At 46.1% G+C, this 144,179-nt stretch overlaps 3 protein-coding genes and 1 long non-coding RNA gene across 5 annotated transcripts; all 4 read left to right on the top strand.

The window, feature by feature from the left end:
• Positions 1-27,980: 27,980 nt before the first annotated feature.
• On the top strand, positions 27,981-28,984 carry LOC117050827. Its single transcript, XR_004427131.1, has 2 exons — positions 27,981-28,321; positions 28,924-28,984. It is a non-coding gene; the product is annotated as an uncharacterized LOC117050827 (long non-coding RNA).
• A 193-nt stretch (positions 28,985-29,177) lies between these two features.
• VSTM2B (V-set and transmembrane domain containing 2B) lies at positions 29,178-67,276 on the top strand. The gene is made up of 5 exons (XM_033156710.1): positions 29,178-29,815; positions 30,858-31,042; positions 39,069-39,098; positions 43,764-44,238; positions 66,487-67,276. The coding sequence occupies exons 1-5, from the start codon at positions 29,743-29,745 to the stop codon at positions 66,573-66,575; spliced, it is 852 nt and encodes a 283-aa protein (XP_033012601.1). The 5' UTR covers positions 29,178-29,742; the 3' UTR covers positions 66,576-67,276.
• Positions 67,277-95,904: 28,628 nt separating this feature from the next.
• POP4 (POP4 homolog, ribonuclease P/MRP subunit) lies at positions 95,905-111,118 on the top strand. Its single transcript, XM_033156709.1, has 7 exons — positions 95,905-95,990; positions 97,934-97,986; positions 103,968-104,191; positions 107,246-107,323; positions 108,225-108,286; positions 109,228-109,329; positions 110,800-111,118. The coding sequence occupies exons 1-7, from the start codon at positions 95,984-95,986 to the stop codon at positions 110,934-110,936; spliced, it is 663 nt and encodes a 220-aa protein (XP_033012600.1). The 5' UTR covers positions 95,905-95,983; the 3' UTR covers positions 110,937-111,118.
• An 18,373-nt stretch (positions 111,119-129,491) lies between these two features.
• PLEKHF1 (pleckstrin homology and FYVE domain containing 1) lies at positions 129,492-143,424 on the top strand. 2 transcript variants are annotated; one of them, XM_033156705.1, is made up of 2 exons: positions 129,492-130,004; positions 142,268-143,422. In XM_033156705.1, the coding sequence occupies exon 2, from the start codon at positions 142,281-142,283 to the stop codon at positions 143,088-143,090; it is 810 nt and encodes a 269-aa protein (XP_033012596.1). In that variant the 5' UTR covers positions 129,492-130,004; positions 142,268-142,280; the 3' UTR covers positions 143,091-143,422. The 2 variants fall into 2 exon arrangements, with proteins under 2 accessions (XP_033012596.1, XP_033012598.1); XM_033156707.1 differs by lacking the exon at positions 129,492-130,004 and adding an exon at positions 132,010-132,030 and having other exon boundaries at positions 142,268-143,424.
• The last annotated feature ends 755 nt before the right edge of the window (positions 143,425-144,179 follow it).

Raw genomic sequence — 144,179 nt, 5'->3', positions numbered from 1 at the left:
TAGGAGAATGCTGAATAATTTCCATGAGGAAATTTGCAAGCTGTTGAAGAATGGGGAGATCTGGATTTAAGATGGCAGAAATGAGAAAGTGAAAGAACCAAAATTGGCATATATGCTTCCATTCACTCAGACAGCTTTAAAAGGATTTGCCAAATTAATAGAGGGCAGGGCTATCCAAGGCTAGTAGTAGCCACATATTGCCTCCACCGTGCGAGGCCTCTGAATACCACATGCTGAGAACCACACACGAGAAGAGTGATGTTGCACTGAGGTCCTGCTTGTGGGTTTCCCAGAGACATCTGGCTGGTCGCTGTGAGAAGAGGATGCTGGACGAGGCAGGCCTTTGAAAGGATCCAGCAAGGTTCTTCTTATCTGGAGATGCCATCTCAAATCCTGAGATTGAACCTGTGGTCTTCTGCATGCAAAGCAACGCATGATCACTGAGCTATCGCCCTTTCCCTTAAAGGTTATTTTTATGCTGAAATCTTGGTCCTTTGGAAAAGCTCGTATTTATACTAGAGTAGCAAGTGCAGCTTTAAAACAACAACAACAACAACAACAACAACAACAACAACAACAAATGCTCTGAAGCAGCTTTTTATTTTTTTAAGAGAGAGAGAGAGATCCAAAGGCAAAAAGCAATTGTTGGCCCAGGCTACCTTAGGAAAGGAAATTAAGTAGTGCATTGTTATTCTGCCAAATGCAGAATATTGCTTCTTGTTTTTAATTGTCACCTGAACAATGAGAATGCTGGTAAGGAGATTTGGTGCACGTCTAAAGGTTTTAAGCTCTGTGCTGAAGCAAGCAGGGGAGGGGAGGGGGAATTGCTAAATTAATTATCCTCAGATTTGCTGGATCCTGGAAAACATACAAATCGGGATGGCTCTCCAGTTGCCCTATAAATCCTGAGTCTGCAGCTAGCCTCATCTGGGCCCGAACCAGCCCACCCTAGCCCTGAGAATCTGCAACCTGCAGTAGCAGGTTGTGCTACAACTGAGCCTTGTGGGAGAGCTCAGAATAGGGCATTCTTTCACATGCACAAGTTGACAATTCTTGGCACAGAAAGTGCTATTCAGAACAACATCCCCAATGATGTGCAGGCATCACAATTGACTCCCAGCATCTGGAAGAAATGATTTAAGATGATAGTGACTCACCCTTACCCATTATCCCTTTTTCAACATAAGGAGTTGTTGTAGCTGCTGTTGCAATAATTTGATTCCATTTATGAATCATAGCGTCATGATTTAACAAATAAAACATCATCAATAAAGCATAATATATAAAACAATTTCATATATAAAAATAATTTCAAAATGCAATACAATTATTTTTATTATTCAGATCAAGTTTCACAATTATCCATACACACACACACACACAGTAAGAACCAACCAGCATAATATAATTTAAAATCAGCAGATACGCTTAGGACCATTAAATGCCATTTTAATATGGAACAATAGAGAGATATTTTAAGTTTTATTTTGATTTATACAGCGCCTTCAATGAACATGGCTATTTTCAGAGGGGTTTATTCCAGTAACATTTACTCCGAGTAGACCAATTGAAAATGATGGGCCTAAGTCAGTCATTCCCACTTATTTCCAACGGTCTGATCTGAGTACCCTCAGCTGAACTTGGAGTGATGCAAAGTTTGGTGAGGGAACCAAGTCTCTGCCTTAAGGAACTCACACATTATATTTTGGCAGTGGGGCAACAGAGCCAGAGGAGGAAAAGGAGAGGCAATGATAATCTATAATATGTAAAAGAATTCATAAAGCCGTCTTTGGAGTCACCGCCAGCTATTCTTTTCTGTGTAGCCAACACAAAGAAATGTGAAGAGTATTAATGCCCCCATTTTCCTTTGCGATCAAAATACAATGCATTTTATTTGTTGTGAGCGGGTGTGTGCATCACAATAAAAAGTGCATTACGGAGCTTACAGCAGCCAGTGAAATCTGCTTTGCTTTTCTCCTTCCCCCACAAAAAAAATAAATCAACTCTTCATTGTGTTCCCACAAATAAGCACGCTACAAATATGCACTCATAAAGTTGGGGAAAGAAGGAAACGCATTCATTCCAAAAGGATTGTAAAATGGAAGCCGCAAAAGCAGGATCCTTTGATAATTAATTCAAAGTATGATGAAAGTAGACACGATATTCTTTATGCATTTCAGCGTGGAATAAAAATACCATCTCACCAGCTGACGGCCATGGAACAAAACATACCAGGCATATGATTACAGCACAATGCATAATAAAGCATGTGTTTTGCTGTGCATTTACAAACAATATCACGTTAATATTTCAGCGGATTTCGGTCTCCCCTCTAGCTAATTGCCGCTGTAAATGTGGCTGCTCCGAAAAGGTCATGCATACAGGAAAAGGGGAACCTGAATGCCAGCCCAAGATCTGGAAAGATCAAGAAAGAGAGAGAAGGAAAAGAATGTTAGGAGTCCTTGACTCTGCATGCAGCTGCCCCATGTGGCAAGTCACCAGAACTGCAGGCCACAGTATCCTACTGGCCATTGGGCTTCTCCAGACAAGAAGGGCTTTTAAGGGTTTCCTGTCAGGGCTGGGACTTTGTTGAGTAGCAATGTGCTCTGTGGCACCGTAGAGCTTTGGTCACCAACTCGGTGCCTTCTGGATGGCTGTCTTGGCTGAGACTGATGAGAATTGTATTCCAAAAATGCCTGGTGGGTACCAAGGGGGAGAAATCTGGATGAGGGCAATGTTTGAATCAACACTCACCCAACCAAAGCAAACAGGAGCCCCACGTGAGCTGCTACGTTCTCCAGAGCCATAGCTCAGGGCACAGTGCATCTACTTTGCATGCAGAAGGTCCCAGGTTCAGTCCCCAGCATCTCCAGGTTAGAGCTCAGAATCTCTCCCCCCAAAAATCTGGAGACAATACTGAGCTACATGGACCCCAGTGGTCTTGTCTCAGTATAAGGTAGATCGCTGTATTGGTATTCTGCAATAGCCACAGTTGATACTGGAGTGGATGTGTGCTTTGTACTTTCTCTCCCCATAATTCTGGGTCCCACTGAAGATGAAATGATAGACATAGCCCCCTATGATGTGGATGATACCCAGCTCTCGCTCTCTCTCTCTCTCTTTTAAATCACAACCAGTGAAGGTGGTGAAGGTCCTGTGTGAGTGTCTGGAGGCGGTTGGAGGATGGATGGTGGCTAACAGATTGAGGTTGAATCCTGACAAGACAGAAGTACTGTTTTGGGGGGACAGGGGGCAGGTGGGTGTGGGGGACTTCCTGGTCCTGAATGGGGTAACTGTGCCCCTGAAGGACCAGGTACGCAGCCTGGGAGTCATTTTGGACTCACAGCTGTCCATGGCGGCGCAGGTTAATTCTGTGTCCAGGGCAGCTGTCTACCAGCTCCATCTGGTACGCAGGCTGAGACTCTACCTGCCCATGGACTGTCTTGCCAGAGTGGTGTATGCTCTGGTCATCTCCCACTTGGACTACTGCAATGCACTCTATGTGGGGCTACCTTTGAAGGTGACTCAGAAACTACAACTAATCCAGAATGCGGCAGCTAGACTGGTGACTGGGAGCAGCCGCCGAGACCATATAACACCAGTCTTGAAAGACCTACATTGGCTCCCAGTATGTTTCCGGGCACAATTCAAAGTGTTGGTGCTGACCTTTAAAGTCCTAAATGGCCTCGGCTCAGTATACCTGAAGGAGCATCTCCACCCCCTTCATTCTGCCCAGTTACTGAGGTTCGGTGCCGAAGGCCTTCTGGCAGTTCCCTCACTGCAAGAAGCAAAGTTACAGGGAACCAGGCAGAAGGCCTTCTCAGTAGTGCCGCCCGCCCTGTGGAATGCCCTCCCATCAGATGTCAAGGAAATAAACAACGATTGGACTTTTAGAAGACATCTGAAGGCAGTCCTGTTTAGGGAAGCTTTTAATATTTGATGAATCACTGTATTTTAATATTCTGCTGGAGGCCCCTCAGATGGGTGGGGTATAAATAAATTATTATTATTATTATTAGGAGGAGGAGGAGGAGGAGGAGGAGGAGACCATAGCGCAAGGGAAGAAGACCTCGCCCTGTTTAGATGAGACCCAGCAGCATGAGGATATAAAACATGAATCTTATTGCTTCTCTGGAATATCTATCAACCAAAGGATCAAAACAAAATCGAAAATTCTTTCTAGTAGCACCTTAGAGACCAACTGAGTTTGTTCCTGGTATGAGCTTTCGTGTGCATGCACACTTCTTCAGAAGGAGTGCTTCTGAAGAAGTGTGCATGCACACGAAAGCTCATACCAGGAACAAACTCAGTTGGTCTCTAAGGTGCTACTAGAAAGAATTTTCGATTTTGTTTTGACTATGGCAGACCAACACGGCTACCCACCTGTAACTGGAACCAAAGGATCGTGGGTCTAGAGCCGTAGTTCCGAATGTGGGGCACACTTCCCACAGGGGGCAATATTTGGAAGCTTGTTTAGACCAAGTTAATGGCCTTTTAGGCTTCCTCCACGTGAGGATAATATAATAAGAATTGTATGTCACGGGGGGAGGAGCATCAGGATTTTAGAGATGGCTTGGTGGGGCATGGCCAAAGAAAGGTTGGGAACCACTGGTCTGGAGGGAGGTTTGAACCCTTTAAAGCACCTGCTAATAGTTGATGTTTGCTCGGGCAGTGATGGCAATGAGGGCCAATGATGGCAACGGAGGGCATGTTTCTGTCACCTCGGTTTGCTTGCTGACAATAACTCTTCCCTCTGGCCCCTAAACACTTGGCAAATTTAAAGTTGATTTCATTCGACCAAGAGGAAGAAAAATCCCCAGCTTTGAAGCAGTATGAAAAGTAATGAATCTATTGTTTACACAGCTGGTCGTTAACTGTGATTCATCCTTTAGCAGACACCAAATGGTTACTTGGAAATTTTTAGCACATGTGAAAAGATGTGCTAAGATGCAACATTAGAAAATTAATTTATCTTTCACTGGGTCCTCTATAATTGGACAGCCAGCAAGACCTTTGCGACAATGCCCCTCCTACCTTCTCTGCTCTTATCACAGGCTTACTTCCTACCTTGGTCTCAAACCCCTCTTTGCATGCATTTTCTATATTTCTATATTTGCATGCATTTTCTATATTTTCTATATTTTATTGTCAATCCAGCTGGGGTAGGCGAGTGAGAAGAATGATGCAAGAGTTAGGTCTCAAATTCCACATTACGCTCGTCACCAACCCCCCATATTCTAAGAACAGATCAAATTGTGCTAAACAGGCAGGTTTACTGGGCCTGGTGATTCAGCATTAGATGGTGGAAAAGATCAGATACTTTTACACTTCTGATCCCTCCCTAACTTGTCAGGAACTGTCCCAGAGCTGTAGATTTGCAGCAGTCAGTTCCTGGGACTCCCAAGTTGAAGCATTCCCTAGCTCTGGAGTGATGCTGCCTGCCAAAGCTAGGCAGATTGGTGTGAATGTATCTGCTCTCCTACCATCTCCCTAAGGCCCCATCTCCACTATACATTTAAAGCAGTATCATGCCACTTTAAACTCTTGTGGGTTCCCCCAAAGAATCCAGGGAACTGTAGTTTCTTAAGGGTGCTGAGAGTTGTTAGGAGAAACCCATTCCCCTCCCAAAGCTACACTTCTTACAGTTCCCTGGGAAGAGGGATTGATTGTTATAGCACTTTGGAGATTGTAGCACTGGGAGGGGAAGTTGGTTTAGTAGCAGAATGGACCAACTATTTGGCAATTCAGCTGCTTGCCAGGTTCTTACCTCTACCTTGCTGAATTCCCTCAAGATCATCAATCCCAAACTGCTTCTCCATTGACATAAGAACATGAGTACAACCTGCTGGATCAAGCCAATCTAGTCCAGCATCCTGTTCTCGCAAATGACAACCTGTGGGAAACCTGTGAGCAGGATTCAAGCAGCAGAGCACTCTCCCCTCCAGTAGTCCCTCACCCCAAATGGTATTCAGAAGAAGAAGAAGAGTTTGGATTTGATATCCCGCTTTTCACTACCGAAGGAGTCTCAAAGCGGCTAGCATTCTCCTTTCCCTTCCTTCCCCACAACAAACACTCTGTGAGGTGAGTGGGGCTGAGAGACTTCAAAGAAGTGTGACTAGCCCAAGGTCACCCAGCAGCTGCATGTGGAGGAGTGGAGACACGAACCCGGTTCCCCAGATTACGAGTCTACCACTCTTAACCACTACACCACACTGCCTCTGTGTGTCTCAGAATTACAAAATTTCAGCAGGATATGTAGTAATTGGCATGAAGCAATGTGACCGCTCTGAAACTTTTGCTATATTCAAAGTGAGATGAGAGGCGGGGGGGGGGGGTATATTTGCAAGAAAAATAACAAATAACTGCACATTTGCTTTGTTACGCCTCTATCACACCCTTCCTCAGAGGAGCTTAGGTTGGAAGCTCCTTTCATACTCCTTATTTCCTTTCATGCCCCTACAACAACCCTGTGAGGTAGATCGGTCTGAGAGATAAGGGCTGACCCCTTATCACAACTGAGCAGCCATCTGAAGCTGGATCAGTCTGGTTGGCCATTTTTTTTATTTTATTGTCCACTAGGCCAAACTGGCTCTTGTATATAATCGCTGTATATTACACAATTCAGCTTCTCTTGTCATAAATTGTGGCTGTAAGGGGAAAGGACATGGTTACAGACCAAAGTTCTAGCTTTCTGGGCAATACTAAAGCACATAAAGCACATTATGTCCCTTTAGCATCACATAAAGCAATGCTAAAGGGACATAAGAGTAGACTCCCTGATTCATGGGTCTTTAGTTATGACCCCAAACTGGGTTGCATCACCATCTGAGTCACACACCACCACTCTTTCTTTCTTTTATTAATTTTTCAAAGACAGCATCAGCTGAATTGAGTCCCTGGATTTTTTTTTGCTCTGCTTGTCGTAGTACCTCAGCCCCACTGCTTGCTTGTTGACCAATTGTGATTTTGATACACTGCTGGATATATTCAACAAACCTCTCGGAAAGTGAGGTAGAAATTACACAAAACCCATTATCAGTGGGGCCTGCAAACGTGCAAGAGTGCAGCCTGCCCACAAAACTGGTAAGAACCAGTTTAGGGGGGATCTAACGCTGCCTGGAGTGAAAAATAGAATCTTAGAATCATAGAGTTGGAAGAGACCACAAGGGCCATCCAGTCCAACCCCCTGCCAAGCAGGAAACACCATCAAAGCATTCCTGACAGGGACTTCCGGCGAGGTCGCCATCACGGGCGGTCGCTGGGTTGCCTTGGCTGCGAGGCGACCCAGTCCAGCCCGGGGGTTGGAGCCCCACCACCGCTACGCGGGGCTCCGGTGAGGCGCGGGAAGAGTGTCCCGCGCCTTCGGGCTCCCCGGCGGGCCCGCTAGGCTACGCACCCTTCCCTCGTTCCCCCTGTAAAGGGGGAGTGGGGGTGAAGGGAGCGCGGAGCCGGGCCATTAGGGGAAATGCCCCAACCGGGTGGAAAAGCGGCGAGTACTGGCCTTGATGAGCAACGACGTTCTCCCTGAGAGATGAAAGGACAAGAAGCCCGGAGGTCGTGAGTAATTGATTGGATTAACTGTTGAGCTTAAAGACTTAACGACCCGGGAGGCTTTAAAGAAAGGAAGCCTGCCTTTAACCCTTCGGTGGCAAGAAAATAACGGTCTGTGATACTGTTGCTACTGGATGGCTACATTGTTAAGATTTTTTTATGAGTGAGACTTTATAGATCTCCCTTTGGGGAGGAAGAGGATGGAGAATATTCCTTTTGAAAGTTTTGGTCTTTGCGCCCCGGTTTCAGAGAAAATGGCTGCGAAAACTCTGAACCGAAGTGGAAAATTACTGCTATAAGATGGATAACATTGAAATAGAAACTGAAATTTGATACCTATGCCCGTCCTCACCATGTTGGGCTTTGTCTTTGAAATTGTTTTGAACTCTGGACTAACTGATGAAGAAAGGATTATTATATTGAAACTGGAACTGCTTAATCAGAAATTGAAGGTTTTGAGTGGGGATATGAAGAAAAATCTACTTCCCACAGAGGAGACCTTTCAGATATTCGATACTATGGAAGAAAGCCTTGGCAAAGAGCTGAAGGAGATGATTGAAAAACTGAGAGAGACGGCATGGCGACTCCCGGAAAAAGAAGCGTTCCTCGGTGGTGGCAGCCTGGGGACGGCGAGAAATGATATATCCAGCCCCCGAGGTGAGAGCTCGGGAGCGAAGGGCAAGAAATTAAGATATTTTCAAATAGAAGAAGAATACAGCGTTGAATGGGAGAAGCCGTTGGAAGGTGAACAGTGTATCCTGATGCTCGATGCAAGGACTGTTGGGGACTGTGTCTGGTTCTGTGGACGTACAAGAAAAGAGGACATTTGGAGCAGTGGTTCCGGTGAAAGATGGAAATGGACAATGGACAGAGGGGGAATAGGGTGAAGTGTATTAAGTGTAGAATATAAATGGTCTGTTATGGTAATCTGAAATCGGAGGGTTAAGACATTAAGTTTTATTGTATGTTTCAATAAGAATAGGGATATTTTGAATTTTATGTTATTAGCAGCAGTTAAGAGATAGAAGAATTTCGTATAGATTTGATATAAGAATAATTTGTTAAGATTTAAAGATTTGTTACTAATTATTAGGGATTAATATTATTGTCTAGATTTGAATCTTTTTAAATGAATTTAATTTTTTAGAGAGACTCCACCACACTCCTTGGCAGCAAATTCCACTGCCGAACAGCTCTCACTGTCAGGAGTTCTTCCTAATGTTTAGGTGGAATCTTCTTTCTTGTAGTTTGAATCCATTGCTCCGTGTCCGCTTCTCTGGAGCAGCAGAAAACAACCCTTCTCCCTCCTCTGTATGACATCCTTTTATATATTTGAACATGGCTTTAACTCCAGATAAGGTACAAGGAGGACTCTGCCCATGGCTCAAAACTGGGGAAAGTGTTATCACACTATTTATTTATTTATTTATTTATTTATTTATTTATCTCTATCTATCTATCTATCTATCTATCATAATGGAAAACTCTCTTTGGACTCAGTTGTGCAATGCATTACTGAATGAAAGCCTGACTAATGGGGAATGTAGTTGGAGCCTCTGCACTAAACCCCCCAAAGGGAATTTTCTCCTACACAAGCCCAGTGTGAATCAATCAATTTATTTATTGCATTAGCCCTGTGGCCATAGCACATAGTAAAGGACCAGGCAGTAGCCTGACACGATTATGCAGAGAATACAACAGATACAGTTAAAACAGTTGGAAGTAAAATCGTACAGGTTAAAACAAATAAAATAAAAATAAAAAGCACTAGCAGGCGTGATGACAGTGTCCATGTTGGGAATGTACATAAGACTAAGGCTAAGGGAAGTTGGCCAAAAAGGTGGTCCTGAGTTTCAGGGCCTGTAATATGTAGATGGCCACTCCACGTGAAACCAAGGGGTTGGCATCGACCAGTAGATATTTCATGCGGTCATCGTCCCTGGCGATAGTCGGCGGGATTAGAGGGAGAAGCCTGGATCTTATTGAGGCATATAGCGGGCAGTAGAGGAAGAAGTGAATAAAGAATCAGAGGTCCATGCTTCTCCGGAAGTTTAGGCTGCTGGCTTAGGTTTCCAAGTTGGCCTTTGTTTCAGCTCTCGGTCACTGACAGTCTGACATACCTGTTCCCACAGTGGTCAAGCAGATGCCTCTGATCTTACAAGCAAAGTATCAGCAGAATAGCATCTTCCCTTAGCTCAGGGGCAGAGCATCCACTTTGTGTAAACAAAGGTCCCAGGTTCACCCCCCAACCGGCATCTCCAAGTAGGGCTGGGAAAGGCTTCCTTTCTGAAACCCCAAAGAGCTGCTGGCAGTTAATATAGACAACACTGAGCTAGGCGAACTGATGGTCTGAATGCCCTCCTCAGTGAGCAAGATGAATAACATAGCTTTTGGCAGAAAGTGACCTACAGTTGAACGGAAGCAGCGCTGCTGCATGTGGCAAATGCAGGGTGGAATGGGAAACAGTGGCTTCTTACATCAAGGAACACCAGTGTGAACTGCCAATCGAATCTGGGCAATGGGAAAACATGTGACATCTGCATGTGCTCACAGTTTGGTATCCTACTGTTTTTCTGGCAAGTCTGAATAGTCGGTGTGTAATGGGAATTGTAACAAAGTGCAAACCCAGCAAAGAGCCACACAGATGTAGAAAAACGCTGTCCCTCTGACTTGTTTTGAAAATAAGACTGTGAGTAATCTGTTTGGACAGCCTTTAGTAATTCTTCTTTTATTCATTAACAGATACCACAGCTTTCTCTTTACTCACCTCCTCTAGTGTAAGGGCAATGTACAGATGTGGCGCATGGAGGCATAATGCTATTGAGAAGATAGCTTGCGGACAGATGGTATCCTAGATTTGCAAGAAGGCCTTTGTATAATTAACAGTGGACTCATTACATCGAATAACATTCTGTCCCGTAATGTGCTTTTGTGCAGAAGCCATAGTATACTAAAGCTACTCGATTACAGTACTAAATTCACAAGGGGGAGAAAATGAAGCGACTTCATTGGAGGAACGAAGGGCAAGTCATTCGCTCCAGTTCTTAATTTTGATGCATCCAATTTTATAAATAAGGACACATTTTCTAAGGCTATCATTGCTAATTATGCATTTCCAGAAAGGCATCACATTATGTGGCTGATGAAATGCTAATACTGACAGTGACTTTGTGGTGGGGCTGGAGACTGAGTTGGTATAATATATCAGTAGTATAATATATTTTAACGTAGCTACATGCTCATATTTCTCAGTAAGCAAGTGCCTCTCACTCAAAGAGTCTGGCTATTTTATATGTAAGGAGTTGTCCAGCTCAAGTGAAATCAGATGAACATCTTGGCCCTTTCTTAACCTTGACCATTAGAGAAGGAACCTGGAAAATCATCAGCTGTTGTTTATGAAAAGGTCAAGAATGAGCTGCCAAGAAGACTGAACTTCTCTTGTTGCTGGGGATCAAGGCCAGTGCGGGAAAATGTACTCAGAAACAAGAAGGATGATAGGTAAGGAGCCAAAAAGCAACAAGAGAAAATGAAAATGCCAAAGTGAGAAATATTGACCAGATCATTTAAGGAGAGAACTCGGGGGCAAGGAGTATAGTTATAAAGTAATGGAGATGGAAGGGATCTAGGAAGTCAGCTAGTCTAATCCCCTGTTCAATGCACGTTCTGTAATGCATGATTCAACTACAGCATCCTTGGCACAGGTGGCCATTCTGCTTCTTCATAAATGTTAAGGCTGTGCACAGGCCTCAAGATTCACCTTGCATCTGTATCTACTTATTTTTTAAAATTCTAACCTGAGTTGCTCCATTCCCTCTCTCTCTCTCTCTCTCTCTCTCTCTCTCTCATTTGATCTCTGCCTAAAGTGAAGCTTTGTGTTCCCCCATTCACTATGATGGGGAGTCTGAAAATGACTTTTTGGCCAAAGTGGATGAAATTTGCAGGCACAGGAGTCCTTACAGAGTGGATTCATCCTGCCAAATTGTAGACAAATAGCTTGAAGTGCATGGGGGGGGGGGGAGAGCCAGGGGGCAAACAAAGATCCACTTTCCTCCTTAATTGCTTATGGGGGGGAGGGGCATTCTTTTTTTCTTCCCGTAAAATAATTAAGAGGTGGCAAAGTGGTGTGTACTCTTGCCGGTACATCTTTTTAAAAATCACAGCTTCACATACACAACAGCCTTTCTTTCTGGCAGGTGTTTGTCTCTTCCAAGAGGCCTTTAGGGACTTCCCAAGAGGCCTTAAGATGTGAGAGGCTGTCCAGAATGCTACCTGCAGAGTTCTGAAGAGCTCTGTGATTTATTTATTTTTAAAGCCGAACAATATAGGGTTTTTATTTATTTATTTAAAAAAAAAAACCTTTAAGCTTTTAACTTTTTTTAAAAAAATCCTTCTGCTCTGCTTTAACAACAACAACAACAACAACAACAAAATCCAGAGAGCTCTTCAGTGTGTTGCAGCCAATATTTTGGACAGCTTCACTTCTTGAAAAGTCCACGGATCTAGAAAAATATAGAGATATACAAGAAAGTATAGAGCTGTACATGGCACAAGAATAAAGAAGCAGAACAACATAATATGAAGCCAGAACACACTCAACTCTCCCCTGTGAATTTCAGGGGAAGACTGGTTGCAGCAACCAAGCTCATTGTCTCACTGAAAAGTCCTGATGGGCTTCCAACGAATCCCAGAGTTACCCAGAACATAGTTTGAAAGCCACCAGTTGAGAGTAACATAAGGTTTCACAGAGCATTCCCTGGTTATTCTGCCTGCTCATGCAAAGGACACTGCAGCGGGAATATTCAATAGATCTCTTTTTTTCTGTATCAGGCTTCTGTGTAAATTGATAGAAGTAAAATGTTAGCAGAAAAGAAGCAGGTATCTCCACGGCCATAACACAAATACTCATTTTGCACAGCCAGAAACCTCTGATAACTCGCCTCTTTCGATTTCCGCATGTCGAGTTCACCTGCTGAATAATATCACAACCACTGGGTTAATTCTGGTTATCTTAGCTGTCAGTGTCTTCATCAACTACATTCTGGTTTTCTCCTCTTGTCTTCACCCCAGAACAACTGTACCACAGTCGTTGCAGGATGTACCCCTGAGCAACATCAGGAGTAGCAATGGCTCAGTAGAAGAAAAATGTACATATGTCAAGCTATGCCATTCCCACATTTTAGTGTGGGTAAATTTGTTACACCCTGATTCCCCTGGGAATCATCATATCTTTATGATAATGTAAACTGATGTTTGCTTGATCCTATGAATTGGATTTGCCAATGTGTGTAGATCAGCCTCTCTCACCCTGGTTCCCTCCAGATATTTTTGGATTACAAATCCCATTTTACCCACAATTGGCTGTGCTATCTGGAGCTAATGACAGTTGAAGTCCAAAGGATCTGGAGGGCCCCATTCTGGTTACCCCTGCCTTAGGCAAAGACCCAGAGATATCCAATGAGTGCAGAGCAAAGTCATGGATTTTGAATGCAGATTTTCATCCAAGAAGCCATCAACATTACATATTTGTTGTTGTTGTTCAGTCGTTCAGTCGTGTCCGACTCTTCGTGACCCCATGGACCAGAGCACGCCAGGCACGCCTATCCTTCACTGCCTCTCGCAGTTTGGCCAAACTCATGTTAGTAGCTTCAAGAACACTGTCCAACCATCTCATCCTCTGTCGTCCCCTTCTCCTTGTGCCCTCCATCTTTCCCAACATCAGGGTCTTTTCTAGGGAGTCTTCTCTTCTCATGAGGTGGCCAAAGTACTGGAGCCTCAACTTCAACATTACATATAGGATGCTGTTTTATATCCCATCAGATTAATTGTCCATCTACCCCAGTGTATGCGGCAGGAATGCTTCTGAACATCAGTTGCTGGAAGCCACAGGAGGGAAGAGTGCTCTTGTGCTCAGGTCCTGCTTGTAGGTTTCCAAGAGGCATCTGGATCAGCACAGAGAAGACACCTTTAGAAGAGTGGCTATCATAATGTCATTATACAAATCTATGGTGCGACTTCATTTAGAATACTGTGTATAGTTCTGGTCACCTCACCTCAAAAAGGATATCGTCAAGTTGGAGAAGGTTCAAATATGGGCAACAAAAATGACAGAGGGGACGGAAGAGCAACTCCCCTGTGAGGAAAGGTGGCAGTTTTCAGGACTTGTCAGTGTAGAGAAAAGGCCAGTAAGAGGTGACATGATAGAAGTTTATAAAATTAAGCATGCTGTGGAGAAAGTGGACAAAGGAATGTCTTTCTCCCTCTCCCATAACACTAGAACTTGGGGACAGCCAACAAAGCTGAACATTGGAAGACTCAGGACAGATAAAAGAAAGTACTTTTTCATGCAGTGCATAGTTTAACTATGGACCTTGCTCCTGCAGGAGTCAGTGATCACCACCAATGCAGGTGCCTTTGAAAGAGGATGGAGCTGGGCCTCCAGCAAAGTTGGTGGAATGAGCCTTCTGCCTCCCATCTCCCCCACTGATGGAATGGCTGCCCCCAGGTGACAGCTGAGGGGAGAAGAGGCCTGGTGGAGATGCCTTCCCAGAGCACATGCACACGCTGGCTGATTGAACAGTTTGGCACATGCTGTCTGATTGTGCCATTTCCGAAGCCATGCTTCACCTGGATGACATCAGTGCTGTAGGATTCCTCTTTAAGGGATTCTCCCCCCCCACACACACACACACACATTTTCCTGCTCTTGCTGTCTCTTCCGCTACCCCCCAGAGACAAGAAGCAGCATTAATTAAGACATTGCCATGCTAATGCTCAGCCACAGGCTTTGCCGTATACTCAAATCCCAAAATAGACAGTGGTTGCAATAATCCCCATGCATTTACATTGTGTGTGTGTGTGTGTGTGTGTGTGTGTGTGTGTGTGTGTGTGTTTTCCCCAAACCGCTCTCGGCCCCACCATCACTCACGCTGCATTTATTTAAGGTACATTAAAAATTAAAGGACAAGGAATCGTAGAAAGACCACTGGAAACCTCCAAGGCATTCCAGAGGGTTGTGATGCTTTGATAGGGGAACATAAAAAAGAAAAGGGAAGCACACATCACCTGTAGGCCAGAAATCTAAGACATGCAGCCACTGCTGATGAAGGTACTTCATACTGGCAATTTTATGGCTTCAGCCAGAAACATTATGATGGCAGCTGCATCATAGAATAAGAGCTGGAAGGGACCCTGAGGATCATCTAGTACAACCCCCTGCAACACAGGTATAGGCTATGCAGCTGTCCCATATGGGGATTGAACCTGCAGACTTGGCATTATCAGCGCCGTGCTCTAACCAACTGAGCTATCTGGGCTGACTAGTTCAGAGACATCAAGGGCCTGGAAACCAAGGCTTTTGAGGAACAGCTGAGGGAGTTGGATTTGTTTAGCCTGGAGAAGAAATGACTGAGAGGAGATATGATAGCCATTTTAAAATACCTTAAAGGGCTGTCACATGGAAGATGGGGGAATCTTGTTTTCTGCTGTTCTGGAGGGCAGGACCCAATGGAGTCAAACAACAAGAAAGGGGATTCCAACTAAACATTAGAAAGAACTTTCTGGTGGTAAGAGCTATTCAACAGTAGAACAGACAATCTCAGCAGTGGTGGACTCTCCTTCATTAGATATTTTTAAACAGAGGTTGGATAGTCACCTGCCAGGGATTCTTTAGCTGTGCTTTCTGCATTGCAGGGGGTTCGACTGGATTGCCCTCAGAGTCCCTTCCAGCTCTACAATTCTACGATTCTACAATCCTTCTCAGTCCACAGAGACACCCCCGTCTATTGCCTGCAAACAGCAGTGAGAGGAAGGATGAGGGATGGGGGGGTATATTAAAAACAACGGTGACCCTTTGGAACTTCCTGCATTGATGACCTTTTACCAGCTTCTTATGGGAATACAAATACCCCCATCACACTGGTCTTGATTGGAATTGAAATCCCCCAGAAGGGTGGGGAAGGAGGGTGATGCAATAAAACCTCCCAATTTCATGTTAAACCACTGACATTTTAGAAAGAGAACTAAACTGACACTTGCCAGTCTATTGTTGTGAGCTACACTGAAGCAGAAACTCCTTGGTGAAGGTCGCAGTGCAGGCAGCAGAGATGGGAGTCTTTTAGCAACATCTGGCATTATCTTTTTTTTCTGTCCAAGGGCCACATCGCTTCATGAACAAACTCGCAGGGGCCAGAATGCCAGCAGTAGGCAGGGCCAGAGGAAAAAGCAGGCAGAGCAACATATATGAATCTTACCTGGGGGCAGTGGCCTGCATTCCAATCACAAGTTAAAGGTTTCTACACATGCACACACACCTCTCTCCATCCAGGTAAGCCAAAGACATGAACGTGTATTCAAAGATAGCACTCAATAAGAAGATCATAGAACACAGAATCATAGAGCTGGAAGGGAACATGAGGATTATCTAGTACAACTCCCTGCAATGCAGAAATCTTTTCCCCAATGTGGGCCTCAAGCCCACGGTCCTGAGATTAAGAGTCTCATGTGAGTGGTCACAGACCAGACCCAGGCACTTTTGGAACAAACTGGTTTTCTGGATCCATTTCAATTGGGGTTTAGGACTGGTTTTGGCACAGAAACTGATTTGGTTGCCCTGTATGATGACCTCTGCTGAGAGAGAGACAAGGGAAACATGTCTCTGTTAATTCTCCTCGACCTCTCAGCAGCTTTCGGTAACATCGACCATGGTATCCTTCTGGAGCGACAGTCCAAACTAGGCGGCACAACTTTGCAGTGGTTCCAGTCCTACTTGGATGGTTGCTCCCAGAGGGTGTTGCTTGGGGAATGCTTTTCAGCCCTGTGGAACCTTTAATGTGGGGTTACGCAGGGCTCGATCCTATCCCCTATGTTGTTTAACCATCTACATGAAACCGCTGGGTGGGGTTATCCAGAGGTTTGGAATACGTTGTCAGCAGTATGCTGATGACACTCAGCTCTATTTCTCCTTTACATCTGCAGGTGAGGCAGTGGAAGTGCTGGGCCTCGCCTCGATCTTGCCTTGGCAATGGACTGAATGAGACCCAACAAACTGAAGCTCAATCCAGATAAGACTGAGGCCCTGTTAGTGGGTGGTTCCCTAGACCAGATGGGTGGGAATTTGCCTGCTCTTGATGGGGTTACATTTCCTCTGAAGGAGCAGGTTTGTAGTTTGGGGGTACTCCTGGATCCTTTGCTGTCGCTTGAGGCTCAGGTGGCCTCAGTGGCCACGAGTGCCTTCCCTCAGCTTTGGCTGGTAGCTCAGCTATGCCCCAACTGGACTAGGATAGCCTAACTACTGTTGTCTGTGCTCTGGTAACCTCAAAGTTAGATTACTGCAATACATTATATGTAGGGCTGCCTCTGAAGATGGTTCAGAAACTTCAGCTAGTGCAGAATTCAGCGGCCAGGTTGCCCACTGGAGCAAGATGGTTTGAACATATTACAATGATCCTGGTCTGACTGCACTGGCTACCAATTAGTTTCTGGGCCCAATTCAAAGTGTTAGTTTTGACCTATAATGCCTTAAACGGCTCAGGACCGCAATACCTCGAGGTATTCAGTCTTTCCATATGAACCTACTCGGACCCTGAGATCATCTTCTGAGGCCCTTCTTCATGTGCCTCTTCCTCAAGAGGACCAGAGGGTGGCAACACAAGAACAGGCCTTCTCTGCAGTGGCTCCCCATCTGTGGAATGCTCTCCCCAGGGAAGTTTGCCTGGCGCCTTCATTATACTCCTCTAGGCTCCAGGCAAAAACATTCCTTTTTAATCAGGCCTTTGGTTGATTTGATTGACATCCTATTCCCTTTTAAAATGTGTGTAGGGTTTTTTTGGGGGGGGTTATTGGGTTGTTATTGTTTTTATTTTGATTATGTATTTTGTGATTATGTATATTGATTCTGTTCTGTGATTATGTATATTGATTCTGTTCTGATACCTCCAGATATAGGGCAGAATAATAATAATAATAATAATAATAATAATAATAATAATAATAATAATATTCTACCAACTGAGAGCTGCTTTCACAAATATATGCATTTCTTATGCAGACTTTATCTAGGTATACACATTTTAGGATATATGATGTGACTGGAAAACTGAACTGAAAATTCAGAGAAATGAAAATTTGGAAGGACGGCTGTGTTCCTGTTCACGTGTTATTTCAGAAACTGCCAGTAGGGTGCAGTGGTTAGAGTGTCAGACTAGGACCTGGGAGACCAGGGTTCAAATCCCCACCTGGCCCTAAAGTTCTCTGGGTCACCTTGAGCCAGTCACTGCCTCAAAGCCTTGCAGGGTTGCTGTGTGGTTTGAAAGAGGATGGGGAGAACCACGTACACCACTTTGAGCTCCTTGGGGAAAAGGTTGGGGGTAATAAATGCAATAATTGAATAAATTGGTAGATTTGCTTTCAAATGCAAACTGAATTGCATTTCCTCCCAATCTCCAGCAGGTGCCATTTTGCCTTTTGCCTCAGGCAGCAGAATGCCTTGAGCTAGCTTCCCAGTTTTCACATGCACCCTGGAATTTTTCTCCGCTCTCATTTTCAAAGGCAAAGGTTTTGGTCTGAAAACCTCCAGTCCAGTCAAGTTCGTAACCGAAAGCATGCCTTAATCTGCCGGTGCTTGTTAATCTGCCTGCTGACTCTTGCTTGACCGCAGTAACTCCCCTCCTTTCAAACCTGACAGAGCCAGCCTGTTGGCCACAAACCTGCACCTCAGCATTTTCTTGCTTGACAGCCAGGCTCTGATATTTATGGAGATGCTCTCAAGTAGCTGCGTTTCCCCCTGTTGCTCCATGCTTGAAGGGTTATTTTTGCATAGCTGCTAGTCAATACATTCCCCTCTGGTGATATAGTAAGTATAAAGAAGCAAATAACTACAGACGAGTGCCTATAATAACTTCGGTAATGACAATATCTTTGGCTAAAACAAAACAAAAAACCCACCTCTAGCCTGGAGCGTATTGCTTAACTGCTGCTGTTAAGCAAAGAAGAAGAAGGATTTCCACGGCGCTAAGATCAGACCCGCATTTCTAATTAAATTGCTGAGAACAGAAAGGGATGATGAAGAAGAAGAAGAGTTTGGATTTGATATCCCGCTTTTCACTACCTGAAGGAGTCTCAAAGTGGCTAACATTCTCCTTTCCCTTCCTCCCCCACAACAAACACTCTGTGAGGTGAGTGGGGCTGAGAGACTTCAGAGAAGTGTGACTAGCCCAAGGTCACCCAGCAGCTGCATGTGGAGGAGCGGAGACACAAACCCGGTTCCCCAGATTACGAGTCTACCACTCTTAAACACTACACCACACTGGCTCATCCCACACTGGGATGAACTTGATGGGACATGGGGCATGGAGCAGAATGGGCTGGCCACAACAGGCTAAAATACAAAACAAAACTCTGTCCAAGAGAGAGGTGGTGGAGGGGATTTTATTTTATGGAGCATTCTCTCATAACACTAGAACTCATGGACATCCAGAGAAGGTGAAAGTTGGAAGATCCAAGACAGATGAAAGGAAGTCATCCTTCTTACGGCGCATCATTAAACTATGGAACTCACTCCCACAGGAGGCATCAATGGCCACCAACCTGGGTGGCTGTAAAAGAGGATAGGATGAATTCATGGAGGAGAGGGCTATCAACAGTGAGTTGCCATGGTGGCTATGCTTTGCCTCCATGGTTGAAGGCGGTATCTTTCTGAACACAAGTTGTGGGAGAGCGCTCTTGTGTTTGGGTCCTACTTCAGACAGACCTAGAATCAGCTGGAAGGAACCCTGAGGAGCATCCAACCCCCTGCAGTGCAGGCATATGCAGCTTTCCCTTATGGGAATCGAACCTGTGACTTTGGTGTTATCAGCACCACGCTCTAACCAACGGACCTATCCATACTTGTGAGTTTCCCACGGGCATCTGGCAAGCCACTGTGAGAACAGAATACTGGACTAGGCAGGCCATTGGGGCTGATCCAGCAGACTCTTCTTACGCATGTTCTTACTTGTGCTCACATTTTTATCAAGGTGGTTATACGTATATCACACTTTCAATGCCATTTGTGCCTACAAAACAGGCATTCTGCTTCATTTGCAATAGGTGTGCATCCCATGCATTGCAAGGAATGCATATCATAATCTATGTATTTTCCTTCTCACCTCCTACAGCTTCCATCAGAAGCCACAACCAGGACATGAACACCATAGGAGCCAACTCCTAGGGGTTGTGGGGGCTTCGCCCCCCCCCACAATAAAATATTTGAGGGGGCTGGACCCCCACAAAGTTGATGGGCATTCCCATTCAAATGGTGTATGTGAACTGTGAAATGTGATCAGTTATGTGGGGTGGGGCTTAGCTGGGCCCCCACAATATTTTATTCAAGTTGGCACAATAGACTTCTCCCACTCTTGTTCCCCAGTGACTGACGTTCAGAGGCATAACTGCCCCTCATCCTAGAGATAGCATATACCCATCATGACTATTTATTTATTTAATGGGGATGGAGAACCTATGGCCCTCCAGATGTTGTTGGATTACAACTCCCATCTGCCGCAGCCAGCAAGGCCAATAGTCAGGGATGATGGGAGTTGTAGTCCAGATTATTATCATTATTACCATTATTTATTGAATGTATATACCGCCCTATACCCAGAAGTCTCAGGGCAGTTCACAGGGGGAAAAAATCACAAAATATATAATCAAAACCACAAAATATATAATCAAAATAAAAACAACAACCCAGTAACACCCCCCAATGCATCTGACAGGCCATAATTTCCGCTTCCCAAGTTTAACAGACATAGTCTGCTTTTCTGTATGTCACCCAAAGTAGTTTATAAACTCTGTGTGTTTGTTTGTGTGTGTGTGTGTGTGTGTGTGTGTGTGTGTGTGTGTGTCTCAGTGCACATAAGAAAAATCAAATATTTAAGCCACTGTATAGAACAGTCCTAAGGGGCAAACACAGCAATGGCATCAGAGCATATGGCTGCCTTCCTTGCAAGATTCTCAAATAAATAAATAAAGCAGGGTTGGAACATCCCGTTTTGCTACTTCAGGCGGAATGGCAAGTGCTGCTTTGCCCATTGCCACCATGTGCCCTGACTCTGGTGGAGAAGCACCACCACTGTCGGTGCCAATTTGGGGCACACTAGCACCAATTTCAGGGAAGGACTTGGGAAGCTTCTGCTGCCTGTAGCAGTGACCTCACCCTGCCTAATGGCTGGGCCGGCTCTGTAAAGGGCCATAATTTATTCTGAGAGCAGCAGAATTTATATTTGCTGTTGCCAGGGTCAAAATTTATTTACTTAACACTCTGCTTAGCGGGTATCGCGCAGCAATTGCTCTCTCAGAGACACAAAAACATAATTGAATTCACTTTAACACCACTAGTCCACATCCGTCAACGATTGCGCACAACAGTGCAATCAGAGAAAAATCACAAATCATAGCAAGCACTAATTAATCCAGGAAAGCTGGAAAAAAGAAGAGGAAAAACCCATCAGGAGAGCAGTCCCATTAAAGGCACATCATAAAGCCAGATATTAATTAAGAAAAGACAAAAGGTCTTGATGACGTTAGGTGACAATGGGTCATACCCGCTCTAACAGACGACACTGTTGTTACTGCTCTCCTGAAAAGTCCTGGAAGTGTGCTCCCCTGTGCAAGGAACCTCAGGTTACCACTCTTGCAGCTATACCAGGGCTTCTGGGCCATCTCTGGTGGTTCTTAGAATAGGGTCACTGAAGCCCGGCTACCTCCATCCAAGTAGGCTTGGGGTATCAGCACCCCACAGCGAACTTTTGTGCCTCTCATGACAAAGATGGGTCATTGAGCACTCCCAACTACAAACCTGAAAAGGGATGCAGGCGACGCTGTGGTCTAAACCACTGAGCCTAGGGCTTTCCGATCAGAAGGTCGGCGGTTCGAATCCCCGTGACAGGGTGAGCTCCCATTGCTCAGTCCCAGCTCCTGCCAACCTAGCAGTTCAAAAGCACATCAAAGTTCAAGTAGATAATTAGGTACCACTCCAGCGGGAAGGAAAATGGTGTTTCCGCGCACTGCTCTGGTTTCGCCAGAAGTGGCTTAGTCATGCTAGCCACATGACCCGGAAAACTGTCTGCAAACAAACGCTGACTCCCTTGGCCTGTAAAGTGAGATGAGCACCGCAACCCCAGAGTCGTTTGTGACTGGACTTAACTGTCAGGGGTCCTTTACCTTTAACTACAAACCTGATTCTTTGGGGCAGGTGTGGGAAAGCTTTAGACCTTCGGATGTGGCTCCCATCATGCTCCCCAGCACCGATCAGGGTTGTAGTCCAGCAACATTTGGAGTTGCAAATGGGCCCGCAGCCCTGGGTTTTTTTTTAGGGGGGGAGCACAAGCCCCTCCAGAACAGGTTGAAAGCACCACTCTCCCAAACAGATGAGCCGCCCGCTCTCAGCACTTCCATCTGGGTCTGGACTGAGTTTCCGTGTGTTGGCCCTCATCCAGCCCGTTACTGCAGCCAGGCACTGTTTCAATGGAACATATGGAGAGCATTTGTTGATCCGACACAAGGCATAAAGCAGGATTGAGGAGAAAGAATGCACCCCGTGCGCACACCATCTCTGCATTATCCCCTTTTGATTCATTCACAATTTGTGGCACTTATTGCCAACTATAAACTCGGAGGTGAATACATTTTCCTTTTCCCTCCCCTCCTCCCAGAAAAGCATCAGAACTGCAGACTTAAGCAAGTGGTGTGTTAAGTCGACTGCAGCAACATAATATACAAACTACACCGCCTAAGAACATGTGTGTGTGTGTGTGGAGAGAGAGAGAGAGAGAGAGAGAGAGAGAGAGAGAGAGAGAGAGAGATCCCTAACATGGAATCTTTGCAGTCTGTAAAAATATTCTTTTGTCTCTCCCTCAGCCAATCTCCGTGCAAAAGCAATTTTTGCCCCATCTCAGTGGCTGGGAGGATCTTAGTTAAAGAAACATCACTAACTCCCATTGGAGCCCGTTGGGGTCCACTGCACTTTATGAAAAGCACAGGGAATCACATAACGAACAACACAGGCAACAACCGGCAGCATCCCTCCCGCGCTTTCATTTACCTGCCCCAAGGCCAGTGAAATATAAGCTCCGTGCAAGGACGTGCTCAGGGTACCAATGGCTGAGATGCCGAACGTGACATGATGGGGCATAGGGGAACTGCCAGAGGAAAAGCCATCAAGGGCCCGCTCCCTCCGTGCGGAGCAGCCATCCATTGCTGGAGTTAATGAAAACTCCCACGCAGATCCGGCTCCGTCGCATCGTGTGCGCGACTGGTCCTCGTTGGCAGTTCCCCTGGGGGGCCAAGCCAGAGGCAGTTCCCCACATGCAGCTGGGTTCTGGTCTCCTCGCGTGCACCGGGCAGGGGCTGTAAAAGCACCCGAGATCTTTGCTGCCTCTTCTGAATTGCAGCCTGGCAGTTCCTTTCAGGAGAAAGTGTGAGGGGGGGTGACGTGTCAGCCGGCTGAACCTGTGTGTTGTGCACCTCCTGTGAACACCACACACACACACACACACACACACAAGCATTGATTTGTGAAAGCTAAGGGGCAACTACAGGAGGATCAAGTCTTAAGGTCACATGGTTTGGAACTTTTTTTAGCTTAGGACAGGTTGGTTGGCATCCGTCTCAGGAGAAAATGGAAGAGTGTGTCTTTGGGGGTGAAGTCAAACTGTCGGAAGGTTACAGCATCTGTTGTGGAGAGCGAAATGGGAGAGACATGTTTTGTTGCAGCTGGAGCAGATGAAGGCGTCCGTTGTGCTGCTGCTGATACACCATAGCGCTTCTTCTCTCTGCACTCTTCAGAACAGTCATTCCTCCTCTGGTCACTGCTGTGGATACACGACCTGTCTGTCTCCAGGCACGTTTGCAGACATCATTGTAACACAGATTTGGTCTGCCAACGGGCCTAGTGCCTGAAGCCTGTTCCATGAAGAACACATCCTTGAGGATCTCGAAATAGGGAGAGGCAAAATATGCTTTCCAGTTGTTTTGGATTATTATCATCACTGTCATTAGCATCTATACCCCACCTTATCTCTAAAGAGCTCAAGGTGGCATGCAAGGCTCTCTTCTTCCCCTTTCTTTTTTCTCCACAACAACCCTGTGAGGTAGGTTAGAGGTTACACGGACCACGGGCCTGATCCAATTTTGAAGCCACCCAGGTTGGTGGCCATCACTGCCTCCTGTGGGAGTGAGTTCCACAGTTTAACTATGTGCTGCATGTAGACATGTTTTTCTTTCTCTCTCAGACAAAAGTACTCTTTCTTACAGCATAAGGGGTGCCCAAACTTTTTTCAAAGAGGGCCATTTGATGAAGTGAACATATGTGAGGGTCGACCGCAGAACTTCAGCTTTTTTTTTAGGATTGAAGTTGTTGAGCTTTTTTACAATTTTACCAAAGTTGTTGAGCTTTTCTAATTTAGGATTGAAGTTGATGAGCTTTTTTTAAGGATTTTACCCCGGGGACATATACTGCCACAGGGGCCACATTAAATGGACCAGTGGACCGGATTAGGCCCCCAGTATGAACTTTGGACATGCCTGGGCCATAAACTATGAAATTCACAAGGGGGTCCCGCAAATTCATGGAGGATAAAGCTATCTGTTGCTAATAGTTCAGTGATGGCCATATTGCCTCTGGATATTAGTTGCTGGAGGTCAGATAAAAGACAGCCCCGTTGTGCTCATACCCTCCTTGTGAGTCTCCTATATGCATCCGGTTGGCCACCGTGAGCAGCAAATGCTGGACTAGATGCGTCAAGGGATCTAAATCCAGCAGGGCGCTTCTTATGCTCTTATGTTCACAATGTTAAGAGGCAAAGCACGTTTTGCACGCAGAAGGTCCCAAGATTAATCCTCAGCATCTCCAATTTAAAGAGGATCTCAGGTACCAGAGCTGGAAAGCAATCCAGAGGCCAACTTCTCTAATAAAATAAAACAAAATAGTAAAATAAACTCAGCAAGTGCACAGGTTCCGGATTTTAGTTTGTTTGTTTTCAGAATTTATAAACTCTCAAGCAGTGTACAACAAAACAAAAGAAAACTAACAAGAGTTTAAAACTGCAGAAATAAAGTAGAAACCCTTTGGGAAGGTTTTCAAGAAAAGAAATTAAAAGGTGGATAATAAGACTCCGAAAACCTAGAAATATTGGGTTACATTAAATGTCAGTTCTACTCATCGAGTAGACCCACTGAAATAAATGGACATTACTCGCTCAGGTCCATTAATGTAAATGGGTCTACTCTGAGTAGAACTAAGTTGGATGCTGCCTGCTGTCCTATTGTCCTCCCGCATCACAGTCTGGTGTGGCATGTCTAAGACAAGAAGCAACCACAAGCTGTCAGCCTAAAGTGGCTGAGGTCTACAGGATGATGATGATGATGATGATGATGATGATGATGATTATTATTATTATTATTATTATTATTTGCATTTATTTACCGCTTGGTCATTAGCATTTCTAAAAATAAATAAAAAAGACCATGCAGAAAACAAAGTAATCAAAATTCATCATAAAACCATTGGAAACCCAAACACTGCCTTAAAATGAGAAGAAATTCTTGGACATGTACCTGAAGTTCAGCTAGGAAGGCAGCCTGTCCAAAACTCAGTAAGTAGAGGGTTCACAGGTTTCTATGGCTATATTGTTGTAAGGCTCTGTTCCTGAGGGGTGGTCAGCAAAATGCCATTGGGGTCTGCACCCCCATCATTTTTTCTCCACCCCCAATTTAGCGTTTATGGTCAGGATGAGCATCAGACAAGGCGCCATACATCAGCCACTGCATCAGGTGGCTGTGAGCCTTTTAAATTACCCATCATGCCCCAATAACAGGATCTCTCCAGGTGAGGCTTTAAACAGCAGGTGGATTGGCAGGCCCATCGGCCACAGCCATAAACCTGCAGCTAGGTGGCGCTGTGGTCTAAACCACTGAGCCTAGGGCTTGCCAATCAGAATGTTGACGGTTCGAATCCCTGCGACGGGGTGAGCTCCCGTTGTTCAGTTCCAGCTCCTGCCAACCTAGCAGTTCAAAAGCATGTCAAGTGCAAGTAGATAAATAGGTACCGCTCCGGCGGGAAGGTAAACAGCGTTTCCGTCCACTGCTCTGGTTTGCCAGAAGCGGCTTAGTCATGCTAGCCACATGACCTGGGGAAAAAGTCTGCAGACAAACGGCAGCTCCCTCTGCCTATAGAGCAAGATGAGCACGCAACCCCAGAGTTGTCCACAAATGGACATTACGGTCAGGCGTACCTTTACCTTTAGGAGTGCCCAGCATTGGTACCAGTGAACACACCAAGGGATCCTGGGCTCCAGCAGCTACCCAGGGAGTGATGGGTTCTGCAGCAGTGATCCCTGCATAGCAGGGGCTTGGACTAAATGACCTTTTCAACTCTACAATAGTAATTGTGATAGCACTGCCATTGATTGCTGCTTCTTTAGACGCAGGGATTGGATGTGAAATTATGTGAAGATTTCCAAATACCATTATCAGTGTTTAGAATGATTCTTCCGCTGATGGTGACTGTGACCTATTTGTATGCATGTACAACTGAGTTTTTGCTTTGCTGTATTGTGTTTTGTGCTTATGTTTATTTATTTGCTTATTTGTTTCTTTGTTTGTTTATTCTAAGCGTTTGTGCCTTGGTCTTCAGTGGAAAAGTCTCCCAGGATGGCTTACATAGAAGACAATCTCTGCCCGCAAACTTCCACTCTGAAAGAAAAAGAAAAAGAAAAACACGACACACAAGGGAAAGAGGACATGGAGGGAAGAGGAAAATCAAAATCAAAACTCAGAACAGTTGTTCTAATACTGACCAGCTGGCATGCAGACATGCCTGATGTTGTTCATGTTTCTGGTTTATTGCTTATGGTCTGTAGACCAAATAAACTGAGACTGATTGATCAGTAGATCAATAGATAGACAGATAGATAGACGATAGATCGGCATACATCCGAACCACAATTTGGACCCAAACACCCTCAAAATGATGCACAGCATATTTAAAACACATCAGAATTTCCCGTAAAATAAAATGTCACCAGTTAATCATCAATCAAAATGATATAAGACTGTGAAATAACAGCATGGAGGGAGCAGAAGGAAGCCTTCAATTAAAGAGTGTTGTCACCAGCCCTACATTTCTTGTACTTAAGGACTAGAAACCTGAACAGACCATGATAAATTATTATTATTTTTTGTTTTATAGCAGCTTATCTCAGTAAATGTGCTCTCAGGTGATGAAACAAACTGGTCCCCGCCCCCCGCAATATTTCTCATTGTTCAGGTTTCTAGTCCCTAAATGTATGGAAAGCAGGGACTACAAACCTGAGCAGACAATGTGAAATGCAGTACTAAACAACTTCCAATACAAATCCATGATTATTTTTCATCCGTGGAGATCCGGGTTGGTGGGGAGGGGATGTGAGGGGTACACAGAAGGAGGAAAGCGCATTTTGGGGGAGGGGCGAGCTTCACCTGTTGGAATTCCGAGAGCAACCCCATCAAGGCATTTCGCCTTCTCCCTCCCCGTCCCGAAGACCCTTTCTTCACTAAAGCCCTCCTCGTTTGGAAGCGGTTACTTTCCGTAGGAATCCGCGCCGATCAGCCAAGCGCAACCCCGATCCTGAGCTGAGGATGCAGAGCCTTCCTTCCGTGTGGGCGGGCTGGGGTGAACTATTGAGGGGAGACCTGTCAGGACTCCCCCACATCCCTCCACCAGCCACCACCTCTAGCCGGGATCGCGTCAGGAGGAAGGCATCAAGCTTGTGTTTCTGACACACAGAGACCCCCACACGCTCTAACCGCAACACACACACACACACACACACACACACACACACACAGCGGCCCACCCCCATCCCAAACCGGAAATCGAACTTGCTCTGAATCAACTAGTCTGTCCCCAGCTCCCCCTCCCCCCTCTGGTCCCCTCTCCCGCCACCACATCTGCCCCTGCATCCAGTCCAGGCACCTGCCGGCTCTCTCTCGCCCCATCGCTCTCGCGCGCCCCTCCCTTTCGACATCACTTCTTCATGGTCTCCATTGCGGACTTTTAACCGGGATGGGGCTCTCCCCCCATCACTGTCTATTTGCAAGGGACGCCTCTCCCCCCCCCTCAATTTTTCTCTCTAAGAACTCTGGCTGGCGTGTTGCTTTTTTAAAATGAGGGAGCTCATCATCTCCCTAGATTTTATTTCCTTTTAAATCCGAACGCCTCTCCTCCTTTTCGAGCAGCGCCGGCCGCCGGTCTTCTTCTTCTTCTTCTTCTTCTTCTTCTTCTTCTTCTTCTTCTTCTTCTTCTTCTTCTTCTTCTTCTTCTTCTTCTTCTCCTTCTCCTTCTCCTTCTCCTTCTCCTTCTCCTTCTCCTTCTCCTTCTTCTCTCCTCTCCTCGGATGATTTCCCAACCTCAGAAAGGCTGGAGAGAAGAACCAATGTAAGAGATTTGTAAAAGTGAGACTTCCACCGGGGGCTGTGGTGTCTTCCGAGTGAGCTGTGTGTGTGCGCGCAGTCAGAATCGTTTTGCGGCTGGGAGGGAAGAGGGCGAGAGAGAAGGGCTGTTTCCACGCCCTGTGGACGCCGCCGGAATGTTAAACGCGGTGCGTGTGCGAGTGGGGGGGGGGATTCGAATCCAGCTCTTGGCTCGGGGACAGCAGCGTCTCACTTCCTGGGCACTTGGAAGCCCAGCTGCGCGTTTGCGGGGAAGTGGGGACCAGCTGGAGACGGCGCCAGCCTCTGTCTGTCTGTGTAGGATGTGAGTAGATTTCCCTTAAGAAGAAGAAAAACTCTATGGGAAGGGAACTAGTTTCGGGAAACGATGTGGAGGCGGCTTTCTCCCTCCCTCCCTCCCCCTGTCTCTGCCACCCCCTTCTCTCTCTCTCTCTCTCTCTCTCTCTCTCTCTCTCTCTCTCTCTCTCTCTCTCTCTCTGTGTCACCCTTTCTCTGTCTCTGTCTCTCTCACTCTTGGTCTGCCATCCCCTTCTCTCCCCCCCCCCCCGCCCCAGTCCCCCAGTTTGGGAAATATCGGTCGCGATGAACGAGGGGAATTGTACTTTGGGGGACTCAAGTCTGTCATAGAAGGGGTTCTTCCTCTCCCTAGTCAATTACAACCCAGACGCGCAAACAAATGCCTTCAAAGCAGATAGCAATTGACAACGTGCCTCCCCTGCTTGGGTGACTTGCTCCGTCCTGTGCCTGTCTGCGTGTGTGCAGCTTTAAAATCCAACCATTTGATCTCAGGGAAACACAACTTAATTTTTCCTCTCTCTGTGTCTCTCTCTCCGTCCCTCCCTCCCCCCCCCCTCCGTCTCCTGGACTGGTCTCTCTCCCACCGCTGCCTCCACGCCGGAACGTCAGATGGTGAAATTTTCCTCTTATAGGTTGAGCAAAGCATCTTGATTTGAGAGGGGGTTAAAAAGAGAGAGAGAAAGAAGAGGAGAAGGAGAAGGAGAAGGATCCAACCCTTCGAATCCTGCGCCTGATTTGGACCCTACACACCACCACAAGGGAGGAGAAGGAAGCTCTTCCTCCTCGCTGTGTCAGGAAGAAGGAAGGAGGGAGGGAAATCCCTTGGAAATAACGACTGGGAAGAGCGCGGGGTAGGGGGGGGGGCGGACTGGGAATCGCTCTCTCGGCTTCTTCACTCTCCCTTGGAAGAGGAGAGCCCAGATGGGTTTGGGCAGGAAACCTGGGATTGCTTCCTCGTTTGGGGGCTCCAGAAAACCCCGTTCAGACCAAGGAAGTTGAATTGCGGTTGTCGCAGAGTTGTTAGAGGAGGAGGAGGAAGAAGAAGAAGAGGCTTCAGGCTGGTGGGAATTAATAATTACAATCAAACCGGCAGATTTACGCTTTGGCTTCTCAGGATCAATTTCTTCTAACGTCACGACAGCAATTTTTTTTCTCCGTTGGACCAACTGGCTGTGGATTTTATATGTGCTTCCAAAGAGAGAGAACAGGGAGAAGAGAGAAGTGGGGGAGGAAAGAAATCGAGCTCGGTGGCTATTTATTTTATTTCATTTTTAAAAGTGTCCCTCTTCGTATTTATCCTGTCGCTGGACCAGGCTCTCCAATGCCTTGGCACTGCCATGGGATGTGAAGATCTCTTAGCCTGGTTGTTTTGACCACCCCCTCCGATCCCCTCGCTTTGCCCTGTACTCCAAAGTCCACATATATGAGATGGAAAATCGAGGGCTGCTAGGCTCCCTTTGTTACCTGATGCTCAATGCCCCCTTGCTCTTCATGGTCCAGGGTAAGTCCCAAACTCCCTCCCTCCCCCCACCCCCACCCCCGCTTTAATTTTGGTAGCAAAATCAAGGATCTGGTTCTCAGTCTGCAGCAAGTGTCTGTATTTTAACTGCCTTTCACTTCTGTTTCCATAATCTGTGCAGACAGCTGGCTATAGATGCATAACTGGTCTGATGTCTGGAAGCCAAGCAAAATGATATGTGCACCATTATATATTTGTGTGTGTGTGTGTGTGAGAGAGAGAGAGATGCTGCACTGTTTGAGTGGTTTGTGGGTTGCTTGTATCAGAAAGAGGCAAGTGAGCTCATGCAGTTGGAAATGCAGGGGTCTGGGGAATGGTGCTGAAGAGGAAAGGGTGCAGGCAAGAGAACACAGCCCGGGCTGCAGGACTGAGGGATGCCTGCGCTCTTGCTGCAGAGAGGGAGAACCCAGAGCAAAAGAGGGTGGTGAAAACAGTAGGGGGGGTACCACCATGTCCCAGACACACAGCTCTTGAAATGTGGTGGTCCCTAGAAAGTGGAGAGGGTGGGGAAATGTGTCTCCCTGCAGGCTTTTGTTTTTGCTGGGGGGGGGGGCGGGATTTATCCGGCAAACTTTTACATTCTCTCCTCTGACACTTGTCTGATATGGATGGGTGCCCAGACTGCAGTGATCACCAGGGGGTGCCAGAGGGTGGGGGGGCATGGCGGCCACCCCTTGTCAACAAGCAAAGATGGGTGGAGAATCACGCCCTTTGTGATACACCATAATTGGGGTCTTACAGATGAGTCCATTTCCGGGCACTTGAGGGGATAGAGGGACTTGACAACATGACCTCTGGGTTTCCTCCTCCCAGTCCCTGCCACCCTTCAGTTCCATGTAGCGTGGGCGGCATCCATGGCATGTTGGCTAGTTCAGGGAAACCGATAAAAGCCCCTCCTTCTGCAACATTTTGCTGTGAATTTTGGACTCTTAGCAGAACAGCTCTGTTGTGTCTTTTCCCATCTCTCCCTGTTTGCCACCCTATCCCTTCTCCCCCCCCCCCCTTTTTCATTTTTGGTCTCCAGCTACATTTACGGAAGTTCCTAAAGATGTGACTGTTAGAGAGGGAGATGATATTGAGATGCCTTGTGCTTTCCGGGCCAGCGGATCCACCTCTTACTCCTTGGAAATCCAATGGTGGTATCTTAAGGAACCAGCACGAGAGCTTGCTCACGAATTAGCCATCAGTGGCCCCGGCAGCAGAACCAAGGTAATAAATCCTCACAAATAGAGATATATATCCACCCATGCATAGACCATGAATTAGCAATGTTTGATACAGAACATGGGAGGTAGGAACAGAAACCCAATATGTGGGTTTTTTAAAAAGAAAGAAAGAAAGAAAGAAAGAAAGAAAGAAAGAAAGAAAGAAAGAAAGAAAGAAAAGCAGTCCGGCAACACGCATCAAGAAAGCGGTATTTCTCGGGTTGCTTCTGCTTATCTCTATCTCTGCCGCACCTAACAGAGCGGATTCAGACAAATAAGTGAGGAATGCAGTCTACTAGGGGGTGTAACATGTGCCACGGGGGGGGGGGCACTTGCAGGGACCTTCAGGAATGTGATGGATCCATGGCTGGTTCACAGATGGGACTTGGTGGCTTCAGAATCAAGGGGACAAAGGGAGATAGGATGCTGCCTTTTACAGAGTGAAACCACTGTTTAATCAAGCTCAGTACTGTCTACACTGATGGGGAGCAGCTCTGCAGGGTTCCTCCTCCACAGCCCCAAACTGGAGATGCCAGGGATCAAACCTCAGACCTTCTGCTTGCTTGCAAATCAAATTTTCCACCACTGAGTTACAGGCCTCCCCCTTCAAGCGGTGGCACACCTATGTGAGCGATGGCCAACGATCAAAGCTCACTTGTGGAGCTTGCATGTTGCCACACATCCATTCAGGGTGCAGGATTCTTCAGCATATCCAGCCACTCTGCTGCAAGTTCTCTAGCGACAAGGAGTCAAGAGGTGTACGTGCATGTGTGAACAGGCCTTCAGTGGTGCATTTCCAATGCACCACCCCTAGGTTCACCGGTTTATATATATATATATTTAAAAAATGGTTGCAGGGTGAGCCACAACCTTTGCATTTTGATGATGGTGCATCATAGCAGCCACATAGGAAGTCGGAACTCAAAAGCAAGAATCAGCCCATGAGGACAACAACTGGTTGTCTGAATGGGAGGTGAGATAGACTGACAGCAGAAAGGAGCAGAGCATTTTTGGTTCAGAGGAGGCAGGGAACAGGTAGGGAGCTTGAGCATGTTTCCTGGGTTGGTGATAATTACAGTAGTTATCTGCAACATGACAAATGTTGCTGTAGCATATTTATGATGTACTGTACAGTTAAGATTAGATGACAAGGACTCTCTCGGCACAGGGAAATGGACACACAAAATGCAAGCTACCTCCACGGGGTTTATAAGTTTTTAAGTCCCCATATCAGCACTATTTGAGGCCCTCTGAATCAAGTTGCAAATCTGCCCTTCATGAAAGGTGGGGAAGGATATGGATAGAATTATTATTATTATTATTATTATTATTATTATTATTAGTTGTTGTTGTTGTTGTTGTTGTTGTTGTGAATGGTAATTGTCGGTGAACTTCCCTTTCATTCTTGGCTTAGAGATGAATGACTGCAGTGTAGTGGTTAGAGTGTCAGACAAGGACCAGGAAGACCTTGGGCCTGTCACTCAATCACAGACTTAGCCAACCTCAACCTCACAAGGTTGTTGTGAGGATAAAAATGGGATCGGGGGGAGGGGGACAATGGAGTCTGCTTTGAGCTCCTCAGAGGAAAGGTGGGATATCAATGCTATATGTAAATACTTAAAATATCGCAATGTGGCCTGGGTGCTGCTGTGCCACTGTGCCTATGCTTACCCTGCTATCCTTCCACCTTTTGTGCCACCTTTGACCTTCCCTCTCTCCCTGCTTATATGGACACCAATGAAGGTTGTTCCATTAGGGCGAAGGGGACATTGCCTTCAGTTGGTTATCATCTGCCTGCCTTCTTACTTGCACAACGGTTCCAGTAGGTGGCACTGGCACTCGCCCTTGTCTCAGTGTTGCCCTGGAAGGACCTGAAGGCAGGCAGGGAGGGTGGGAACAAAGCTGGAATTAGTTGGTTCTGCCTGTCATTGGCTCTGGCGCCACCTACTGTTGGCCTCCCTGCCGTCCACCCCACCAATCCCAATGAGCACCAGCAACCGCTGACCATAATCATAAGAAGAGCACATGATGGTCCAACAATGCAGGAAACTTTTGCCCAACATGGGGCTCCAACCTTCAGATTAAGAGACTCATGCTCTACTGACTGAGCTATCCCCTGATGAACACTCAGAGTTAAGAGGTAGGAGGCTGATCTGCATCGGAAAATGCAGAGTTCATAAGGGGTGCATTGAGTGATTGTGGTGAACTAGACATGGACTGGGAAGGCTGTCTCAGATGTGAAGTTCTCCTTGGGCAAGCTGCTAAAACTCAGTCTTGCTGAACAGCTGCCTTCCCCAACCTAGTGCCCTCCAGATCTTTTGCACTACCACTCCCATCAGCCCCAGCCAGTATGGCCAATGGGCAGGGGTGATGGGAGATGTAGTCTAATGACATCTGCTTCACGGGTTTGTTGAGAGGACAAAATGTGAGGGTGACTAGGTAAGCTACCCCAAGACTATGGAGAAATGAAAATGCAATTAATTTAATAGGACTGGGGCCTGATTATGTTAATTTCAGTTCATTAATTGCATGGGAATTAATTTGTTAAATTTGCATATCAGGATAAATGCCATTGTTCTGAAGGAGAAAGGGTGCTTGCTTTGTTTTCAAGTGATGTACGACTCTCCTTGCAGAGACTTTATCTTAGAAGATGCATCCTGCTCTCATACACAGGAGGGAATGCCTCTTTTTAAGGTAGCCTTTGCCACCTGTAATTTGCAGAAGTATTTGTGCTGAAAACTTTTTAATAAAAAAAAAGTAGGGATCTGGTTGATTAGGGCACCACTATTTCATGGCAAAATTCATGAATCTCTGCTGAGAAGGAATTCCTATTGCGTTCCCATGTGATTGTGCATAGGACTGCAGTCTAAGTTACCCCTCAAAAATTTAACAGTTATTGATTAAATGTTGCAGTCCTTGGAAAATTATTATTATTATTCATTCTAGTAAGAGTAGAGCTAGTAACAGAATTACTACTGATTTGCCTCTTTCTTTGGTAATCAGATGCATATAAGATTTGCCAGTCACTGCTAAATCCATAACCTGCTTTACTTAATGGCGAGATAAACGGATCACACCAAACAATTAAATATGAACCGACAGGATTCTGCAGAAACACTGGTGAATGGTTGTTATGGTATACCACTTTTTTTGGGGGGGTATACATCTAAGATGATGCAAGTGTACACCTAAAGATGTAATGCATGAATATGGCTCACATGCTTGCAGAATAGGTGCATTATCTAGGTTCACTTGCGAAAACAGACTGGTTTAGCTATGACTCTCTGTTGAGGGCATCCGGTTTTGTCTCCAAGTCATGTGTGAAACGCCCCTTATTCTAGCGGCGCTTGGTGCCCATCTGGACTGGTGGGGCAGAAAGCAAGGAGCTCAACAGTAGGTGGCACCAGAGCCAATGACAGGGAAAGCCGACTAATTCTGGTTTTGTCTCCATCCTTCCACCCCACTGAATTCTGCAATGAGACTTAGGAAGGAGGAAGCTGGTGGGCAGGGCCACCTCCTGGACTGGATGTAAGCAAGCAGCCAGGCAGCTGGCAGAGGACAGGCTAAGGTTGGTGGAGCAGTTCCTCATTCTCCCCAATGGACCAGCCTCCACTGCCTTATTCTCATTACGGACTCACTGCTCCACTGCTGTCAAGTGAGCATTCCATTTCCCTCTACCCGCCAGACAAGTAAACAAATCTAGGAGGTGGGTTGTTTGGCACAGGGAACTTTTTCTCTGCCGATGATTCATGGTTGTTAGCTTTCTTCTTTCTCCTTCCAATCCTCCTCTGGTGGGATGTGACCTGTGCATATGTCCACCCCCACCCTGGAGAAGCTGCAGGATAACTCTGCGGCGGAATGATTTATCTTTGCTGTGGCTCGTAATAATTAAAATGAAGAAGAGAACCTTGGCGGGGGGGTCCCATTGCTAAAGCCCAGGCCGACATCGGCTAAAACTGTGCAGCCCACTTACTGGGGCTTCAGTTGGTGAATAGGTACTAGCAAAAAATACCCATAAGTTATGAGTGCACAAGTGCACACTCAGTTGGAGAGAAGGCTTGTATACAGCAGGGAAGAGCTTAAGGTGGCTCTCTGAATGGAGACGAATTGCACTCCCGCATGTTGATCCTGTTGGCAAAAGGCAAGGCATCCACTGTAGGAGTGCAGAGCTTGCCTTACCCCCCCACTACAACTCTGTATCCTTGTAGGAATAAATGGCGCACATTCACTTAAAGTGGAGAGCAGAAAGGGATCATTCGGAATAACCACTGGAGTGGAAATGAATCTACTTCCCTGCAAAGGAAGGTTGCAGCGTTTAGTTTAGAGAAAAGGCAAGTGAGATGTGACATGATGGTAGTTCATAAAATTAGGCGTGGTGTGGAGAAAGTGGATAGGTAAAGCTTTTCTCCTCCTCCTTCACCCAGTGCATAGTTAAACAATGGAACTCACTCCCACTGGAGGCAGTGATGGCCACCACCTTGAATGCCTTTGAAGGAAGATTGGACACATTCAAGGAGGAGAGCTATCTGTGGCTACTAGACACGCTCCACAGCTGGAGGCAGTAATCTTTCTGAATAACAGTTGCTGGATGCCACAGGAGGGGTTAGAGCTCTTATGCTCTGGTCCTGCTTGCAGGTTTTCCACAGGCATTTAGTTGGCCGTACCAAGGTCAGGGCACTGAATTAGATGAGCCAATGGACTCTTTCAGCAGGCTCTTCATACATTTTTAGGGAGGGTGTTGCGCTGCTTCCAGTGGCTTGCATAAGGAAGACATGCATCCTCCTTCCAGCTGCATCCCAAATTGCAACCATTTCTTATGAAACCTAGCTGGAGCCGCTGATAGCCAAGCCTGTTCTCATTTGTGAAGCCCCATGTAGCCATCTGCATAGCTCCGCCCTGGGCTCTGTTCCTGTGTCACAGTAAATTCTGGCAGATTATTGGCTTTTACATGCAATCAAGGGGACCTGCAACGAAATGTTGCAGTGGAGAGCCCTGTCAATCAAGATTCCAGGCACTCTATTCCATAGAAATACACACGATTCCCCACCAGAACCACCACCAATAAGTCAATCAGCATTTCATGGCCAATGACCATGTTTCATAGACTCATAGAATGGCAGAGTTGGAAGGGGACAACTAAGGGTTTTGTCTCATGTTTGGTGTCCCCACTGCCCTGAAGGTATTTTCATTTCTGGAAGGGTTTCCTCAAGTCTTCTGATGCCTCCCTCTTGTGCTTGGATGGTGCTATTTTAGGCACAAAAAGAACGGCACTCACCACCGGAACAACGGAAATAGATGTAATGATAGAACCAGAGGCAGGAGCTGTGAAACAGAGTTTCTTGTTAGAGTGTCCTTTCCAGGTCACAAAGCTATTGCTGAAAATGTGCTCCTTTTGAATGTACTGTATAGCATGCCAGCTCTGCTCAAATGGAGTTGCAAAGCATGCACTCGCCCAGCAATATTGGCTGGGGTGGCAACGGAGAGGAAAACGAATAGATGAGGTTCACATGTTGCCCTTAACCTCATAATAGAAGACAAAGACAAACTGGACAATGCGTGGGAAATCTGAGACAGGGCTCCATCCACCCCATCTCATTTTCTTCTCCTAAAAAAAAAAAATGGGGAAGGGACTGCTTGGATTGCTGGTCCCATCTTCAATCTAACTATCACCATCATCATTATATCCTGCTCTTTCTCCCCAAGGAGCCCAGGGCACCAAACACATCCGCAAGAAAACAATAAAAATAAATATCTGAAGAAGTGTGCATGCACACGAAAGCTCATACCAAGAACAAACTTAGTTGGCCTCTAAGGTGCTACTGGAAGGAATATTTTATTTTTTATTTTGTTTTGAATAAAAACAAAAACATGTTTTAAACATGTAAAAAAAAAACACCCTCTAAAAACAAATTGAAATTCTGAGGTTGCCATGAACAGCATCTTTCAAATGCCTGGGTGAAAACAGTTAGGTTTGTAGATTCCTCCTGAAAGCTAATAATGGGAGAGACAGATACACCTCACCAGGCAGGGCATTCCAGAAACAAGGAACCACCACTGAGAAGGCCATGTTGTGGGTCAATGCCAACGGGCACCACCACCAAGGGCCTCTTTTGTCAACCGTTGAGCCCGAGAGGTTCGATAGCTTTTTTTACCTGCAGCGTTGATCCACATTGCACCATAATTTAAAGCAACGTCATACCATTTTAAACTGCCATGGCTTCCTCCAAAGAATCCTAGGGACTGTGTTTCATTAAGGGCCCTGAAAGTTGTTAGAAAACCCCTCACAGAGCTGCACTTTCCAGCACCCTTAACAAACGTCACTTCTTAGGATCCTTTGCAGGTAGCCACAATTGTTAAAGTAGCATAAAAGGGCCTTAAATGGATGGTGTAAATGAAGAGGCCCAGCTGAAGTATCCTATTTCTAACAATGACAGAGCTGTTGGCAAACTGCACTCTAGACGCCATGTGGAAGATGGAGCAAGCTTGTTTTCTGCTGCTCCAGAGGGTAGGACCCAAACGAGTAGATTCAAGCTACAAGAAAGGAGGTTCCAACTAAACATTAGGAAGAACTTCCTGATGGTGTGAGCTGCTCAACAGTTGAACAGATGACCTCTGAAAGCGGTGGCCTCTTCTTTAGTGGAGGTTTTTAAGCAGAGGTTGGATGGCCATCTGTCAGGGTTTCTATAGCTGTGATTCTTCTATTGCAGGAGATTGGATGCAATGACTCTTTGGGTCCCTTCCAACTCTACAATTCTGTGATGCAATATGCTATCATATTGGGTTCTTGTAATCCATCAGCTAAAGCATTCTATGATTCCCTGTTGTAGAGCTAGGCTTGACAAGGTGATTTTCTCAGCATGGCAAGCTGCCCTTATCAGAACATTTCTCCAGGTTCCCCTACCATCAGTAGTGCAGTGGGCAGTTGCCAGGAGATGGACTTTTCAGTGGTGGCACTCTGGCTTTGAAATGTCTTCCCCAGAAAACCTCACCTGGCACCCACTCTGATGTCTCTCCAGTGCCAGGCAAAGACTTTTTTAAAAAAAAATCCTAGGCCTTTTTAGTTTTTTAACATCAATTGAGGTTTTATTTTGATGTTGCTTTTTATAAGTCGCTGCTTATTTTAATATCAATCCTAACCCCACTCCCGTAGGAATAGGACTGAGTTCTGAGTAGACATGATTAAGACTGTTAATATGACATCGTCAGATACCTTTACTATGCACCTGAAGGTCAGGATAATGGATAATAGTGGATAATAAGCAACAAGGAAGACTCATGTGGAAATACAATGGATCAAAACCCACTACCCCAGGCCAGTTCACCAACAAGCTCTCTTGAGAGCCAGTGTGGTGTAGTGGTTAAGAGCAGTAGACTCGCAATCTGGTGAACCGGGTTCGCGTCTCCGCTCCTCCACATGCAGCTGCTGGGTGACCTTGGGCTAGTCACACTTCTCTGAAGTCTCTCAGCCCCACTCACCTCACAGAGTGTTTGTTGTGGGGGAGGAAGGGAAAGGAGAATGTTAGCCGCTTTGAGACTCCTTCGGGTAGTGAAAAGCGGGATATCAAATCCAAACTCTTCTTCTACTCTTCTTCTTCTTCTTCTTCTTCTTCTTCTTCTTCTTCTTCTTCTTCTTCTTCTTCTTCTTCTTTCTTGCTTCTGCCATTGCTATTCCACATCGCAAGGTTGCCTTTGGAATTGCAGCTGCTTGCAATATATATCAGTTAACCGACTTGCAGCCATCCCTGCCCTCAAATGCTGTTATCAAATAGCAAAATGTGATAACTGTTTTACTGCCACCCAGTCAAGCCGATTGTCTTTCACCCAAACCACATACTCAGTAAGTTAAGAAGCAATTGAGCGTATCCCCAATCAAGGAAAGGTGGTCTGCCATTAACCCTGTTTGAGGAAGAGAACTGTCTGCTTAATGGGTGCATGTGAGGTGGGGAGGGGGAGGGAGAATGTGTGCGAGAGAAATATTGTTGTGATGCATCCGTTCTCCCTGCTTAATTTCTCCCTCTTTTCTTTTTCAGGTAACAAATAAGGATGCAACAAAGATCAGTGTAAGTGTGTCTCAGTACATTCTGCTTTTCTGTAGGCATCTAGCTGGAGTAGGGGTTATCGTGCAGAGCACAACCTGTGCACATAGGAAAAACCAGTCCCTGTCAATTCCAGTTTAAAGAATCTCAGGGAGCAGGGATTGGGAGAGACCTTGTTCCTGAGACCTTGAAGAGGGGCTGTTCATGAGACCTCACAAAGATGGGGCCTTGATTTGTCGTGGTATGCAGCCAAATCCTTGGATGTTCTCCTTGTCCACGTCATGTCAACCCTCCAGAGCAGGGATGGGGAAACCTGTGACCCTCTTTGGACTACAATGTCCATCATTCCCAGCCAGCACTACCCATGTTAAAAAAAATGATGGGAGTTGTGGTCCAACAACATCTGAAGGGCCACAGGTCTGCCCCCCCCCCACTGCACTAGATTAAGGTAGGAGATGCCAGGGACTGAACCTGGGACATCAACATGGAGGAGAGATGTTCTACCACTGAGCTATATCCCTTTCCATTAAAGGAATGCTACAAGGGAGCATTTCTCATGGCAGAACTTGCAAATATATAAACCCCCCAAATGCAGTGTCACAGTCTAGGACAGTGGCTCTCAAACTTTTTTTCTCTGGGCCACACTTTCAGAATGAATATCTGCCAGTGCCACACCAACATGTTTAATTGATAGGATGTATTGGCAAACACAACTAGGATTGTCCTCAGTATCACTTGATGCTTTTTCTCGTTTTGAAAAGATAGTGTGGCATTACTACACCCTTTGAGAACCACTGGTCTAGGAGCTTTACCACTTCCTTTGACTAAGTATGTACTCTGAACTTAATTCTAAATATATATCTGCACTGCAGTCAGTAGTCTTACTTCCCCCATCCCAAAGAACCCAGGGTCTGTGGAAGGGGGAGTCATTAATAGATTATGCCCTGCCCCATCACCAAGCTACAGTTCCCAGAATTCTGCAGAGGTTGTGACTGTTAAATCAGCACAAGAGACCAAAATTAAGTTTGCTGTATTCATACATCACACAGTGGGACATCTTGCAGAAGTTGTTTCACCCCTGCCCAAATGAGGTGACACACACACTTTCCCACCTGCTACATTGTTTTTTGTTTTGTTTTGTTTTGTTTTTTTAAATTATTTGGACTGATTGCATCTTAAGCTTTGGAGGCAAAGCCATCCCCTGGCCTGCCTCTATAAAATTTGTTTATTGCAAACAGGAGGTTGCCTTAGATCTGGAGCACCCACCTGTAATTGGTTTCTCTATGAGCTGTTTGCTGGTGTGTGGAACGTAGATCAATAGGGAACGGTATCTTTGGGGTTTCTTTGATGAAGCACATTGGAGCTGAGCTTTATTTAAATAAGGGTCAAACTCAGGGATCCCTGAGAATAACAGGCATCTTGGCAATCCTAGTATTATTTCTGGTGACAAAAAAGGAAGAATTAAAATATAGAAAACAGAACAATAGGGGTGAGAGAGAGAGAGAGAGAGAGAGAGAGAGAGAGAGAGAATATGCAGGTCTAAATATGGACAAGATCAGAGGAGAGGGAAACTGATAAAGTGTTTGGAGACAGAATTTCAGAGGCAGATGTTGCGGGCTGCATTTCAGACAGGGGAACGGGAGGGGAAAGGGGGAAATATATTAGTCCCAATACATCTATTTTTGGAAGATGATTTGGACTCACTCATGGCAACATGGTTGTGTTCAACTTTGAGGGACCCGGTGCATCTTTTCTCTCTCTCCCCTTTCTCTCACTGGGATTTTGTGTGCTTTGCAGAGGATTAAATGCAGAAGCTGTTTTTCGTTGTTATTATTATCGGGTGAGGGGTATGAAGGGCTGCATTTATTTTGGGGAAATCAGAGATGAAGCATGAATGGCTGGATGCTGTTGGGTGCACTTGTTTCTGCAAGAGTACGAGGGCAGGATTAGAGAGAGCCAGCACAGTGAGGTTGCTTTTGGACAGATGATACATTTTAAATGCATTATTGCTGGAAGCAGGGAGGGGAGAGAGAGAGCAAGGAGGATTAGTGGCTAGCTGTTGACTGCAACGGAGAAATGCATTTAATTAAGGGAAGGAGGAGATGGAATTAGTGGCCAGCATTTGATTTCGGATGAGTGACCCCATGCTTGGAAGTATTTCTTGGTGCAGAGGGCGGATAGAAATGGCCAAAAGCAATGACTTGCAGCAGTGGAATATTTGATTTTGGGGAGGAAGACAAATTGAATTTTTAAGACAGAGGGAAAGAGCAGCATCAAAAGGCTCATTTGTTGTTGTTTAATTCCACAGAGCATTTTTGCAAGGAGTTGTCCCTTTAACACTATGTCAGGCATGCTGTCCATACATTGTCTATTTTTGACAAAGGGAGGGGGCAGGACTCAAGTTCCTTGAGGAGCTGCCTCATGTCCCCTGCAAGTCCAGATCCATGATCCCTCAGGTGTGTGGACCTGCGACAGAAGATGCTCTGCACATGGTCAGGGACGCTCTCATTTAATGCGTTACAATGTAAATTCTGTATTTCTAGGTTCAAGGATGGCAGTCTGGTTAGCTGAAGCTCCAGACTGAGCTCTGGTTTAACCTACAAAGCACCCTTTTGCTTGTAATCTGATTACCTTCAACTTCTTCCCTATGTATCTTAATGGGGCATTAGAATCAACTAGAGTGCTTTTGCAGCCAGTTTCAATATTTTGTCTCCAGGGAATTGGAGGTAGATTTTTTTTTTTCCTGCTTACAGCCAATGTGTTTGAAGCCAGATTTCCAGAGTTTTACTGTGCTTTTCACAATAACTTATTGGTGGTGGTATTACAGTTATAGAGAAAATGCAATCACAAAAAATAGAGTGGGTCCCAAAAACATACATCTCAGGTGTCAAAAACAGAGGAATAGGAGGAGATGAAGCAGGTATTTATTTCAGAATGCAGATGAGAAACCTGGATTTTAGAGCAAACCATTGTGGGGTTGTTGTTTTTTTCTACAGCAGGGACAAGGGAGCTGTAGACCTCCAGATGTTGCTGGGCTCCGTTTCCCATCCACTCTTGCCAATTGGCAGGGACAATGGTAGCTGTAGCCCATGGATAGGAAATTGCTTCCAGCCAGAGGTCCAGAACTGGAAGTCGCCAGCCCTCCACAAGCCATTCTGACAGGTCAAAATAGAGGAGGAGCTGGTGATGATTTCATGAGACACGTGCATTTCATGGGAGGTACCACGGCTCAGTGGTAGAACAGCTGCTTTGCATGCAGAACATCTCAAGTTCAATACCCTGGTATCTCCGGTTATTGAAGTTTTTTTTTTTAAAGGATTGTGGGGAAAAGGTGAAAGGAATTACTTATGCCTTAGACCCTGAACAGCCACTGCCTGCTAGACTAGACGGTGCTGGGCTAGACTAGTAGTGCTGGTGCTCTACACCTGCCATTCCCCTGCAGATCATCATTTGTGATATACAACTTTATAATAGCCAACCAACTAAAAATAATCACATGGTTTGTTTCTGGCATTTTCCTGGGAAACATGGGCAGCTTTGAGGCTTCCTGCATGCAAGAAAAACATGTATGCACATAATCAGACTCGTGTTCAGATTAATTCCCCGCTGGTGCTGTACCTCCTATGTGCAAAGCAGCTTCAAGTGTGTGTTTGTCCATACAGTGTGACCAGAGACTGGTTTATCTTCAGTGCGCATATTGACCAAATCCTGCACAGCCACCTAGTGTACCATTGGCAGATGCTATGTAAACATTAAACATGTAAACACACAATTCCACTCGATGTTGTAAAAATGCAAAGCCCATCTGTAGTTACTGAAGATAGCTTCTTTGTGCAGGAGGGATTTTGTCCCCGATTTTACCTTGTGGACCACCCTGAGATCTTTTGATTGTGGTATTAAGGCTGCAAACGTGCACACACTTTCTAAGGAATCAAGTCTCGTTGAAATCAGAGAGATGTAGATGCTTCAGAGTAAACCTGTAGAGGATTGCTCTGTAAGAAGGTTAAAGGTTGGACATTGCGGGGGGGGAGGAGGTTGAAATACCAGGGGGCAATAGTTGCCCCAAACTCCCCAGGGGCTACAAGTTCTAGGAAGTTCTGCATATTTAGAAATGTAGTGTGCATGTAAATCAGTCATAGCTGGAAATCTAGTATATGAGCACATTCCATAAGAGAAGGTCTGGTGTGTGTGCACAGTTGCTTGTTCGCCATATAGCCGTAAGCTGGGGGTGGCAAGGGATTGATGGTTCGAGTGCACCTCTATGGGGAGGAGGGTATTTTATTAAAATTATACAGCTTTGCTTGTTTGCAACTAACAGGGCAATCCTTTGCACAGCTCCTTACCAACTTACACCCAGGAAAGTTTGCAGCTTCGATCTTGACTGTACAGTGGTGGCACCAGGGGGGAAATGAGGGGGGGGGATACAGAAGGGGTATATGATATTTCTAGAGGGGCAGGTTGTCTCCCACATGTTCAGATCTCCAAAAGAAAAAAAAATGTTGATGGCAGGAGTCCAGCAATTGGAAGGGGCACAAGTGGGAGGCAAGCTCCTTATATACGTCGAGGGTCTTTTTCGAGCTGTGCGCTGGAACAGACCCCGAGCTCCTTCCTCATCCCGGGAAACCAGTCCTGCTGGGCGGCTAAGGCGTGTCTCTCTCTCTCTCTCGCTCTCTCTCGCCCTCTTTGCAGACGGTGCGCGTCCAGGGCAATGACATCTCCCACCGGCTGCGGCTGTCCAGTGTGCGGAGGCAGGACGAGGGCGTGTACGAGTGCCGCGTGTCGGACTACGGCGACGAGGACACTCAGGAGCACAAGGCCCAGGCGCAACTGCGCGTCCTGGCTCGCTTCTCCCCGCCCGACGTGCAGGCGGCCGAGGCGGTCTCGCACATCCAGAGCAGCGGCCCGCGCAGGAGTAGCCCACCCGGGCGAGCCACGGCCGAGCCGCCCCTGGGGGACAAGCGCCTCCTGCCGGCGCAGGGCGAAGCCGCAGCCTCTTCTTCCTCCTCGTCGGCAGCCTCCATCCCCGCCGCCGCTTCGTCGTCGTCCTCTTCCTCCTCCAACTCCAGCACCACGACTATCGTGGCGGCGGCGGCGGCAGCAGCAGCGTCGTCGGCCTCGCCTCCGCCTGGCAAAGCCACCATCCTCCGCCAGCAGCACGGATCAGGTAGGTGGAGGCGCAGCGACACCCGACGGGGCGCTACGAGAAGCGCATGGATCTGCCCGCGGCGCGGCGGGAGGACCTTATTTGTGGACCATGTCGAGGCCTTGCCATAAAGTGACCTCGAGGGGCACAGCTAGCCTGGGCGTATGTAGCAGCATCTCCCGGGAAATGGAAATACAGTATTGTGCTCCCTTTTCTGTTTGGGAGAAGCCATGTGCCAGTTTGGAGTCCGCTTTGGGTCTCCTTTCCCCGCTGGTTCCTGCTGATCCTTTTAACAAAAGCATATACAGTATCCCAAACCTAGTGTGTTTGGAGAAGAAATGCCAGGTCCTCATTCACCTCTTCTTCCATGAGAAAATATTTCCCGACTACCTGTATGTCAGGCTAAATTGTCAGAAGTTTTACATGAACGAAAAGATACAAAATGTACACATAGAATGAGAATTCTGCTGTTGGGACTTAATATTTTTTCTGAGTTTTTAAAATCTCATTTTGGTGGCTCAGATGAATTTAAGTAAGGTCAACTCTTTGCTACTTAGATCTGCACAAACATTTCTTGGTTTGTGTAACATTTCTGAGAATTGAGTCTCATGTAGGCAGAAAATAACAAAACGGATAGAAAATTGTCATTTCCCCAACACATTCATTTTTGCTCATGCCTGTTTGTATTCTCTCTTTTTTTATTTAATTCCCCACCACCACCACCATTTAATATTTTTGTTAGGGTTCAGATATATTTCTGAGCAACTTCTCACAGAAATGCAGGAAAGTAGAGTTGGAAGGGTCCCCCCCAAGGGTAATCTAGTCCACATTCCTGCAATGCAGGAATAATAGCTAAAGAACCCCTGATGGATGGCCATTGAACCTCTGTCTAAAAAAAACCCAATGAAGAAGAGTCCACCACCTTCTGAGGGAGTCCGTTCTGCTGTCAAATAGCTCTTAATGATTCTCAGAACGATTCATGCTCTGAATAGTGCAGTTGAAAAGCTCACACCTTTTCATAGGAACTATTTTTTTACTGCTCAATACTAGAAAGTGGTTGTAATACACCACTGAAAATGTGGGCTCCACGCAATTTTTGCCTCACTGGGTGCCATTCAGTCTACATGATGGGGATAATGGGTTTATACTATCTTACAATGTTATTATAATGATTATAGGGATAATTTATGTGAAGTGTTTTCAGTCCTGTAAAGTACACTATTGTCCATTGCAATTTGGCGGAAGCAAAAATGTTTTCTCACACAAGCCTTCGGTGACAGTTTTAAAGAGTTCTGTCCCGCTGCAAAAATTAGCACTGGGGAAATGTTTGTAATAGGGATCCTGCTGAGGCCACCTTGACTCTTTCTGTGATATGTTGTGTTTTGTTGCGACACCTGTGCTGGAACTGACTCCCTTGGCAGTAGGGCCTGTTGATTTCAGAGAAGCTTATTTCCAGGTGTGATTGAGAATGGAAGAATTTGATAGCATTTCCACAAGACTGTTTGTTTGTGGGAAAGGTAGCAGGCATGGGGAAGTGGGTGCTTAGAGCAGATAGTAAACAAGCTCTGTACATATCAACAAAGGAGAAGATATATGTGCTTTTGAAGATGAAACTATCAACTATCCCTTGTTTATTGGTCTGCTGCATGAGAGCATATCCTTCCTCAACCTGGTGGTCTCCAGATGTTGTTGAACTACAGCTCCTATAATACCTAGAACATAGGAAGCTTCCTTATCCTTATGAGTCGGACCATTGATCGCTCATGGGGGTGGCATGCATTTGGGACTTTTTAGTTTAGAGAAGAGGGAACATGACAGAATTTTATAAAATGTTGAATGGCATAGAGAAAGAGGATGAAGAAAAGTCCCCTCTCCACTCTCTCGTGACACTAGAATGCATGGGCATCCATCCAACAGAGTTGAACATTGGAAGATTCAGAAAAGATAAAAGGAAGCATCATCACACAGCACATGGTTAAACTATGGAATTCTCTTCCATGGGAGGCAGTGATGGCCACCAACTTAGATGGTTTTAAAAGAGGATTAGTCAAATTCATGGAGGAGGAGAGGGCTATTGATGGCTACTAGCCATGATTGGTATGCTTCCACAGTTGGAGGCAGCAAGGTTTCTGAATACCAGTTGCTGAAAACCACGGGAGGGGAGGGTGCTCTTGTACTGGACTCCTGCTTGCTTGCTGGTCTCCCACTGGCACTTGGTCAGCTCAAGTGAGAACAGGATGTTGGAGTAGGTGGGCCACTGACCTGATGATGCTCTGCCCCTGAGTTGCAGACTTTTCCCCGACCACAGGTCATGCCAACTGGAGCTGATAGAAGAGCATTTTGGAGGGTACCGGGTAAAAGTATGTGTGCTCTGAACTAGAAAGTCCTCCATTATGAACATTCATAGTCATTCCCTTTTCAAGCCTCGGTTTCATCTGTGAACTGGTAACAATAATGCTGAACTTTCCTAAAAAGAAATTCATGGACATTGGAAGGTTATGACATTAGAACAATAGAACACTGCCTCCACTTTCCAACACTTTTCTCCACTTTTGGAGAGAAAAGTGTTGTTGCACTCAGGTCCTGCTTGTGTGCTTTCCATAAACATCCATTGTGGATGTTGGGCAAAATGGACTACTACCCTGATCCAGAAATGATTTTTTTTTTATGTTTTTAAACTCTGAACGATAACACGATGTATAGTATAGAGCAGAGTGTCCCCCCAGATGTTGTTGGACTACAACTCCCATCATCTCTGACCATTGGCCATGCTTACTGGGGCTGAGGGAAGTCCAATAATATCTGGATGGCACCATGCTGGCTCCCCCCCCCCCCATTAAGAGTACTAAACTTCCAAAACAAACTTCCCAGGAAAAAAAACTTCCAAGAAGATGAAAGAGAGTACGTTCTAAAACAACATCACATTTCTTACTGCATTAATTTCAGTGCTTAGCATAGTTCAGTCCTGGTCTCACTATGTTTAACAGAGAGAGATATGGCATGCTATGCTCAGAGGGTTACAGCTGTACGTTGTCATAAACTGTCACAACAAATTTTCGCCGGGGTTTATTCATGCCTCGCCTCGGCCACCATTTCCCCTCTACACACAAATATATAGAGCAAGAGGTCATTTCTGTCTGTATCAAGACTGGTTCATGTTGTTGTTTATGATAGATGAGCTGACTCCAGAGGTATCTGTGAAGGAGTATGTGGTACTTTTTTGCCCCCTGGTTCCTATCAATGAGGCATAGATCCTAGAAGCAGAGTAACTGTGTCTGCTTGATACAATGAGAACAACCTCTCCTTCCAGGAAGGAAGGAGGAAAATCGCCCACTGGGGAAGGGGACTCCATGAAGGTTAACTTCATGCTTTAGCGGGGAGCCTCCCTTAAGCATTTTGCTGACCAGTGTTGGAAATAGTGGTGGTCAATTCCTAGTGCTGGTTTTTTACCTATAAAGCTTTATGTCGCTCAGGGCCCCAGTAAGTTAGGAACCACCTTTCCCTGCATGAACCCACCTAGATCCTGCATTCATCATCTGAGACCCTTCTCCATTTGCCCCCTCCAAGGGAGCTGCAGAGGGTGGTAATATGAGAGCAGACCTTTTCAGTGGCGACTCCCCAATTGTGGAATGCTCTTCAAAGAGAAATGTCCCTGGTGCCGTCTTCAACAACTTTTAGGTGCCAGGCAAAGACATTCCTGTTCACCCAGTCATTTGACTCTCAGTTGCGGTTGACATGGAATGATGATATCCTAATCTGCATTGGTGTTCATCTTTTAGTAGGATGGAGTTGGTTTTTTCCCCTTTTTATGGTATTGCAGGATGAGCACTTTTAGTCAATTAATGACCTTTTGTCTTTTTGATGAATTTTAAATTCTGTATCGTGTACCCCTTTAGAATTGCAAGTCATTTTTAAACATTTTTGTTGTAAGCCACAAACAAATAAGGATGATGATGATGATGATGATGATAGGTAGACCCCTTGAAATTGATGGTTATTGCTAAGCTCATTAACTTCAGTGTGTCTGATGGATGGAACACGGATGGAAAGAACCCAGTGATGAAAACAAGATGGCGATGGTGGTTATGGTGCTGGTAGTAGCAGACTAGACCAACCCTTCTCCTGATCTGGCAGGGCTGTTCTTTTGCTGCATCAATGGAGGCTGCCCCATTAGGATGGCACTGCCCCACCAACCTCAATGTGACCCACCAGCCTGCCTTACTACTTGGAACAAATCCAGGGGGTTCAGCTTCCTCCTCCTTTGTCTTTCTATTGCCCTTGTAGACCTCAGCTGGGAACAGAATGGCAACCAAATTAGTAGGCTCCGCCTGGCTTTGGCACTGCCTACTGTTGGCCTCCCTGCATTGCACCTTTACCAGTCACAATGGGCACCAGCTACTGCTGATGCTATTAGGTAGAAGCACCAACTAATGCAAAGATTTAGGGCCGCCATAGCAGGTAATCAGTTTGAATCAGAGTAGACCTATTGAAATGAATGGCACTTAGTCCATGTTGTCCATGTATTTTAATGGGTCTGCTTCTGAGTAAAACTGAATTGATGCCTCTTTTGGACTGTGCTGCCTGTACTCATCCTGCTAGATTCAGGGCTGGTATTTAGTGCAGCTTGCATGCATCCAATATGGAAATTCATGCTTGAAAACTGTTCCATCTAGAGGTGCCTTTAGGAGATGAAAGCATGGGGCTGTATCCAATGTCAGCCATGCTCTGAGGAGATCTATTGCAAGTAATGAACAAAACAAACTCATGGCCTTTACTTTTAATAGGTCTACTCTGAATAAAAGTTAGTTGGATACAGCCCATGTTCTCGATGCTCACCATGGGTAAGCAGTGGCTAAGGGGCAGATGCAGGAATCTACATTCCTGTGCACGCAACTGGAAACAACTTTTATTCACTTTTTAAAAGGTTATTTTGTGTTTAGTTTTTGCACAAGCGATAAGCAGGTGTAACCAAAGCATGAATTCAGAAAATTACATTGTGTGGTATGGCTTACTTTTAAAATAAGGGTAATGGAGTCAATCTTGTATGAAAATCATACTTGGGTCCTCTTACATGGAAGGTATTTCCCTGTTCATAGAAGTGCAGAGAATAACTGGTAGCAGGGTAGAGACAAGGAGACAACGGCACTCTGTGCGTGTGTAATGGCACACTTTTCTAAATAAGTGTTGGGCAGAACCTCTTGTGATGAAAAAATTGCATCCCTCCCAAGTAAAAGTGTCACTAGCTGCCACTGTGCCTACCGACCTTCAGCACCCTTAACAAACCACAGCTCCCGTGATTCTTTGGGAGGAAGCCGTGACTGCTTTTATTTTTTCATTTTTTAAGATTTCTATACCACCCTTCATCCTGAGGATCTTGGGGTGGTTTACAATATAAAAACATGAAAATGCATAAGAGGAATGTTTTTATCCAGTGCCTAAAAATATGTAACGAAGGCACCAGGTGAGCCTCCCTGGGGAGAGCATTCCACGAGCGTGGAGCCACCACAGAAAAGGCCCGTTCCTGAGTTGCCACCCTCCAAACTTCTTGCGGAGGAGGCACATGAAGAACTGCCTCAGATGATGATGGCACGGTCTGGGTTGGTCCATATGGGGAGAGGCAGTATGATACTGCTTTGCATTTACAGTGCAGATGGGGCCTGAGTGTTCCGACTTTCAAAGAGAAAAATCAAGCTTCCTGCACAGCTGATTTATTTAGCCTTGCGTAGACTGCCTGTGGGTTGTGAAGTGCATATGCCCCTAATGAAACAGCCAGATCAGATTGTAATGGGCACAAAGCCACGCTAACAGATGGGCATAAACATTTGCAGCTAAAAGAGCATGTCAGATATGTCTGTTAGGGCAAAGATCCCCTGCCCCTGATAATCTGGCCTTATCTTTTCTATCTGTCGCACTGCTCTACATCTCTGGTGGCTGGACATGTTTGTAAATAGGGGGACACCGTGTTAACAAACCATTTTGAAGCCTCCTGCACTCATGATTTGGGCAGGAAATGTTGCGGTCAGTTAACGGAGAGGCAATCTTAGATCACAAGAGAATTCAATACAAAGTGGGAAGGTGTGTGATGGGTGGAGCAGGTCCCAGAATGGGTTCTGAAGGCACAGCTTTGCAGGTCTGGGTCTGGTCAGTGCCTTTATGGGACATCTTCTGGGGAGGAAGCCCTATTATGAGGGGATCCCAACAGGCATCAGGAGGATGCTGACAGTGTTGCAGAACAATATGAAAAGGCAACATCCAGGAAGAGTCAGTTTCAGTCCTCAGTGAGAAGCAGGAGGAGGGGGAGGGGGGAACGGGAGTGAAAGAGGAGTGACACTGAGAGGACAAGGAAAGAGAGGCAGGTGAGGGGAGATGGAGGAGGAGGCAGAAGAGACAGACCGTGAAGGGATACCTCAAAGGGAAAAGTGCAGGAGGGAAAGAGCAAACGTGAAGGAGTAAAAAGCGGGAGGCCAGAGGGAGGGAGGGAGGGAGGGAGGGAGGGCATGAAGGAGGGAGGGGAAAGAGCTGACAGGAAAATTATTTATTTATTTATACCCCCCATTTCCCCCTGGGTGGGACTCAAAAGAAGAGGGGTACCCAGAGATGCAAAGGGGTAACTAAACTGTAAGAGCAAAGCCTCTTCCAGGAGGTTCTCTGCAAAGATGAGACCATCTGAGGTTTTGAGGACTCCTAGGACAGGAAAAACATGGCACCTTCCCTGAGTTCCATCATGGTGAAACGATGGCATGTGAATGGAAGAAACACATAAGCAAACAATGGGAGAGTTCTGCTGCAAGCTCTTAAGCACCGGATTTACGTGCTGATGTCAAGTCTGCCCCGTCAGCAGTCTAACCCAGGGCAGTCCACAGGTGGCCCTTGAGACCTTTTCTGGTGGCCCTCAGCAACCTTTGACACCCCACCCCACTGGGCTTTTGGAAGGAGGCATGAGGGCTCTGACGGGGTCCTAGAGCCCTCCATCCTCCTTCCCAAAGCCTAGTTAGTGTCTTGCTTAGCTAGGGAAGGCAGTGCAAAGGTGTGTCAAATTTTAGCCTCCGGAAAAGGTGGAATGAGGAGTGGATGGTTCATTATAAGTGCACCACGAATGCACTATTATTGCATCATGGACATGTTCGTGGACTGCTGCCCCCAGGGAGGCTCACCTGGCACCGTCATTACATATCTGCAGGAGCCTAGGGGAAAACATTTCCACTAGGCCTCTGACTTTGAAGGCTCTGTATTGTGGAGTTAAGGGAGTTTCCTGAAGGTCTTCAGTTTTGTGTTGCGAGGGGTCAGGAGCAATAAAACCCCTGCGTTCAGAAGCCACAAATCACCAAAATGGGTCCGGCAGGCTTCCCGATCGCGCAGTTCCAAAAACACTTTCACCTTCATAGCAGAGTTCAAATGCACAGCGTTCTTGAAGCGAAACCCCCTGCAATATCGTCTTTGTTAATCAGCAGTCTTTAACAAACATACACTGACTCCTCCACTGTCAGCAAAGCAGATTTATTGCAGCGTAGCATAACTCAAAAGCCCGGAGATGAGGCGTTCATGGCTCCTCTCCGGTACAGGCAAAAACGAAAGCAACCTTCTCACACAGACTTCAGACTCGGTCTGAGAATTATTGAAGTCTCCTATTACAAAGCATAACATGACATCAGTTCCTGTGTGACGGCGTAGCTAGATCTGTGTGTAACCCTTTCAGATCCTCACACCCCCTCTCGCCGGACACACAGGGCATGGTGCAGGTTGTGGCCTACACCAGATACAAACCATTGCAGAATTCCCAATGCAGTTGGAACCCTAAAGTTTTGGTGAACCCATCCGCTAGGTTCTCTTGGCTTGGACAATACTTCAGCTTCACCAAGCCTGTCTGGACACTCTGACAAACATTTCTAAACCGGATGTCCAAGTGTTTGGTTCTGGACTTGAACTGTCCAGTCTCTGCCAGCTTCATACAGGGCTGGTTGTCCTCCCAAACTGTGATGGGTAAACAACACTCCCCGTTGACTTCCTGGACCAAGCCCTTGTAGAACTCCATCTCCCTACAGGCTTCAGATAACGCACTGAATTCAGCCTCTGTAGAGGAGAGAGCTAGAAGACTCTGCTTTCTGGATCTCCACCCGACCAGAGCCTCCCCGTACTTGACAACAAGTCCAGACACTGATTTCCTGTCGTCCAGATTGGCCCAGCTGCTGTCAGACCAGCAAGAGAGCTGTGCTCCACCTTCTGCTGACAGCTTGAGGCGCCAATCTCTGGAACCTTGTAGGTATCTCAGTACCCTCTTGATGCCATTCCAGGCATGCACACTGGGTTGTGCTGCCTCCCGGCTGAGCAGATTTATAGCAAAGGCTATATCCGGTCTGCTCCACTGGGAGAGATACAACAGACTTCCAAGTGCTGACTGGAACACCTCGGGGCTCTGGAACGCAGAGTGTTCCCCGGACTGACTGTCCTTTACGTAACAAGTCTCCATTGGTGTTCTGACACTGGCACAGTCAGACATCCTGAACCTCTCTAGTAGCTGTTCGATCTTGCTCTCCTGACTTAGCAAGAAACTGCCATCCTCAGTCCTTTCAATTTTGACTCCTAGGTAAACACTCACTGGACCTAGTTCTTTGAGCTTGAAGTGCTTACTAAGCTCCTGTGCAAACTCCTGCACCTGACTCTCTGACTTGGCAAGGCAAATGATGTCATCGACATAACAGAGCACCAGAGTTTGCTCCTGGCCGGAACCTGCCAGGTAAAGACAACTGTCAGCAAGACTCCGCTGGAAACCCATGCTTTCCAGCGCTTGATGGAGACACAAATTCCAGTTCCTGGCGGACTGCCGTAAGCCATAAATGGATTTGTGTAGCTTCCACACGACATTCGGCTTATTGCCCTCGAACCCTGGTGGAGGTAGCATGTACAGAACCTCCTCCAAAGACGAGTTCAGATAAGCGACGTCCACATCAAAGTGGTGCACTACAAAGCCTCTCTGAGCAGCTACAGCTAACAAAAAGCGAAGAGTTTCACTCCTAGAAGTCGGCGCATACACCTCCGTGTAATGCAAGCCCTTCTTCTGCGTGAAGCCTCTGGCTACTAGCCTAGCTTTGTACTGAGGTTCTCCAGTTGCTGTGGGTTTAAGCCTAAACACCCAGCGACTGCTCACAGCACGCTCGCCCTTGGGCAGCGTCACTTTGGAGAACACCTTCAGTGCCTTCATGGAGTTCATCTCCTTCTGCATTGCCTGGTGCCACTTCTCGGCTTCCGGCTCAGGCAATTTCTGCACTTCCTCAAAGCTCTCTGGCTCACACAGAGCCATACAAGCCCACACGCTAGTGGCTGTGTACCGTTCAGGAGGAATTCCTTTCGTGGTCCTCTGGGACCTCCTCAGTGTGTCATCGGAGTCCCCCTCTGACCCAGACGAGCTGGACTCTGCCTGTGAGTCCCTGGCGTCTGGTGACTCTCCTACTGACCTGCTCCTCTTGAATGGTTCCCCTGGACCAGCCTCTGGAGACGTTCTACTGCGCTTGAACTGTCTTCCAGATCTAGCCTTTGGAGAAACTGGTGCACTCCGCGGCTCTTGCTTCGGAGTAGCTACTGGACGTGGTGCAACCTGGCCTTGGTTGGGTGCTCGGCCCGAACCACCAGAAGTGCCAGGAGTGGCAGCACCACTACCTCTCGGAGCTGTACCAACGGCCGGGGCTGGTCCGCCAGCTGGACCTGGTCCACCAGCCGGACCACCACCCGGACCACTACCACCAGCCGGTGGTGCACCTGCTTGTCCCACATCTTCAGGACCTTCCAGAATGTCAGTGAGAACTTCTGGATTGCCGTGAACACGTTTCCACCCCTCCTGCTCGCAGAACTCAGCACTGCAGCTGAGCACTACCCGAGACTGATCCTTCCCCTCAGGGTAGACGAACCTCCAGGCCTTGGAGGCTGGCTCGTACCCGACGAAGATCATCTTTTGGGACCTAGGTCCACCTTTGCGGCGCTTGGCTTTAGGCAGCAGCACATAAGCCTGGCAGCCGAACACTCTCATGAAGTGAACCTTTGGCTTCTTGCCATACAACAGAGCATAGGGCGTGTCACCTACCACCGAATTGTAGGTGCGGTTCAAACAGAAAGAAGCACACTTCCATGCTTCAGCCCAGAACTTCTGAGGCAACTTAGCATCGAAAAGCATGGCTGACACCGCCTCTTGCAGCGTCCTGTTCCTCCTCTCGGCAACTCCGTTCTGGGGAGGAGCATATGGAGCTGACAACCTGTGCTTGATACCTTTCTGGCGGAAAAACCCTTGCAGTGTGGACCCTAAGAATTCCATTCCTCGGTCCGACTGAAAGCTGCGAACTTTGCAGGAAAACTCAAGTTCAACCGCAACAACCCACTCCTTGATCATGCTGGCCGCCTCCCCCTTGTGTTTGAGCGGAATCGACCATCCTGCTCTCGAGTGGTCGTCCGTGAGAGTTAGAATGAATTTGGCTCCGCCCATGCTGGGCGTCGGGAACGGACCACAGAGATCTGCATGAACTAGGGCAAAACACTCCGTGGTGACTCTATCTGATCTAGGAAAATGGCACGTTTTTACCTTGGCCTGTTTGCATGCAGCACAGTCAAGAAACCGTGAGCATGGTGAAAACTCGCACCCTTGCGTGTTACCTGGGGCCTTCTTTACGTACTGCCAATTCCTATGAGAAAAGCGTCGATGCCATAAGTGTAAACAATCACGATGCATCGGCGTATTCGCGCACAGCGCCTGTGCTGTGTCAGAGGTACTGTTACCTGTTTCCAAAACAAAAACTCCATCATCATTACAAGGCACACTGACCAACAGTTTACCCCCTTTAGAGATGGTACAGACATCATTCTCCAAATGAACCACATACCCATCCCTTAAAAGAGAAGACACAGACAATAAACAGCGCTTCATGCCTGGAAGAACAAAGCATTGAAGATCAGCCTGTAAAAAATCAACAAAGACAGTAGCTTCAGTCTGTAGCTTTTTCTTTGAACCATCAGCAAGGGAAACTTGTTTTCCTCCAACAATGTCCTTGCAGTCCCGAGCATGGTTACCAGGTGGTATAAAATGGTGAGATGCTGCTGTGTCAATCATGAACTGTAACTTAGCAACAGGAACGTCCTTGACGGTAGCCATAGCAGCAGCAAGATGACGTGGGCCTGTTCCAGTCGAGCCCCCACCTCTGTCTCTCCTACGTGCGGTTCCAGGCTTGCCAAAACCTCTTATCTGTGTGTTTACATTAGCAGCGCCTCTGGCCTTGCAGTCTCGTTGCAGGTGGCTACTCGAATTACAGAGATAACAGCGACGTGTAGCAGCAAAGGCCTGCACAGTTGACTCATCATGGCTTTTGTTTCTAGCTGCCCCCCCTCTCCTGCTGGGAACAGGGCAGCCTCCAGCATATCCATTGCCGGAGTCACTGTGCCTCCTACTCTCCTCCTCCTGTAAGCGTCCCGCAATCAACCGGAGATTAAGATCTGCAGCAGGCATGGCTTCCAGAGTGAGACAAAGGCTCTCATACTCATCAAAAACAGAAGTGAGCAAGATATACGACTTCTGCTCCTCCGTATACGTGATGCCCAAAAGCCTCAGCTTTTCCAACGTGGCTATCACTTTTTGCACATGTTCTTGGACGCTCTGTCCATGAGCCAGTTTTAAGCCATACAGCTGCCTGGTCAAATGGATTTTTGCACCAGCTGTAGGTCTCATATAAATTCCTTCCAGCCCGGTCCAGATAGCGTGGGCACTCTCAAGTCCAGCTATCAGGGGCAATTGGGAACCTTCCAGGGCCATTATGAGCATTCCCCTGGCTCTCTCATCCCTGCGTTGCTCAGCTTGCGCAGCTGCGACCGCTGCAGCTCCAGCGCCAGCAGCAGCTTGGACAGGGGGGTTTCTCGGGGTCTCACTAAGCCCTCTGGCAAGAATCCAAGTTTTGGCTTTCACTCTCCATTCCAAATAATTTTCTCCATTCAGTGGAGGAAAGGGGCAGGAAAAGGATTCATTTCCTTCAGCAGCGGCAGCCATTCTCTCCCCCCGGGGCTTTTCTACTTACTGCTGTAGAACTCAAACTCCCGGCTCCGGATTAATGGCGTCGTCCCACCAGCGAATGCTTGCCAGCCCTGGCTGCACTCCAGCTGGGTTTCACTGCCGTGGCACGCTGTCCATTCCTCCCTTTGAAGACGATAGCAGGCAGGCAATTAGCAAAGCCATAACCTTTTGCCCATAACCTTTTGTGTTGCGAGGGGTCAGGAGCAATAAAACCCCTGCGTTCAGAAGCCACAAATCACCAAAATGGGTCCGGCAGGCTTCCCGATCGCGCAGTTCCAAAAACACTTTCACCTTCATAGCAGAGTTCAAATGCACAGCGTTCTTGAAGCGAAACCCCCTGCAATATCGTCTTTGTTAATCAGCAGTCTTTAACAAACATACACTGACTCCTCCACTGTCAGCAAAGCAGATTTATTGCAGCGTAGCATAACTCAAAAGCCCGGAGATGAGGCGTTCATGGCTCCTCTCCGGTACAGGCAAAAACGAAAGCAACCTTCTCACACAGACTTCAGACTCGGTCTGAGAATTATTGAAGTCTCCTATTACAAAGCATAACATGACATCAGTTCCTGTGTGACGGCGTAGCTAGATCTGTGTGTAACCCTTTCAGATCCTCACAGTGTACTAGCAGATGTTTGAGGTACATTTTGTGTCTTTGCCTAATTACTGAAGCATTAATAGCACCTCTGCATTTGTTTGATTTAACCTTTCTGATCCTGAGGTTAATAAAATGTATGTTTTTTGGCAGACACTCCGTGAATAATGTATTTAAGCAGCTGTACAAGAAATAGATGCTCAAAACTAAACCCATTAAATGTTTAAATGCATTTGCCTAAGATAATGTTCCGTGTGTGTGTGTGTGTGTGTGTGTGTGTGTGTGTATGTGTGTGTGTGTGTGTGTGTGTGTGTGTGAAAGATTGAGGGCACAAGGAGAAGGGGATGACAGAGAATGAGATGGCTGGATAGTGTTCTCGAAGCTACCGACATGAGTCTGACCAAACTGCGGGAGGCAGTGGAAGACAGGAGTGCCTGGCATGCTCTGGTCCAAATGGTCACAAAGAGTCGGACACAACTAAACAACAACAACAACAACAACATGCCACTTTAAACAGCCATGGTATCTCCCAAAGAATCCTGGGAGCTGTAGTTTGTTACGGGTTCTGAGAGTTGTTAGGAGATCCTATTCCTGTCACAGATTGCTATAGCAATCTTGTATAGCAATCAAAGAGTAGTTCTGTAAAGTAGCATAGGGGGGGTCTCCTAACAGTTTACAACAGAAACAAATTAAGTTATAAAGCTCCTTTTGTGGGGTGTTTGCAGTAACAGAATAACATTTACGCCTTTAGGGTTTGTCATTATCTGATGGGGCAGGTCTTCCCTCTAATCCAGATGTGTGTGGGATGATTTACAGATATATAATTATGTGGAGTAGGTGGGAAAGGCACCCTGTAAAAACTTCTCTCCTTTAAAAAAAAAATGGGAGAGACATCCAATATAGTCATTAACTGAAATGTCTGAGAAAAGAGACTGTTCCCGCTGAGAGTTCACAAACCCAAATTTGCTTGTAAATACATCCATCAATGCTGTGAGTCTGCCCCAAAAAACAAAAGTTTTGCTAGCGCAGTCGCTTTCATATACCTATAGTAGTCACTGATAGTATGTTAGCAGCTTTGAATCTGAAGCCCCAGGATCATATTGTCCATGGGCTAACGACAGTAGACAGCAGCATCCCCCTCTAAGGTCACTACCCTGAAATGTGCTGCCCTCAAGAAAGCTGCTGATTTAGGACACCCTCACTGCTCTCACCGTCCAAAATCTCTGGGACAACAGGAGCAGCATTGAGTCCAAGTGGATACCCAAACCAGGAAGTTCAGTGACTATCTGGCAACACAAGGTCTCCAATATTGAGTTCTATGTGGGAAGTTGACTTCAGAATCATGCTCTGGATCATGGCTATGCTGATGCTCTAGAAAGCGGTGGGGCAACTCAAAAAACTGTTCAGGTGATGCTTTGTTGTTGTTTAGTCGTTTAGTCATGTCCGACTCTTCGTGACCCCATGGACCAGAGCACGCCAGGCACTCCTGTCTTCCACTGCCTCCCGCAGTTTGGTCAGACTCATGTCGGTAGCTTCGAGAACACTATCCAGCCATCTCATTCTCTGTCATCCCCTTCTCCTTGTGCCCTCAATCTTTCCCAACATCAGGGTCTTTTCCAGGGAGTCTTCTCTTCTCATGAGGTGGCCAAAGTATTGGAGCCTCAGCTTCAGGATCTGTCCTTCCAGTGAGCACTCAGGGCTGATTTCCTTCAGAATGGATAGGTTTGATCTTCTTGCAGTCCATGGGACTCTCAAGAGTCTCCTCCAGCACCATAATTCAAAAGCATCAATTCTTCGCCAATCAGCCTTCTTTATGGTCCAGCTCTCACTTTCATACATCACTACTGGAAAAACCATAGCTTTAACTATGCGGACCTTTGTCAGCAAGGTGATGTCTCTGCTTTTTAAGATGCTGTCTAGGTTTGTCATTGCTTTTCTCCCAAGAAGCAGCCGTCTTTTGCACCCATTCTTTCCCATTTCCTAGTTCTGCTTTACTGCTTAGCTCAGGGGTAGAGAACCCTGTGACCCTTAAGATATGGTTTGGATTCCCAACATTTGATCACTCTGGCTGAAGTTGATGGGAGTTGGAGCCCAACAATGTTTGGAGGGCCACAGGTTTCTCATCCTTGCCTTAGCTGGACAAGTCCTCTGGTATTTTGAAAACCTTCTCCCTGATCTGCTGGACAGCTCCTTTCATAATACAGCAGTGGTAGCAGAAACTGCAACAATAAATAGGTGTTTAACAGTGCAGTTGTATATATGCCTTCCCAGGCATAAGCCCCCTTGAGTTCAATGGGACTTACTCCCAGGTAAAGATCAAAGCATAAGAACATAAAAAGAGTCTGCTGGATTGGACCATCTAGTCCAGCATCCTGTTCTCATAGTGGCCAAACAGCTGCATGTGAAAAAACAGCAAGCGGGATTCAAACTCAAGAGCCCTCTCTCCTTCTGTGGTTCCCAGCAACTGGTGTTTGGAAGCATTGCAGATGGAGGCAGAGCATTGTGGCTAGTAGTCATTGATAATCCTCTCCTCCATGAATTGGTCCAGTCCTCTTTTAAATCCATCCAAGTTGGTGGCCATCACTGCCTCCTGTGGGAGTGAGTTCCATAGTCCAACTATGCGCTGTGCAAATAAGTCCTTCCTTTCATCTTCCACGAATCAGCCATAGAAGAGCCTGCTGGATCAGGCCAATGGCCCATCTAGTCCACCATCCTGTTCTCAAAGTAGCCAACCGGATGCCTGTGGGAAGCCTGCAGGACAAGAGCACCCTGCCTACCTGCGATTCTCAGCCACAAACATACAGAGGCAAGGCACTGGTGGTGGTTGCATGCCAGAGTCTTTTTCCTTCTTTCGTTTCTGTGAAGCAAAGCCAACGTTTTTATTAACAAGGGCCAAAAAGGTCTGGAAGCAGATAAGAAAAGCACAGCAATTGTGGGTATTTTGAAAGGACCCAGTTTGTGTTGTTGCTGTTGTTCCCCCACCCCCCACCCCCACCCCCCACCGTACAGATCTCTGACAGCATTGTATTAGGAGGAAGATGAATTGATTATAGGTTTTTAATTTAAGGAGTGCGTCTTGTGGCAAGTACACAATGCCTGTATGTACCACTGCGCTCCTGCGAGCAAGGCAGGAACAAAGCAACTGTGTGCATCAATATTAAACAGCTCCTGTTGGGTTTTGCATTGGTAAAAGCCGGGGTGTCAGTGAAACGGGGGGTTATTTGTCACAACAGTCCTTAGCAACCGTTATTTTTTGCATTGCTGGGCTGTTACCAACGGGGAGGCAAATTGCTGTCATCGGAGAAGTGGAGCACTTTAGCAGAACAGCAGAATCTGTATCTTGCGAATATGGCTCTGGGCAAGGAAAGGATGTCACCATTCAGTCCGGCACCAGTTCCGACTTCAAAAGGACAAAGCTTAGTAGGGACAGAATGATGGTTGGGAGGCATGCGATGCTCCAGCCCTTGCTGAACATGTGGAGGTACGAGGGAGACTGGCTGGAAACCTGAGGCCACATTGAATTCCATGAAGGAAGAGAGGCAGGGCAGAGATCTTCCAGCCACGCAGCCAGCCACGCCCTCCTGAAATGATACTCCATTCCACCTCAACTGATTTTACATCCCCCACTCCACCCCAGTTGGCATTCCGTAGCAGCTACAAAGCGCACTCTGTCTTCATAAGGCTGTTTTTGAAGTTTTTCCTTCCAATAATAATAATAATAATAATAATAATAATAATTGTCTCTGTACTTCTGCAGACTCCTGTCTGAAACCATGGACAGCAGCTGTAAGTCAGTGTCGACAATACTGAGATAGATCAGCTAGATCTGACTTGGTCCAAGGCAGCTTCCTATGCTCCTAGGTCTATAAAATTGGGCATAGTGTCTATAGAGATGTTTTCCTTGATGATTGGGTGATTCAGGACAGGCAAGGAAGGAATTACTTCTTCACATCATGCGTAGTTAACCTGTGGAATTCACTGCCACAAGACATGCTGATGGCTGCAGACTTAAGGCAGCTTTATTTGTTATTATTTCACAAAATGCACGTACTGTTTGATTTGATTTGATTTTTAAAGACCTCAAAGCAGTTTACAAAAAGAACAACACAGCAAAAATCACCAGTTAAAAAACAGTTCCTTAAAACATCTGCTTCAATCTGCACTTCTAACTGTTGAGGCTAGCTGGGCCTCCAATGACAAAGCTGGATGCAGAAGCACCCACCCCAAATTGCAGGCTTGCTCCTTCAGGGAGAGTGCAATCCCATCCAGTTGGACCAATTTCTTGGTCATGGGAAACTACTGGCCTTGTTTTGCAAGGATTCAAGCTCATCTTCCTTTTCTCCATCCATCTCACCACTGCATCCAGACACTGATACAGGGACTGCAGTGCACAGCCTCTCCCAGCTCAGATGTTCTGGAGAAACAGAGTTGAGTGTCAACAGCATAATGATGGCACATTGCCCCCAAATTCCTCAAGACTGCTCCCAGCTTTCAACATGCATTATACAAATTCGTGACAAATAAGGCTTTCAAATGGTTGTGCGCTGCTACCTCCAGGAGTATGCTTCTGAATACCTGTTGTTCATGAGCAACACTGGGAGAGGGTTATTGCCCTCAGGTCCTGCTTGTGGGTTTTCTAGAGGCACCTTTCTGTCCAGTAAGTAACGGGATACTAGCCTAGATAGACCTTTGATCTGATCCAGCTCTTTTCACATTCTCATAAAGTATTCTAAGCAATGGAAAGCGCTGTCCAAATATTAAGCATCGTTGCACTACTCATCTAAGAGATTCACACAGGCATACGAAAGAAGCAAATTCAACTCAGTTTGACCCACTGGTCTGCAAAAACTGACCAATTGTTGACCTATGATGCTAAGCCTAACATTTCATAAGGTTATGACCTGATCCCTTTAAAGATTAATTATCTAGCTCTTTGCTTTCCTACTCACAAGACAGATAAGAGATTATTCTCAAAAGACAGGCAAATACCCCTGGGGATTCCACAAGCCATCTGTTGTAAACCAACATTTGCCCTGCATTTTTAAACCGCAGTTTGCATGCAGGAAAAGATTAATATGCATTGAGTGGTTTAACAATCAACTCCTCTTCCCAGGGAACTCTGAAAACTGTAGTTCTGTGAGCGGAATGGGAGGCCTGCGAACAACTCTCAGCACCAATAACAAACGACAGATCCCAGAATGCTTTGGAGGGAGCCAAGACTGATTAAAGTGTGAGGCACAAACTATCCCACACCCTCCCCCTTTGTGTTTCCCAGCAACTGGTATTCAGAGTAGGGCTGAGCGATATATTAACATATCGTCCAAAACCAGTTTGAGGTTCATATCATGATACTGGTTTCATAATTTTTGACCTGGCAATTTATTGCAAATTGGGGGGGGGGGGTTGTGCAAAAATCACAATATGGGGGGGAACCCACAAAGCTAGCCAGTTCATCTTCATAATGTCATCCTTATTTCAGATATTCTGATATATTAATATATTACAATGTTTAGCTGGTGATATATCACAAAGCTGAAAACCAGATATCACCCGACCCTGCTGTTCACTTCTACATAGTTCCATCCTTATTTCAGACATCGTGATATTTCGTGATGTTGAAAACCTGGTATCACTCAGCCCTAAATCAGTGTCAAAGTATCACTCTGATTTGAGAGGTAACGAAGCCATCCTAACTAACAGCCGCTGGAGACTGCACATCCCTGAGAGTTGTGCTTCTATAAAGCAGCCAGGAATTTTGTGCCGTGTCATTGTCAGTTCTTCCAGAATGTTGCTTCTATCCAGTGTGCTGGAAGCCATGACATTTGAACTGGCTTCAAGCTTGTTTAAATAAACTTATAATGCAGATGTGTCAAGCAGATGGGGGCAGAGGCTACAGTCTGGGGTTAGATCAGCTCTGAAACAGACTGGTTGCAGCAGCGGTTCCTGTACTAAATGCTCTTCCATCAGCTCCTTTTAGGATACTCCACATGGCAAAGGTTAAAGATGGTACATAGGGATATAGGAAGCTGTTTTATACCCAGACCATCGGTACAACTTGCTCAGTGTTGTCTACAATGGCTGGCAGAGGCTCCCCATGGTATCAAGCAGAACCCTACCTGGAGATGCCAGGGATTGAACCTGAGACCTTCTGCACACAAAGCAGGTGTTCTGCCACTGAGCTACATCCTGTCCCATGGTCGATCTGGGTGATCTGTGCTGATGTATGTCTTCAATGAACTTGACAGGCATAGGAAATGGTCTTATACCAAGCCAGACCACTGGTCCATCTATTGCCTACACGCTGCCTGGCAGTGGATGCTGTATTGCAGAGCTTCTGACTCTTCCCCAACAGTACCGTGTTTCTAATAGGGTCTTGATGGAGATGCTTAGTGAACCACTGGATTTGCGGCATCTTCTTCAAATAATTGCTTTTCCATCATCATGAATTCATTTTTTATATTTGTTGCAGATTTTATTGCAGAAGGGTAGCTGGGTAGCAGAGAAGCTGAAATGTTCGGATCCCATTGGTACAAGTGGGACTTAGCAGAACATCCCCATGTATGTTTATTCAGACACAAGCCTTTTTAAGTGCAGTGGGGCTTGCTCCCCAAGCGAACATTGGATTGCAGGCACACACAGTTTTAAGCTGCAAAGCAATAGATACTTGCTTGGGGGCAAACCCAAATAATGGCTTGCATCCGCGCCTGATTTGCACCACAGACAGCATTTTTTATTCCACACTGCATCGTCTGCAATGCAAGTCGGAGGAATTGTTAGTTCCTATGTACAGCTGCCAATCATCAAGAATTGCAGTCACCGAGGGACGTGTGTGCCTGTGTGAAATGGAGTGTAACTTTTCCTGGATCATACTCAGGTTTGATCAGCCTTTCAGGGATGATATATATTTAATGAATAACACATCTTGAAAATAAGTTCAGGTTGTAGTGAAGGGTGTTTTTTTTTAAAGGATGTATGATTTGAGCTTCTATCATAATAGCCTTGACATTTTAAGCATCTCAAACTATATTTAGGCTGCAGTTAACTATTGATTTAAGTGGATCTGCTGCACAGTGTCTGGTCATTTAATCTAAGGCCTGCGGAGGCTGTTTGCGAATTACCCAGCAGTGAGAGAAAGGCACCGCATGCACAGAGGCACTGCTTCTACTGTTTACATTTCACATAGCTCAGGCCTGGAACTCTCTCGAAATACATCGTGCTGCAGGGAGTTCTGTGTGTACTCGTGGCATTGCTGGGGGGGTCAGAAAACAATTTTGCTCCAAGCCATGTTGGTTGGAGGCTCTGCAAGCTACCACAGCCTCTCCTCCGTGAAGTTGTATGATTGCTTCCCAAATTGGGGTGGGGTGGAATCTGTAGCGCTATGTGTATTTTACATGTAATTACATGCCACTGTGTGAAGATATTTTCTTTCAAAGTGAGGTATAAATCTGCTTAATAAATTAAATTAAATAACTTTTGAGTTTCCAAATACATCACTATGGCCAGTAGCTTAGACTGCATTAAAAAAAAAAACCAAAAAAACACACCAAGATTAGACAAACTGAAAGATCAATAGAACTGACTCCCACAGGGGGCAGTGATGGCCACCAACATAGATGGTTTTAAAAGGAGAGTCGACAATTTCATGGCAGATGAAGCTACTATTGGTTACTAGCTGTGGTGGCTATGCCCTGCCTCCCCAGTTGGAGGCAGTAATGCTTCTGAATGCCACCTGATGGAAAACACAGGAGGGGAGGGTGCTCTTGTGCTCAAATTTCTCTTTCTAAGTTCCGCTCTCCGCATTTCCTTATCAGCGAGCATGAAAATCATGAAAATTCACCTGCATTTTTGTGCACATTCTTCCTTTATGCACTTTTTTGCAAGCTATTTCTGCTGACGCAATGCATATTTTCATACAATATTGCCATGAATGTATGGATTCTTATACACTCTCCCTCCCCCCCCCCCATACACTTCTTTGTATACATCACTTGGCTGAAGAAACACATTGCAAAATTCAGAGATGTGTGATCTTGGAATGAGAGCCAAGTTTTGATGCAAAGAGGGTTTTTCTTGCAAAAAAAAAAAAGTGTGAATCGTGTCATTTCTCATTGAAACGTGAAATGAACCGAGTTTCTCTCCATCCCTAGAAAGGAGACAGAACTTCTTCTGATTCCCCTCTTCATCCATCTACACGGCATCAGTATTGTTCTGCTTTCAGGGAGCAGTATATGTGCCTTTACATTGATTGGTATTTCGCTTGTACCAGAAACACAGGCATGTGAGCTCACCATTCTTTTTTCAACATGCTAACCCATGCTAACCCATGGTGATGCAACCCTACACAAATATTTATGCAGAGCTTTTAATTACAATTGCGTATGAACAGCGGAGGCCAGCCGTATTCCTGCAAGGTGGCTTCTTGGAATGCTCTTTGGGGCTCTCCAAATTGGATTGCACTGAAATCTAATAGCAGGAATGCAGACAGGGGGATGAGTGTTATCGATTGATAGAGGCAGAGAAGAGTGCACCTTTTTGCTTGCTTTTAATCCCTTTTCATCATCTAGGCAATATGATATTTTATTGTTTCGATCCATGCAAGCTGTAATCAACCGTAGAATTTATGTTCCAAGTATGCCTTTATTTATTTTCAAATAAATAAGGCGCCGGGGGGGAATAAGATTTCTTTTAAAAGAATATCTTTGAAGCTCTAAACATTGAACAGAGTTCAGCGTCTTCATGCTCACAATCAGCATGCATTAGACAACAATATTGACTATGGAGCCAGCCACCCCTATCCCAGTTGTGAGCATAGATCAGTCCAGAAAGATTTGTAGTGGCTAGACCAGGGTTGTCAGCCTGGTCCCTACTGCCCACTTGTGGGCATTTCAGGATTCTAGGTGGGCGGTAGGGGGTTCTACGGCACAAGCTGAATCCTCCTTCCACCAAGCACTGGTGGGCAGTAAGGAAATTTTACCATAAAGAAAGATGTGTTAGTGGGCAGTAGGTATAAAAAGGTTGACTACCCCTGGGCTAGACAGAACAATCCTAGAGTTCCCTTTGCCTATATAGAAAGTAGGAATGACACCCAACCTGGACAATGAACATGAGATGTGTCGTATTTATGGACATACACTTCTAAAAATGGTCCTTGCATCATTGGTCCATCATCTAACCGGCTATTGTACACTCTCATTCTGCCACCCTTCCTCCCCCTCCCCCATTTCTCCCTCCTTGCCACCCACCGGAAATGAGCCCAGGCGCCCTCTAAAATGAGCCCAAGAACTGCAAGTGGCCCCTGGGCCACAGGTCACACACCTATGCTCTAAACTGCCTGAACTGAAGGCATTCTCTGTGGGGTGTGTAGGGAGCTCGTGGCCCTCCAGATGTTACTGAAGCACAACTCCCATCAGCCCCAGCAAAAATGGCTAAGGATGATGGGAGTTGTAGTTCAGCAACACCTGACAGGTCAAAGGTTCCCCATGCCTCCACTGTGACCACTCAGTGCTTCAACAAAACACTAAAGGTATCAATGATTCTGAACAGCTGCAAAAATTAAACCTTTCTCTTCTTTCTTTCTTTCTTTCTTTCTCCCCCTCCCTCCTTCATTTTTCTTCCTCTTGTTCCCTCCTAGGTACTGAGCCAATTTACGTGACAGATCCTTTCCTCTATTCGTTCCTGTTGATGTTCCATAAGCTTGTACACTTATTCTTAGACCACTGATGGACTTCTTTATCCGATAATCCCCAGCCAAATGAGAAAGGAAACTATGTAAAACAAAAACAAAAAACAGACGGAAAAAGAACCCTCAATGAGAACTAGAATCTTAAAGATGGACAGAAAGAGACTGGAAAAGAAGCATGAACACATTCAACAAGGGGAGGGGTAAAGCATATTTTTGGGACATTACACAAAGGTCAGTCACCTGAAATAATGCATCTAGTTTTGAGATTCTATGGTATCAATGCCCTGTTCCACACAAGGTAGCTATTATTTCTCTCTTTTCCAACGTCTTTTTTCCCCTCTAAATCTTTCCTCTGACAATTAATTTTGCACGAACTGTTGAACAGTTGCTTTTATGATGATATGTAAAGATATGGGAGGGTGGGGGGGGCAAAGCCCTTCTAAGGAAGGGTCCTATTTTTTAGTAGATTATTGTGGTTAGGCTTTTTATTTTTATTATTTTTATTTCCTTTCTCCTCCTCCCTCCCCCTCCCCCTCTTTTTTAATTAAATTATTTCTTTTGGGGGGAACTATTGATTTTTTAAAAAGGCACATCTTACCATAATGGATATTCACTGTCGATAATATTTATTTTTAAATATAAAAAAGAAAGGTTGGAAACAAGGTAAGACATTTGTTTATAAACCGTATTGTATATTGCTGAATAACAGTTGAATTAAAAAAAAGAGATTTTGAAATAACATTTCTGCATCGAGGTATAAATTTCCACAAAAAAAACCCAACCCATGAAAAATCCAACATTGTGCTGCTACATTTCTTAGAGCAGGGAGGCTTCCTATACCTTTTTCCTCATGTAAAGACACACACATAAAAACCATTAATCTTTAGGCCTAATGCTCATTCTCCCCTGCTTTCAGCTGGGTCCATAAAGGGGATTGGTCCTTGTTCTGATCCAGATGTGGGGGGACTTGTGGCCCTCCAGCTGTTGTAGAACTACGACTCCCATCAGTCCTGGAAAACATGGCCAATGGCCAGGGGTGATGGGAGTTGCAACCCAGCAACATCTGGGGGGCCACAGTTTCCCCACATCTGTTCTAAGCATAACCAGCAATTGCTCGCAAGCCGATTCACTGGAATCTACCAGCATCTGTCACTGAACAGAAATCCATGGGGCAGGATGAGATGACCTGCTTACTGAAGGACATTGCAAGGTAGTGGAGGAGGTATAGGTGATGTGAATGATGGAGGGAACATGACCTCAGCAACCAACACTGGGCTCTGCCAGCCAATCGGCAGCCACATACCTGCACAGTGCTAAGTTCGGAGCCCACCATCCCATGAACCCCTCCATTCAAGGCGAGGGACCTCCCCCATGCAAAAGTGGATATTGGTATGTTCCTATAATCCTACAACCAAGTGTCTTCTGTGCAGCCCCATACTGTGTGAACACGTTGCTCCTGCACAAGCAGCCTTTCCCATTCACTTCAGCTATACTCTGGAAGTGAATGCTCAATTCTGGCCAAACTAAGCCTCCCAGAGCAAAATATACATGCAGAGACGCTGCCCGAGTTAATGGTAAATATATTACTTCTGCTACATAGCTGCTAGAGGGCCATGAAAATTATTGTCCCCAGCTTTGAAGACTTGTCTACTCATGTACTATCTGAAACCAAAGGGGCACCTTGGTTGCCAGATGTGAAATACATTGACAATATTTTCAGCTCTCGTATGCCACTACTAGGCACATCCAGGGACCCAGTCATCTTCGACTCTGGAGATCTTCCCCGACCAAGGAGGATACAGCTCTGTCTCTGTGGCGCAATGGCTTGGTTTGTCTGACTGCTAACTAGAAGGTGGGTGGTTTGAGCCCACCCAGGGGTGGCTGTAGGCAGGATTCATGCATCGCAGGGGGCATTGGAATGGATGGCCCTCAGGGTCCCTTCCAATTCTGTTCATAATTGAGGTGCTGGATCACGACATGCAGATCCAAGTGGCCATCTTGTGCAGCTGATTTTTATACGCACGTCAAGATGTCAGATTGTGAACTATTGGTGATTAGATAGATAGATAGATAGATAGATAGATGGATGGATGGATAGATAGATGGATGGATGCGCCACTAAGGGGAGGGACGCATCATGTGAACTTTCAGGCACTCCAAACTGACTTGGACTATCTCTTCTGATATTTGCCTGCAGCTGGTGGCTTTTAGCCTTCCAGCAGATAATCTGTCCGCTTGCTATTTGATCACTGCATTGTAAAAACAGAATGAATGGATCTTACCCTGCTGGCATAGCAGCCTGAATATCAGAGCAATGAAGGTTTTTTTTTATTATTCCTTTATCCGGAGCCTCCAGGGAGCTCCAAGCCCCCACCAAGACGCAGTTCCCTGAGTGCCATTTCAAGAGGTTGAAAACCCTGAAACAGATGTGAGAGTCCTTGGCAGAATGCACCTCTCTCTAATATACCTCAACAAAGCACTTAATTAAGGAGTTGCTGAGGCTGCCGCCATACAATGGGCAACCTGGCTGATTGTTTCCACAAACAAAGCAATCTGAAGATGGCAGAATCTACAGGACCTGCGCTTTAAAAAGATGCCAGCAACATGCAGTCAAAGTACTGACAGATTCACACTATGATTAACTGCATCCTCCTCTCTCGGAAGCATAGCGTAGAGCTGGGGAGCTGTTTCAGAGCCAGAACTGTTCAGAATCTTCTCTTCAAACTAGTGGTTGCAGTGAGGGAATTTTGAGTACTGGACTTGGCAGTTGAGCTCAGCGCTTGGAATGAACTAGTTCCATTTCACAAAGTTCGTGAATTAGTTTGAAAATCTTGGAACTGCACCCGCAAGTAGTTCCCGGAATTGATGGGCAAACTGAACATGAATTAAATTTGTTTGGTGGTGGAGCGTTGAATGTTTTCATCTTATTTTTAGCGGTTTTACTTATAGCATTTGTGTCCCACCTTTTCCTCCAAGGATCTCAAGGTGCTGTGCATGGGTCTTCCCTTCTGCATTTAATCCCCACAACAACCCTGTGAGGTAGGTTAGATTAAGAGGCAGTGACTAACCCAAGGTGAGCTTCATAGCCAAGCGGGGATTTGAACCATGGTCTGTCCCAGGTCTTAGTCCAACACTTAAACCACTACACCACACTGGCTCTCTTCAACTTCATTCTCTTCCATGTGGTTCTTTTCACTCTTTAGACTATTTGGGCTTTGAAATAAATTAAATTCCTGTTCCACTGAGTGTGCATGTCTGTGTTGATTTCTTAGCCTTCTTAAGTACATTTTATACTTTATCACAGCAGCTTGTAAGATCTGAACTCTGAAAAAAATGCAGTTTTGATAAAAGCGCACAGTTTTGCAAGCTATTTCTCCCAGCACAATACATTTGTGTATGTCATTTTCAACAATCTCTCAATTCTTGTGCACGTGCTGCCTTAATATAATGCATTTTTTTATAAATGCTCTTTGCAGTGGAAAAAATTTGGGTAGATTCCAGAGGGATGGCTGTGTTCAGTTATTGAATTGTTTCCGGAAGTGAACTGGATCAAACTAGGTTTAAATGCAAACGGAATCAAAGATTCTGTCTCCCAAGGCCCCTTTAAATCCAAGCCTGCCCTCTGAAATTCCGGGCTCTGGATAAACACCGATTCTGTCCAAATGAATCACGTGACTTGAGCTGACGACATTGTCCTTGACTCCCTGTCTTCCCTCTACATTTGCTCACTACATTTTAGTCATACAATCAATTATCTGTGCAAGGGTTTGACATCAATTAAAGGCTTTTGTGTATGCTGAGAAACCATATGTAATAACCAAGGGGTGTTATTCTTTTTTCTCACCCATCTCCCCTTCATCATCCTTTAATCACATTAGAAGAATGGGCTGGGGGGAGCATGAAGGGAAGAATTAGAAGCAGAGACAGGGGGGAGACTTTTTTTTTTTTAATCCACAGTGAAATCAGAATTCATCTGGGTGATCCAGCAACTACAATTTTTTTAAAAATGAAAGGAACTGTCATGGCTCAGTAGCAGAGGACAAGCTTTGTGTGCAAAAGGTCCCATGTTCGATCTTCCTCCTCCCTCGGGATCTCCAGGTAAGGATGCCTACCTGCAAACTTGGACAGCTGCTGCCAGTCAGTGTTGGGAGAACTGTGTTAGATGGACCAATGGTCTGGCTCAACAGGAGGCAGCTTTCCTGTGTCTATGACGGAATATGTCCTGTCCTCGCTCTGGAACTACGACAGGGATGAAACATTGCATCAGGTTATTGGGGACATAATTACCTTTCCCCACACACACACACAGGATTATTCCTTTTCTTTAGGGCTAGCACAGCTGAGGAAAGCAGGTCAGGTGGCATGGTCTTGCATTCTGCTGTAACCTTATCCCCCCAACTCACAAAATCAGTCCTCACTCTAAAAAGTTGATCTTCCTGTCATCCATATTGACTTCAACCTTAATTTTTTATTCATCTGTTACAGTTATGTCCTGCCTTTCCTCTAACAAACTCAAGGTGGTGTGCATGGGTTTCTGCCTTCCCCCATTTTTATCCTCACAACAACCCTGCGAGGTAGGCTGGGCTGAGAGATGGTGGCTGGCCATCGAGGTCACCCAGTGAGCTTCATGGCTAAGTGGGGATTTCGATCTTGGTCTCTCCCAAGTCCTGGTCCAGCACCCTAACCATCACAAGAGTTTATCCATGTGATGAAAGACTGGAGAGAGTGATGTGAGCCTCTCCAAGTGGTGAAAACATCATTTCTATACATACTTGCTTTCGGTGTGGTTAATTCCTGTTTTTACATAGCTCATCAAGAGTCGCAGTGAATTTCCTGATTTGGATTAGATTTACTTCTTATTACTTCATAACAGTTATCTACCATTTGATTGAAAAAGAAAAGAAAAAAGCCCTCCAAGCAATTTACAGAAAAAGAAGATAAAAGAATAAAATTACCAATAAGAAGAATTAACAACAATCATTTAAGACTTTTGGAAAGTTAAAATAACAATAGAATAAAAACAGATTAAAACTCGCATCTACTTCCTAAACATTTGGGTAGGCTTGTCTAAACACAAATGTTTTGAGCTGGTGCAAAAAAGTGTGCAGTGAAGGCGCCCTCGTGATATCAATAGGCAAGGAGTTCCAAAGTGTAGGTGCTGCCACACTTAAAGATCCAGTTATGATCGAGTTCTTATGCAACACTTAAAATAGTGCTAAAGTGGTCGAGTGGGTGCATGTCATAGGCAAAGGAGCTTTGAAATCCTCCCCCGCCCCCTGTGCTTTGAGAGTCCTACTTCTTTTTTACTGACCGTGTTTGCAAAGGACGAGAGTTGGGCACAGTGCATCTGCCGTGGCTTTGATCGACAGAGGCCCGGGGCAAGCCTTACTCCTTCAGAAGAAGTCTATGTTCTTTCCAGTGCAGGCTGTCATGGTGGATTAGAAATGGACACTGCCCTAGCTGTACAAGGGCTTTGTGGGGGGTTTTTTGTGGGGGTGCGCACACACGCACGCATCCTCCCCAAACTTAATCTCCTTCCGTTCTGAAGCCTTTCGGAATCTAACGATGGGTTAGCTGAACCTTTGATGTGCTAAATCAAAGTGCCATCTGGGTGCTGTGGACGGTTTCTAACTTGTACGGACAGTGTGCATCAAAACAGGTCACAAACTCTGGCTGTTGCCACAGCACCGAGCAGCGCAGGGTTAAAGGATGTAGCAGGCAACCCAACAGCCTGCATCTTGATGAGAGTGTCTATTTTAAGCACATTGCACCAGTGCTCTGGAATCTACATCAACTTCTTCTAAGCATTCTATGCACAAAGCAATGCCCTCTTCTTAACCAGCAGAGCCCTATGTGGCTTGGGGCATAAGATACCGGTACTCAGGACAGTGACACAGATGTCCTTTAAAAAGTGGGAGAAGTCGGTGGGAAGCAACTTCACTGCCCTACATGTGGGGGGGGGGGGTTCTGTCCTGGAGAGCTCAGCTGTGGAGAGGGAGAATGGTCCCACCGTTTTCTAGCATGTCAAGGAAAAGCCAGTTATGCTGAGCATGCATTGGCTAGCACACATGACGTCACTAACTCACTTCCCTCATCCCAGCCTTGCAACTGTTCTTAAAATGTTTGCAGATTGGGAAGTATGAACGTTAACATTGCATGCCAACTAAGTTTGTTCTTGGTGTGAGCTTTCGTGTGCATGCACACTTCTTCAGTGCATGCACACGAAAGCTCATACCAAGAACAAACTTAGTTGGTCTCTAAGGTGCTACTGGAAGGATTTTTTTTATTTTTTATTTTGTTATGTCCTTCCTGGATTCCTCCCAGCTTAAGTGTGTGTGTTTGTCTCTGTTTCCTCCCTGTTAGTGGTGAAGTGGGTGACAACTAGAGAGATCTTTTTGGCTTTGGCGTTCCGTCTATGGTAGGGGCAGAGAACCTCTGGCCAGCAGGCTGGATTCAGCTCACACTCTTCCCCTGCTCTCATCCCCATCCTGCCAACATCAACTGGGAGGTGAGCTTCCATTAGTACAAATGGGACCTCCCCCATCCCAAGCCTAAATGCCTTGTGGGGGGGGGCAGCTGCAGAAGAGTTAGCCCTCTGCATGCCCTCTTCGAAAACTGGGGGAGGGACACCTTAAGAGGGTAGCAGCTGGATGAGAAAGGGTTAACCTTATCCTCTTTGTCTAATGCCACCAACGTTTCCAAATGCTTCGTTTTGGAGCATGCAGAACAACAACTCCTTGGAGTTCTTCCCCTGCACCTTCTCCAGAGGGACCTTAGGAGCCCATCCTCAGGGGCCGACTCGCCTCTTTTCACTCTGATTGGCTCCTATTAGCATGAAAGGTGAGAATACATCTTCTCATTGGCTAAGAAGCTCCCATTTCATGTTAAGTGGACGGCTCTAGGATGCTGGAGAAAGGGACCCTGCTACAGAAAGAATAACCTACACACACACACACACACACACAATCCTATACCACTGCACCTCTACTTGTGAGGAATGATTGCAAGAGCAGGGCATGCTTAGCCTGGAAAAGAGAAGATTAAGAGGAGGGCACAATGGAGTTCTTCAAATATCTGGAGGGTTGTCATGCAGGAGATGGCGCAGACTAGTGGTTAACATGCAAGCTCATATCCACAGCATCTCAAGGACCCAACATATTTCAGGCTCAACCAGAGCTTCGTCAAGTTCGTTTTTCATTATCCCTGAAATTCAGGCAGTTATTATTGCAAGTCCCTCAGTACTTCTATTTAATAAAAAAGGAACTGAAAAATTTGATGGGATCAAAAATGTTAATGTCTTAATTAATGCTTTTAGCCAAGACAGATTGGTGGAGGGTAACTGTGAGAATATTAATTCAAAAAGTATGATGCAGTGCAGTTAAAAAGGAAAAAGTATTGGGCAAGCTGCAACCAATGCCTATAGCATGCTCCTATTCCTGTCCACTCAGAAGCAAGTTTAATTCAGGTAAGTGGATACAGGGTGGCCACCTTAATTTTTTTTTATTCATTTACTTAAAATGCCCTTCATCAAAACAGATCCCATGGCCTCTTTCAATGGTAACGTGAACAACAGCATTATAGAAAATAAATTAGCTTAAACCTAATGGCAATACAATAAAACACTAGCAGCCATAATAAAAGACAGTGGATAAAAATTAAGAAGCAGGCTTGAGGGTTTAAGGGGTTTTGTCAGCCAGAAAGGGCAATGGAGAGAACACATATCCCTTAAGTACTTCTATATCCCACTGATTTCAGAAGGAGAGTTAAACATGCAGTTAACTCCCATGGAAATCAGTAGAGTTCTAACTGTGTACCAGTATGCTTTTTGACTCAGAAGTAAATCCGACTTTGTTCAATGGTGCTTATTCCCAAGTAGGGAATAGGCAAATCTGTCCAATTCATGGCTGGAGAACCTGCAGTCCTCTGGATGTTGTTGGACCGCAGCTCCAAACACTCGTCAATTATATCGTTATAACTGTGTCACAATCATGAGACATCAGGTGGCCCTGTAGGGCAGTGATCCATCACCAATGGGATTTTGCATTGAGAGCTTTTATAGCGCTTTTTTCTATAGCGTGTTGTTGTTATTTTTTTATCAGTATAGATCCAGCCTGGGTTTCTCAATCTCTGATGAAGCTTTGGGAGGGCAATCCTATACCTGCTTGCCTAGAAGTAAGCCCTGTTGCAATCAACGGGACTTACTTCTGAGTAGACCTGTACAAGATCGCACTGTTAAGTATACTTATATGAAAGTATATTGGCTACCTGATTCATCAACGCACCGTTTTAGTCAATCAAAAAGATCTGAATTGAACTGGCTAATTAATTGACTGAAGACCACAGTCTTACTCCAAGATATTGCTGAGTTAGCGGAATAATCAGGGCATTTGCTGAACATGCAATGCCTTGCTCAGCAGGGGCTGAAGGACCACACCACCGTCTGCTGCAGGGGATGTTATCCCCCTTCTCGCCAACACTTCAGTTCAGGATAATTGAGGCCTGTGGGCAAACGGTACTCAGTAGATCCTGCCCCTGTGTGTTTCTGTGTTTGAAGTCAGCTGGAGGAATAACAATACTGGGCAATGATCCAGAACAAGCATTGCCTGAGAACAAGCATTGCCTGTTGTGGCTATTGATCAACCTGTTGGAACAACAGGAGGCCATAAGCACTCTGCGGGGACAAGTAGTGTAGGATTCTGAGAGAATGCCAGCTAACACGAATCAAAGAAGGATGCTGCTTAGCCTTGGATCAAGGTAACATCAAATATACTACCCAATTTTGCCAGATTTGTTCCACATTGATAGTTCAGCTTTAGTTACAGTATTTCAACGTGCAGGTTTTATTTTATTTCATTTATTTTTACTGGTACTGACAAAACCAGGTGTATCTTTACCTAGCAATGAATCAGATAGGTCCGTTAAAATTAACAGCGCTGCTTACGGGGCTTGTTTACATGATCACTCATTGCAAAAGGGCTTTCGAAATCCACCCAAAGTTTCCCCCTTGTCTTCTTTATGCATTGATTTAAATCATTCCTATACTGCATCACATTTCCTGATGAAGATCACGCACGCACACTCACAAACCAATACTGTTTCTGTGGGAGGGTAGTTGCTGATCGCATTTTATTGTTCAGGCTGCAGCATCAACAGATCAGATTTTTTTTAAATATATGTACAGTATATAAATAAAAATCACCGTGCATGTCACATGTCCTTCCCTGTTTGGACATCCCTTCATAGCTTCAGTAATTTTACAGTGGTACCTCAGGTTACAGACGCTTCGGGTTACAAATGCTTCAGGTTACAGACGCTTCAGGTTACAGACTCCACTAACCCAGAAATAGTACCTCGGGTTAAGAACTTTGCTTCAGGATGAGAACAGAAATTGTTCAGCGGCGGTGCAGTGGCAGCAGGAGGCCCCATTAACTAAAGAACGGACCTCCAGAACGAATTAAGTTCTTAACCTGAGGTACCACTGTATTTTATTTTTAAAGGTATGTGGGAAACAGTCATGCGTTTAACATAACATGTCATTTGGCCCTGAGAACTTGCAGAGGTGTCAGGGAAAGCAGCCCTGGGCAACATAGACCAAGGTTACACACAGATTAGTGGTTTGAAACACAGTAAGGTCAATTCCCGCCCTCCACCCCCCCCCACACACACCCCCGCTGTATTTCAAGTCACATTTTTACATTGCTGTACACGCCAGAGAAGGGATGGGGATGTCTTCACCCAATACCCTTTACTTAATTTGTTTCCCCAGGCCAAACTCCACTGAAGCTGTCATGTGTGCAATGGCTGTCTGGAGTGTACACACCTCAGCTTAACCATAGCTGCTGTTTCAAAATCGAATGGAAGACAGTTTGAGGGAAAGCACATCAACCAGCAGTATTTCTCAAGAAACGACAGGATACAGGATGGATTGTGACTAACATCAAGTGTCCTTGACTTCAAACACCAACAGTGGAAACACTCTGGAGCCAGAGTAAACAGTAATGCACACACAGCCCAAGAGTCTGACTCAATATAACGCATATATTTATATAGCTGTGTTAGTAGCGCATGAAAAAAAATTGGATGTGGGTATGGATTGGGATCTTGGTTCAGTGTCATTGCCCTTCCCTGTCATGTAATGCAATGCTGCATACCTTTACTCAGAAGTAAGTCCTACTAGGCTTGCTCTCAAATAAATATGCCTAAGACTACAACCTTCAAAGATGGAAACAATCCCAGGACTCCTGGAATTGTAGGCACTGAGATTTAACAGGCTTTCAGTAACTTCATTCATCCAAAAACTCAAACCCTGTTTTAAAAATATGTGGTTATTATCAGTCTCTTTAGGGTGTCTCATTTTCTTGTGCAACGGCCCAGAGCATGTACAGAGGCAAACTTTTGCAAAGAAAACATCCAGCGGTTTTCTGTTTTGCAAAAAAGAATAAGAATAAGAATTTGTCAACACGGTCATAAATGCGCATGGGTGATTCCAGCAAGTTTAGGGATCATTACCCAGGGATAATTTAAACCTCGCTGCAGCGGTGTGGTGCCAGGAAGTGTACAGCTCATGCTCACTGCCATGAAAAGGCCATGTGTCTCACACTGCGCTTCTCACTCCATTCGGCGATCATCTGCTGTGGCTGCTGCTGCTGCTGCCGCCACCGCCACCACCAGTAGCATTTGCAGAGCTGGAGACAAAGCAGCCACCTGATTTGTTGCTTACAATGGAAAAGCCAATTAAATCATGAAATGGGGAGCACAGGAGCTGTTTACCTGGATGCAGCACAGCGTCTGACAGCCGCAAATGGGAAGAGAGAGCACAATAAAACTTGGTATTTGAAATTAGTTGGTTCCCTTAAGTAGGCCTGCTGAGATTACATCCTTACACAGCCACTTCCTGCTTATGGGCTAGCTTGAAGGGGAGACGAGGAACATACAGTAATTGGCATAGTGAAGGATGATGCAGCACAGCAGTTGTAACCCTTTATAGACAGTCAATGCAGGCACACACACACACACAAACAAACAGGGAGCAGGATTACAGCAGTAGCTTCTCCCCTAGGCCCTAGTACACATGCATTCAGTGCATTGCATGAATAGACCCAGCACACATGCTTGACGTGTCATTGGAAACCTTGCAAAAAGTACGCATGTGTGCAGTTTGTGTAGGGTCTGGTCACACAATCCGCTAGGCGGTGCACCTAGTTCACAGGGGGGGGGGTGTATGGCCACAATCCTGATTTTGCCTTCCCACCACCAACCCAAGTAAGTGAGTCAGCAGAAGGATGGGTGGATGCTACTAACAATGTAAATAAACACACTGACAAAATCCATAGAATCATCACCATCACCATCCCCACTATTAAATTTATTAACCATCCTTGAGTATCTTCAACTGGAGGTGGTGCCTCTCCTTTGGAAAAACCCTTTGAGACTTGAGGAGACGAAGGCACGGCCACATTCTGGAGGGACTTAAAAGTTGCAAACTTGAATGCTTGGTACAAGAGAGGACAACCTATTGCCCTTACAGAAAAATTGACTCAGCAATTAAGATTGGCAAGAGGAACAAAGCACAAAGACACCTTTGCAGGAGAATGGTGGAGCATGGTTTCACTCACAAATTGTCCACAAAACCAAAGACTTATACTAATTTGTGGGCTATGTAATACAAATGTGTTTTACAGGTGTATAGTGTTATAAATAGTGGTGTATGTATGGAGATACAGGTTTTTGTAATTTTGGGGGGGGGGGGTAGCGGGGAGGTCCTCCAGGGAAATTTAAAGAACTAATTTTTCAAAAGAAGAGGCAGGCATGGCACTGCCTGTCTCCCAGCTCAGCCTATGCCTCCACTACCCACCCATGTCTCTTTCCTACCTTATCAAGCATGAGCCCCTAGCCTTTCAAAACCAAGGTCTAATCCTACCCTGTTACAAAGGAGCCAGCTCCTAGGGGCTGAGAGGGATTCAGCCTGCCCCATAAAATATTTGAGGGGGCTGGGCCCCCCAAAGTTGATGGGCATTGCCATTCAAATGGTGTGTGTGTGCCCCACATCATTTGATCGATTATGCAAGGTGGGGCTTACCTGCCCTCCCAAAAAAAAAATTTCTAGTTGGCACCCCTGCCCTGTTAAGAATTCTGCTTTACTGTAAAGGGGTTGGGTGCAAACAAGGCCCAGAAAGTTTGAAAAGAATACTTTGTGCTCATCTCAAAAGGGCCTGATGTAATCACAAAAGTCGCTTAGCAAATGTTTAGAAAGTCTCGAAATGCTTTCAACCCAATATAAACCATGGCACTTCCATGAATGATTCCCACTGGTAAATCATTTACACTGCTCATTCCCACCTAATTGGGGTTCAATGAAGTGGGTAATTCAAATGCTGCAGAGCTTGAGGATCTAAAGAAAGGTTTAACCACCCATATAAAGCGGCGAATGGGAGAGAAAAGTAGACCGAGGAACATGGGAAGCTGCTTTATACTGAGTCAGACCCATTGGTCCATCTAGCTCAGTATTGTCTACACTGACTGGCAGCAGCTCTCCAGGGTTCAGGCAGGGCTCTCTCCCAGTCCTGCCTGGAGATGCTGATGGGGATCTGCTTCATGCAAGGCAGTCCTTCCCTGTTTCAGGGCCCTTTCCTAGTGTCATGGCTTAATATAAGCAGTCTTAGTGACTCTCCAGAGTTTTGGGCAGGAATCTTTTCCAGCCCTGCCTGGAAATGCTGGGGGGGGGGGTTGAACTTTGGACCTCCTTGCTCAAACCTGCATAGAAAAATGTGCTTATTAGGGATATTTCACAGTGAAATGCTGATGAAGTTTCACGAAGATTTCTTTAAAAAATAATAATCACAAATCACAGCAAAAATATGGAGAACTGAATTTAAGAAGGGAAGATAACCAAAACTGGCAGATCCTTCGATTTCTTGATGTCAGTATATTGCACTAGATTTTTATGAAAATCTATAAATATGTTTTTACCGGTATATAAATTGTGGGGCAAGGATCCCCTAAACCCCTGGGTGCCAGATCCTCCTCATAATTCCTAGATTTAGTAAATGTTAGAACTTAACCAATACTTGGAGTATTATGAGAACGTGCTAGATGTTGAATTTAGCAGTATCAAAAAAAAAAAAAAAAAAACAGGTCAAACCCGTTTTTCCGTGCTCAGGAGATTGCCTGGCAGAAGTGCTATCATGTAGAATAAAAGAAAGGTAATGGGTGATTAACAAAAGAGTTACTCTCTGCTGGACGCCCTTCCAGATCTGTCAGAGTCTGCAGAGTCATGTTTAGAGTTGCAGGTTGCCTGGTGTGGCGGGGAGACCCTTTGAGTCTGTTAGCAGTGATAAGCAAAAGGTGAGGGGGTCTGCTTTGTGTTGCAGAGAGGGTCAGACACAATGTTTGGGGGCTCTTTGGAATCCAAGGCTGCAGCAATGGGAGGAAAGGGACCCTCCCAGGATGCAAATGTGTAAGTAAGTAAGCCATAAAGACAGCCCAGGCTCTGCTGTGCCTCATTTCCAACTGAAACACAGACCCTAGATAAGTGTCTGGAACCCCTGGAATCTCACACCGCTCAGTGGTAACAATATTCTCAAGAAAGGAGTGAAAATTACAATATTCATCTCCGAGACCAACTTGCAAACAGTTTCCACTTGTGCTAATTTAAACTTTCCAGAATTAAAGTCAAAATTGTGATCTATATCTGCAAGTGCTAATTGCTGCATATGTATGTATCTATGAAACCTAGGATACTTGGGAAGAGATATCCACTTGGGGTACATTAGCTGGTTTATGGCGCCAAATTATTTCCCATTCATTGAAGAGTGATGATGGGATAGTTACTGCCGTGTCCCCTGCCTCAGGGTCTCAGTGTTGCCCAAGGAAAACTCAGATTCAGACCATGCACAAGCCACCCTGCTCAGCATCCCTTTCTGCACTGATGCAGCCTAAGGATGTGACTCTTTGATCATCCTTATTGATTCCACTGCAGCTTTTTCTGCTCCACCACCATACAGATGGATACAATTGCAGAAGAGGCCATATTCCCTTTAAAAATGGCAAGCGGATCTTCCTTGAAGGCTAAGCTACTGGAAGGCCAAGTCATGTTAAGATTACTCTAAGCCAGCAGTGGGAACCTCTAGAGGTTGCTAAACTACAGCTCCCATCAACCCCAGCAATCACGGCCAATGGCCAGGGACAATGAGAGTTGTAGTTCAGCAATGTCTAGTGCAGGCATTCCTAAACTCGACCCTCCAGATGTTTTGGGACTACAACTCCCATCAACCCTAACTAACAGGACCAGTGGTCAGGGATGATGGGAATCGTAGTCCCAAAACATCTGGAGGGCCAAGATTGGGGGTGCCTGGTCTAGTGAGCCAAAGGTTCCCCACACCTGCTGTATGCCTTTACTGAGACAGCTTTGCAACTTCAGCTAGAGCTGGTAGCTGTCCAGGGTCCTGAATTGTTTTACCCTGGAAAAGGCCCTGGTATTCACTACCACTTCCCCTGTGGCCCCCAAACCCCAGCAATTTTGCTGAGAACTGGCTTTTTAAACAGAACATACATACTGCAGGGAGATATTGACAACTTGTCTCATTTTTCATTGTCTCAAACACCACTACGTCTTCTTGTTTAAGAACATACAACGGAAGAAATCTCTTAATTTGTGTCAATCGGCAATTCCTTATCAAAAGCTTTCCATTAAATTTCTATCTTCTTGCATTGCAATTAGCCTCAAAGTTGGCTAATATAATTCTTCCCCCCCCCCATAATGAATGCACAGTATTGCGAGACTAAATGCCATCATTTCAACCCATCTCATTCTACAGTCTATTTAGCTGCAATAATTAGAATGATTTATAAGGTCAGACCAGTGACTTAAGGGATTAAGTAAATCATCCTGCAATGGAAGAGGCTCCAGCTGCTCTTGAACTTGTGACATCAAGGGACAAAAGCAAAATTGACATCCCAAGTAATGGGCAATTTGTGATAACCAGAAACTGAATGTTGTGGTTCTTGGTAGGGGGGCAGAACTTGCTCCACAATTGCTATTGTCTTTCGTACTGTTGTTGTGATTATTCCTATTTCACTCGTTGCTGTAGTAGTTGAAAGTGAAAGAAGCAATTGCTCATAAACCACAAGCCACATATATTCTATGCAATGTAATTACATCAGACCTAGCTACACTACAAATTTATGCTGGTTTGACACCAGTTTAGCTGTCATGGCCTTGCCACTACACCACTGCTGCCTGCAGAGTTTGGAGAAAGCTCAACTTTTACACTGGGAGATGAGTTACAGGTAGGTAGCCGTGTTGGTCTGCCGTAGTCGAAACAAAATAAAAAATAAAAATAAAAATCATTCCAGTAGCACCTTGGAGACCAGCGAAGTTTGTTATTGGTATGAGCTTTCATGTGCATGCACACTTCTTCAGATAGAAGGTGGGAGTTTGGAGAAAGCTCGACTTTTACACTAGGAGATGAGAGCATCTTGTCTGAGGTTTTGTTCCATTACGTAACATGATTGAGAAAAGGTACTGACAAGCGGACGAGAAGGAAGCCAAGTGCCCTTATGGAGACATTAAATTTTAAAATGTTTTGCTAGATGCCCTTTGGAGACAATGTTACATCCTTCCTCTCTTGACCTTAACCTGCCTTCGTCGTATTCAGCTTAAAATGGGAGCATATTTCCCCTCCCATTGGGGAGATTCAGCTGGAACTAATTGCTTTATTAAATAATATTTTATTTGGGCCCATTTGCTCCTGGCACCAGGAGGGAGAGAGGGAGAGGAGAGAATGGCTTCTTGTTATGTCACTTGCAAATCTAGGTCAGACATTCAGAGAGAAGTGTTTAGCAAATGGGCTGTAATCTAATTGAAAGACAAGAGGACATTCTTCCTCAAAGGTGAAGGAGGAAAGAAGGGAAGGTGGCCTCTGCTTAAATACCAAAACTTTTTGGAAGTACAAAAAGAAAAGAATATAACCGATCCCTTTCACAAAACAAAGGCAGGATTTTCCCCACCCCAACTTCTACTATTTTCAAAGGAGGTACTGGAGTTTCCACAATGGGATGACTACAGTTATCTACACCAGGTCCACTTAAGACTAGGCAATTAAAAAGAGGACGTTCCAAACTTTAAAAAAATAGAGTGGAGGCTCACAATCCTTACTCTTTCCTTAAATATTGCTTGCTAGACATTTGAAGTTGAAGCAGGAAATGCCAAATAGAATGTGGAGAGTCATGGCGGAAGCACATTAGATGGAATCTGGAGCATTGGAGGCAGATCAAGGGCAAAAACTGGCTGGCCAATGTATTTTTATTGCTTCTTTTATTTGCAATATATTATGCAATAAAACACAATGCAAGAAATAAAAGAAGCAATAAAATACAATGCGTAAATTCAATGTGAATATTTAACATAATGGGTGTGCCGCTTCCCACCTTCCAATCCCCAGACACTCTGTGGGCCACCTGAATGAAGCTCACAGACCACTAGCAGCCCACAGATTCCAGTTCAGGAACTGGGATGGATAACCCCAATGAATTATCCAATCGTACAAAAGACTAAATTCCATAAGAAGAAGAAGAAGAAGAGTTTGGATTTGATATCCCGCTTTTCACTACCCGAAGGAGTCTCAAAGCGGCTAACATTCTCCTTTCCCTTCCTCCCCCACAACAAACACTCTGTGAGGTGAGTGGGGCTGAGAGACTTCAGAGAAGTGTGACTAGCCCAAGGTCACCCAGCAGCTGCATGTGGAGGAGTGCAGACACGAACCCGGTTCCCCAGATTATGAGTCTGCCGCTCTTAACCACTACACCAAACTGGCCATCCATTGAAATGAGTACAGTCATACCTCGGCTCCCAAACGCCTTAGGAGTTGAATGTTCTGGCTCCTGAACGATCAAAAACTGGGAGTGTTTTGGTTTTGGAACGTTGTTTTGCAAGCTGAACGTCCTGCAGCCAATCAGAAGCCGTGCTTTGGAAGTTGAACGTTTCAGAAGTCGAACGGACTTCTGGAACGGATTCTGTTCAACTTCCAAGGCACGACTGTATGTCACTTTGTACTCAACGATACCCATTTTCAAATCTTTGCCCTTTGCCTGAAAACACATGCCTGACTGAAAAGTAGCAGAGGGGACAACCAATATGGGTCCATATTGCAAAAGAACTGGACCTATGAACATAAGATGAGCCTGTAAGATCAAGCCAGTCGTCCATCTGGTCCAGCATTCTGTTCTCCCAGTGACCAACCAGGTGCCTGTGGCGAACCTGCCTGTGGTGCACCTGAGCACAAGAGCCCTCCTGTGGCTTCCAGCAATTGGTATTCAGGTGCATCTCCAACAGCGGAGGCAGGAAAACAGCCGTAGCGGCTAGTAGCCATTGAGAGAACTGGCTGAGAGATTATGCAACTGGCAACCACGTGAAATTGTAAGCAGAGGTATATAAAGGTTATTGTGAGGGGGAGGCTACAAGAAAATGCCGATGAACCGTATCAACAGCCTTCTCTACATTAATCACAGCAGTTGAGGCTGCATCACATTTGGCTTTGGCCAAAGAATGGAAATCAATCAGTGCAGAAGCCAGCACAATCCTAGTAAACGTGTCTACTCAAAAGGAAGTTTAGTTGAATTCAGCGAGGCTTACTTCCAGGAAACCGGGTCCAAGAGTGCAGCATGGGGCATTGAAAATTGTATATGTCTGATATTGTCAGCCTCTTTCTCTATCAAAACCCACTTCGTTTTTATGTTTTAGAGTAAATATTACAGCCTGCAGCCTCTCACTTGGACCACTGTCAGGCTTTCCGACTCTGCATTAATAAAAGAGATAAGCCTATAACTGGCACAGTTTGCTGGATCCTTCCCAGCCTTGAGAATTACTGACATAAAATGTAGGTGGGGGGGAAACTGTTTGATTCTACAGCATTAGTAGAAAGGAAGAAAAACAAGTTTAGGCAGGGCATTAGGCAAGTTACCAAATGCCTGGTAGCAACTGACAGGGGAACTGGGCTCCAGGCATGGTTCACGACATGCAACCAGCCTTTTGTGAGGAAGTGGAGATGTCTGGTTGCCAGGTTTGACACCTGACATCTCCATCTGACTTGTGTGGTTGTGATGCAACACCAGCCAGCTGGTCTGCGGGGCAGTGCAGCACCACTGTGTGTCTTTTGATGCTGCCCTGCCCTACAGACCATTTGCTTTGTAATCTTGCACACACAAAGATAAGTGGCTAGACTTATCATTGTGGCGACCATAGCCTAGATTTAAGGTGCAATTTGACTCCAGGGTTTTATATCTCCATTTCTCACACTCAGCTCTTGTGCTCAGGTCCTGCTTGTGGATTCCCTTTGGAGCATCCAGTTGTCCACGGCGTGAATGGGATGCTGTACTAGATGGGCCATTGGCCTAATCCAGAACACTCTTCTTATGTCCTTATGCAGATCACGCTTCAACTGGTGACCCATAAATTTGGCATAGTAACAGAAAGTGTCAACTTTCGGGGGATTTTATGGGAAGGGCTGCTTGTCAGTGGTAGAAAGGTCTGCTTTGTATGCAGAAAGTCCCAGGCTCGATCCCAGTCAGGCATTTCCTGGTGATGCTGGGAAAAATTAATAAATCCTGGAGAGCCATTGCCTGTCACTGTAGACAATACTGGACTGGTGGAACAACCATCTGACTCAGCATAAGGCAGCTTCCTATGTTCCTATATGACTTGTTACCAAATACACCAAACTTCGGTTTATGAAATTTGGGGATACATCCCTGTGGGCTTCTCTTTAATTGTTAAAATGTTACGCTTTTCAAAATATATGCTCACAGTAATCAACAGAGATTTTGTGGCCAGGATTCGGAGCATCGTCTTTTGAGAGGACAAAAAAAATGATATTTGCATAAATGACTTTCCCCACTTTCAATTCTTATCTTACCCTGCCCTCTAGTGAAAAGATGCATGGGTTACAGCCTTACTAAAGTCCTGTGAAAGCTGGGGGTTTTTTTGGTAAAGGAAAGATGAGAAATTAGAGTCAGAAATGATTATTGTATTTTTATAGGGCAGGTTATAGGAGTCAAAGAAGTGTATTGCTATTATTTAGTCCAACTTTCAGATTTAAAGCACTCAGATCCTGAACAATAGAAATGTGGTGTGTATCTGTGGTTCTCGTGGATTTTTTTAATGAGCTACCAATGTAAGATTTATTTATTTTTTCTTATGAGCTGCTTATGAGCTGGAATTATTTTCATTTAGCATCGTGCAGCTTTTACAAATCTGCATACCTGCCTTGGTATTGCAAAGTTCCAAAGCGTAACAATAAAAACTGTGAAACAAAGTACTCCATTCAACATTAATATAATAAAACCTCTCTTTCTTTCTTGTCAATCAAATTCGGTCTCAAAACTTACATTTTTGCATTCGTCTTTAGACTATCACCTTCATTTCCATCACTCAGTGTACATTTGAGAAGCTGGTTCTGATCAGAGTGGCTGGAGAAACCCAGCTGGATGGGAGGAGTATAAATGTTGTTGTTGTTGTTGTTGTTGTTGTTGTTGTTGTTGTTGTTGTTGTTGTTGTTCCCAGGGGTTTCCATCATGCTCAGAATTGCCTTCTTTGAGCCACTCTGGTGAAGTGGACAAGAGCATTGGACTTGGACTTCAATAAACTAGGGCTAGGCACTGTAATCCAATTCAGTTCAACTCGGAGTAGACTCACTGAAATGAATACGTTATTAAACTTTAAGGCTAATTATCTGTAATAAGTAACAGAGGGTATCCATAACTTCTAGGTACACACAATCTGGACACATTAACATTGCATGGCCTCAATCTGGAGGATTGTTGCACGGTCACTTCGCTTCAGTGTGGTGTAGTAGTTAAAGTATTGGACTAGCACCTGGGAGACAAGAGTTTCAATCCTCACTCAACCATATGATGTTCACTGGGTGTGGCCTTAGGCCAGTCACTCACTCTCAACCTAACATACCTCACAGGGCTGCATTTTTCCATATATACACTGGTGTGTGTGTGTGTGTGTGTGTGTGCGTGTTTTCTTAATCACAGTAACATACAGATTATTTTAATGATTAACCAAATCCTAAAAGGGAGTCAGACTTGCATGAGAAGCTTCTATATTTATTTATTTATCTATCTATCTATCTATCTATCTATCTAACTACCTCAGAGCCGAAACTAGGCTTTCTGTCACCTGGGTCAAAGAACCAGTTTGTCACCCCATCCCCTGGATGCATGTTTGTGTACACATACATACATACAAACACACACACCCCTCAACACATTTATTTGTAAAGGGTGTAAAAAGTAGGCAATATATCGTTTGAATACAAAGGAATCCTAATAAGTATTATGACCGTATGACCATAGAGAAAATGAGCATCCCTTCCAGCAAAAGCAAATTGTTTGTCAAAAGTAGAACTTCCATGTGCAGCAACTGTCTATCTGAGCTCAGGTTTTTAATTGGATTTATTTGGTCACAGGATCATTAAAAGACTGCATTTCCATAAGATCAGCCTCTGGTTTCCTTTTAAAATGTTTTTTTTTTTAATCTCTCTCTTTCTTTGAGGCTTTCTTCTTGGTTTTGTGCAAACCCTTTCAATGAGTTTTGATGTGTAAATTTACTCCCAAGTAAGCTTCAACAAGATTCCTTTCGATTTTATTTTTGTTTGATTACTCATTTTAGGAAATGATAATTTTGTAGTCATTTTAAGTTGCATGTAAGGTGAAGAAATGCTTTTTGCGAGTCTTAAGTAGAAAGTGCCCTTCCATTACAATCCTAATGCAGGTGGGCTGACCACAGTTTGCCAGGGAACTGCCTCTAGCAGGAAAAATGCCCCCACACCCCTTATTTTCCTGTGTGTAGATCAGGGGTGGCCAACTCCCAAGAGACTGCGATCTACTCACAGAGTTAAAAACAGGGAGTGATCTACCACCTTTTTTGGCGTTCAGGTCAAAGTTGTTGAGCTTCTTTTAGGGAGGAGGAAAGCCACATTTTGGGGGGGTGCACTGCAGGGTGAAAATGTGGAGCTTTTGGGGGGAGCCAGTGATCCACCAGTGATCTACCACAAACATCCAGTGATCTACCAATAGATCATGATCTACCTGTTGGAGGTGCCTGGTGTAGATCATGTATAGTCTGCAAAATGACTCTTCCACATTAAGTACCTCCTTGAAGATATGTCAAATGCTACTACCCTGGCCGTGGCTAAGTTCCTCTTGGAAATAATAAGAAATAGAAACCTGCATGCTCTAGATAAAACATAGTGAGCGCCTTGGAAATCCTTCCCTATACTTCTGCTTTATTTTGCTTTTGAAAATGTTTTTGTGGGTCTTTGGACTGAAATAAAGAATGGTGCTGCTGCTGCTGCTGTTGTTTGTTTTTTTAAATAAAACATACTTTATTTTACATCACAGTGATGTCTGTGCTGAAACATTAAACGGTTGTTGTTACTGTTGTAAAATGACTCAACCGTAGCTACTTAAACACAATCAAAGTTCTGAAGGAATCATAGAATCATAAAATTGCAGAGTTGGTAGGGACCCATAGGTTCATCTAGTACAGGCATAGGCAAACTCGGCCCTCCAGATGTTTTGGGACTACAACTACAATCATCCCTAGCTAACAGGAACAGAGGTCAGGGATGATGGGAGTTGTAGTCCCAAAGCATCTGGAGGGCTGATTTTGCCTATGCCTGATCTAGTAGTCCAACTGATTCTCTTCCTCAGCTTCCCGCCCTTCCCTCCATCCCTCCAGAATTTATTTCTCACACAGTAGCTGTTATGTACTGAGTGAATAGGATCCAAACTGCAGCAGGCTGATTGGTCCTAGAACAATAGGATTGAGATTGCAGCAGTCTGACTGGTCCCAGAACAATAGGATTGAGATTGCAGCAGTCTGACTGGTCCCAGAACAATAGGATTGAGATTGCAGCAGTCTGATTGGTCCCAGAACAATAGGATTGAGATTGCAGCAGTCTGATTGGTCCGCAGGAGCCACCCAATCCAGCTCCAGGTGGAAGTGAATCTGCACTCTGACTGGCATACAGGAGTATCCCGGAATTAGCCAATCACGTGGGGCCCATTGTGTAAATAGTGTATATAAAGCAAACGTTTTGGGGGATCTAGAGTCCTCACTACTATGAGCTGAATAAAGAGCATGAAATTCACACTCGACTCCGAGTATCTTTCACTGGCGACGAAGGTGGGATCCCGCTGAGCTGACTGCAACACACAGCACCGCAGCAACGCCACCTGCCGCACAGCTGCCTCGCACCGTGTATCCAGGCTTCAGCTCCGGGTCCCAAGGAACTCAAGATGGCAACAGACAGCAGCTTCTCGCCGTTCAACCCAGCATCAGGAGACTGGGAAGGATATGCCACCCGTTTCACCTTTCTTCTAGAAGCTAAAGGGGTCACCAACGATGCCAAGAAGAGGGCGATATTCTTCAGCGTCTGCGGAGAGGAGACATTCGAAATCGCCCGGGCTCTCCTTGCGCCTGATGATGTCGCTACCGTTCCTTACAAAACAATAGTGGAACGGCTGAAGGGGCACTTCTCGCCACAGCCCTCGGTGGTGGCTCGTCGAAATGCCTTCTATGCAAAGCGGCAAGCCCCTGGGGAAACCATAACGGGGTTTGTGACCTCCCTCCGCCAAGCCGCTCGGTTCTGCAACTTCTCAGAGTTGGAGAACATGCTGCGTGACCGCCTCGTCGGTGGCCTGAGGGACGAGAAGCTGCAACGACGCCTCTATGCCAAGAAGGACCTAACGTTCCAGGTCGTTCTGGAGGAGGCCCTGGCAACAGAAGCCGCCGAGAGGTCGATGCAAGAGGCACGGCCGAGCGTGCCGTCCCAACCAAGGGTCCACCAGGAGGACCTCATCGACGATTCAGGATCAGACAGGGAGGAGGTGCACAGAGTACAGCAGCGCACTCAAGCCGTGCACACACCACAGCTGCCTCGACCAGAAGGAGGGAACTGCGCAAGCTGCGGGGAGAATCACGAGAGGAGGACCTGCCGTTTCCGCAATGCCGAATGCAGGCAGTGCAGAAAATCAGGCCACATCGCCCGGGTGTGTCGGGCTCGGCCCACCCGACGCCAGGCATCAGATGACCGCCCCAAGAGCCCCAGGTCCCGGGGCCCTACGCACCAAGGCAACTCGACGGAGACCACGGACTACCAGGTATACCAGTTGCCCCACCCCAACATAGAGAAAATTTATGTAGAGGTACAGATAGAGGGGGCCCCGTGCCGCATGGAGCTGGACACAGGTTCAACCCTATCCATAATCTCGGCACGGACTTTAAGGAAACTGTGCCCTAGTGGGGGTCCCAAACTCAGGCCGGCCCCATTCACACTCCGGGACTTCCAGAAACGTAAGGTCCCCACAATGGGGGTGGGGACCTTCAGGGTGCAATATCGAGGGCGGACGCGGCAACTGGACTTGCTCGTGGTCAAGGGCTCCTATGTTAGCTTACTGGGATTGGCATGGTTTGGACCACTGGGGCTAGCCGTCACCGGGGTGAACCACACTAGCTTACAAATGGATGTGGACGCCATATGCAAGGAGTTTCCGGCGGTTTTCGATGGGAAATTGGGACAGTATACGGGCCCCCCTGTTGCCCTACAGCTGGACCCCACAGTACGACCTGTCAGGCTCAAGGCCCGCCGGGTCCCGTTCGCCCTGAAACCCCGTATAGACGAGGAATTGGACCGGCTCGTGGAGCAAGGAGTGCTGGAGCCTGTGCCTAATGCCACCTGGGAAACCCCGATCGTCACACCCGTCAAGCCTAATGGTTCAGTCCGCATCTGCGCAGACTACAAATGTACCATAAACAAGGCCCTCATGGCCCACGCATACCCAGTGCCAGTGGTCAGCCATGTCCTCGCCACCCTGGCTGGGTCAAAATTTTTTGGCAAGCTGGACTTGGCCCAAGCCTATCAACAGCTGCCAGTAGATGAAGCCACAGCAGAGGCACAGACGATTGTGACGCACAGGGGAGCGTTCAAGGTAAAGCGGCTGCAATTCGGTGTCAGCGTGGCACCAGGCATATTCCAGAATCTAATGGACTCGCTGCTTAAAGGGATTCCTGGCGTCACCCCCTTCTTCGATGATGTGTTGATTGCCGGGCCCACGGCAGAGGAGTTTGAGGACCGCCTTCGCACCGTTCTGCACCGTTTCCAGACGGCGGGTCTCAAGGTGAAGCGGGAAAAGTGTCTACTAGGAGTGCCTCAGGTGGACTTTCTGGGATTTATGGTGGATGCAGAAGGGGTCCACCCGACTGGGGACAAGGTACGGGCCATTTGTGATGCCCCAGCGCCCAAGGGCAAGACTGAACTTCAGGCCTTCTTGGGGCTATTGAACTTTTACCATGCCTTCCTTCCCCATAAGGCAGCAGTAGCAGAGCCCCTACACAGACTCCTGGACAAGTGGGCCCCTTGGGTGTGGGGCCAGCGCCAGGAGGCCGCATTCCAGGCAGTCAAGGACTTGCTCGTCTCAAACTCGGTCTTGGCACACTTCGACGAGAGGCTGCCGGTGGTGCTAGCATGCGACGCCTCACCCTACGGCATTGGCGCTGTCCTTGGACACCAACTCCCAGATGGAAGAGAGGTGCCAGTGGCATACTTTTCCCAGACACTCACCGCAGCCGAGCGGAACTACTCGCAAATCGACAAGGAAGGTCTGGCAATCGTGAAGGGCGTAAAAAAATTCCATGATTTCTTGTACGGGCGGCCCTTTACCGTGGTGACTGATCACAAGCCGTTGCTTGGTTTGTTTGCCCCCGAAAAGCAGACCCCCCAAGTGCTGTCTCCTCGTGTCCTCAGGTGGTCAATTTTCCTTGCCGGCTACCAGTATGTACTGATTCACCGCCCTGGGAAAGCGATGGGCCACGCAGATGCTCTCAGCAGGCTACCACTACCAGAAACAGGCCCCGACCCAGCACCCGCACAAGAGGTTATGAGCCTGGAGCTGCTTCCCGACCGCCCTATTCAGGCACAAGAAGTTGCACACCATTCCAAGAAAGATAGGGTCATCTCCCGGGTCCTGGACTGGGTGTGGAGGGGATGGCCCAGCAGCAGCCCCGGGCCAGAATTCGCTGGCTACACAACCCGTAAACATGAACTGTCGGCCCACAAGGGGTGCCTGTTATGGGGAAGCAGGGTCGTCGTTCCTGAGCCCCTTCGCAAAAGGGTCCTTGCAGCCCTTCACGAGACACACCCAGGGGTAGTGAGAATGAAGGCCCTCGCCAGGAGTTATGTATGGTGGCCAGGGATTGACGGAGAGATAGAGACCTGGGTCAAACACTGCCAGGCCTGCCAAGAATCCCGCCCAGATCCCCCAAGGTCCCCAGTGCAGTCCTGGGAGTCCGCCCGAGCACCATGGTCACGGCTGCACATGGACTTCGCGGGCCCCTTCCAGGGGAAAACATTCTTCATAGTGGTGGACTCCTACACCAAATGGCTGGAAGTCGCACTGGTACCATCCACTTCTACGTCCGCAGCCATCAAGGTACTACGCAGGCTGTTTGCAACCCATGGACTCCCTGACACTCTCGTCTCAGACAACGGAACCGCATTTACGTCAGAAGAATTCCTGACCTTCACAACGCAGAATGCCATCCGCCACATCCGCTCAGCACCATTCCACCCTGCCACCAATGGCCAAGCAGAGCGCATGGTGCGGACCACCAAGGACACCCTACGCCGCATGACGCAAGGGGACTGGGAGTACCGCCTTGCCACATTCCTTCTAGCACAGCACAGCACCCCCAGCTCAACGACTGGCCGGAGCCCCGCTGAACTACTAATGGGCCGGCGCCTTGCAATCAGACTGGACCGCCTCCACCCCGACAGAGCTCAGGATGAGGTAGTGGTGGGTGAAGGCAGGAACCCCCGGACCTTTGTGGCCCAGGATCCAGTGTACGCAAAGAATTTTGGGGCAGGCCCAGCATGGGTACCCGCCACAGTCACCAGGGTGACGGGCCCTGTGTCATACGAGGTGCTAACAGAGGGGGGGCAATGCTGGCGCCGCCACTGCGACCAGCTACGGCGACGATTCCCAGGAGAAAACCAGGAGGAGGACAGGTCAGAGGAGTCCCAAGGGAACAGTGGGGCATTGAGACCCGTAGAGCAGGAGGGGCCGGCAGGGGAGGCAGAATCAGTAAATACTGAGAGGACCCGAGAGGCCGAAAGGGCACCGGAACCAGAGCCACGACAGAGCGAGCTGGTTGCACCAGACCAAACAGCCCCATCACAACCAGCAGCCTCGGAACACGAGCCAGAACCAGAACCCCTGACCAGGGAACAGCCTAGGCCGCAACGCACACGTAGGCGACCAGCGTACCTTGAGGACTATGGATGCAACCTCCCAGGCAGGACTGGAACTTAGAGGGGAGGGGTGTTATGTACTGAGTGAATAGGATCCAAACTGCAGCAGGCTGATTGGTCCTAGAACAATAGGATTGAGATTGCAGCAGTCTGACTGGTCCCAGAACAATAGGATTGAGATTGCAGCAGTCTGACTGGTCCCAGAACAATAGGATTGAGATTGCAGCAGTCTGATTGGTCCCAGAACAATAGGATTGAGATTGCAGCAGTCTGATTGGTCCGCAGGAGCCACCCAATCCAGCTCCAGGTGGAAGTGAATCTGCACTCTGATTGGCATACAGGAGTATCCCGGAATTAGCCAATCACGTGGGGCCCATTGTGTAAATAGTGTATATAAAGCAAACGTTTTGGGGGATCTAGAGTCCTCACTACTATGAGCTGAATAAAGAGCATGAAATTCACACTCGACTCCGAGTATCTTTCAGTAGCAAACCCACAGGGGATCCTATCTTCTGCTTCACTGGGGAGAGCCACACAGCCTCTCCAGATTTTCCAACTCTCCCTCTCCCTGCATCATGTTGTAAGTGAGCTTTCTTCCGCTTCAGGGGAAAGGGGAAGGATGGAGCTCATGGCTGCCATTCACTTTTTCATCTTTCTATCTGGCTTGAAGCGCAGACCAGACATGCTGGGTGGCTGGGAGCCTCGATGGCACCTTTCTGGAGGCTTCACCGAGGGCAGAAACCCTGGCTAGCCCCCCAGCTATGGCTCTACCTATCTCTTTAGCTATCTATCCACATTTTCCTTACTCGCTTACTCCTCCCAAAATCCCTCTGCATGCCCATGGGTGATGCTCCTTCGCCACAGCTTTCTTTCCTGTGTTGTTACAGAATCCTCAGTCTCAACATGAGGAAATGCATCATCATTCATTCAACAATGAATTCTTACCTGGAGCTCAAAAAACAAGAAAATTAAAACGAAGCCGTGAAATTGGCAAAAGAGACCATCTTCCCCCAGGCACCAATTTAGCTTGGATCGTTGGATTTACAACCCAGTATCGCCAATGCTGGTTTGACTGTTAATGCCTTAAATGCCTTGCAAATTATGACATAAATCCAATGAAGGGGCACTCATGTGGCTCCAAAGACCTATAGCACTTATCTTGATCTTTCGTTCACGAAAACGGTGCCTTGCTTAACAGGGGCAGAAATTCGAGGGGTTAAATCAATTTTTTTAAAGAGATCTAATTGACTGTGACAAGTTTCTTCCCCACACTTATTAGCAAGGGTGAGAAGACGTTGCCACAGAATTCTGCAGGAGGTTACATTGACATAATTATTATTTTTTAGTTTCTATGTTTTATTCCACCTTTCCTCCAAGGGCTCAAGGTGCCGTACTTGATTCTTCCTCTCCTCACTTTACAGCTGAGTGACAGCAACTGGCCTAAGGTCACCTGGGGAGCCACATGGTTGAATGAGGATTTGAACTCTGGTCTCCCAAGTCTGAGGTCCATCCACCATCAAAGCGCAGCAAGAGAGCCCTGTATCCCTATGGAGGTGAAGTCACTGTTGGGCTATCGTTCTGAATGCCAATCATAAGTCAAGCAGTGGTGTAAAGAGCCTGCTGGATCAGGCCAATGGCCCATTTAGTCCAGCATCCTGTTCTCACAGTGGCCAACCAGATACCTGTGGGGAACCCACATGCAGGATTTGAGCACAAAAGCACCCCCCCTCCTGCGGTTTCCAGCAACTGCTATTCAAAAACATTACTGCCTCCAACATTACAATGTGCTTCTCCTCCGTGAACTTGCGTTATCTTTTTTTCAAAAGCCATCCAAGTTGGTGGCCATCATTGCCTCCTGTGGAGTCCCGTGGTTTTAAGTATGCAATGCTTGAAGAATTGTTTTCTTTTCTCTTACAGGTAGGTAGCAGTGTTGGTCTGCTGTAGTCGAAACAAAATAATAATAATAATAATAATAATAATAAAATTCCTTCCAGTAGCACCTTAGATCCCAACTAAGTTTGTTCTTGGTATGAGCTTTCATGTGCATGCAGACTTCTGAAGATACCTAACTGAAGAAGTGTGCATGCACACGAAAGCTCATACCAAGAACAAACTTAGTTGGTCTCTAAGGTGCTACTGGAAGGAATTTTTTATTTTGTTTCTTCTCTCTGTCTTGAATCTTCCAACCTTCATCCTCATTGGATAGCCACGAGTTCCAGTGCTATGAGAGGGAGAAAAAGCTCCATCCACTTTCTACATGCCATGCATAAATTTTATAAACTTCTAGCATCTTAATTCACCTTTTCTCTGAACCGAAAAAGTCCCAAATGCTGCAACTTTTCTTCATAGAGTAAGGGAGTCCATGCCTTACAAGAATTAAGAAAATTCAAAAAACCTTCTCCCTTCCCAGTTCAGGCAGCCATATGCGTGTTCCTAAAAGGAGGGACCCAGTTACATTGTCTGTGGATAAGACTTCCAGGTTTCATTTGACGCTAAGGTTTTGTATGCCAGCAAGGATATAAAAGGGGCAGCTGTCTAGGAATGTTGCTTAATCGGGATTGGACAAGAGACCCCATCGAGGTAGAAGCAGCAGGTAGAGGAGTCCGGCCTCCTTTTTTTGCTCAGGTCTCATTTTGTGAAGAAAGTGAGAGGAAAGAACGTAATTACCATATATACCATAAGCCTGCCTTTTTTAAAAAAAAATCCCTTTAACAAAAAAAGTGCTGCAAATGCATATTTTTCGAAGATTAAATAATTCAAAACGTCCCGCAGATGCATAATCCGTCATTCTTTTCAGACTGACTAACGACAGCCCTGCAATGTAGCGCACTGCGTCTTGCTTGTTTACCCCTATTATTTCTGTTTCTACGACGCATCAAGGATCTGCAAAAGGCATAACTGCGCGTGCGTAGATAAAAATAGTGGCCAGAATTTGCTTCTTGTATTCTAGCTCTACACTCGTCCTTAGGGGTGGGGTTAGCGGAGATGCGTCCCTTCCCCTCTAAGCCAACCAGATGGCGAAGGCAGCGCATGCGCGTTTTATTTTGTGGGCGGTGGCGGCGGAGGAGGAGCGCGCGAGCGGACTGGATCGCCATCGCTTCTTCCGTGCGGAGAAGGGTCCGGCCGGCAAGATGGAGATAGAGAGTAAGTGTTCTTGGATCGACCTCAGATCACTTTGCTCCTTTCCCATCGGCGTGTGGGGGCGTGTATCTTACCGTTTTGCTCCGGAATTATTAATTCGGAGTGACTCCGGTTCTGGCCTCATTAAAGCTGCCCTATTTTACCCATTTGGGAATTGGGGTGGAGGAGCTACCTTTTCCCCACGCGTTCACTCACACCCGCCCCGTGATGCAGAGTGCTTAAACCCCCATTCTGTTTTACTCTGGAACCACTGATCCGGAGTGACCTGAAGTCTGCTTTGTTTTCGTTTTTGCCAGCTTCCCGACGAGCAGGGAGGGAAGCAGGACTGATTTTTGTTACACTTTTGCCCACCTTCTTTGCGAGTAGCGCAAGCTAGTTGACGCGTGTCTGTTGATCTTGTGAACATGACCTTAAAGCAGCAGATCCCCCGCAAGGCTCAGGCATGGGGCAAGCTAAGCAGGAGAGGAATGGAATTCAAGTAATCTGAATTCAGGCACAAGCCTCTGTCAATAATATATACATATTTGGGGGTATACTTACAGGGGGCCCAAATAGACCTATGATCGGGAGTGAGGCCTAAGGTGATTTCTCTCACTTTCATGTGCCTTATTTCCCTTCAATTACTATTTATCCTACCTTTGCAAGTTGCCAAACAGGAACTTAACTATGTTGTTTTATCACCATTGTCATTTATTTGTTTGCCACCTTTCAACCATGCTTGCAACATGAAAGGGATTACATAATTGCAAAAATACGAGGCAAGTAGTCATAAGCAATAAATAAAAACGTATCAAAATGCGCACAACAAATGTAAATAAGTCATAATAAGATCCAAAAATAAATAGACAAAAAATGAATGTCAATAGCAGCAAAATTAACATCGCCAAAATTAAATCTCGATCCCAGCAAATTTTAAAAAAAAACCTAAACAATACCCCACTAAACACATCAACTTCCCCACCTCAGAACAGTTTATTATTATTATTATACAAGAACATGTAGCCACACACACAAAACCAAGTAACAGAGGAAAAAGTAATACAGAGTTGCAGAGTTGCAAACCAGTGTACCAAATTACGCTCTTGCTTCACTGAATAACAAATGCCTAAAGTTGAGTCCCAGACTCCTGGTCTGGGGAAAAGGAGGGATATAAATAAATAATAGAATAAATATGATGATGATGATGATGATGATGATGATAGTAATAATAATAATAATAATAATTTTCAACTCCCTACTCTTCCAGCATGAGAATGACTACACTAGAATGACTAAGAACCAGAACCCAGCATTGAACTAAGGGGATGCTTGATTCAAGAACAAGGGGCAGATTTATGCCCCTGTTATAAACGATGCTCCAGGGGACATTACTTTCTCCTGTATGAGTGAATGGCTGCCAGCCAGTGTTATGCTGAGCTAAAAGGACCCAAGGAGGAGCAAAGAGGCTGTGATCTCCTTGCTGGGAGCCTGCATGTTCCCACTCACCCATGGTTTGGCTTAGTGTCACCTTTGAACGTGACCCATCAGAAAATGCATCTCCATCAGGATCTGGGCTATGTTGAAAAGCAGATCTGGAATTTTAGTATTTCCTCAGTGTGAGTCCATGAGTTTGGAGGGTTCTGTGACATAAGATACATATTTATCATTTATTGCATTTGTATCCCATCTTTTTCTCCAGGAAGCTTCATGACTGAGTAGGGACTAGAACCTCAATTTCCCACATCCCAGTCCCACACTCTAACCATTACACTGGTTTTGGGGGTGTCTTATTTGGGACAGTGTTCTGGATTCCATATGTGAAACGGAAGACGACAAAACACCCCACGTGTTTAGCCCAGTCTGCTCCTGTTTTGAATGCTGCTGCTAGGTTATTGAACATGAAGCCTGTGATGTTTGTGTTTGGAAAGGATGTATGAAAACCTCTCCCTAATCTCTTCCAGGTGTGTTGTATCGGCAGCTACCCCAGCAGACAGCCACGCTCCTGAACATACAGGTATTTTCTGTGCGTTGGGGCAAAAAGCATGGGACTGGTATGAAGGCAAGGTAGAAGCAGGACTATATATATATATATATATATACACACACACACACACACACACACATATATATATATATAAAGACAAAGAGAGCAAAAGACCTGGATGTAGGAGCTGTAGAGGTTTGGAGCTTTTAGAGTTAACAAGCTCAACCAGGTTGTCCCACCCACAGGAGGAAGAGCGTCACCGGATGCTCTGTGTACTGTTGTACTTTGTAATGTGATACTTTCTGTTTCTTTGTCCGGAGAACGGAGAGAAGGGAGAAGCCACCAACATGGCTTGCGACTCTCCCGGAATGTAATGATTTATGCCTTGTAAAATAAAGCTTCTAGATTAGAAAGAAGCCGGACTCTGTTGTCTGTAATATGCTGGCATGCACACAACCCGTTGCGTGAGAGAAGATAAGAAAAGAAGATAACTCTGCTGAATAGCACAGGAGACGGCATCAAGGAAAAGCGCTTCAGCAGGTACGCGCAGAGGAAGTGTGCCGGGCTCCGTTAGTGTGCAGAAATTGGTTTGAAGCGTTTCCAACAATCAAAAACACTTCAGGTTATGGATCCAAGCTTTTACCGTTTCTCGACTGATTCTGGAGCAGTTCCAAGGATCCAGAACGTGTGTGCCAAGCTGAGAAGTGCCTCCCTGGTTTGGACTGTGATGGAGCATCCAGGGAAGTTTGCTTTGCCAGCAGGAGCATTCAGCAGTCTGCTGAATGGCTCAGGAGCCTAAAACCTGCTGCCAGAGGTTGGAAGGCAGCAGGGAAGCCCAGATTGAGGTGTGCCCAAGCAGTGTACCCTCTCTGGTGAAACCCCCATCTGTGGAGCCGGGTGAGAAGCTACAGATTTGTAAGTACGCTACCCCTGGGCAAGATGGAGGGAGCCATAGCATTCCCAGCAAGGAGGAGGAAAGCTTTTGTTTGCAAGCACCTCCAGCCGCACAGCTTCGGTGCAGAGGGCTGTTCCCTGAGAGCGTTGATGTTTTGGCCAACGCCTGTGAAGAGGAAGGTCTGGCCAGTGCTTGTGAAGCCTGGAAGAAGACCCTAGCCCAGTTTCACGGGGCTGAGGGACTGGCTGAAGTGGCTTTGGAAAGCTCGCCCCCAGCTCGGCTTATGGCTGTTGTGCAGCAACAGTGCCATGGAAAGCAGGAGGGGGGCCAGATCGCCGTGGGCTTTGCTCCCAGAAGAGGGGGGGCTGTTTCCAAGTCTGAAGCCAGTTTAAAAAGTTTTGACTGTGGAGCTGTGTTTTGTCACGTAGCCTGCACCTGGTCTTTTGTTGACGTGCATGGCTGAAGATAAGGGCAAGGCCGTTTCTCACAGCCATCAGGTCACGTGCCCAGCTGAGTGAGAAGGACGGAGCCGAGATAAGCCCTACTGTTGTGATGCAGTCACCGAGGCAACGCTGAGAGAGGCCAACCCTGGTGAGCTGCGTGTGATGGTTGCCATCGTCATCGTTCCTCCTGGTGGACTTGTGAGGAACTGCGAGTCTCCTTCTACAGAGCAGTTCAACGTACTGACTGCTGCAGTCGAGAGGCAGTTTGTGACTGTTGGAAGCAAGAGACAGTTTGTCGTGCTTGAGACAGTCTCTGCAGGATTTAAAGGGACAGAACTGGCGTTTTCTGTGGCTGTTGACATAACTGTGTATTTGTTTATGTCAAACCTTCTGTCCAATGTTTTTGCTGTTTGTTTTGTGCTTATCACCTGTTCTGATTGCAGGGGTCAGAAGATGCTTCTACGCATGAAAGGCAGCCAGGACGGGCTGTTTGCTGTTAAGAAGTCTCAATCCAGAACAGGGGGAGGTGGCACTGATGGAATGCTTGCTCAGTGCACCAGTGTGCCCGTGCACCACTTATGTTTGTGTCAGTGGTACCAAAGGCTGGCAAGTCGCCACTGGGACAGTGTGCTGAAGCAGCCTGAGTTCTCTGAAGGGTGCAAGTTAAGGGCATGTAACAGCTTTCTTGATTGCAGGGTTTGCAAGGTCGAGGAGTCGACATCCTGCTACCCCGCGTCTGAAAGGGAAACCACGCGTCCCTTTTCCCTGGTTCATGTGGCTGTTTCTGAAGGGATGCCAGAAGCTAACCTGGGGGGAGCGTGTTGTTCTGAGTGTTTGGCTGATGCTTTCTCTCACCACATGTGGTCTGCGTTGCTCAAGGAGGCAACTGAGGCAGCACCACTGGTTGCAGTGGAACAGCAGGTTTCTACTGGAGTAGGCTGTTCCCAGGTCCTCAGTGAGAGGGGGAGTAAGCACAGTGTGTCTAACCTGCTTTCTTCACAGGTATGTGGTCTTGCAGAGAGGCAGCAAAGGATGCTGCATGCTGCCACTGAAGACATGCTCTTGGATGCAGAGCTTCCACAAGGGTTCTGGGTGGTACCAAGGTTCCGAAAGTGTTTTTCTGTGGGTACGAACCCAGCTTGCATAGCTGGAGGTTAGTTAGCCCAGATAGTGACCAGACCCAGGTTCTAGTCAGCAGGAGTGCTGAATTCTTTGAGCAGAATGGATTGGAACACATCCCTAGAAGCCCTGATGTTCTGGATGGTCCTGTCAGTGATGGACAGGCAGATACGCCACCTGCTGGTGGCGGTGATGGTCCAGGTGGATCAGCCCCAAGAGGGGGTATTGCTGTGGCTTTAGCACCTGCTGGTGGCTCGGGCCGAGTTCCCGGCCATCACCAGGGTGCAGCGCAGCTAGGGGCAACTCCAAGGCAGCAGCCTGGGAGTGCACCCGCATCTCCTATGTCACGGACTAGGAGGCAGGCCACGCTTGGCGACTCTTTGTGTGGCAACTCTTCTCCAGGAGAGCCTGGCGCAGGTCTCGTCCTGGTGCAAGAGCAGGGTTCTTTGGCAGTGAAGCAGGAGCCCAAAGGCGCGCCAACGTCATCCTTGGGTGGTTCAGTTAGGATGCACAGGCGCAGCAAGTCTGTAGGTGAGATGCCTGACGTCAAGGACGTGCAGGTGGAATCCAGTGCAACTGAAACAGAGGGAGAATCTGAAGTGGTATCACAGCAGTCTGCACGATCCACTGAAGGGATTCTGCCCGAAAGGTTCACGGCCACTAGCGTGAGTGCTTGTTTGGTTCAGGGTGAACCGGAGAGCCTCGTGAAGGTTCAATGGGTATCTCAAGGTGAGGCCCAGAAATGGCAGGATGCCATGGTAGAGCAGGTAAGCTCAATGAGGTCTTTGGGTGTGTGCACAACCACGACGCTGTCAGAAGGTCGTTGGGTGTGCAGACTCAAGACGGCAGCAACTGGCGAGTTGCAGTGCGAGGCTAGGTCAGTAGCCAGAGGTTTCACTCAGGAGGAGGAGGTCCATTGTTACGAGGTACTGGACGCGTCCTCTCTCAGAAGCGAAACCACGCGCATGCTTTTAGCGGTCGCGACTCAAAGCAGCTTTGAGGCAAGCCACTTTGGTTTGGATGCCTGTTTGGATTCCGACCTGGATGAGGGGAGGTACGAGGTACCTCCGCCAGGGTTCGAGGACAACGGGCCAAATCAGGTGTGGAGTTTGCACGAGGCAATCACTGGCTTGAAGGAGTCAGCCAGAGATTGGTCCTCAGGCGTGCAAGAAGCTTTGAGTAAGCTAGGTGTCAGCCAGAGTTGTGCTGATAGCTGCCTGTTTCTGGCAGGAGTAAGCCCAGAACAGGGTCTAGTTCTGCAGTCCGGTGCGGACATGCTTTACCTGGTGGAGACCAGGGGACAGGTGCAACGGTTCGCAGAGGAGCTTGGTCAGTCTTTCCAGCTCAGGAACCTAAGCCCTGTTGGTGTTTACCTAGGTGTGCAGGTAGACAGAGCCGAAGACGGTAGTGTCTTGCTCAATCAGACTGGCAAGGTAGTGCAGTCGTTGAAGAAGTTCAGAGTGTCTGAATGTGCTAGTGTCAGAACACCCATGGAGACGTGTCTAGGTGAGGACAGTCAGACCGGGGAACGCTCTGAGTTCGAGAGCCCCGAGGTGTTTAGGTCAGCTCCTGGGAGGCTGTTGTTTCCTTCACAGTTGAGCAAAAACTGACATAGCAGTTGCTGTGGATCTGTTCAGCAAGGTGGCTGCAAATCCCAGCGTGCATGCCTGGAATGGCATGGTGAGAGTGCTCCAGAGTTTACAGGAGACTAAGGAGTTTTGCCCGGAGTTGTCAGCTACCGGTGAGCCCCAGCTCACGCGCTGGTGCGACGGCGGTTGGGCAAATTCCGAGGACAGGAAATCTGTGTCTGAAATGGTTGTACAGTGTGGAGGAGCTCTAGGCGGGCTGAAGTCCCGGTGCCAGAGCCTCATTGCTCGTTCTCGTGCAGAAGCCAGGTACAGTGCGTTGTCAGTGCTTTGCAGGGAACTGGAGTTCTATAGGTGTTTGGTCCAAGAGATCTGCGTTCAGAGTTGCCTGCCCGTGATGGTTTGGGAGGACAACCAACTCTGTTTGTTGGTGGCAGAGTCTGGACAAGTCAAGGCCAGACCCAAACACCTAGACGTTCTCTTTCGAGACGTGTGTGTTCAGACCGGCTTGGAGAAGCTGAAGTACTGTCCTGGTCAGGTGAACCAGAGGGTTGGGTTCACGAAGCCCAGGAACTTCCAACGTCATGGGGAGTTCTGTGAGGGTTTGTGTGAGGTAAGCTGCAAGCTTACAACGCCCCTGTGTGCGGGACAAGAGGGGGTGTAGAGGTTTGGAGCTTTTAGAGTTAACAAGCTCAACCAGGTTGTCCCACCCACAGGAGGAAGAGCGTCACCGGATGCTCTGTGTACTGTTGTACTTTGTAATGTGATACTTTCTGTTTCTTTGTCCGGAGAACGGAGAGAAGGGAGAAGCCACCAACATGGCTTGCGACTCTCCCGGAATGTAATGATTTATGCCTTGTAAAATAAAGCTTCTAGATTAGAAAGAAGCCGGACTCTGTTGTCTGTAATATGCTGGCATGCACACAACCCGTTGCGTGAGAGAAGATAAGAAAAGAAGATAACTCTGCTGAATAGCACAGGAGACGGCATCAAGGAAAAGCGCTTCAGCAGGTACGCGCAGAGGAAGTGTGCCGGGCTCCGTTAGTGTGCAGAAATTGGTTTGAAGCGTTTCCAACAATCAAAAACACTTCAGGAGCTCTGCTGTATCAGACTGCTGTATCAGACTGTATCAGACAAGAGGGACCTCCTCTCATAGAGGAGAAAGCTATTGATGGCTACTAGCCATGTTTGGTATGCTCTACTTCCACAGTTGGAGGAAGCAATGCTTCTAAATACCAGTTGCTGGAAACCACAGGAGAGGAGAGGGCTCTTGGGCTCAAATCCTTGTGGGTTTCCCACAGACATCAGGTTGGCCACCATGAGAACAGGATGCTAGACTAGATGGGCCATTGGTGTGATTCTGATGTTCATATGCAACAAAATGCTGCAGCATGAAATACTTGTTTTCGGTGTTCTGGTCTATCAGCCAGACTACTCCATTCCGGTTCCCCTCCTGTGAGTCAGAATTCTCTGACCGCTGAGCATGTTTCGGTCCTCGTTGGACTGTTTTGCTTCTATATGTGTTTTGCAAACCTGCTTCAAGGGGCATAGAGAGGGATCCCCCCCCCCCAAGCTTGGCGATGCCTCTGTTTGTTCATGGGTGGTGCTGCTGATATAAAAAGAAAAATCTATTAAAATCTAGGTAATAAAAACAGTGCAGCACTATTAAAAGCCCTTTTCTTAAAAACAAAAGCTAAAACCAGTCAGTTCGCAAAGACCTCTTTAAGTCTGCAAGACCAGGAGGGAGCCAGTCTAGCTTCTCTCGGGAGGGAGTTCCAAAGGTTGGGAGCAGCCACCAAGAAGGCCCTTCTCCTGCGTCCCCACCAAGTGAAGGTGGTGGGGCTGAGAAAAGGGCCTCCCGCAAAGATCTGAGAGCCCAGGCAAGTTCATATGGTCCTTCAGCTAGCCTGTGCTTTGTGGAGAAGTGCACACTTTAGTCTCAGTGAATTCTTTTTCTTCTTTTTGTAGCCTCAAGGGTCAAAGGAAGCCGAGGCCTTTGTGAAAGCCTTCCTAAAGCGCAGCATGCCTCGGAAGAGCGATGAAGACATCCAGGACCACTTAACCCGAAAAGCGGTTGTCCTTGAACACCTGCACAAGAGGAGGAGAAGGCAGAAGAAGAGGAAAGGCAAGGGGTTCTCTGCCAAGCAGAGGAGAGAGATGAAGCTCTTTGACATTAAACCAGAGCACCAGAGGTACATACTTCTTCATGAAGCAAATAGTTAAGCTGTGGGTTTCGCTGCCGCAGGAGGCAGCAGTGGCCGCCAACCTAGACAGCAGCCTAGCGGTCAGCATCAGTCTCAGCCTGCTGGCGGAAAGCTAGCAAAGAGAGAGCCAGTCTGACCTCCCTTGGGGAGGGAATTCCACATAATGGGGGAGCAGCCACAGGAAAGTCTCTCTCTCTCTCTCGGGTCACCACCATGTTTCTGATGTTGATGGGACCGAGAGAAATTGCACTCCTGAAGATCTTAACACCCGGGCAGATTTGGATATGGATATGTGATCTTCCAAGGAGCCTGGGCCCAAGGGACTGGTGGTGGAGGGGTGGTGGACTCCATCCCAGGACAGAGTCTAACACAGGCCAGTTAAGCCAGGCTAGTAACTTGCATGGGCTCATTTACAATGTCGTGTTAACAACTGATACCAGGATAGCAAGCCTCTTAAGAAGTATGCTTGGTTTCTTTCTTTTTGGAAATTGGGACGTCAGTAAGGAAATGTGCTTTGGTCTGCACCATTCTGATTCTGATAGAGGCAGTGAGTAAACAGGTTCTTTCACCATGTTGGTTCATAACCAAGCAAGATAACTTGCCTTTGGCACGATAGGCATCACTTTCAAGTTAACCTGTCTGAGCACCCAGGTGGTTCACTCCCCAGCATCTGCAGGTAGGGTTTGGGAAAAGATTCCGTGCCTGAAACCCTGGAGAGTTTTTGCCAGTCGATGTAGACGGCCCTGGCATAGATGGACCAATGATCTGACTCTGTGTAGGGCAGCTTCCTAGAATATTCAAAGCACTAGACTTCTCATTTAAAATAATTCTACAATGGTACTTGGCCACTAGAGGGCAACTTGTGACCTTTTTATTCCAAAAGGTGCCTTGTTTTGAATTTGTGCATAAAGTGCATGATCACTTTTCTTTTGTTTTTAAGGCTTTCAAACGGCAGAGCTGGTGTGTAGGCTCAGCTGTGCTCCAATAGCAATAATCAGATAGTAAAAGGTAAAAAGGTAAAGGACCCCTGGACGGTTAAGTCCAGTCAAAGGCGACTATGGGGTTGCGGCGCTCATCTCGCTTTCAGGCTGAGGGAGCCGGCGTTTGTCCACAGACAGCTTTCCGGGTCATGTGGCCAGCATGACTAAACCGCTTCTGGCGCAACGGAACTCCGTGACAGAAACCAGAACGCATGGAAATGCTGTTTACCTTCCTGCCACAGCAGTACCTATATATCTACTTGCACTGGCATGCTTTCAAACTGCTAGGTTGGCTGGAGCTGGGACAGAGCAATGGGAGCTCACTCCGTTGCGGGGATTCGAACAGCTGACCTTCTGATCAGCAAGCCCAAGAGGCTCAGTGGTTTAGACTACAGCGCCACCCGCATCCCTCATATCAGATAGTATCACCTTCTGGTCTTAGACCCCCTATTCCCTAGATAGAGTTCCCTGGGAAGAAGGATGGATTTTTAAGCCACTCTGCTAATTGTAGTTCTGTGAGGGGAGTAGGGGTCTCCTAGCAACTGTCGGCAGCCTGAACAAACTATGGTTCCTAGGATTATTTGAGGGGGGAGCCATGACTGTTGAGTGGTATAATAAATGTTTTAAATGTCTGATACAATTATGACCCAGAAGACAAGCAGCTCAGCATTTCAGGAGCAGAGAATAAGGCTGTCTTTAGCCCAAAAAAATTAAACGGACCCAAACTTTCAGCAACGCTCGACGTCTGTCATGTTTCAGATCCAATTTAGCTCTGCCTTAAACTGCAATAAAAATGACTCACTGTTGAGCCTCATCTAAACTATACAATTAAAGCAGTATCACGCCACTTTAAACAGTCGGGGCTTCCTGCAAAGAATCATGGGAATCCAGTAGTTCATTAAGGATATATAGAGGTTAGGGGATGCTTGTTCCCCTCACGGAGCTACAATTCCCGGAATTCCTTCTGAAAAGGGGGCTGGTGGTTAAACAACTCGAATCGTAACTTTCTCTTCAATGTGTTCACTGCCCTTGAACGGCATTACAGTGGTACCTCGGGTTACAAACGCTTCAGGTTACAAGCGCTTCAGGTTACAGACTCTGCTAAACCAGAAGTAGTACCATGGGTTAAGAACTTTACTTCAGGATGAGAACAGAAATCCTGCGGCGGCAGCAGGAGGCCCCATTAGCTAAAGTGGTACCTCAGGTTAAGAACAGTTTCAGGTTAAGAACGGACCTCCGGAACGAATTAAGTTCTTAACACAGAAGTACCACTGTAACGCCATTGGATGGCCATCTTTTTTCCCTTGCAGCTGGCGGCTATTGGAAACATTGAGTGCTTTCTGAATAGAACAGGAAGGCCCAAACTTCATCCACAACTTCCTCGTCTTCAGCCTTTACATTATCCTTTTGTGAATTGCCTTTTCCCCACTCATAGTATTTCATTCATGAAATCAAGATGCAAACCGTTTCTGAAATCCTAAGTTGAATACAGTGGGACCCCAGGTTATGCACACCCCGGGTTGCAGATGTTCGAGTTAAGAACACCCGCAACCCGGAAGCATTTCTGGAGCACATGCGACCCGCACGCATGCCCCGGATGCGCAGAACACTTCTGCACACTTCGCACATGCGCAGAAGCGCTCAAATCGTGCTACTTCCAGTTTTTCAGGGTTTTTTCATGCGTTTGGGATACGCACGCCCGCATTACGCACGGCGACCCGAAACGGATCGTGTGCGTAACCCGGGGTTCCACTGTAGTTTCCGTTTCGGACAAAAAGGCTATCAATGGCTGCTCACCGTGGTGGCTGTGCTCTGCCTCCAGTCAGAGGAAGCAGTGTTTCTGAATACCAGTTGCTAGGGGCTCAAATCCATGTGCTCAAACCCTGCTTGCTGGTTTCACGCAGGCATCTAGTTGGCCACTGTGAGAACAGGATGCTGGACTAGATAGGTCACTGGGGCCTGATCCAGCCAGGCTCTTCTTGCGTTCTTAAATTGAATAGATGCTTCAGGGCACTGTTGCTACATGGGGAATTAACAAAGCCGTTTTTTACTTGTTCTGCAGGTACGAGATCTTTGTGCCGTTACATGAGCTGTGGGAGCAGTACATCAGAGAACTCTGCAACGGGCTCAAGCCAGAAGCGTAAGTTCATTAGGCTTAAGTAGTGCTTGGATCACATTTGGAGACATATGTTGGGAGCATAGCAGTGATCAGGCGCCATTTCTCAGGAAATCAGGGTACGAGGAACCTGTGGCCCTCCAGATGTTGTTGGACTCCAACTCCCATCAGCCCCGGCAAAGAGCCTGGCTAGTGGTCATGGATGGTGTGGGTTCGGTGTTTTCACCACAGGTTCCCCTATCCCTATGTTAGCCCCAAATGGAATTACTTATTATCATACTTTTTGTCATCATATTTTTGGCACCACCAAATAAATAAACCTCAAAGCGGTTTACAGTAAGAATAAAGCAACGGAATTATCAGCAAAAACAGTTAAAGACAACTATTTAAAATATTGTAGGGAAAGAAAAGGCTGTGCAGTGTGATTTTTCTCTACATGCCTTCTGACATTTAAGAGCCTGTAGGGGTTATTTTAGGTAAGGTCTAGTCATAACTCTGATCAGTCCCATTGGAATTACAGGGCATGGCTAACATAGGTCAATTAATTTCAATAGGGCTACTCTGAGTAAAAGGTCATTGAATGCAACCTTGTGTTTATAAGGTAATAGCTGCATGCAGTTCCTGGTTGCATGGGACAGTGAAGAGGCTGCTGGAGGAGAGATGGATCACGCCATCCCTCCTTTATGCCTACCGTGGAATTGCGAGGGAAGCCCACTCTTCTGCACCCTGCATGGACATTCAGCCCTCTGCCAACCGCTTGCAGGCTAGTGACTCCGAAGGCTTATTTGCAAGGCTGCTTTAAATTGAGTATTTCAGTATTTGAATGGCTTAGTGTTTCTTGGCACTGTAATGTTAATATTGTTGCTTTTAAAATACTTTGAAGAATTCTAACATTAATTAGTATATTATATGTTATTTTTATCAGGCAGCCACAGATGATTCAGGCCAAATTGCTGAAAGCTGATCTTCACGGAGCTCTCATTACAGGTATTTGACTTCCGATCCTAAACGCAGGGATGCTTTTAACTTGGACAGTTCTGAAGGTTAAAAGTCAAATGTCACCTACTTAAGCAGATCTCAGTTGACTCTGTGAGTTTTGAGGTGATCAGCTGAGCAAGTGATTGATTGACGAAATCTGCATATTTTGCATAGGAGGGATCAATAGCTTCAAAGGAAATGATGTACTTTTTTGTTTTCAAATTGGCTGCATGTAAGTAGAGCCATGCTGGATCAGACCAAGGGCTGTATCTAATTGGTGCCCATACCCAAGGGTTTTTGATCCAGTAGGAGGTATTCATTGATACGGGTATAAGAATAGGCAGTTTCTGCCTCCTCCCTGCAAACCCACGTGCCTTTGGAAATCTCTTCCGAATGATGATATTTTTATTACTATTACTTAAATGTATGGATCACCTTCCATGTATATGTCCCTGTCTTCGAAGCTTAACTTTTTCTCTTTCTAATCCCTTTAAGCCACAGACTCAGTTAACACACACTAGGGATACACTGCAACATTATATTGGAAAGGCCTGCTTGCTAAACTAAAATATATAGGCCCCCCCAATTAATTGGGGGCAACCATGTGGTCAATCTGTCTCCTGGTTCCAGTAAAACAATCTTGGACTGATAGGCCATGTGCCTAGCTTTTTACTTTTACAGTTCCTTGTGATGTCCAAATTGGGAAACTATGGTTTCTATGCTACCTAAACATCACGATTGGAAGCCAGATCAATTACCCCTTGTTGGTGCAAATCCGCTGAGTGTTGTAAATAAATAGACACTGACATCAGCTAGATGACACTTGTCAATTACACAAGCAGTTGCATTCTGTACTGTAAGGGGAAGCACAGAGGCAGGTAGAGTGTTGCAATAAGTGTAATGCCAAAACTGACTGTCCTGCCCTAATAATCTGCTTTTCTTTGCTATAGTGACTAAATCGAAATGTCCCTCCTATGTCGGCATCACAGGCATTGTCCTACAGGAAATGAAATACGTTTTCAAAATTATCACAAGAGAAGACAAGATGAAAGGTACTGGATACTTGCTTTGTTAATGGTCCCGTCAAATTGCACAATGAATCACAACTCCTACTTCACTAATGGCCATTTGTCTCATTTCACCCTGGAAGGGTCTTGGTTAATTGCTGCAGAGTTGAGATTTTGGTTTGGTTTTTTTTTTTTTTAAGTGAAATTGGTAAATCACAAGATCTCTTTTTAGAGTATGCTGTACTATACTTTAAAAGTAAAGGGACCCCTGACAGTTAAGTCCAGTCGCGGACGACTCTGGGGTTGCAGCGCTCATCTCGCTTTATTGGCTGAGGGAGCCAGTGTACAGTTTCCAGGTCATGTGGCCAGCATGACTAAGCCGCTTCAGCATGACTAAGCAGCGCACAGAAACGCTGTTTACTTTCCTGCTGGAGCGGTACCTATTTATCTACTTTCACTTTGACGTGCTTTCGAACTGCTAGGTGGGAAGGAGCTGGGACCGAGCAACGGGAGCTCACCCCGTCACGGGGATTCGAACCACCGACCTTCTGATCAGCAAGCCCTAGGCTCTGTGGTTTAACCACAGTGCCACCCGTACTTTAGGCACCAGCAAAAGCATTCCTTTTTAATGAGGCCTTTGGCTTTAAACTATGTTTCTCCCTCTCCTCTATGTCTCAGTCTTGATTTGTAGGTCCCTCAAGACAGGGGTCTGCCCCCCTCATTCTGAGTTAAGCACCCCATACAGTGTGGTGAACTGCAGTGGTTTTCAATCAGTGTGCCGTGGCACCCTGGGGTTCCTTGAATGATGCTCAGAGGTGCTGCGGCCTCTGTCCCTCTTTCCTTCCCACCCTCGTCTGATGCCCTCTCACACCTCTGCCTCCCAAAGGCTTGCACAGCTGTTTATTGCAGCAGCTGTGGCTATAAGCTCCATAGGTGAATGGTTCTTCTGGGAGGCACCTCTCTTTGGGGCAGGGAGGGGGGCAGCTCAGAGACCAGAGACAGCAGCAGCAGCAACTGCCCAGAGGACTCCCAAGGAGAGGGGAGAGAAGAAGAGGCAGAGGGAACACTCCACAAAGGAGGGTGTTTGAAAAGCGGTGAGAGGCTGCCAGCTCTGCAGGCAATACTGGGCTCCTGAGACCGACAGGGGTGCCGCAGAAAGAATGTCCGGTAGTTGGTCAAGGGAGCCATGGACTCGAAAAGGTTGAAAACTCTGTTGTAGTGGGTTAAGAGTGCTGGACTGGGACCTGGAAGAGACCCGGTTTCAAATCCTGCTTGATCCATGAAGCTTACTGGGTGAGGTCACTGCCTCTCAGCCTAACCTACCTCATCAGGTTACCGTGGGGCTTAAATGGGGGGGGGGGGACCACATATAGCCCCTTGAGCTCCTTGGAGGAAAAGGTGAGCTCTAAATGCAGTAAATAAATAAATGAGGTGATACATCAATAGTACCACATAAGGCTCTGCATTTGCACTGCAGCTGCTGACGCCTGTCATCTTCTTGGCTTCCCTTTCCAGTCATCCCGAAGCTCAACAACGTCTTCAGCCTGGAGATTGATGGCTTCATCTCCTACATCTACGGGAGCAAGATTCAGTTCCGAGCCAGCGAGCGTTCTGCAAAGAAGTTCAAAGGAAGAGGAACAATTGACCTGTGAACCATTTTTCTTTCTTTCTGGAAATGGGAGCCGCTGATGTTGTTGTTTCCAATGGATGGATAGACTATACCTAGCAGTTGTGCATCCTGAGACTTGAGTGCATGTAAAGGAACAATCCTTGTTGTTTTAAACAAGAGGATGTGAGAAATGCATCCACATAAATGAATGTTCCCGCTGTGTTTTGAACACCTGTTTCTATCCTTTGTACATCCTTTGTGTTTTATCGATGTTATTAAACCTGTTAAATAAATAAAATCATTTCCACCAAGCCCTAGGATCTAATCTGATACTTTCTTTACAGCAAAGTAAACCTTCCATAACCTCCCATAAGATTATGCATTTTGCAGTAGTAAAGGGAGTCCTGGTTTGCATATCCTTGTAACTATCCCAAGGATTACTCAAGATAGTGACAAATTGCAAATCTTTGCAGTAGGGAAGAACAAGTTTACAGCAAGCATTTCCTTTTTTAAATATTTTATTTTCCAAAAAAATGGTTACAATTTTTCACATATTTTATGCTTTTTTCCAAAATGTCAGACACAGTAGTATGAGCTTTCTCCTGCCCCCATTATGAATTCCAATTTTCTCCCCTTATTTTCTTGCATCTCATTTTTATTTTCAAACTCATTTCCTCTTATTTGCCTTGACTTCCAATCTTAACATAAATGTTATATCAAACCTGCTGGTGTTTTAATGTATTTACAATGGTCTTTCAAATAGTCCATAAATTTCTTCCATTCTTGCTCAGACTTTTTCTCGTCCTGGTCTCTGATCTTCACAGTCATCTTCGCCATTTCAACATAGTCTATCATTTTAGTTATCCATTCTTCTGTTGTTGGTACCTTCTCTTCTTTCCATTTCTGGGCAAATAACTTGCTGCTGTTGTTGCTTACATAAAAAATCACTTTAGATCCCTTGGTATTCCATCACCTGTTAATCCAAGCAAAAAAGGCTTCTGGTTTTTTAAACAAAAGTTATTTTAAACATTTTAAAAAATGCATTATATATCATTTCCCAGAAGTCTTTTGCTTTTCTACAAGGCCACCACATACGATAAAAAGTACCTTCCTTTTCCTTGCACTTGCAACACACATACAGCAAACATTTTCAGCTAGGAAGGCAATGGCTCACTGCTACTTGGCAGAGGACTGGTTTTCTATGTATGCCAAAGGAAAAACTGGCAAAGGTTTGTCCATCTAGTCTAGAAGTTCCCAAAGTGGGTGTTGCCATCCTCCCCCAGGGGGGGCACACTAAGAGGCATGGGGCTGTGGGGGGGTGCTGGAGGTGTAAATGACTATCGGATTTGGAAAAACTGGTATCACTGGATTGAGCCTGTCCATTTCTATTTTTATTTTTGAATTAATTAAAATAGTTTTAACTGGATTTCTAAGAAACATACAATTGATAGTTGCTGTTTTGAATTTTGAATCTTCAGCCCCACTCTTAAAAAAAAAAAACCATCATTTTTACCATGAGCACAATTTTCTCCCCCTTGTGGTGCAGACTTCCGTAGGCAAAAGTCCACATCACCAGGAAGTGCTTCTAGTCCACAAGAAATTATTTAATAGACCACGAGCCTTCATTTTTGTCTTTGATGCAAACAGCTAGGAAGGAAACACGTCTAGAATGCATGTTTAGGCTTTTGTTTTTCTTCCTTCCTGTTGTTGTTCAGTCATGTCCGACTCTTCGTGACCCCATAGACCAGAGCACACCAGGCACTTCTGTCTTCCACTGCCTCCCACAGTTTGGCCAAACTCATGCCAGTCGCTTCGAGAACACTGTCCAACCATCTCATCCTCTGTGGTCCCCTTCTCCTTGTGCCCTCCATCTTTCCCAACATCAGCGTCTTTTCCAGGGAGTCTTCTCTTCTCATGAGATGGCCAAAGTACTGGAGCCTCAACTTCAGGATTTGCCCTTCCAGTGAGCACTCAGGGCCGATTTCTTTTCTTCCTTCCTAGGTAGGGGTTATTTCCACTTGTACAGGTTCCCAAAGGGAGGAAACGAGCTTTCAAAAGCAGTTTTTTGTGGGGGAATTGGGGTGGGGTGGGGAAATTGGGCGATGCCCGCTTCTCCCATATTCTGGCCTGTTGCTTTAACTACGCTTTGAAAATTATATGCTTTAACAGTCTTCTCGCTTTAATGCTCAAGATTCAAAAGATTTGGGAACAATTGCATTCCTTTGTCTCTTTCTCTTTGTAAGAAAGTTGGGGGGGGAATGTTCTAAGTACTGGGGCGGTGTGCAAAATTGTATGAATTATTTTGATTGTCCTGGGTTTTTGAATGATGACTTGGAAAGGAACGGTATTGTTTGCGTGCTTCCCACCCCCCACCCCCCACAATTTCTGAAAAGGGCTCTTTTTATTCACTGTTTAATAGGCAGGTGTTTACTGCTGAACATACCAACAACTATTCTCTCCTTCCACTGTCGTTTTTTTAAAAAAAAGATTATGTAAATGCAGCCCATCTTCTAAGGCTCCAGCACCTCCCCCGTGCGCTTCTTGGGGCATTCTGCTGAACCATGTAAACTCTTCAAATTGAGATGGAAAATAACTCTTTTGATGCTCCCCAGAAGCAATACCCGGTCCCGGGCTTTGTAATGCAAAGTTTCTCCCATTGTTTTCTCTTTGTGGCGAGGAGGAGGAGGGGAGTGGCCTTCCGACGGAGCGCAATTCTCCAGAGGTAAATGTGTGCTGCAAAGATTAACTATACCGAATTTTTTTAAAAAAAAGACGGGAGGCACATTGACATTGAAATGAAAGAGAATAGCAGGGCATTCAGTGGGATGGGATTATGAATAAGGACAAGCCTGAGCACACAATTTATTTGCAACAGGGATGGCCCATGCATAAAACATGGATCTTCGGAGCGTCATCCCTTAAAATAGTTTTGAGCTTCTGTGTGTGTCCTAAAGCAGGATCGGGAGGGGAGGGACTTTTTGGGAGCCCAAGGGCTGCATTCCCTCTGCCAATTCTATTCTTGCAGCTACACCTGGGAGCCAGCTCTTGCACATAACACTAAACTATGGCTTGGCATTCTGTCCAAATTGGGTAAAAGAGCCCAAATCAGAGGTGAGATTTGACCTAGATCTCCATGCTGTGTTCACCGATTTCAATGACTGGCAGCCCAGGATTCAAACACCATCTCTACCACAAACCCTAGGTGGCCATGAAGAAGTCAGTGCCTCGTCCTCTGATCCTATGCAGCCATGTGAGCAGTGATTTGTGCTGCTGCTGCTGCTGCTGCTGCTGCTGCTGCTGCTGCTGGAGAGTGCAGCATTTGGGACTTTTTGGTAAATTAATAATACAGTGGTACCTCTGGTTACGTACTTAATTCATTCTGGAGGTACGTTCTTAACCTGAAACTGTTCTTAACCCGAAACACCACTTTAGCTAATGGGACCTGCCGCTGCCACTGCCGCCAGAGCACGATTTCTGTTCTTATCCTGAAGCAAAGTTTTTAACCTGAAGCGTTATTTCTGGGTTAGCGGAGTATGTAACCTGAAGCGTATGTAACCCGAGGTACCACTGTACAACTATGCACAGCATGGAGGAAGTGGACAGAGAAAAGTTCCTCTCTCTCTCTCTCATACTGCTGGAACTCGTGGGCACCCAAAGACGTTGAATGTTGGAAGAATGGGAATAGATAAAATGCAGTACTTCACACGGTGCATGGTTAAACTATGGAACTCTCTGCCACAGGAGGCAGTGATGGCCACCAACTTGGATGGTTTTAAAAGAGGGCTGGGCAAATTCATGGAGGAGAAGGCTATTGATGGCTACCTTGCTTTGCCTTTGCAGCTGGAGACAGCAATGCTTCTGAATACCAGTTGCTGGGAACCACAGAAAGGGGGCGAGTTCTTGTCCTTGGGTCCTGCTTGCTGGCTTCCCAGAGGCATCTGGGTAGCCACTGGAGGAGCAGGGTGCTGCACTAGATGGTCTGATCCAGCTGGTTTTCCTGAGGTTCTTTTGTTCTCAGAGTAATCCTGTGTAGCAAAGCTGACCCTACATTCTACGAGGCGGATCTGAAGCAGCTGCCTCCAGCGACAGATTTCGGATGTCATTGAAAGGTGGCAAAATGATCCATTACTGTATTTCCATGTCAAATGTATGCGGGCAGGCTTGCAAAAGCTGCTAAAATGTCTTCTCCCTTCTTTCTAAAGAGGAAAGGGGAGGAGTCAGAGCTGGGTGAAAAATTATGCTAAATGCTTATTTATTATTTTTTGGAGGAGATTTGCAGCCAAATGGCAGGGGTGCTTGTAAATCTGCAACAAGGGCACAGCCTGCCATTTAAAGCTCTGAATTTTCGAGTATGCAAACAAAGCAAAGGATAAAAGGATAAGATTGGTCTGCTGGCTGCTGGTGTCACTATGGGATGCAATTCTGCGTTAGAGAGCTGCTTCCTGGTTGCTGTCCTTAAAGAGTTGGTGTTGGGGTGCAGGAAATTTCTAAGGCAAAAGGTCATAAATTCCGCCAAAATGCAGCCAATTACCTTCCCCTCCTTCTCAGTTTTGGAAAAAACAAAACAAAACATTTTCTTCCTGGACCGTTGAAGCAGTTTGAGAGTAAACAGGTAGGCTCACTTACACAGGGAAATCTGGAATACTATTAGGAACATAAACAGCTGTCTTACACCAAGTCAGACCACTGGTCTGTGTAGCTCAGTACTGTCTACACTGACTGCCAGCACCTCTCCAGGTTTTCAGGATGGGAGTCTCTGCCAGCCGTACCTGGATATGCACTGTGGACTGAAACTGAGACCTTCTGCATGCCAAGCAGGTGCTCTACCACTGAGCTACAGCCCTTATAATCCATTGCATATTCAAATGCTTCTTTTTCTTTTATCCCGGTCCCTCTTTCTCCACCTCATTTATGTTGCCTTATTTTGAGATACCAGGGTGGCCAGAAATGCACACTCTCTACTTCAGATATGGGTTGCAGGCCTGGCCCTATCATTAGGTAGAGCAAGGAGATGGCCTCAGGCTCTGGATGCTGCTGCGAGGTGGGGAAGGCAGGGCCAGCAGCCATCCTGGATATTCTTCCTGAGCTCGCTGCATGTATCATACAGCCTGCCCTACAGCTGCTAAGCAAGTCTGCTGCCTTCAAGTGCAGATAGAGTAGCCAGGTCAGGAGCATCCCAGACCCTGAAATTTCAGAGCCTGAACCCAAGACCTAGTAGGGACCCCTGGTGATGTAATGGGAGCGTCCCTCAGTGATGTCACAGGCCCTGGAGATGGAGGTTAATTGGGAGAGAGGACTGAAAGAAGGCAGACTCCCCACGCCCAAGTGTCTATGCTATAATTTGCAGCCAGCTTCTGCCAGAATGAAAAATTGCAAGCTGCATATCCAATTCTTTTTAATGGCTAATAATAATAGATAGATAGATAGATAGATAGATAGATAGATAGATAGATAGATAGATAGATAGATACTTTCACCAACCAGGAGATTCAAGCCCTCCACCTGTCACCTGGAAGGGGCCAGGCAAACCTGGAGACTTCAGGTGAGAACTGGAGGTCTAGTTGCAGAGCATGAGGAAGATGCTCCACTGCCACTGATGAATTAAGATTCAACTACCACCTTCTGTATGTGGCATGGGGAAGGTGCCACCTTGTCTAGTCTTGTGGGTACCCCTCAAATTTACTCGATGGCATTGCAATTTGTCATTTTAGTTTTGATCACCATCTTAATTTCCTAAGTATCGGAGGAGCTGATATATCCCCACGACTGCCTGCTATGACCTCGATATCTCTTTCCAAAGTTGCTCGCAGCCACTTTTTCTGTGTGGAGTTAAGGGTTGCGGTGTTCCTTCTTTTTCGCCCCAACGTGCACAATTCCCCCCCCCCCAACATGGCACAAAAGTTTCCCTTCGAACAATGGCTAGATTCTAATTTACCTCATTCCTTGATGTAACATCTAATTAGGACATCTGTTAAATGCCTATCATATTAATTTAATAGGGGGAGGCTAATAGAACTTTATTGGCACAGTCCAGTTAATTAACATTATGGGCCTTTAATGGATGTCTTAAATCGACATCATTAGCAAAGATGCTACACAAATTAAAGTGAGCCCTAACTGTGTTTCATTGGACTGTGAAGGACACACAAGCTGTTGTGTGTGTGCACACAACTCAATTCATTTCCAAAAGTCACTCTTCTTAAATTATATATCCCTTTCAAATGAGTCACCCGGGTTGCTAAATTTCTGTCACTTTATACCCTTCCAAGGGCAGTCTGGGAATTACGAAAGCCATCCTGGCTTCTCATTTGACCCCAAAATGTCCCTATTTCCCCTGCCAGTGCTGCCATCACCGAGCTCAGGGAGGAAGATGAGCTGGCGCTTGTCCCAAGTGGCGGTGGCGAGGGGGGATACCGTTGCCTCTCCATGGCCTCTGCTAAATCTACCAAAGAATAAAATGAAATGAAATCAGGATTAAGGGGTTTTCTCAGGACGGTGGGGGGGGTGTGCTGTGCCCCACTAGTGAAATGATGGTGGCATTTGCCCTTCTGATATGAAATGCTCTGTGCTATGTTTATTGAATATGTGTAAATAAGTTTTGATGGATGTAATAATGGAATACTGAATGGTTTAGTTTATGTAAAATATGCAGGGATTTTTGATATGCAAAATGAACCATGGAAAGAGAAGGAGGGAAGTCATTGATATTTTAAGGTTGTTTAAAAGAGTATTCTAAATTGTAAAACAGAAAATGTAATGTAATGCAAGTTGGGAGCATATATATATATATATATAGAGAGAGAGAGAGAGAGAGAGAGAGAGAGAGAGAGAGAGAGAATGCTCTGTGTGGAGGGTTGAGGAGGGTCAGCTGGAAAGAGTGAGAAATGTCCCTATTTTCATCTGAGGAATGTTTAAGGGTATGTGACTTCTATATTTGGCCTGCACCCTCTAGAGTGAGACAAAACCCCACTTATTGGTGCTAGCGCTGGGCGGAATATGAAGACATTTCACGAACATTTTCTCCCTCAGTGATGTGTAATTCTCCACACTCTTTTTTGAAGAGTAAAATGAATCCCCCAAATATGAGGAATGTAAGATGAGACTGCCAGTGGCCTGCTTGGTCCAGCATCCTGTTCTCAGAGTGGCTGAGGGAAGCCCGAAAGCTGGACATGAGCGCCACAGCACTCTGCTCATGAAAACACAGCACCCCAAAAGAGAACGAAAGAGGCAACAGATCTGCACGAAAGTTGCACGTGCTAATTTATATGTGCAAATACAATTTTTTAGAAACAACTGCTATCATTTAAATAAAAATACAGTCCCTCTCACCATAGCAGGAAAGGCTGTTGAGCAGATGATTTGTGGCCTTAGTCTGCTGTCCACGACAATGGAGCTCTGTTGCCCTGCTCTCCCCATTTTTTAAGCACTGTGGGTGTCCCGGCACCACCATATCTTTTCACTAATACAGAGAGCAATCAGCAGGGTTGACTCCAAGCAAAAGCATCGGCTCCCCTGCACCATTCACAAAAGTTCAACAGCTGATGCTGTTCGTATCTGAGTCCATTTACAGTACCACTGATAACATATCTGCTGATTCCCCACATGTGTGTGTGTGTGCATAGTGATTCAAAATACAGCTGTTGGGATTTTGATTAAATGTATTTGCTCTGCAAGCCATTAGAAATTCAGCATTCAAAAGCCTGCTGTAACGGAAGTGTTTTCCTCAGCCTGGAATCGGCAAGAGCATAACTGGGATTTGATGGCAACTTCTGCTCCATGGCGGTTAACAAACAGACATCTTTCGTGATTCTAATTCCATCTCCCATTCATGCTTCAATCCAGGAATGTCCTCGCACTTAAATCCTGGAAGCTGCACTTTTGAGAAATGCTTGTATCCAGTGATATTTTTTTAAAGGGAAATAAGGTGCCGGTACTCATAATGAAGTTGTTACAGTACGTGCCACACTTTTAACCTTTGGGGGCGGGGAAGGTGTTGTTCCTGTGTACCCATGAGTACTCCCAATAAAAAAAGGACTGGTTGTATCTGAGTATTTGGACTCCAGTCCATGAAACCTCTGATAATAGTTAGTCTTTAAAGTGCCTCTGTTATTGTTTTCCTGGAGGAAACTAGCAATGCAGTAGTCAGTGCACCCCATCCTACAAACTCAACACATGGAATCATAGACTTGTAGAATTGGCAGGGACCCCAAGGTTCATCACTAGTCCAATCCCCGGCAATGCATAATGGACACATAACAAAGTGTCCACTGGCCTGGGCACAGGGCATCTTTGGAAACACCTTTGCTCATGCGAATTAAGCTAAGATTCTATGATTTTAACAAGCAAGGGTCATGTGCCTCCGTTTCCCATCTTTCGCATGACAGACTGACAGATGGCGCATGTGACCCGGAGCGTTCTCTGTTGTTTCAATCGATTTCCTGCCGTCTCTTTTTCAGCAGTAAAACACAAGAAATGTGTCAAAGCAGCAGGCCTCCCACTTCTCAAGGAGAATGTCTGGTTGCAGTTTAAGTTAGGTTCTTGGCTCTTTATTAATAAACAACTTTCATTCTTTGCTGTTTTTTGGGAATTGTGGTTCCTTGCTTTGTAGCTACCTTCTGCTATGTTTTTGATTTTTATTGTGCTTTGCCCTGGGCAGAGATGTCTCTGGAAAGTAAAGGTAAAGGGACCCCTGACCATTAGGTCCAGTTGCGGACGACTCTGGGGTTGTGCCGCTCATCTCGCTTTATTGGCCAAGGGAGCCGGCGTACAGCTTCCAGGTCATGTGGCCAGCATGACTAAGCCGCTTCTGGCAAACAAGAGCAGCACACGGAAACGCTGTTTACCTTCCCACCAGAGCGGTACCTATTTATCTACTTGCACTTTGATGTGCTTTTGAACTGCTAGGTGGGCAGGAGCAGGGACCAAGCAATGGGAGCTCACCCCGTCGCGGGGATTTGAACCGCCAACCTTCTGATCGGCAAGCCCTAGGCTCTGTGGTTTAACGCACAGCGCTAGCCACGTACCATGTCTTTGTAAAGGCAGCTGATAAACTTTAAAAACAGATTTTTAATTAGCTACCCGTCTGCAGGAGTGAAACTAGGAGAACAGGATGCTGGACTTGATGAGCCATTGGCCTGATCCAGCAGGCTCTTCTTGTCTTCTTCCTGCTTTGGGGAAGAAAACCATTCGGCTTTGTGTGGCAGGCTCGAGATATTGATGATTCCCCTTGTAAAGTGATCAGAAATGAGACTTCCCCTTGGCTAGCTTGCAGCCCCCACCACCAGGCACACCGGCAGCCTAAAGGATTATTTCAAAATTATGGGCTTGGAACAGTTCAGCTGGGTGGCTGGGGCTGCTCACGAAAGAATTCCAATGATGTAGCAGCTCTTGAACACCCCATTAGGTGGCTGCCTAATTAATGTAAATGATCGTTATGTCTCACTCACCAAGGATTATTTTACTCCAAGGGAAATCTACTTGCTGCCACAGTGGCCATTTGAGGGGTTTTTATAGGAACTCTTGCATTATGGCTACCCATTCAGTAAAAGGTAAGTAGCCATCCTAAATAATGGAGATGGAAGGCTTAATTGGCTGAATAACAGATTCTGCTGTATTTTATTCCAGGAATTAGAGCTTTATTGCAACCCTATGATAATGAGGGGGGAAAGAGCCATTGGCAAGCGGAAGGCTTCCAATATCCAAGCCCGTGAGGAAGGCAAGAGCAAGATTTCAGCGTGTCGCTTCAGTCTGACTCCCTCTCCCCATTCATAAGAACTTGCATGAAAGTGGCCTCCCAGTTTTTTCTTACAGGCTCATATAAGTTCAGCACAAAGAGTTGGGCCTGGTGAGCATTTAAGGTCCCCAACCCTAATCTGTGGGTTGCCATCTGATTGGATTTTATTCTGATCCTGATTTGATTTTAGGATGTATTTTAATTGATGGTCTGATTTTATGTTAATGTGTTATACATTTTATGTTAGCCGCTCTGAGCCCGGTTTTGGCTGGGGAGGGGAGGGTATAAATAAAATTATTATTATTATTATTATTATTATTATTATTATTATTATTATTGGTAAGGTGAGGGGGATGTCACACACCTGTAAATTAAGAGCACCCCCTAAAAAGCTAGTTTTTCAAACAGCTACCAGAGGAAGACCACATGACGATATGGCAGCCATCTTCAAACATCTGAAGGGATGTCACATGGAAGATGGAGCAAGCTTGTTTTCTGCTGCTCCAGAGGGGAGGAGCCAAACCAATAAATTCAAATTACAAGAAGGGAGATTGCAACTAAACCTTAGGAATAATTTTCTGACAGTAAGAGCTGCTTGACAGTGGAAGGGATTCCTTCAAAACGTGGTGGACTCTCATTCATTGGAAGTTTTTAAACATACGGTGTATTTTTTATCATTATTAATATTTTTACAACAATTTCAGTTACAGAAAAGAAAATGACGAAAGAAAAAAGAAAAAGAGAGGGGGGAGTACAAAAAATACAATAGGAAAGAAAGATATAATAAAATGAGTATAATCAGTTATATGTTATTATAGAGATATACAGTCGTACCTTGGATCCCGAACGCCTTGCAAGTCGAACGTTTTGGCTCCCGAATGCCACAAACCCAGAAGTGAGTGTTCTGGTTTGCTAACATTCTTTGGAACCTGAACATCCAACCTGCAGCCAATCAGAAGCCACACTTTGATTTCCAAACGTTTTGGAAGTCGAACAGACTTCCAGAACGGATTCCGTTTGACTTCCAAGCAGTGGCATATGAAGGGTGGGGCGCAGGGGGCGCTCCGCCCCGGGTTCCAGGGGAGGAGGTGACACTTGGCGGCCCCTCCTGCCACTCCCCGCTGCCCGGCACCCATCCGTGCTGCTCCACAGACGGCCGGGACAGTCCCACGAGCCGCCGCTCGCCCGGCAGCTCCCCCGGTCGCCGCAGGAGCAGCAGTGCCGGGCGGGATGCACTGCACATGACTGGAAATTCCGGGCATGCACAGTGCATCCGAGTTAGCGCTGCTGCTCTGCTCCTGCGGTGACCGGGCGGGCCGCCGAGCGAGCAGCGGCTCGTGGGGCTGCCCTGTCCGTAAAGCAGCACGGACGGGGCAGCCCACAAACCGCCACCTGCCCGGTCATCGTGGGAGCAGCAGCACCAGGCCGATGGACTGCGCATGCACAGCATTTCTGCGCATGTGTCGTGACGTCGCGATGCCCCGCCCCCAGGGATGTGGCAGTGCGGAGGCTTCCTCTGCTACTGCTTCCAAGGTACGACTGCATAAATAATATTATTGTCCTAATACATACAGATCCTGAAGTTGAGGCTCCAGTACTTTGGCCACCTCATGAGAAGAGAAGACTCCCTGGAAAAGACCCTGATGTTGGGAAAGATGGAGGGCACAAGAAGAAGGGGACGACAGAGGATGAGATGGTTGGACAGTGTTCTCGAAGCTACTAACATGAGTTTGGCCAAACTGCGAGAGGCAGTGAAGGATAGGCGTGCCTGGCGTGCTCTGGTCCATGGGGTCACGAAGAGTCGGACACGACTGAACAACAACAACAATATGATTATTAGTAACCTATTCTGTTTGAACTCATTCCAAATGTCAATATATTTATCCAAACCAAGTCCACGTCTATAAGCAATACGTTCATATGTTGCAAGTGTTGTCATTGTCATCAATCCATTGATTAAAGGGGATCTTTATTCTTTCAATTCATCACAGTCACGGCTCATAGAATCCATTCTCGTTGTCCAGTTGGCAGCTTCCATACAGTAAGCATATAATTCAAAAGAATATTTTCCTCTGGAATTTTTTAGCTTTTTCTGCACAGTCATATTCATATAATCCAGCACTTTCCCCAAAAAACCTGTTGAGTATAAAGTATAGGGCTTCAGTATACAGTAAGAACACGTGCTTCAAAGAGGCATTGTCCTTATTACATCTCCGGCAGTTTTTAAGCATAGCATTTAAACCAATCTATCAAGGATTTTTCAGCTACATTTCCTGCATTGCGGGGGGGGGGGTGAACTAGATGACCGTTGGGGGTCTCTTCCAACTCTAAGATTCTATGACTTGCTTAGTGGGTATAGGACAGGCTTGCACGGAGAAAAGCAAATTTTAAAAGTGCCGAATGGATTGTGGCAGCACACGGTTGGATTCCTACCACAAGGTGGCACACCTTACCCGCAAAGTCATGCTTTCCTTCTAATAATAATAATAATAATAATAATAATAATCCAGTAATTCTGGAGCAATATTACAAAGCAATTTTACGTGCCATTGAACAAGTCAGCCAAATATGTCTAGGAGAAACTATGACAATAAACTATGACATACACACTATATCCATCTGCTAAAAACACACCTCTTTACCATGTCCTTTGACACCTGATATGTTTTAGGACCCATCTTATTTTTGTGATTGTCGGTTGTTTTAAACTGTTTTTAACATTGTGGTTGAATGGCCAACCCCAACCTCTCTCACCACCAAAGGAACACAAGCGAACAGCAGAGAACCTTCACAAGCAACGCTGACACCATACCCTAACATATATTAAGTAAAATAGAAACATAATGTTACCCGACCCCACCCATCTTCCCCCTCCACCTCTTTCCCCCTTTTCTTCCTAATGTCTCAACAAATGCAACTGATTTGTAAAAATGTTACATGAAAAAAAATATGGGTGAGAGAGAGAGACATTGCACATACTTTTGTAAATCAAGAAAATCTTTAATAAAATTACATTTAAAAAAACATTGTGGTTGAATGATTGTAACTGCCTTTAGGAGCTTAGAGTGAAGGGCATGTCGTTGTTGTTGTTGTTGTTGTTGTTGTTGTTGTTGTTGTTGTTGTTGTTGTTGTTGTTATACACTTGACACTTTTTAGTATTATCTGCCACCCATGCCAGAATCCCTAAAAGACACCAAATCATATCTCCCATCCATTTTCTGGGGAGAAATCTGTGAATACCACCTCAGGTCTTCCCAGTTATAACCATTATAGGTTGTGCATGCACCATGCCTTTAAAGCACATTAAAAACAAATCTTTTCCCTCAAATAGTTCTGGGCAGTGTAGTTTAGGCTACTGTTCACAAAGTTACAGTTTCTGGCAACCCTGAACAAACTACAGTGCCCAGGATACTTTGAGAGGGGAAATGTGTTCTGAATGTACTGTAAAAGTGTGTATCCACAGTTTATGTCACATCACCTTTTTATCCCTGCCAACTTTTAACGTCATTCTCAAACCTGCTTAACCCTGCCTAAAAGTAGGGAAGGTTTAGCTGAGTGTACCACCTTTTTCTCCATGCGGCTCAAGGAAGCTGACATGGTTCTCCCCCTCCTCATTTCATCCCCACAACAACCTTGTGAGGTAGGTTAGGCTGAGAGGCAGTGACTGCCCCCCCCAAGGTCACCCAGTGAGCTTCATGGCTGAGCGGGGGATTTGAACCCGGGTCTCCCAGGTCCTAGTGCGACACTATAACCACTGCACCACCACGGGTTCACAGTTACTCTGCACCCAGCCCATGTTCCACCTCTACAATTCCATGGTTCTATAAACAAGGAGCCACATGGCTCTGTCTCTTCCCTCTGCTACCTCCATTCCTTTCGAACACAAAAGCTACTTAGCTTCTGTGCTGTGAATCCTTTTTAGTTATAAGCTACTATAAGACAACTCTTGGGAGGGCCATCTAATCTTAACTCCAGGGAGTCATCATCCGATCGCAATCTGGGGGTGATTTGAAGCAGCTCATCTGAAGCAAATGCCTTCCTACCCTTCTCTGGGAGTGGTTTTTATTGCATGACGGGAGTAGCCCATTGAGCCTTATTGCTTAATTAAAAACGAATTCCCAGGCAATTCCCCCCCCCTCCCTCCCTGTGTTTCTATACAACGCTGGCAGTGTGGAGCTCGCCTAAGCCCATCCATTAACGGATGGTAAGTGCAAATTTACTAGGAGAGCTGCAAACCCATTTCTTTACCACTTGGGGTTAAATGGAAAACTGTTTCCTATAATCTGCCCACTGCTGTGCACCAAGAGGAATAAATATGGGAAAGAGAGATTCATTGTTTAGTGATTGGGCTTGGCTCGCTTGCAGAGAGTCTATACAGTACGGTCGCATCTTGTGCCGGGGTTTCATTCCAGGGATGTTGCATATACACAAAACCACATTTACTCAAACCTCTTCATTGGAGCTGCTCCTGTATGAGCAATCTTGCCTTCTGGAGCCAGCACACCAAATGGGTCTTGCCCCACAAGAAAGGCAGAGAGCTTTTCAACTCTCCAGGCTCTGGGAGGCCACCTGAGATCTTGTGAGCCTGGTAAGCAAAGCAGAAAGCTTGAAATCTCTTTCTGCACCAGGAAAACCTGGTGCTTTCAATCTTTCTGCCTTGCATACAATTAATTTGTGGGATTTCAAATGGCTGCCTTTGAACTGTATGCAAGTTAATGTCAGGGAGTCAGCCAGCAATAAATCACATGGAGTACATTAAGTTAATTCTTTATTAGAAGAAACAAGGCCTGCTCAGGGGAGCCAGGCCTAATGAGCACAGCAGCTCTTCTCACTAGGTCTTACCCCAGTTGTGGAGGCTGCCCCCACCTTCCCGCAGCTGTCTAAATCTCCCCCTCCTCTGGATCCTCTCAAAGAAACCCGAGACTCTGCTGACACACCTTTCTCTGCTCTTCCCTCTTCATACCTCTTCTGGTCCTGGGAGACCAGGAGTTTGTTGCAGCCAGAGTGGGAGGACAGCCTAGCTTGTTCAGCAGCTTGACTCATTTCTGCCTCTTGGACTCCCTCCTCTCCTGCTTCTGCACTTCTCTCTGCCACAGGCTCCCCCTGCTCACTAAACCCTGGACTCAACTACATTGGCAAAGAAGAAGAACTTTATATACGTTGTATGTGCATTATAACACTGTGACACAAGATGGCGCTGTAGAGTTCCGTTTTTGCCAACCCGATTGCCCATTCAAAGTTTACAACACGTTTAACTGAAACACTTCTTTGATGTGTCTAGATCCAGTCCCTGTTACCTCTTCAGCTTCCGACACCTCTTCCTCCCAAGTTTCTCCCTCTTCTCTTTCTGACCTCTCATTGTCCCCTGCCTGGGACCTTGGAGAGCCATTACTGATCAGAGCAGACAAGATTGGGATTGATGGACCAGTAGCTGACCTGGTAGAAGACAGCTTCCTATGCCCCATCATCTTTCATGGCAGCTTCTCCTTTGCAGGCCTAAAGCTGCTCTATTTTTTATTCCATCTAGCTCTTTTATGTACCTCTGTGAGGAATCTGTCTATCATGGTGCACACATTTACAACTTTTTAAATTAACTGATTATTATCATGCACTTGTCCTCTGCAATATTTTTTCACTTCTAATATTTGAAGTAGCTAATCTACCTAAGTTTTAGTGTTTGAAATACCTAATCATTCATCACGATTTTCCGTGTTATAATAAAAGAACACACAGTGAATACAAGATTGCTGTTTAAATAAAAAGGGAGCTAGGGAAGAATGAGAATTGAAAAGAGGAGCATGCACAGGTTTTTCTTCTCCAGTAAAGTCAGAAAACACAGAAGAACTTCAGCTTCCAGGCATGGGGAAATAAACGGATCAAAAAGAACATCGTCAGAAGCGAAGCAATGTTGAATATTGCTTCCAAACTTGCAAATTATTGAGATAATGTCAAGTGTTCAAATTCAAAAGATGAATCTTAAAAAAAAAATCAGCACTAACATAAAAAGGTAATATGATACTGCTGTCTTTGATTGGCAGGGAAGAAGGCCAGCTGTCATGTGACAAAGGACTTTTTAGACTCTGCCTGCCATACTCGATGTATTACTTGATACTTTAAAACCCTTTCCTTGTCATAAGATAGTACTTCAAAATGCTGCATTTCATTCTCAGAAGGTATAGCAAAATGAAATTTAGCATTATAACATTCTAACAGTCATGGCTTCCATCAAATATTCCTGGAGATTGTAGTTTAGCAAGACTGCTGAGAATCATCATTCTCTTATATTATAATAATTATAATAATAATAATAATAATAATTTTTATTTGTATACCGCCCTTCTATCTTACAATACTCAAGGGGGTTTACAAGCAGAAGAAACAAAAAAATGTACATCTTATAAAAATCTAATGCAATACAAAAATGTGATAATAAAACAAAACTTTAAAATAAGCAACCTACATCAAAAAGTAACATTCAACAATTATTAGAGTAATATAAAATAATATCAACATACAAAAGTTAAACAGAAATCCACTCAACATTTACAATAAACAATTTCTAAACTAATCAATAAAACAATGGCAAGCCACAGTACATAAAATAATGCAATACAAATTGAGAAGCAAAGACTAGAGGGTGGAGCAAGGCAGGTGGAAGGAGGCCTTGCCTGACGGAGTCTCTCCCCTCACAATATTATTTCTATTGTAAACACCCATGTTTATATTAATACAAAAGTAGTATACGAATGTTTTACATTAGGGATGGGGAACATGTGGCAGTCCTGAAATTATTTGATTCCAGTTTCCTATAGCTCCAGTTAGCAGGGCCAACAAAGAATGAGAATAACCCACACCAGACAAACCCACACCAGATTGCCCATTATAACACAAAATCAGAGGCCACAAAACCAGAAGACTGTGCCAAGAATTATAGACACACGCCAGCAGTCAGGATAACTGCTTCAAAACACAGGGAGAGCTACCATGTTATTGGTTCCAAAGAACACGAAAGAGTAGAAAAAGAAACATTTCAATTTAAAAGGCAGCCCCCATCAGTTGCCATGAAGCATTTAACACAAGAACTATTGTGGTCCAAAAGAGCAGGTGGAGACAAATGCCCTTTAATTAAAAGATTTGCTATGAGTCTTTTCTTGCAAAGGGCAAATCTGGTTTTTCCCGCCTTTCTAATAAATTTAATAGGCTTATTTGCCAGCAAATCAAACAATGCTTCAGTAGCTGGTCTTGCAACTTCTTCCCCATGCTTGGGAGATATTGTTTTTAATAATAATAATATTCCACTTATGAGTTTATTGAATGAATTGAAAATTTGCCCACTGCCTACCTTTTTAAGATGATTGAAAGATGAGAGAGAGAGAGAGAGAGAGAGAGAGAGATACCCAGATGACAGCTGGGTGGGTGAGTGCCTTCATAAGCACCAGCCAGTCATAGGAATACAGAAAGTTGCCTCATGCCGAGTCAGACTCTGGGGTCCATCTAGCTCAGTATTGTCTACACGGACTGGCAGAAGCTCTCTCTCTCAGGTAGGAGACACCCCAGCCCTACTTGGAGATGTTGACGATTGTACCTGGGACCTTCTGAATGCAAAGGAAATGCTCTATTGCTGAGCCACAGCCCTTCCCCACCAGCATCTGTGCACAGTTTGCTTCTGCTGCAAATAAATAAATAAATAAATAAATGCAAATTGGTCTTCTCTTATTCATGGAGAGAAGCTGGTTTGTTACCACAAAATACTCCCTCCCACAGTAATCCGATCACTCAAAATGTGTGTGTTTTACTACATCTGGCTATCCACAGCCCTCCAAATGCTATAATGCTCACCTCTGACCATTACAGGCTAGGGGTGGATGGCCTCTTCTCCAAATACACAGCTGTTGACTGGGAAGTTGGCTTTGGCCAAAGTCTTCCCAGGGTCTGCACTGGCTCTAAGACACCATCTGCTCCCAGGTGGCTTTCCCACTCCCTTCCTATCTATTTCCTCCCTTCCTAGATTCCTTCCCAGGGAGGATATGTCAGCATCTGTTACTCTCCAAGTAGGGTCTGACAAAGGTACTATTATTTCCCTTGATCTGGACATCAACAGAATTATAGCGTCCAGATCAAGGGTAGTAATAGTATCATTCTAGTCTGTCTTTGTCAGACCACACCTGGAGTCCTGTGTAGCCTACAGTTCTGGGCACCACAATTTAAGAAGGGCATCGACAAGCTGAAATGTGTGCAACCGAGTGTGAACAAGATGTTCAAGGGTCTGGAAACCAACCCTTATGAGGAACAGTTGAGGGAGCTGGGTATGTTCAGGTATGTTTATCCTGAAGGAAGAGATGACTGAGGCGAGATGAGGAAAGCTCATACCAAGAACAAACTTTGTTGGTCTCTAAGGTGCTACTGGAAGGAATAGCCATCTTCAAACATCTAAAGGGCTGTCACATGGAAGATGGAGCAAGTTGTTTTCTCCTGCTCCGGAGGGTAGGACCCAAACCAATGGCTTCAAGTTACAAGAAAGGAGATTTCAGCCAAACCTTAGGAAGAATTTACTGAAGGTAAGAGCTGTTTGACAGTGGAATGGATTCTCTTGGAAGGTGCTGGACTCTCAGAATGTTTTTAAACAGAGCTTGGATGACCATCTGTCATGGATGCTTTAGTTGTGACCCCTTGGTGTCCCTTCCAACTCAACAATTCTATGATTTGCCGTTACTAGCAGAATGCCAAGTTTCCATGCACCGCCCAGCCGCTTTAAGTCACCCTTGTTCTTTTTTCTTCCTTCCCCTGTTTTCTTCTTGTTTTTTTTCTCTCTCTCTCTCTTTCACCCGCCCAGCCAAACTCACCAGGCTCCGGCTGCGCCCTCTGATTGGCCGCCGTTATTTTCGGGGGCGTGGCTACGCGTGGAATGCTGAGACTGAGCGTCCAAGAACCGGACGGTCCTGCTTCGGAGGCGGCCTGTTGATTGGCTCGTGACACTTACGGAAAGCGGGGAGAATGGAATGTTGGGGACTCTGAGCGTTCCAGAGATACTTTGCTGTTATTGTTGTTGTTTCATTCATTTTTTACTCAGCCGCGGATGCAAAAAGGGAAAGAAAGAAGAAAGTAGGCTGAGATTTTACAGGCGCAGGTCTGTACTCGCCTACTCAGAAGTAGGTTCCATTAAATTCAATGGGACTTGCTTCCAGGGAAGGGTAGCGTTGCAGCCTCAACCTAGAGCCTTCTGCGGGGGCCCTTCTGGATTAAAAAGGAGGGAAATCTTTGGAATTGCACTTTCTGCTGCGAGAGGATCCCTTGAAGGCGGAATCCCAGGAGTCGCTTGGCGGGATCGACGGACCCGGGGACCCGGTTGGGACAGGAACCAGGAAAAGTCACGAGGAGGTACATTCATTGTCTCTTGGCTCGACCGCGCTCTCCGCCTTGCACGACCGTAGGCGAGAGAGAAACGCTGCATGGGGGTGGGGTCTGTGTACTGTAGCGTCTTTCTACGGGGCTTGGAATTCACCGATCCTTTAAAGTTTCACATACTTTCCGAAACTATTGCGGTGCCGGCGCCGGACCTGAGAGCGAAGAGCCAGTGCGCTGTTGAAATCTGAAAGGGGTTTTAAAAATGCTATTTCCGCCCGTGGGAGCGGCTTTCAAACTTCCATCACGCCAACTCTCTGTATCCACTGGCAGTCGAAATAGACATAAAGTGATGCTTTTCTTCTTTCAATAATGTACTTGAAACGGACCTAAATGATACTGCAGAGCTCTTCGGCATGCCTCATGGGAAGCGATTTATAAATGAAATTATTATTATTATTATTATCATCATCATCAATAATGATGATGATGATGCTTACTTTGTTTTTAAATTATTATTATTATTATTATTATTATTATTATTAAGTGTGATGGCAGGGACAGCTGCCAGATTATAGGAAGGGGATGAGATTCTGTAAGGCGGGGTGGGGTGTGTGTGTTTTGGAGAACCTGTGACGTTCCAGATGTTGATGGGACTCCACCTCCCATCCAGCCTGGCCAAAGGTCACGGTTGATGGGAGTGGTAGTCCCAGCAGCAACATATGGAAGCTTCCACAGCCCACTTCTTAGGTTTGGGTTTGTATTTAGTGGTGATGGCAGGAATCCTTCAAAGCATGTAGCTGTTGCATTAAAAAATAGTGAAACCAAGAAGTGCTCCTGTCAGTGTGGAAACAGCCAGGTGACTGTCAAATGTGAGTCAACAGCAGGAGGCTCTGAAAAGGAGGCGAGGTGAGTGAAACAGCTGAGGATCTTGACGCAACTCCACATTATTTGCTCTTACTGTAGCATCACGGAAAAGCCCTCTCTGTTGGTGCCATAGAGAGGACTGATAATGAACTTCTACACAGGGCCTGCTTGACCTAGTTTCTCATTCTGTAGCGTTCCTGGGTCTTGATCCGGAGGTGGCATCTCTATCTATAACCATGCATTTCAAGCTGGCTGCTGACACTGTCCCCCCCCCCCCGCTTCCTGTATTGCATCTGTCACCCTTTCCCCCAGCCTATTAAAGCAAGGGGGACTTCACTGTCACACACCCCCTACCCCACAAATGAGATTGGAGGCAGGTAAATGGCAGGAACCACAATGGCTTTAAAAGAGGATTGGGCAAAGTTGGAAAAGGTTCAGAAAAGGGCAGCCAAAATGATCAAGGGTATGGAGCAAGTTTCCTATGAAGACAGGTTGCAGCGTTTGGGACTTTTCAGCTTAAGAGCAAAGGCATGCAAGAGGCAGCATGGTAGAATTTTATAAAATTATGCATGGCATGGAGAAAGTGGATAGAGTAAACTTTTTCCTCCCTTTCTCATAACACTGGAAGTTGTGGACATTGAATGAAGCTGCAGGTTGGATGATTCAGGACAAATGAAAGAAAGGACTTAGTCACGCAGCACATAGTTAAATTAAGGAACTCGATCCCACAGGAGACAGTGATGGCCACCAATTTGGGTGGCTTTAAAAGAGAATTGAGACAAACTCATGGAGAGGAGAGGGCTATCTGTGGCTATGATCTGCCTTCACAGCTGGAGGCAGCAATGCTTCTGAATACCAGTTGCTGGAAGCCACAGGAGGGGAGAGAGCTCATGTGTTCAAATCCTGCTTGCTGGTTTCCCGCAGGCATCTGTTTGGCCACAGGATGCTGGACTAGATGGGCCATTGGCTTGAACCAGAAGGCTCTTCCAATGTTCTTATGGACCCCTTTTCCTCTCTCTCCCCCATCTTCTTTTCTCTAGGCTAAACCAGCCCTAGCAGAGTTGAGAGGGGTAGAGAGGAGGATGGAAGGAGCATAATAATCAGAGCCTTCTGTTGCTGCCGAAGGCTCCTTCATGAAAATGAAGATTTATTGTGGCAGGTGTTTCTCGTGGACTTGAGAAGTCCACTTTGTCAGGTGTGTTTTGCTTTCCTTGGCATAGTGGTGGAGGAGGAATGCTACTGAACGCTGACCAAATTGGCCAGGAAATGTAAAGCTTAGTCTGCAGAGATCAAAGGTGGGTAAAGATAAGCACAGCCATGCAGCCTGTTGATGCTCTGGTCTCTGTCTCTGCTCATGTGGGAGTGAGTCAGTGCTCACACTTTTTAAAAATAAACAATTAGCCACCAGTCAGGGTTTTTGGAACAACTGCAGCATTGGACACAGATGGATCTCACTAGGAAAATGGCTCCAGAGGGTTTGGGCCACAGGCAGAGAAGGTTTTGTTGTGCCACAGTCCCAGCCTCTCACATCTGTACAATCGTGAGGCAGGAGGTCTGGAGACAGCCTGCTCCCATTTGCTGTAAGCAGGTGGCCACCAGTGGAGTAACTGTTTGGGGGCTTTGCAACCAGCCTGTCAGGCTCACCCTCCCGAGCACGACCCTGTTTCTGTCCTGTGCAACTTCCAAGGAGTTTCTTCTGAAACCAGTGGCATCCCATGCAACAGTTTACTCTCCCCAAAGGTGGCCAACATCAGGCTATATTAGTCATTGTCTCAACTGCCACACAAGAAATGTTTGTGTCAGGGCTTCGCTTCTTGAGTCACCAGATCTCTATAAACCAATGCCTTTCTTTGGAAGTAGCGTCTCCACTAGTTTATACAAGTGAGACCTGCAACAAAATGTTGCAGCATGGAGTATGCTCTGTTCAGCGTACCAACCATCTCCATTCCCTGTCTTCCTCTCCTCCAACAGTCATGGCAGCGTTTCATGGCCATTGAGCATGCTCAGTTGGAATGGCGTATCCTAAAATATAGCAAGCTACCTTATACTGAATCAGACCATTGAACCATCTAGCTCAGTACTTCTCTGCATGGATAGGCAGAATAGAATAGAATAGAATTTTATTTACGGCCATAGGCCCATACAGGATAGGCAGCAATTCCCCAGGGTTTCGGGCAGGGAACTTGCACTGCCTAGATATGCCAGGGATTGAACCTGGGACCTTCTGCATTCAAAGCATATGCTCTACCACTGAGCTACGGCCCTTCCCTAACATTACTGGGATGAACGCTAGGAGACTGTGCACCTTCTCATGTCCTAAGAGCAACAGCTATCAGTGGGAAGAATGCTCCCAATTTTGCTAAAACGACCGAATATTTTGTGTTCAGTTCTTGCGACAGGAAGGTATGTTTTACTCTTCAGGCATTTCAAAACTTTTTGTTCCATGTGACAGGATAGCGGCCCATGGAAGCAAAGTTGTTTGAATCCACACACACACACACACCCATTGAAATCCATGTAACAAGGCTGCACGCTTACTTTGGGATATGCCCTGTTGTGCTCAGTAGGGTTACCTTTAAGTCAACATGCAATGGAATTGTACTGTTAATGTGCTTAACATAGGCAGCAGGGGGGTTCAAGGTGTGCTCTGCAGCAGTTAAGACCCATGACTCCAACTAAGCCATACTACCAACCAAGTAGATAGACCCACTGAAATTAGCCAAGTCCATTGACTTCAGTGGACCTACTCTGAGTAGGGCTAGCAGTGGATACCATCCCCAGTTTTTCCGTGTGTGTGTGTGTGTGTGTGTGTGTGTGTGTGTTAACTAAGGTTCTTGGAGCTTTAAATCACAGCTGCAGCCTTGGCAAAAGACTCTGCCTATCACCTAAGGCCTGCAAATGATTGCTAAAAGCCAGTGCTAAGGAGCTAAACTTGCTCTCTGAACTGGTCTGCTGCCTGCTCTGAAAATTTGCTGAGTCACAATATTCTTTTGCTTCAGCGTTCAAATTCTTCTCATTCCGATCTTTTCTGCATCTGCATTATTTCCCAGCCTTGTTGAATTTGTTCCAGGTTTTTGTTTTTTATTTGAAACTGGCAATGGGTTGTTTTGTGGAGGCCAACAACCTCTCCACATTTTGCTGTTATCCGTGAACTGATCCTGCCGCCTTTCCTGGGTGAATCACTTCAGTTCTACCTTTCACCCAGTTCTTTCCCCTAGAAATTGCACAATGTAGGACAGTCATGAATTTATTGGGTGCCTCCCAGTGGATTCCTTAACCAGGATCACTTCTGTCACTGCAGGCTTTGAGATCAAATCACTTCTGAAGAGCTCTGCAGTGGTTTCATTTTCATGTTATATTACACCTATGTCACTCGTGAAACTATTTGGCTATTGGGGCTTCTGAAGAACCCTGGGAGCTATAGATATTATTATTGTCATCTACATGTATTTGCCCCCATTTTACAAAAATAAAAGCCTCCAAGTGACTTAACAAGTTTAAATACAGCAGGATTTTTTTTAAAGAAACAAAAACCAATCCATTATAGAAGACACCAAAAATGTCCATCTGATATAACTTTAAAGAAAGCCCTTCCCATACCCACCTAAATATGAGCCCTGCTGCAGGGGCCAGCTTAGTTACCAAAGGCCAAAAGTCAATAAAAAGTGCCTAGTGCCTAAACACTGATAATGACGGTGGGGTTTTTCCTGTGGAGAGTGTTCCACAGATATAGGGGGCCACCACTGAAAAGATCCCCTCTGTTGTGGATTAAGCCAGGAGAACTACAGATAACTAAATCCAGGGGCTTTTAGTGGGGGAAGTCAAAGGGATTAACTTTCCTTCATAATCTCTTCGGGAGTGGATGGTGGAGATGGTCACTTCCTTACCATAAAATAATTAAGAGGTGGTCTTGATTACACTTAAGAGCATTTACGAGCACAATTCAAAGTGTTGGTGCTGATCTTTAAAGCTCTAAACAGCCTCAGTCCTGTATACCTGAAGGAGCATCTCCACCCTCTGCCCAGACACTGAGGTCCAGCTCCAAGGGCCTTCTGGCGGTTCCCTCACTGCAAGAAGCGAAGTTACAGGGAACCAGGCAGAGGGCCTTCTCGGTAGTGGCGCCTGCCCTGTGGAACACCTTCCCATCAGATGTCAAAGAAATAAATAACTATATGACATTTAGAAGACATCTGAAGGCAGCCCTGTTTAGGGATGTTTTTAATGACTGATGTTTTAATGTATTTTTAATCTTCTGTTGGAAGCCTCCCGGAGTGGCTGGGGTGGGGAAACCCAGCCAGATGGGCGGGGTAGAAATAATAGATGATGATGATGATTATGATGATTATCAAGTGGGTGCATTACTCCTCATGCATTTATACTCCAAGAAGCTCAGGGTGCCATACACAGTTCTTTCCATTTCATCCTCTGCAAGGTAGGGTAGTCTGAGAGAGAGAGAAAGAGACTGACTGGTCCACTGTCACCCATCGGGGCTTCATGCCCAAGTGGGGTTGGGAGTCTGAAGCCTGGTCTCACAGAGCCATCGAAATGTAGAGCTGGAAGGGACCCCACGGATCATTGAGCAGTCCCACCTCCTGCAATGCAGGAATTGCAACAAAAGCATCCATGGCCAATAGCTATCCAGCTTTCGCTTAAAAGCCTCTCATGAAGGAGAGAGTCCACTGCCTTACTAGTCTCCCAGGTCCTAGCCCAGCCCTCTAACCTCTACACCACAAAACATGCTGCTGCTTGTATTAGCTTTCCAAACACTAGCTGGCTGGCTGGCTGGGGCCAGTGGATTAGGCCCCAACAGGGCTGCTCTTTACGTTTGTGGGAAAAAAGGTTGGTTTTGACAGTACAGAGGAAGAGGGAGGTGGCACCTCATTGCCACCCTGGTGTGGAGTTCCAAGTGGCTTGGAGCTTTTGTGCTAAGGACCCTTTGCTTTTCATCCTTGGTCTGCACCAAGGGGTACAATTAATGCCGCCCTGTGCAAAGCTCGGGAACGTTTTGCATTACAAGACACAAGTCCGCAGAAGAGTCCTGTGAAACTAATCAGCCCCGCGGATTCTGTGATGAAAGGTTACTAGAGGCCTCCTGCCAAGAGCTCTCATGAAAACAACCTCTCGCTAATAGCTATGAAAGGTTGGCTCCAACAGTCCTTTTTATATATATATAATTGGAGTTTGCCGTTCTCGGCTGTGTGTTCCCACTTCAAATGGGCACCGAGATCAGAGGTACTGTAGTTTTTAGTTTCCTTTCCTTTTCATGCTTCTCCCTCCCCTCCTGTTCTGCAGTGTGCAAAAGTCATTATGTCCATAATAGCAGAAGCAAAGAGACTCCGTGGTGGCTTTTAGTTTTGTCTTTTAAATATAAAACCATCGCGCTGGCTGATGGTGGGGCAGACGGCCCTTCACTATTACAAACTGATCCATCCTCAAAGCAACCCAACAGTGCATTTGTTTCTGTTCTTTAAAAATAAATAAATGCTGAAGGAGCTTCCATGGCCCTTAAGCTGAACGGCTCTTATGCACACTTATAAATCTCTGCTTTTTCTGATCACCTACAGTGAGCACAAAATTGCCTCCAGGCGAAAAGGCATTTTTGTGTGTGTGTGTGTGTGTGTGTGAAATAAAAGTGGTTCTTAATCATAGAATTGTAGAGTCGGAAGGGACCCCGAGGATCACGTGGTCCAACCCCCTGCAAGGTAGGAATCTGCATCTGTTCCCATCGCATTAAGGATTCTGTTATAAAAATTAGGTTCAACCCCAGAAGGGAGTCCACGAACCCGGGGGAGAGCCTTAGTAGGGCTCCCCTCCTCTCAGGAGCACTTATGAATAAATAGAGACGATACAAAATCTCCCAAAGAAAGGCGATAGCCCTTTATTAGAAACTGCTGCAGCAGGGTGTCTTGCAAGCAAAAGACCTCCAACAAAGGCGCGCAAGCTCCTATATAGACTTTTGAAATTGCCCCCCTCCAGCTCAAGACCACCCCTCCATACATTAGAATTACATCACAAATTGGGAGGGTCTGGTAGCAGTGATCTGAGCATCTTGGACCCTGCCCCCATGTCTCCTCTTGCCCTCCACCAAAAACCCATCAAGTAAAACAAAAGATACTTACATTTCCCTATATCCCAGCCAAGTTATTCACACCCATTTGTCTGACACTCAGATATCAGGATGCCAGAGATTATCACTCAGGCAGAGGGCTGCTGAGTAGCTGGAGGGGCAACCCCCCCCCTTTGTTCCTGAGACAAAGAAATAGGTACTTGGTCAGTTGGGAGTCAAAATGGAGTGAGGCCTGTCTTCCTGTGCTGTTTTTCAGACATGTGGCCTTATTTGTTTTGGTACATTAATAACAATTATTATATATAAATAAAATACCTTAAAATTCTTACAACAATTCCTTCTTGCAGGCTGTTGGGGAAATAAAACATGGCTGTAGTCATGTGTGGGCTAGTAACTTTTGTAGGCTTAAGAACAAAAGAAAAGCCTGATGGGTCATCTCTTCCAGCATCCTGTTCTCACAGCGGCCAACCAGATGCCTGTGGGGAAATCCGCAAGGAAGATCCGAGCGCAAGAGCACCCTCCCCTCTGGCTCTTTTCTGGAAACTGGTATTCAGAAGCAGTGCTGCTGCTTCCAACTGTGGAGGCGGAGCATAGTCATCCTGGCTAGTAGCCATCGATAGCCCTCTCCTCCTCCATGAATTTCTCGAATCCTCTTTTAAAGCCATCCAGGTTGGCAGCCACCGCCGCCTCCTGTGGGTGGGAGTTCCGTAGTTTATGTGCTAGGCTTGTCTGAATGGCTGCTGTTGCGTAAGAGGTACACAATAAACCAGGGGTCAGCAAACATTTTCAGCAGGGGGCCGGTCCACTGTCCCTCAGACCTTGTGAAGGGCCTGACTATATTTTGAAGGGGGGGGGGAATGAACGAATCCCAAGATGCATTTTAAATAAAAGCACACATTCTACTCATGTAAAAACACTCTGATTCCCAGACTGTCCGCAGGCTGGATTGAGAAGGCACTTGGGCCAGATCCGGCCCCTGGGCCTTAGTTTGCCTACCCATGCAATAAACCTTCTTTGGTATAAATCAGCAGGTGGGTTTAGACCATATGGTTCTTAGGAAGCAATGATTTCCGCAGGTGAAATTAGATTGGGATTGAGACTTCCGGCGAGGTCGCCATCACGGGCGGTCGCTGGGTTGCCTCGGCAGCGAGGCAACCCAGTCCAGCCCGGGGGTTGGAGCCCCGCCACCGCTACGCAGGGCTCCGGTGAGGCGCGGGAAGAGCGTCCCGCGCCTCGGGCTCCCCGGCGGGCCCGCTAGGCTACGCACCCTTCCCTCGTTCCCCCTGTAAAGGGGGAGTGGGGGTGAAGGGAGCGCGGAGCCAGGCCATTAGGGGAAATGCCCCAACCGGGCGGAAAAGCGGCGAGTACTGGCCTTGATGAGCGACAACGTTCTCCCTGAGAGATGAAAGGAAAAGAAGCCCGGAGGTCGTGAGTAATTGATTGGATTAACTGTTGAGCTTAAAGACTTAACGACCCGGGAGGCTTTAAAGAAAGGAAGCCTGCCTTTAACCCTTCGGTGGCAAGAAAATAACGGTCTGTGATACTGTTGCTACTGGATGGCTACATTGTTAAGATTTTTTATGAGTGAGACTTTATAGATCTCCCTTTGGGGAGGAAGAGGATGGAGAATATTCCTTTTGAAAGTTTTGGTCTTTGCGCCCCGGTTTCAGAGAAAATGGCTGCGAAAACTCTGAACCGAAGTGGAAAAGTACTGCTATAAGATGGATAACATTGAAATAGAAACTGAAATTTGATACCTATACCCGTCCTCACCATGTTGGGCTTTGTCTTTGAAATTGTTTTGAATTCTGGACTAACTGATGAAGAAAGGATTATTATATTGAAACTGGAACTGCTTAATCAGAAATTGAAGGTTTTGAGTGGGGATATGAAGAAAAATCTACTTCCCACAGAGGAGACCTTTCAGATATTCGATACTATGGAAGAAAGCCTTGGCAAAGAGCTGAAGGAGACGATTGAAAAACTGAGAGAGACGGCATGGCGACTCCCGGAAAAAGAAGCGTTCCTCGGTGGTGGCAGCCTGGGGACGGCGAGAAATGATATATCCAGCCCCCGAGGTGAGAGCTCGGGAGCGAAGGGCAAGAAATTAAGACATTTTCAAATAGAAGAAGAATACAGTGTTGAATGGGAGAAGCCGATGGAAGATGAACAGTGTATCCTGATGCTCGATGCAAGGACTGTTGGGGACTGTGTCTGGTTCTGTGGACGTACAAGAAAAGAGGACATTTGGAGCAGTGGTTCCGGTGAAAGATGGAAATGGACAATGGACAGAGGGGGAATAGGGTGAAGTGTACTAAGTGTAGAATATAAATGGTCTGTTATGGTAATCTGAAATCGGAGGGTTAAGACATGAAGTTTCATTGTATGTTTCAATAAGAAAAGGGATATTTTGAATTTTATGATATTAGCAGCAGTTAAGAGATAGAAGAATTTCATATAGATTTGATATAAGAATAATTTGTTAAGATTTAAAGATTTGTTACTAACTATTAGGGATTAATATTATTGTCTAGATTTGAATCTTTTTAAATGAATTTAATTTTTTAGAGAGATGATGTTATTAAAGTAGATATGGATCTAAAACCGAAGGAGAGGAGGCAGGGGAAGTCAACCGTCAAGATTCGGAATTAGAATATTTTCTTATATGTGTACAAGAAGAAGAATCGTGATTATGTCTGTATTTGTTTTATATATGTAGGTGTGGGTGTGGGTTTATGTTTTGTTATGAAAATGTCAATAAATTCTTATAAAAAAAAAAGAAATTAGATTGGGATTGACAGGGGTTGCCTTCTCCTATAGCACACACTGTGGCTCATGAGCACTGGGGAGCATTTCAGGGAGGAATTGACTTTCTCTCTCTCCCTGTAGCAGGGGTGGGGGACCTGCAGCTGTTCAGGTGTTGCTGGACAGTTCCCATCATCTCTGACCATTGGCCATTTGGGCTGGGGATGATGGGAGTTGAAGTCCAACAACATTCGCTGTCCCTTCCTATAGCATGTTGCGGTCCAAGGGGGCTGACTTTGTGGAGAGCCCCTGAGTTGGGTTAGGCTCCTTCTCGTTCCTTGGCCCTGCTTGGCTGTTCAGTTGGACCAAAATACGATTTTAGTTAATTTTTATAGAAAGTTTAACAAAAGGAAATGAAACAATCCCACCACCACCAGCTCACATTAATAATACAATGACCATCAATATGCCCATCTCAGTTTAGGCATGCGAGTCAAGGTATGTCACCTAAATGTCCTGATAGATATTCAAGTGAAATCGACATTCACAAGAAATAAGTTCAAATGTGGCAAGGGCAGTGTGGTCCTCAAGATCGTTGCATAACAGATTGTGGGTGTTGTTGTTTTTTTCCAGGCTGGAAGAATAAGGGAGCTCTGGAACAGTCATGAAACTTTCACAAAACGTTAATTCCTGGGAATGCTGATGCAAACACAGTTTCACTGAGTTTTGTGGGCCCTCCTTGAGAAATGTGGGGGAAATCTCTTCCCATGAATAGTGACTGGTACATTCTTGAGCAGCATCTAACAGACTGCGTTGTCAACATGATCGTTCTAGCAGTTTTAAAAACAATTGTCATTGCTAGCACTTTCTCCTTTGTTGTTGTTTCCTCTCTACAAAGCTCTTGTGTGGTGTAGCTGTTGCACATTTTGTGAAGGGAGGCGTCTTTTGCATATTGAATTTCCAGGGGTTTTTTTATGCTTATTTACAAAGTCATTGTAGAAAAGGAACCCGACCATGGCATGACCTTCAGTGCTTTGGAGCTGCGTGTTTCTTGGTGAATGATCTCTTAGGTTACCCATTGTGTGTACGTGCAAGAAAAAGCACGTGCTCTCTGTGAACTTCATTTTATATGATGCATTTGGGAAATGACTCAGTTTCTTCATACATGTTTGGCCTGCCACTAGGGTTGCAAAACCTTATTTTGTTCAACACAAGGCAGAACAGTGTGGGTGCACCCTGCACTGCTCAAGAACATTTGTGGAGATGTTGGGGGCCAAACAATATATTCACAAAACCATGATCCTTCCTAGACTGTACCAATTCAGACTGCTGCTAGGGGGACACATTTGAATCCTCCCTTTTGAAAGCAGTTTTTTTTTCTCTCCCACTAGGATAACGGGAAAACTAGAGTCTTCTTCCCTGACATGCTAGATTTCTATGTGCATGGTGTCCTTGACATGTGGGAACGTCCAAATATGTAAGACCCCCCCCCCACACACACATTCTGCAGTCATATAGTCCAGAAAGGATGGTACCTTCTGATACTGATTGCCATGTTTCGCTCGGTGTTTTGGTATCAGGTGTTTGTACATATGTGATCATGCAAGCGTAGAATTATGATGGGGGTTGATGTAGACAAGTAATTCTGGTTTTCTCTTATTACATGGGCAAAGGCACTTTTCAGAGTCTTGTCATTTTGAATTCAGCCACTGGGATGTTAAGGGGGGTGGGGAGCATAAGGTCATGGCACTGACGAGGGAAGAGACATAAGAATAGGCAGTGACCAATCTAGTCCATCATGCTGTTCTCATAGTGGTTAACCAGTTGCCTCTTGGAAACCCACAAATGAACCTGGGCACAACTACATCTGAAGGCATCCCTGCTTAGAGAAGTTTTTAATGACTGATGTTTTAATGTATTTTTAATATTTTGTTGGAAGCCACCCAGAGTGGCTGGGGGAAATCCATCCAGATGGGCAGGGTATACATAAATTTATTGTCATTATTATTACAGTTCTGCAGTTTCCAGCAGTTGGTATTCAGATGCATGGCCACCTCCGCCAGTGGAGGTAGAGCATAGCCATTGGGCCTAGTAGTCAGTTATAGCCATGTCCTCCTTTTGTATAATGTTTTAAAGCCATCCAAGTTGGTGGCCATCACTGCCTCTTATGGTAGTGAATTCTATAGCTTAGCTATACACCATGTGAAGATGTTTCTTTTGCCTGTCCTGAATTTTCCAACATTCAGCTTCATTAGATGTCCCCAAGTTCTCACATTATGAGAAGGGGAGAAAAGCTTTTCTCTGTCCACTTTCTTCACACCCTGCATCATTTTATATGCCTCTATCGTGTCGCCTCTTGCTTGCCTTTTCTCCAAAACAGGGTTTCCCAAACTTGGGTCTCCAGCTGTTGTTGGACTACAACTCCCATCATCCCTAGCTAGCAGGACCCGTGGTCAGGGATGATGGGAATTGTAGTCCAGTTGGAGACCCAAATTTGGGAAACTCTGCTCTAAAAAAAAAAAAAAAGAACTTTCCTCTTAGGGGACTTACTCCCACTCCCTTGATCCCTTTGGTCTCAGATTCAGTAGTCACAGCTTCTGTTTTCCTTCCTTGCTTCCAGGTGACCTGTCAAGATGGTAGACCATCTGGCCAACACTGAGATCAACAGCCAACGCATTGCGACTGTGGAAAGCTGCTTTGGAGCATCCGGCCAGCCGTTGGCCATACCTGGAAGGGTCCTCTTGGGCGAAGGGATTTTGACCAAAGAATGCCGGAAGAAAGCCAAACCGCGGATATTCTTCCTGTTCAACGACATCCTTGTGTATGGAAGCATTGTGATCAACAGGAGGAAGTACAGCTCCCAGCACATCATACCGCTTGACGAAGTCACCCTGGAGACTTTGCCGGATACCCTGCAGATGAAGAACCGTTGGATGATCAAAACAGCCAAGAAGTCCTTCGTCGTTTCCGCCGCCTCCCTGACCGAGAGGAAAGAATGGATCAGCCACTTGGAGGAATGCATCCGCCACTTGCTGTCTAAGATGGGCCAGCAGCCCCCCACGGAACATGCCGCCCCCTGGATCCCGGACAAGGCCACCGACATCTGCATGCGCTGCACGCAAACCAAGTTCTCCACTCTCACGCGCAGGCACCACTGTCGGAAGTGTGGCTTTGTGGTGTGCGGAGACTGCTCTCGGCAAAGGTTCCTGATGCCCCGGCTGTCCCCGAAGCCTTTAAGGGTGTGCAACCTTTGCTACAAACAGCTGGTGGCAGCGAAAAAGGAGAGCGAGGACCAGTCGAAGATGGTCCATTCTCCTCTGGCTGGCTATGAGCCTTCCAGCGGAGATGACAGCGACAGATCTGACGAGGACAGAGTGGAACAGTGGTCAGCGGAGGCAGAGTTTTACACGTCCGACACAGCTTGGTCATCTTTCCATAGCTGACCCCTGCATGGCCTTGTTAATTTCAGGGGCCGCATGCTTATTTCCGAGGAGTACAGGGAACACACAGTATCCAAAGTGCACTTTTCAGAGGAGTAGCTTTCATTGTGTCTTTTGGTCCCATGTGTTTTCCTCCTCTGTGGTTAAGGAAGAAGATACTGTACTGAATCAAACTAAAATATGCAAGAGCCTATTTGAAGCAGTATCGTTCCGCTTCAAGTAGTCATGGCTATGGGGAAGGGCTGTAGCTCAGTGGTAGAGTATCTGCCTTGCATGCTGAAGGTCCCAGGTTCAATCCCCAGTAGCATCTCCATCTAGGGCTAGGAGAGACTCCTGTCTGAAACTCTGGGAAGACACTGCCAGTCAGAGGAGACAATTCTGAACTAGGTGGACCAATGGTCTGATTCAGGAAGCTTCCTGTGCTTCCCTTCATGAATCCTGGAAGCTGTCATTTGTTAAGTGTGCTGAGAGTTGTGAAGAGACCCCTTATGAGAAGACCACAGTGCTACAATTTCCAGAACAATCCATTCCTCTTCCCAGGGAACTCTGGGAATTGTAGAGATCTCCTCTCTGCACCCTTAACAAACCACAGTTCCTAGCATTCTTTGTGGAAAGCCATGACTTTTAAAGCGGTATGATACTGCTTTAAATATATAGTGCAGATGGGGCCTAACAGTGAGTTGTTTTTATTGGCAGAGCTGAATTTGACCCCCCAACACATCAGGTGTTGAGCGTTGCTGAAAGTTTTGGTCCCTTTGATAGATTTTGGGGGCTCCTGAAATGTTGACATTCAGCTTGGGCATTTTGCAGACTTGTGCATCAGAACAGCACCCACCCCAACATGTAGTCTCTTGTCTTTCTTACATTCAGGAGTCAAATTCTGGATCCATAAATCAGAAGTTATGAAATCCAGAGGAAGATCCCCTTCACGGTTTTTAAACTGACAGCACCACGCAGAAATTAATCAAGGGCTTATAATATGATTGTATATAAAGAATCTAGTCATATATATATATATATATATATAAGGCTCTTCACAGAGGGATGCACTTTTTTTGGAGGGTAGAACCTTCTTGACTGAGTAGGGATTGA

The sequence above is a fragment of the Lacerta agilis genome, chromosome 8 (genome assembly GCF_009819535.1).
Source record: "Lacerta agilis isolate rLacAgi1 chromosome 8, rLacAgi1.pri, whole genome shotgun sequence".
In the NCBI taxonomy this organism is placed as follows: domain Eukaryota; kingdom Metazoa; phylum Chordata; class Lepidosauria; order Squamata; family Lacertidae; genus Lacerta; species Lacerta agilis.
The sequence above is the reverse complement of the archived record's forward strand: the minus strand, read 5'-3'. Positions and strand labels throughout refer to the sequence as shown.

Bases quoted from the DNA above. Each gene is read 5' to 3' on its own strand.
- PLEKHF1 (XM_033156707.1), top strand. From the start codon at position 142,281: ATGGTAGACCATCTGGCCAACACTGAGATCAACAGCCAACGCATTGCG.
- POP4 (XM_033156709.1), top strand. The intron at 97,987-103,967 runs GTATTTTCTGTG...TTCTTTTTGTAG, and splicing joins CCACGCTCCTGAACATACAG to CCTCAAGGGTCAAAGGAAGC. The intron at 109,330-110,799 runs GTACTGGATACT...TTCCCTTTCCAG, and splicing joins AAGAGAAGACAAGATGAAAG to TCATCCCGAAGCTCAACAAC.
- VSTM2B (XM_033156710.1), top strand. From the start codon at position 29,743: ATGGAAAATCGAGGGCTGCTAGGCTCCCTTTGTTACCTGATGCTCAAT. The intron at 29,816-30,857 runs GTAAGTCCCAAA...TTTGGTCTCCAG, and splicing joins CTTGCTCTTCATGGTCCAGG to CTACATTTACGGAAGTTCCT. The intron at 44,239-66,486 runs GTAGGTGGAGGC...GTTCCCTCCTAG, and splicing joins CCGCCAGCAGCACGGATCAG to GTACTGAGCCAATTTACGTG.